The 144179-nt window shown below is 43.1% G+C and overlaps 1 protein-coding gene across 3 annotated transcripts; it reads right to left on the reverse strand.

Moving 5' to 3' along the window:
* Nucleotides 1–47991: 47991 nt before the first annotated feature.
* On the reverse strand, nucleotides 47992–108017 carry SLC30A6 (solute carrier family 30 member 6). 3 transcript variants are annotated; one of them, XM_068119078.2, is made up of 17 exons: nucleotides 107826–108017; nucleotides 104985–105028; nucleotides 103770–103856; nucleotides 98755–98839; nucleotides 93423–93465; nucleotides 93243–93308; nucleotides 92807–92887; nucleotides 92671–92706; nucleotides 91388–91482; nucleotides 70904–70952; nucleotides 70585–70635; nucleotides 68693–68812; nucleotides 68505–68607; nucleotides 59483–59530; nucleotides 53382–53450; nucleotides 52589–52703; nucleotides 47992–49058 (listed from the first exon to the last, which is right to left on the reverse strand). In XM_068119078.2, the coding sequence occupies exons 1-17, from the start codon at nucleotides 107986–107988 to the stop codon at nucleotides 48715–48717; spliced, it is 1599 nt and encodes a 532-aa protein (XP_067975179.2). In that variant the 5' UTR covers nucleotides 107989–108017; the 3' UTR covers nucleotides 47992–48714. The 3 variants fall into 3 exon arrangements, with proteins under 3 accessions (XP_067975179.2, XP_067975180.1, XP_078637127.1); XM_068119079.2 differs by lacking the exon at nucleotides 70585–70635; XM_078781001.1 differs by lacking the exons at nucleotides 98755–98839; nucleotides 103770–103856; nucleotides 104985–105028; nucleotides 107826–108017 and adding an exon at nucleotides 96809–97022.
* Between the last annotated feature and the right edge of the window lie 36162 nt (nucleotides 108018–144179).

A 144179-nucleotide genomic window follows, 5' to 3' on the forward strand; every position in this document is an offset into this window, starting at 1 on the left:
CTCGGATGGGTCACCAGGCATGGGAGTGTCGAGCTCCGCGCCGGGACGTTTCCCGCCAACCGATGCCCTCAACTCCGCCCCGTATAGATCGGCCTAGCCGACCTCAGACACCCCCCCGCCAGGGCCCGGGAAACTAGAACGTGCCGGGCATGCAGGGTGGTGTTCAGCAGTAGGGGATGGGGAGAAGCCCTCGTTGACGCGACAGGTCATTCATTGTGGCCGAATTGGGACGGGTAGTTTGACAATTCGGTGCAAAATTGCCGGCGTGGGGGTAGACGCCGTGGTGGACACGGGAGCCAGCGCCACGATCATCAGCCCCGTGGTCCTTAATTCGAGTGCAGACGGCTGGGGTAAAATCCAGCGTCTGGAAAATCATAGTTTGCAGTTGGCTACCGGGGCAACGGCTCCGATCATAGGGCGTGGTTTTGTGACCCTCAAGTTGGGATCGGTAAAGCAGGAGATAGAGGTTTGGGTGGCGGAGGTGTGCGACCCATGCTTAATAGGGTTGGATTTGTTGACTGCCAGCGGTTGTAAAATCGACTTGAGTCGGGGGATCCTGCGATGGGGAGTGGCAGAGCTACCATTGGAGGGGGTGAGCACGGCCGAGAGGGTGGAGCTGGAGGCTCCTGAGGCCGTGACCATCCCTCCGGGGGCCGAGGCCATAGTGCCGGCCCGATGGTCAGCTCGCCCGACATGGCAGGAATCCTGCGGCCTGGTCGAACCGGTGGCAGCGCTATCCATACCTGGTTTAATCGTGGGCCGCACCCTTGTAAAAACGGACGGACCGGTAGTGGCCGTCCGAGTAATTAATATTAGCACAGAACCACGCACTATAGTGAGGGGCACGAGGGTAGCTGGCTGCACCCCAGTTAGAGAAGTCGCGTCAGTGAGGGGCGAGAACGTCCAGCCGAGCCGGCCCCAGAGGGAGCCTTCAATAAGTTCTAGGAATTGGCCCGATCCCATTTGCGAGATGGTAAATCGTAGTAGTGTAGAGTTGGGAGGTACCCAGAGGGAGGCCTTACACAAACTGGTTGGGTCCCATTTGGACCTCTTCTCCTTGTCCACCGAGGATATTGGACGTACGGGCCTGGTGAAACATCAGATCCACACCGGTGAGGCCCGGCCTATTCGTCAGGCCGCCCGACGGCTCCCTTGGAGCAAGAGGGCGGAAGCTGACGAGCAGGTTAAAAAAATGCTCGACGCAGGTGTGATCGAGCCCTCGGGAAGTCCTTGGATGTCACCTGCTGTGCTGGTCAAAAAGAAGGATGGGACCACGCGGTTCTGCGTGGACTATCGCCAGCTAAACAACGTGACACTCAAGGACTCATATCCCCTGCCAAGGATTGATGACACCCTCGATGCCGTTGCGGGCTCAAATTGGTTCTCAACTTTGGACCTCAAGAGTGGGTATTGGCAGGTGGAGATGGATAGGGCAGGGAAGGAGAAAACGGCATTTTCCACAGGTAAGGGACTGTATCAGTTTACTGTGATGCCGTTTGGTTTGTGTAACGCCCCCGCCACCTTTGAAAGATTGATGGAACATGTACTAGGCGGCATGCCATGGCAATCATGGCTGGTGTACCTGGATGACGTCCTAGTACATGCCAAAACGTTCCCCCAGGCAGTAGCTAATTTGGACCAGGTGTTCGGGTGCCTCAGACAGGCAGGGTTGAAGCTGAACCCGAGTAAGTGCACTTTGTTTGCAAGAGAGGTGGCCTATCTAGGTCACGTGATCGGCCGCGAGGGGGTAAAAACGGACCCAGACAAAATTAAAGCGGTAGAGGAGTGGCCCGCACCACGTACCATCAAGGAGGTGCGGGGATTTTTGGGACTCTGCTCCTACTACCGGCGCTTTGTGGCGAAATTTGCGGAGTTGGCCCGTCCCCTCCACCGGCTTACGGAGAAGGGGACGCGATTTAATTGGACACGGGAGTGCCACGAGGCCTTCCAAAAATTGAAGGGGTGTCTAACATCCGCACCCCTTCTAGCTTACCCCACTAGTGACGGGACATTTACCCTGGACACGGATGCGAGCCAGGAAGGATTGGGCGCAGTTTTGTCTCAGACACAGGAGGGCGTGGAGAGAGTGATTGGTTACTATAGTCGGGCCTTAAGTAGGCCCGAGCGAAATTATTGTGTCACTCGCAAAGAGTTATTGGCTATGCTGGCTGCCATGAACCATTTCCACCCGTACCTGTACTGGCGGAAATTTTTGGTTAGAACTGACCATTCCTCCTTGCAATGGCTCCTTCGGTTCAAAGAACCGGAGGGCCAAATTGCAAGGTGGTTGGAAAAGTTGCAGCAGTACCATTTTGATGTGGCCCATAGGGCCGGGAAGGCCCATGGTAATGCGGACGCACTCTCTCGGCGTCCTTGTCTGGGGGAAAACTGTAAATTCTGTGCGAGACATGAGGAGAGGGAGCAATTGGGCGATTCCGCCCCGATTCTCGTCGTCCGGGCAACCCGGGTGAGAGGGCCAATTTTGCCACTAACCGCGGATGAGGAATTTGGAGATTTGGCATGGAGCACGGCCCAGCAGGAGGATCCTGTCCTGGGGCCGGTGTTCAATTGGGTCAAATTGGGGCAAAGACCAAAGGGGGAAGAGGTCACCCCCCTCGGGGCGCAAACAAAGGCGTATTGGGCTCAGTGGCAGACCCTGGATTTGAAAGGCAACATCTTATATCGCAAGTGGGTGGAGGTTCCCTCTGATAGAACTTCCTGGCTGGTGATAGTCCCTGACAAATTCAAGAATGTCATATTGCAACAGGTGCATGGTACCCGCTCCGGCGGCCATTTGGGCAGGACAAAGACAATATCTTGGGTCCGCCGGAGGTTCTATTGGGTGAATATGGGGCGCGACATACAGGACTGGTGTCGGAGATGCGACGCCTGTTCTGCCAAAAAGGGACCAGCACGGAGGATGAGGGCCCCCCTCCAATTACATCAGGTGGGGGCCCCCCTTGAGCGGGTGGCTATGGATATTCTAGGACCGCTGCCCCGCACCCGCCAAGGTAATAAGTATATCCTCGTTGTAATGGACTATTTCACCAAGTGGCCGGAGGCCTATGCCCTCCCCAACCAAGAAGCAGGGGTGGTAGCACAGGCCTTCGTAGAAGGATTTGTATGTCGGCACGGGATTCCACAGGAGCTGCACACCCATCAGGGTCGAAATTTTGAAAGTCAATTGCTAAAAGATGTGTGCAGACTCCTGTCAATTCGCAAAACCAGGACCACGCCCTTGCGGCCACAATCTGACGGGATGGTGGAAAGGTTCAATCGAACATTGATCCAACAACTGGCATTGTTCACCACCACCCGTCAGGATGACTGGGACGAACATCTCCCGTACCTGTTGATGGCCTACCAAACTAGCCAGCACGGGGCCACCGCATGCAGTCCAGCGTTGCTTATGTATGGGCGGGAGTTACGGGCTCCCGCCGACTTGCTATGCGGTCCCGTGCCAGACACCACGGATACACCGCCGAGGGAGGGTTACGCACGTCACCTGGAGGAAGGCATGGAGCGGGTCCATGCCTTCGCCCGCCGCCAGCTCCATCTGGCGGGGGCCAAGATGAAGCGTAGGTACGACGACCGGAGCCAGGGGAGTCAATACGCTCCGGGGATGAAGATTTGGTTCTTTAATCCCCGGAGGCGGAAGGGCAGGTGCCCAAAACTCACCTCCCCCTGGCAAGGCCCGGGAGTCGTCCTGTCGCAAATCTGTGACGTGGTCATTAAAATCAAAATGGGGCCACGGGCCCCCCCTCGGATCGTCCATGCCGACCGGATAAGACCTTATGCCGGCGAGCAGGCGCCCTCATGGATCGCCTCAGCTCTAGATGCCGAGGCAGGACCCAGTACCTCTTGCGACGGGGGCTCGTAGCGTCAGAGGACTGGGGGGGATGATAGTGGGAACGCCCCCATGTGGTGGGATGGCAACTCTGTCATCCCTCACAGGGGGGGGCAAAGGAGCACTAGGTTATGGGGTTGATGGCAGTGAAAACTAGCCCGGGTGGGTTAGGATATATCGTGTGTAGGGATCTAGCGAAGATGACATTAGGTAACGTTAAGGTTAGTTAGTGACAAGGATACCTGTAGTGGGGACGCAGGTAGAGTAGAGTGGATGATAATGACGTGGGAGCGCAATAGTTTAAAGGGACGACTGGGAAGCGCAAGTTTCAGAGGGGAGTAGTTAGATGAGATGATGCCGTGTGTGTGAGGATTGAACAGGTGTGATTGCACAGGTGTGCAACTGAACAGGTGTATGGAGCAGTGTTTGAGTGATGGTAATGGTGAGGTGTGTTGTGTTGACCAACTGGTCCAGGAAGGAAGGAGGGTGCAGGTGGCACCAGGTGTGAGTGCACCAACAGGTGTGTGGAATACATGGAGTGTGGAATATATGGGGTATTGGAATGGATGGTCGTGGAGTGAGTATGGCGGAAACGATGGAGTGGAGTGGATGGTGCGAAGGTGTGAATGGGGGAAGGATGGATCCCCATCACGAATACCCGGGGCGGGTAGTGTAAGTGTTAGGTAGAGGGTACAGGTAAATTGTGGTTGGATATTGGCATCTGTGGTGCGGGTGAAAGAATGGTCTTTGGATGGGTGCATTAGTGTGGTGGAAATGGCTGGGCGTGTAGCCTGTTAGTGTGTGTAGTTGGTTGGGCGCTCCACCACTGTGAGGATGTCGGCAAGGTGAGGCCGCAGGTGGGCTCTGGGAGCCGGTAGTAGTTGTTGTGGATGGGGCCCGAGGATCCGGAGGACGGACCTGGGTAGCCCAGTGCCAGAGGGCACCGAGTGGGGAGACAGAGCCAGGAGGGGCTTTCCCCAGTTAGTTAGGTTAGGGTGAGGAGCTAGGTAAGCTCGGGTGGCAACTGCAGTGGTGGAGGTGTGCAGGTGGGTAGACCTGCTGGGAGAGCTACACGTCGCAGCCCAGAAATTGTGCAAGGGCACCGGGAGATGAATCGGGGGAGTGAGACCCCAAATTGAGAAGCACCACAGTTTGGTCAATGGGAATTGGTTTTTAGAACCCATAGTGTAAGTTGGCCAATGGATTGGCAGGGAGAGACCCCGGGTAGTGTAAAGTGTGTTAAGGTCATTTAGAAAGTAGTTAGGATGAAGTCTCCTCGCACCATCTGCATCCACTCACCTGAGGTGACAGGTACTCCACACCATGCCATGTTTTGATTATTTTTTACTGTGCAAATGTTTGGATTGTGAGACGCATCATGACGTGGGTGTGACATTGTGCTTGAGGTTCCATCTCTTCCTCCTTATGAGGATTGATGATGAATTGGGAGATGGCAAATTTTGAATAGAGGGATTGTGATGACGAATTTGGTATAGAGGAAATATGGGGAGACGTGACAGTAGCTACGGATTGGTAATGTGTAGATTTTGTACATATGGGGTAAGGGCAAGGGTAGTGTAGGTGACAGGGGGGTGACGTACGGTAGGGACGAGCTTTCTCACTTCGCTCTCCGTACGCATTTCGCCTTGCATTGCCTTATTGATGTGTACCCTTGTGACCTTACCCCTCGCTCAATTGTCTCTTTTGTCTCCCACATGACCTGTGCGCCATTGGGTGCCGAGGGGAGCGTGCGTGAGTCCTCCATTGTGCGCCCGGAACTCTCAGAACCAGCTGTCTGCATCGATGCACCACATTATGGACCACATGTCTGTGGCCGAGCACCACCTATGGACCCCATGGGTTGGGGCAGGGCCCCTCTGCTGGAACCGGCCATGAGGGCCCGAAATCTTGCTGGCGGACCTTGGCCACAGGGCACCGATGCCACACAGGTGAAGCACACGTAGTCGGCCCTGTGGGCCATAAATAAAAGAAAATAAAAAGGACACATTGGGCACACTTTATTGCAAATAGGCCGCCAGTAAGAAAATGAAAGAATGACAACATCTGGAAGAACAAATAATAATAACCAGCAGAGGGAGCCGAAGAGCAAGAGATCACCTGCAGGGTTAGGGGTTGTTGATTTTATTTTTATTGAACATGCATTGAACACTGATGAACTATGGTGACTGCACCGATTGGTGCTTGAGGGTGCTTGTATTGGTGCGTTTTCGGGTGCTTTCATGGTGCGTCGATGCAGAGCAGACTGTCTCCCCCCCCAGAAAGAACAATCACAGGTCCTGGGTTAGTTTTGTAAATAAAAATAGCGTCATTGTAAATAATGCTCCCCACCGTCAGTGTGTAGTTTGAAGACAATTCCGCAATTCGGTTAACTGTGGGCGTAAGTCTGTTAGGTCAGGGTGCAATGGAGCAGCGGGACACATTTATTTATGTTTAAAAATGTCGCACTCAGGGTCAGGTTAAAAGTAGTGGGAACTACACCTACGTGTCACACTAAATAAAAGTTGTAGGCCCGGGCCGTGCCTAAGAGGAGGAGGGTGCAGTGTTGCGGATATGAGGACTGTATATTTTTTTGATTGTGTGCTTTATTATTATTATTATTATTGTTTATTCTATGCCCCCTGCCTCCGGAGCTGTGTAAAGGTGAAAGGGCATCCCATAATTAGTCCACAAGCATACACGTCAGCCAATAATAGAATACCCCTGTTTGATAGTTATATCTTATTCTGTGTTTTAGAGTAAGGCTGTGTCTCCCATTAATTGAAGTACTCCATTGCACCAGTGAAAGAGAATAGATCCCCTTTCATTCCCATCCCCTTTCGTCATTGCCGAGCCTCGATTGCCAATTACCTCCCCTCCAAAACCACCATTGAACAAGTGCCCGCCCGTCGTCATCAAGGGGGGAGCCAGAGGGTCGCATGACCAACCAGGGCCGAGGTGAGCACACCGATGGGCGTGTCCTGAAGGCCGGCGGCTTGATCGCTAGAGGCGCTATAAAGGCGCGCGCGCAAGTGGCGTGAGTCAGAGTCAGTCAGTGGAGTCGGTGGTCAGTTGGTTGCGTTGGTTGCGGTGAGGAGTCGGTGGTGGTGGTCAGTGGTTGCGTTGGTTGCGGTGAGGAGTCGGTGGTGAGGAGTGAGTGGACCAAGAAAGAGTTGAGGGTTCGGACACCAACGAGTCAGACAAGTCCTGGGAAAGCACGCGACGTCCACAGCAGCCACAACAGAAGCTTGAGGCCTGAGCGGCGGTTTTGAGCAAGGCCGTGAAGGAACGGCGGCTGCTAAACGCGCCGATCGTGCTGCAGGACCCCCTTGGACCTTCCTCTCCCTCCAGCCATCCACCTCCTGCCTTTCCACCCTTCTTGTGTACGTGAGTTTGTTTTGTTTGTTCTGTCCCTGGGTTAATTAAGTCTGTATAAGCTAGTATTTGCACTGTGTCACCTGCGTCTTATGTGTTGTAAATAAACTTGATTGCTCCTTTTTGCTTGTGCGTGTACAATAAATCCAATTACTCTTCTGTCCGTCTTCTCGTTTTATTCCTTTTCCACTTTGCATTTCGCCGTTTTAGTCTTTTCCCAGATTGGGCAGCTGCGGTGCGATACGGCCAAAGTTCTGGGTGAATCGGGTGAGTCGGGGATCCTGTAACGGTCGCGGTTGGACCATCCGCTCGGCCCATCATAACATCTAAACCGCGATCAGTAACAATATATATATATATATATATACATTGTTACGGTCCGCGGTTAAGGATGTTGGTTTGCCGAGCGGAGGCACCGCGGCCGAACAGTTTTCCCCGACTATCTCGATTCCCAAACGTTGGCCGAAATCGCGCCACAGATATTCAATTTGGAAACCTCTAAAGCGACCGAATGTAAAGAGGAAGAAGAAGAAGACGTACGGAGGAATAACAGGTTTTATTAATTATTTTCACAAGCCAAGGCAAAGAGAGCAGTTGGTTATATACAGAAAATGTAAGGAGCAGACACACAGTGAAATCATTAGCTTACCTATACAAGCTTAATTAATCAACCCCAGGACAACGTGAAAGACAGACGGACGATCACACTTACACGGGGAAATGCAGGCAGGAATGAATGGCTTGGAGATGGGTGGCTTTTAGAGGCAAGGAAGGTTCAGCGGGTACTGGGCACGGTCAGGCCAGAAGGCACCGCCGTCAAGAAGCCGAGCTTTGGTCCCAAACTGCGCGGGCGAAGTTCCTTTCTCCGTACTGCTGGCTCGTGCACTCCTTGCGTTGCCCTGGTCCGCTTTTCCTGCTGCGCGGCACGTCTCACGGCGGCTCGGTCACACCTGCTCGTCCCCAGCGCATCTCCTGGACCCATCTCCGTAAAAGCTCATCTCGTATCTGCTTGGGAGCGTCCCGCGGCGGGTTATATAGGCCCCGCCCTTCACCCTTTGTGAACCTCCCCCAAGCGTTCTCGCTCCGCCCTCTCAAGCCAAACCCCTCGTTCTGGGTTAGATGAGCGGGGCCGACTTACTCCTCCCCTCTATGACGAGGTGGAGACCCGCCTTTCTTCTTCGGCGTTACCTCGTGCGTAATGGAGTCAAATGCTGCAAAGTGGATGGCAGATGAAAATGCAGCAAAGTGCCTGAAGAGGCAATTGCAGCAAGGTGGCAAACCTGGCACTTGGAAGCTGCCATGGGGCGTCGGAGGGCCTACTCTTATTTAATTCGGTGCAATGAAGAGTCAAACTAGTGGGAAACACATCCTTAGCCTACAGAGAATAAGGGACTAACTATTTAAAAGGATATATGGTGTCCTGTGTGTAGGTTTATGGAATTGACTAAGAGGACGAGCTGCGACCATTCTTTACATTACGAGGGTCAGTTACACACAACAAAACCATACTTTTCACATTCGTTACACTTTCTCAAAATTGTTACACTTCTCAAATCCGTTACACTTCTCAAATTCGTTACACTGCACCCTCCTTTCTTCAGGCCCGTCCTCAGGCCTACAAAACTTTAACTTAGTGTGACACGTAGGTGTAATTCCCTCTACAATTAACCTGACCCTGAGTGTGACAATCTTAAAACACAAATAAATATGTCCCCCTGCTTCATTGCACCCTGCCTAACAGATTTGCGCCCACAGGATAACCGAATTACGGAATTGTTTTCAAGCTATACATTTACGGTGGGGAGCATTATTTACAGTGATGTTATTTCTTATTTACACGCAACCCAGGACCTGTGTTTTTTTTCTTTTTTTTTCTTTTTAGGGAAACAAAGAGAAGGAAATTCCTGTTGGGAGGGAGGAGACAGCACGCATTGCATCGATGCACCAGTACCAATAACACCAAAGCACCCAAAAGCACCCAAACGCACCAACCAGTGCACAGTCATTACAGTTTGCAATAAACACACAAAAAAAACAACTGGTGGTGGTCTTCTTTTTCTCTGCTGGGCCGATGTTCTTCCCGATGTCTTCTTGCTTCATGCGGCCTACTTGGAAATATAAAAAGCACAAACCGTGTCCATTTTTATTTAGGGCCACAGGGGCCAACTAAGGGTGGTCCACCTGTTTGGCATAGGTGCCACCTTACCGAGGTCCGCAAGCAAGATTCCCTGGCCACTATGGCCGGTCTCCAACAGAGGTGCCCTGCCCCAGAACCTGGGGTCCATCAAGTGGTACTCGGCCGCAGAACAGCGGTCCATAAAGTGGTACATCAATGCAATGCATGCTGGTTGAGAGGGTCCTGGCACACAAGACGACCTCCGCACGCTCCCCTCAACACCCAGTGGCGCACAGTCCTCAGGTGGGAGACAAAAGGGGGGAAAGACAGATGAGCGAGGGGTAAGGTCACAAGGGTACACATCAAACAAGGCAATGCAAGGCGAAGTGCGTATGGAGAGCGAAGTGAGAAAGCTCGTCCCTACCGTACGTCACCCCCCCCCTGTCACCTACTCTACCCTTGCCCTTACCCCATATTTACAAAATCTACACCTTTACAAATCCGTTGCTACTGTCACATCTTCCCCATATTTCCCCTACACCAAATTCGTCTCCACAATCCCTCTATCCAAAATTTGCCATCACCCAATTCATCATCAACCCTCATAAGGAGGAAGAGATGGAACATCAAGGCACAATGTCACACCCACGTCATGATGCGTCTCACATTCCAAACATTTGCATCAATAAAAATAATAAAAACCACCTGGCATGGTGTGGAGGTACGTCATCTCAGGTGAGTGGATGCAGATGGTGCGAGGAGATCTTCATCCTAACTACTTGCTAAATGACTTTAACACACTTTACACTACCCGGGGTCTTTCCCTGCCAAACCATTGGCAATCTTACTCTATGTGGTTTTAAAAACCAAATTCCCATTGACCAAACTGTGGTGCTTCTCAATTTGGGGTCTCACTCCCCCGATTCATCTCCCGGTGCCCTTGCACAATTTCTGGGCTGGGGCGTGTAGCTCTCCCAGCAGGTCTACCCACCTGCACACCCCCACCACTGTAGTTGCCACCCGAGCATACCTAGCTCCTCACCCTAACCTATCTAACTGGGGAAGGCCCCTCCTGGCTCTGTCACCCCTCGGTGCCCTCTGGCACTGGGCTACCCGGGTCAGTCCTCCGGATCCTCGGGCCCCATCCACAACAACTCTACCGGCTCCCAGAGCCCACCTGCAGCCTCACCTGGCCGACATCCTCACAGTGGTGGAGTGCCCAAACCAACTACACACACTAACAGGCTACACGCCCAGCCATTTTCACAACACTAATGCACCCATCCAAATACCATTCTTTCACCCGCACCACAGATGCCAATATCCAACCACAATTTACCTGTACCCTCTACCTAACACTTACACTACCCTCCCCGGGTATTCGTAATGGGGGTCCACTCTGCCCCCATTCACACCTCCACACCATCCACTCCACTCCATAGTTTCCACCATACTCACTCCATGACCATCCATTCCAATACTCCATATATTCCACACTCCATGTATTCCACACAACCATTCTCCATACACCTGTTGTTGCACACCTGTGCAATCACACCTGGTGCCACCTGCACCCTCCTTCCTTCCTGGACCATTTGGTCAGCACAATTCTCATCACCATCACTCACTCAAACACTGCTCCATACACCTGTTCAGTTGCACACCTGTGCAATCACACCTGTTCCTTACACACTTTTCACAATATGCCTCTCAATACACCTCCAACACTAACACGGCATCATCTAATCTACCTGGTGCCCTGCTAACTTAGTGCTCCCCGTCTTCCCTTTAAACAAAGCACATACCACGTCATTATCATCCACACTAATCTACCTGCGTCCCCACTACAGGTATCATTGTCACTACCTAATCTTAACGTTACCTAAGGTCATCTTCTAGGTCCCGACACATTATCCAAACCCTCCCTCGGCGAGCTTACACTGCCATAAACCCCATAAGTCTAGTGCTCCTTTGCCCCCGCTGTGAAGGATGACAGAGTTGCCATCCCATCACATCGGGTATCTTCTACTATCAATTTTGCTCACCAAATTTCAACCAATCAAAAATTTGCCAATCACTACCCATCATCTGCCAATCCTCAAATTTTGTTTTTCTAATTTCGGGGCCAAAACACTATCCTCATCACCACAGTCTACTCACTAGTGCCTCTCGGTGCGCCAATTCACTTCCACAGCCCGGCTTCGTAAAGCCGAGCAATGAATGCGGGTTGTTTGGTGCCAGCGGCTGGATGCGTCCGGCACTCGGTGCAGGGAAGGACACTTACCCGGGCCGAGATCCCACGCACCACCTCGGCACGGAGCCATCCAATGGCCCGATCTCGACCTGCCGGAACGCCTCAACAAAAAGGGGTCGCCATGACGACCCTTCCTATCGGGCTGCCCGTTCCGCCTAGCGGAGCACGGACGCGGCCGTTCCAAGCATGGCCCAGCGTGGATCACGTACGGTGGTCCTTTCGAACCCGCCGTGGTTCGGATCCCCGCTGGTCCTCGCGGCACGCGAAACCCGGCATGCACCGAGGGCACGATTCGGCTATAAGTCGCTCTAACCTCTAACCCGGTTACCGTCGATGCTCCACTTGCATGCTCACACGCATACGCTACCCCTTTCACCCTCACCGAGCTCGGTGCTCCAACGCCGCCCGTACACCCCGCGTACTTCGCTATTGCAGTCGTTCTTTCGCTCACAGACTTGGTCACACACCTGACCACCGAACAACTTTGCACACACTCGTCGTTCGCACACCTCACCAACACACCTCTTCGCTCCCCCTCCTCGGTCACCTCCTCTGTGACAACCACAGGCGTGCTCTAACTTGCACACCCAACCACGTGCCTCACTACTAACTCAAGTGTGCATTCCCACACCCGCTCTTCCATTCCAGGTGTACATCCTCTCTCACCTGCCACAACCAACTCATGCTCCGTGTCACTCTTACTACTCTCACCTCCACACTCGGTCGCGCACTCACCCTTACTTTTGACAGCACATTCTTTCCTCATGCACCCATCCGTTACACACCTTTCTCGTGCCCCCTCTTGCGCACACTCTCCCGTTACATCCTCTGTCACACTCACCACAGGCGTGCATTCTCCCTTACTCTTGACAGCGCACTCTTTCCCCATGCACCCGTCCGTTACACACCTTTCTCGTGCATCCTCCTGCGCACACTCTCTCGTTACTCCCTCCGTAACACTCACCACAGGTGTACACTCTCTCGTTACATCCTCTGTAACACTCCTCACTACGCGCTTCCATGTGCTCCCTCGCACACACGCTACGACCAACTCACTCTCGACAGCACACTCACTCCTCGGCGCACACTTTTTCCTCACACACCCCAGAGTCGGACATTCTCGCACACCTCCTCCTTCGCACACCGTACCTGTCGCACACTTCACCAACGGCCTCTCACGAACACCCGGATCCAAATCAACCCCCAAGCCGACTGAAGCTCCCCTCACATCATCTACATTTCCACGTATATCGCCACTCACCTTGGCACCTCGTCTCCGCATCTCCTTCACCACCTGCAAACTCTTTATTTGGTTAGTGAGCACATCATCACGATTCGAGCACAGACCTTGTACCAATTCCATTACCTCCTCCTTTATTTCTCTCTTAGTTTCTGTCCGTCTCTTTTAATTTCACTCACCCCCTCTTCCACCTCCTTTAACTTTTGCTTCACCTCTTTTATCTCCCGGTGCGTCTCCTCAACCTCGTCCTCTAAGGCTACCTTGACCGTTTCTATGTGCGTCCTCACCTCCCGGTCCCTCGTCTCCATTACTTCTGTCACCTCGTCCAACCTCGTTGTCAGTCCCTCACGTACCATCTGACATTGCCTCTGTGTCGCTATCAAGTCATTTTTAATGTCGTTTTGTGTCGCTTTTAACCCTCCTAGTACCGCAGTGTTCCTTTGAACCTGCTCCACTAACTCCATCTGTCCCACCGTCAGCTGTTCCACCTCCTCCGTCAGGTCCTCTATGCCCCCTTGTAACCTAGCCGTATTATTCCTCACCTCTTTCTCTATACGCTTTTCACCTCGCTTTACCTCCTCGCGTACCCCCGAGACCTCCTCACTTACACCTCGTCGTATCTCCTCTTTCATCTCCTCCATCTCTTTTGTAGATGCCACCCTCATCTGTCCCAATTCATCCCTCTGAGCATCCAATTTACTTTCTAACCCGATTTTCACCTCCTCTATCTGGTTCCCCATCTGTTTGATTTCCCGGGCGGATTGCTCCCCCCACTTCCCGCAATTTGCCTTCCATCCTATCTTCTAGCCCCCTTAACCCATTTTTCACCCCCTCTATCTGATTCTCCTGGGCAGCCATTCTATTTTCCACCCCCGTTAACTCATTCTTTACCTCTTTTATCCCATTGTCTAACCCCTCAAATTTTTTGTCTAAACCCTCAAATTTTTTGTCTAAACCCTCAAATGTTTTGTCTAAACCCTCAATTTTTTTGTCTAAACCCTCAAATTTACTGTCTAACCATTCACCGGTACCCCTTGCTTCATCCCTCATTGCCCCCATTTGGCCCCTCAATCGCTCACTATCAGCCCTCGCTTCGTCCCTCATTCTGTTTTCCCTTTTTTCCATTTCCCTATCTCTTTTTTCGTTGTCGCACTTCGACTCTGCCATGTATTCGCTGAACCGTGCCATGAACTGCTGCATGTCAAACGGCTGCATCTTAAAGCCCGCTGATACAGCGGGCTCGGCTACCACGCACTCGTACGAGGCGCCATTTTGTGCCTCTTCAACCACGTGCGAGCCACCATTTTGGGTCCCTTCAACCACGTGCGCGAGGGCTCCATTTTGCGTGCCTGAAACCCCCTCAACCACATTGCCATTGTTCTCCTCCTCCCTTTCCTCCACATACATTTCCCCGAGGTCCTGGGTCGATTCTACCCCGTCTATCTCTCCCACCGGCATCCCGTCGCCTTGACCAGCCATGGCGCGACTTTCAAATTTAGGATTTTATAAAACACAATTTTTTGGGCCACTCGTAATTTGAGCGCGCTAAGCGCTTCAGGTCCGAATCCGACACTTCTGACACCAATTGTTACTGCCAATTGTACAATTGGTGTTCCAAAATTTGGGCTAAATAAATTTAGTCCCAGGTTCGAATCCCAACTCCTGACTACCAATTGTTACGGTCCGCGGTTAAAGATGTTGGTTTGCCGAGCGGAGGCACCGCGGCCGAACAGTTTTCCCCGACTATCTCGATTCCCAAACGTTGGCCGAAATCGCGCCACAGATATTCAATTTGGAAACCTCTAAAGCGACCGAATGTAAAGAGGAAGAAGAAGAAGACGTACGGAGGAATAACAGGTTTTATTAATTATTTTCACAAGCCAAGGCAAAGAGAGCAGTTGGTTATATACAGAAAATGGAAGGAGCAGACACACAGTGAAATCATTAGCTTACCTATACAAGCTTAATTAATAAACCCCAGGACAACGTGAAAGACAGACGGACGATCACACTTACACGGGGAAATGCAGGCCGGAAGGAATGGCTTGGAGGTGGGTGGCTTTTAGAGGCAAGGAAGGTTCAGCGGGTACTGGGCACGGTCGGGCCAGAAGGCACCGCAGTCAAGAAGCCGAGCTTTGGTCCCAAACTGCGCGGGCGAAGTTCCTTTCTCCGTACTGCTGGCTCGTGCACTCCTTGCGTTGCCCCGGTCCGCTTTTCCTGCTGCGCGGCACGTCTCACGGCGGCTCGGTCACACCTGCTCGTCCCCAGCGCATCTCCTGGACCCATCTCCGTAAAAGCTCATCTCCTGGACTCATCTGCTTGGGGAGCGTCCCGCGGCGGGTTATATAGGCCCCGCCCTTCACCCTTTGCGAACCTCCCCCAAGCGTTCTCGCTCCGCCCTCTCAAGCCAAATCCCTCGTTCTGGGTTGGATGAGCGGGGCCGACTTACTCCTCCCCTCTATGACGAGGTGGAGACCCGCCTTTCTTCTTCGGCGTTACCTCGTGCGTAATGGAGTCAAATGCTGCAAAGTGGACGGCAGATGAAAATGCAGCAAAGTGCCTAAAGAGGCAATTGCAGCAAGGTGGCAAACCTGGCACTTGGAAGCTGCCATGGGGCGTGGAGGGCCTACTCTTATTTAATTCGGTGCAATGAAGAGTCAAACTAGTGGGAAACACATCCTTAGCCTACAGAGAATAAGGGACTAACTATTTAAAAGGATATATGGTGTCCTGTGTGTAGGTTTATGGAATTAACTAAGAGGACGAGCTGCGACCATTCTTTACATTACGAGGGTCAGTTACACACAACAAAACCATACTTTTCACATTCGTTACACTTTCTCAAAATTGTTACACTTCTCAAATCCGTTACACTTCTCAAATTCGTTACAATATATATATAGTTACAGATTTGGGAACCCCCCCCCCCCCCCCCACCCTTTCACTTGTAAATATCCCCATTTGTAATATAATCCCCTTTTATTAATTATTAAATATCGCACCCTAGGCCATCGCAACACGCAGCCAATCTTAGATTCATCTTGCTAATTATTTCCTATTCTATGTTTAATTAAGGCTCTGTATCCACTAGATTGACAGCACGTTGCATTAACAAATAAGGATAGCTCCCCTTCAATGATTCCATACCCCAGCAAACTCTCTCTCTGCAAAGCAGCTCGACAAGCGTGGGGTGCGCGCCCTCTCAACTGGCCTGGGTTTGAAAGCGGCGTTCGCCGCCATTTTGAACATGTGCTCCGTGCTCTGTTTGAACAAGAATGGCGGGGTCGCCGAGAAGAGACGTGACTGTGGCTCGCCACTAGGGCGGAGCTGTTCAGCTCCATTGCCTAATAAGGCTACAAACCGAGCACGGGGGCAGGACCCAAACGGCCGAGGGCGTGTCACGACCCCGCTTAATATATGCGTTTGAGGATCGCTCAAAAGAGGAGAGAAGGGTTGAGACCAGCAGAGGTGACGCGTGCGCAGCAAAAAGAGATCATGCCTTGCCTGCGAGGGGAAATCCCAGTATTATCCCCAGAGAGAGAGAGAGAGAGAGAGTCGTGGCATTGACGCAACCACATTTTGTTCCAGCGGTTGTCAGGTTCGCTTCAAACCAACGGCGTGAGGTCGGTGCGGAACCTCGACGGCTGAACGAGCCGAACTGGCCACTCCTGACAGCTGGACGGACCTTCTCCTGCCATTCCTGTCATCATCCCCGTGTGAGTCTGTCTTTGTTTGTTCGCCGTTTGAATTCGAGTTTGTTCGAATGACATTCGCCGCGCAGTAGGGATCGCACATGCGGACATGGCAGCGAGTTCCCAGGAAAGCCTGGCGCTGGATCACTTTATCCAAGCTTTTCCGGATCAGGAGCTCCGACAACAGCTCGCCATGTGGCGCCCGCAGACCTTGAGCCAGGCGGCCGATGCTGCAGCCCGTTGGGAAACAGCGAGGCCCCTGGCCCGGGGACGCGAGCGCCACGCAGTGGCGGTGCATCAGGTAGGGCCCGTGCCGGGTGGCGGCCCCCCTAGGGGGCCCGCCCCCAAAGGGGCCCCTGACCTGGAGAGCATGGTCTGGAGGCTGGTGGACCGGCGTCTAGCGGGACCTGGACCCTGGAAGGCGGCCCCGGCGGTGGCACCCGGTGGGCCACGACAAAGTACACCAATTCTGACATTTAGGGAGGGAAATTTGGAATACCGGAGGCAAGCACCTTACCAGGTGAGGTGCTATAATTGTGCTCGGCTGGGTCACCGTGCATGGGAGTGTCGTGCATGGGAGTGACAGCCGTTGCCCTCGAACTCCGCCCCGTATAGATCGGCCTAGCCGACCTCGGACACCACACCCCCCCCCCCCTCCCCCCCGCCAGGGCCCGGGAAACTAGAAGGTGCCGAGCATGCAGGGCGGTGTTCGGCAATAGGGGATGGAGAGGAGCCCTCATTGACGCGACAGGTCATTTATTGTGGCCAAATTTGAACAGGTAGCTTGACAATTTGATGCAAAATTGCCGGCGTGGGGGTAGACGCCGTAGTGGACACAGGAGCTAGCGCCACAATCATCAGCCCTGTGATCCTTAATAATTCGAGTGCAGATGGCTGGGATAAAATCCAGCGTCTGGAAAATCATAGTTTGCAGCTGGCTACCGGGGCAACGGCTCCGATCATAGGGCGTGGTTTTGTGACCCTCAAGTTGGGATCGGTAAAGAGAAAGATAGAGGTTTGGGTGGCGGAGGTGTGGGACCCATGCTTAATAGGGTTGGATTTGTTGACTGCCAGCGGTTGTAAAATCGATTTGTGCCGGGGGACCCTGCAAGTGGGAGTAGAGGAGCTACCATTGGAGGGGGTGAGCATGGCCGAGAGGACGGAGCTGGAGGCTTCTGAGGCCGTGACCATCCCTCCGAGGGCCGAGGCCATAGTGCCGGCCCGGTGGTCAGCTCGCCCAACATGGCAGGAGTCCTGCGGCCTGGTCGAACCGGTAGCAGCGCGATCCATACCTGGTTTAATCGTGGGCTGCACCCTTGTCAAAACGGACGGGCCGGTGGTGGCAGTCCAGGTAATTAACATTAGCAAAGAATCACGCACTATAGTGAGGCGCACGAAGGTAGCTGGCTGCACCCCAGTTAAGGAAGTCGCGTCAGTGAGGGGCGAGAACGTCCAGCCGAGCCGGCCCCAGGGGGAGCCTTCAATAACTAGTAGGAATTGGCCCGATCCCATTTGCGAGATGGTAAATCGAAGTAGCGTAGAGTTGGGAGGTACCCAGAGGGAGGCCTTACACAAACTAATTGGATCCCATTTGGATATCTTCTCCTTGTCCCCCGAGGATATTGGACATACGGGCCTGGTGAAACATCAGATCCACACCGGTGAAGCCTGGCCTATTCGTCAGCCCGCCCGACGGCTCCCTTGGAGCAAGAGGGAGGAAGCTGACGAGCAGGTAGAAAAATGCTTGATGCAGGTGTCATCGAGCCCTCGGGAAGCCCCTGGATGTCACCTGTTGTGCTGGTCAAAAAGAAGGATGGGACCACGTGTTTCTGCGTGGACTATCGCCAACTAATGCTTCAGTCACATTTGGCTCGGCGGCCGTAGGGTCTAAAAAATCTACGGCCACTAGCAATTATAGGGCGGCCGCAGTATTTCCACGGTCACACAATGTAGCAGTCACATATGTTTTTATTTTTCGGGTAGCCGCACGGGGTATTTAGAAATTGTGGTGACCGAAAACGTGGGGGTGCCGTACGGTCTTTGATTTGATGTCGCACGGTGACCTTAGGGCGTCCCTGCGGCGGCCATAGAATTTTCAAGGCAGACGCAAGGTAGCCTCAAGGTGCCCGCAAGGCGACCGCAGGGGGGCCCTAAGGCGAACGTGTGGCCAGACGGACGGTAACGAGTGGGTATATGTACCAGTTCTTTTTCATATGTATAACAGCACTTACAGTTGTCATGGCTACGGCTTGTCGGATTGCTACGGCCGACCTAGAAATGAAAAAAGTTATAACTCCGCGCTATAATTCCACGGCGACCCCTACGGCCTGTAAAAGATAGCCTTACGCCCTAGGGCCACCCTGAGGCCACCTCAGAAACTCTGTGGCCGCCGCACGTTTCTGTCAATTTAGGGGGGGTACGGCCGCCGTATCCTAGCCGTAGAGCAAATGTGACTGAGGAGTAAACAACATGACACTCAAGGACTCATATCCCCTGCCAAGAATTGACGATACCCTCGATGCCGTTGCGGGCTCAAATTGGTTCTCAATTTTGGACCTCAAGAGTAGGTATTGGCAGGTGGAGATGGATAGGGCAGGGAAGGAGAAAACAGCATTTTCCACAGGTAAGGGGCTGTATCAGTTCACTGTGATGCCGTTTGGTTTGTGTAACGCCCCCGCCACCTTTGAACGATTGATGGAGCATGTGCTGGGCGGCATGCCATGGCAGTCATGCCTGGTTTACCTGGATGACGTCCTGGTACATGCCAAAACATTCTCCCAGGCTATAGCTAATTTGGACCAAGTGTTTGGGTGCCTGAGACAGGCAGGGTTGAAGCTGAGTCCGAGTAAGTGCACTTTGTTTGCAAGAGAGGTGGCCTATCTAGGTCACGTTATCGGTCGCAAGGGGGTAAAAACAGACCCAGGCAAAATTACAGCGGTAGAGGAGTGGCCCGCACCATGTACCATCAAGGTGGTGCGGGGATTTTTGGGACTCTGCTCCTACTACAGGCGCTTTGTGGCGAAATTTGCAGAGTTGGCCCGGCCCTTTCACCGGCTTACGGAGAAGGGGATGCGATTTAATTGGACAAGGGAGTGCCAAGAGGCCTTCCTAAAATTGAAGGGGTGTTTGACATCCACACCCATTCTAGCTTACCCCACTAGTGATGGGACCCTTACCCTGGATACGGATGCAAGCCAGGAAGGATTGGGCGCAGTTTTGTCGCAGACACAGGAGGGCGTGGAGAGAGTGACTGCTTATTATAGTCGGGCCTTGATTAGGCCCGAACGAAATTATTGCGTCACCCGCAAGGAACTATTGGCTATGCTGGCTGCCACGAACCATTTCCACCCGTACTTGTACGGGCAGAAATTTTTGGTTCGAACTGACCATTCCTCCTTGCAATGGCTCCTTCGGTTCAAGGAACCGGAGGGCCAAATTGCAAGATGCTTGGAAAGGTTGCAGCAGTACGATTTTAATGTGACCCATGGGGCCGGGAAGGCCCATGGGAATGCCGACGCACTCTCTCGGCGTCCTTGTCTGGGGGAAAACTGTAAATTTTGTGCGATACACGAGGAGAGGGAGCATTTGGGCGATTCTGCCCCGATCCTCGTCGTCCGTGCAACCCGGGTGAGAGGGCCAATTTTGCCACGAACCGCAGATGAAGAATTTGGAACTTTGGCGTGGAGCACGGCCCAGCAGGAGGATCCCGTCCTAGGACCGGTGTACAAATGGGTCAGATTGGGGCAAAGACCTAATGGGGAAGAGGTCACCCCCCTCGGGGCGCAAACAAAGGCATATTGGGATCAGTGGCAGACCCTGGAATTGAAGGATAACATCTTATATCGCAAGTGGGTGGAGGTTCCCTCTGAGAGAACTTCCGCTCCGGCGGCCATTTGGGCAGGACAAAGACAACATCTCTGGTCCGCCGGAGGTTCTATTGGGTTAATATGGGGCGCGATATACAGGACTGGTGTCGGAGATGCGACGCCTGTACTGCCAATAAGGGACCAGCACATAGGATGAGGGCCCCCCTTAAATTACACCAGGTGGGGGTCCCCCTTGAGCGGGTGGCTATGGATATTCTAGGTCCACTACCCCGCACCCGCCAAGGTAACAAGTACATCCTCGTTGTAATGGACTATTTCACCAAGTGGCCGGAGGCCTACGCCCTCCCCAACCAAGAAGCCGGGGTGGTAGCGCAGGCCTTCGTGGAAGGATTTGTATGTCTGCATGGGATTCCACAGGAGCTGCACACTGATCAGGGACGAAATTTTGAAAGCCAATTGCTAAAAGATGTGTGCAGACTCCTGTCAATTAGGAAAACAAGAACAACACCCCTAAGACCCCAATCTGACGGGATCGTGGAAAGGTTCAATCGAACATTGGTCCAACAACTGGCCTTGTTCACCACCACCCGTCAGAATGACTGGGACGAACATCTCCCATACTTATTGATGGCCTACCGAACTAGCCAGCACGGGGCCACCGCATGCAGTCCAGTGTTGCTTATGTATGGGCGGGAGTTGCGGGCTCCCGCCGACTTGCTATGCGGTCCCGTGCCAGACATCAGCGATACACCGCCAAGGGAGGGTTACGCACATCACCTGGAAGAAGGCATGGAGAGGGTCCATGCCTTTGCCCGCCGCCAGCTCCATCTGGCGGGGGCCAAGATGAAGCGCAGGTATGACCACCTGAGCCAGGGGAGCCAGTGCGCTCCGCGGATGAAGATTTGGTTCTTTAATCCCCGGAGGCGGAAGGGTAGGTGCCCAAAACTCCCCTCTCCCTGGCAAGGCCCGGGGGTCGTCCTGTCGCAAGTCTGTGACGTGGTCATAAAGATCAAAATGGGGCCACGAGCCCTCCCTCGGATCGTCCATGCCGACCGTATAAGACCTTATACCGGCGAGCAGGCGCCCTCGTGGATTGCCTCGGCTTTAGATGCCGAGGCAGGACCCAGTACCTCTTGTGAAGGGGGCTCATAGTGCCAGAGGACTGGGGGTGATAGTGAGAGATGCCCGATGTAGAGGGATGGTAAATTCACCATCCCTCACATCCACCAGGGCACATGAGCATTAGTTTATGGGGTGGCTGTGTAAAATAGCCTGGGAGGGTTTGGATAAATGATAGGGATCTAGAGGAAGATGACCATAGGTAACTGTAGATTTAAGTAGCGACATTGTACCTGTAGGGGGGACGTAGCAGATTAGTGGATTATAATGACGTGGGAACGCTTAGTATAAGGGAAGACGGGGGGCGCGAGTTTCAGAAAGGAGTAGTCCGCTTAGACGATGCAGTGTGTGTGCAGGAAGTTCTTTGTGGCGAGCATGATGATTGGCATGTTTGTGCATTGAGCAGAGTATGGTGAAAGGCGTGATTGTGAGTGGTATTGAGCAAATGAGCCTGGAGGAGAGACGGGTGCACGTGCCACCAGGTGTACAGGTGACACCAGGTGTGTGGGCACAGGTGTGCAGTTGAAGCACGGGTGAATGGAGCATGGAATGAAGGGAGTATGGAATAGATGGAATGGAGTATGGATTGGATGATGTGGAGTGAGTAATGTGGAGTTAGCCACTCAACTCAAACATCATCTCTCTGCCAATAACTTGTATGAAACATTCCAATCCGGATTCCGCTCCAACCACAGTACTGAAACTGCTCTCCTCAAAATCACCAACGACCTTCTCCTCTCCTCTGACGCTGGCAACCTCAACATTCTCGTCCTCCTCGACCTCAGCGCTGCCTTTGACACCATCGATCACACTATCCTCCTCACCCGACTTGAATCCACCTTTAACGTCACCGGCACTGCCCTCTCTTGGATTAAATCATACCTCTCTGACAGATGCCAGTTCATCTCCATCAATAACTGCAAATCCCCCACTGCTCCCCTCCCCCAAGGTGTCCCCCAAGGTTCAGTTCTTGGCCCCCTCCTCTTCATCCTTTACCTGTCCCCGCTCGGTCACTTAATCCGCCGTCATGGTCTCCAATTCCACTGCTTCGCCGATGACATCCAGCTTTTCATCTCCACCAAGTCCGTCTCCACCGACACCCACTCTATCCTGACAAACTGCATCACTGAAATAAAATCCTGGCTTCAAATCAACTTCCTCAAGCTTAACTGTGATAAATCTGAAATAATCATCATTGGCCCAAAAACGCTCACAAAATCCACCCATAACTTTGCCCTCAACATCGACGGTATCCCAGTATCCACCTCCCCTCACATCCGGAATCTTGGCGTCATCTTTGACCAAACCCTTTCCTTCGACAAATACACTAAACAGATCACAAAGTCAGCCTTCTTTCACCTGAAAAACATTGCCCGTCTCCGCTCATCCCTCTCCTCCACGGCTGCAGAAACCCTCATCCACGCCTTCATCACCTCCCGTCTGGACTACTGCAATAGCCTCCTCTATGGTTCACCCTCAAAAATCACCAATAAACTCCAATACATTCAGAACTCCGCTGCCCGTCTACTCACTCATTCCCGGACCCGTGACCACATCACCCCCGTCCTTTACAAGCTTCACTGGCTCCCCATCCCCCAGAGAATCCAGTACAAAATCCTCCTCTTGACATACAAAGCCCTCCATAACCTGGCCCCATCCTACCTGGCTGACCTCCTCTCCAGACACACTCCCACCCGCAACCTCCGCTCTGCTGGTACCAACCTCCTGACCCCCTCCATCCGGACCAAATTCAGATCCTGGGGGGACAGGGCCTTCTCCATCGCTGCTCCCACCCTCTGGAACTCACTACCTCACACCATCAGAGACTCCTCCTCACTCACCACATTCAAAACATCACTAAAGACCCACCTGTTCAACGCTGCATTCAACATTCAACCCACAGCATTTAACCCCTGACTATCTCTTCTCCTTCTCCCTCCTTTTGCTTTAAATATTTCCCTATTGATTCTTGTCTTGTCTTTTTGATTCTTGTCTTATATATATGCCGTATATCGCTGCTGTTTGTTTTCTTGATTCTTGTCTTTTTGCAATTGTTGTTTTCATGTATTGTTATGCATTATGTTTTCCACTCTGTCAAAGCGCCTTTGGGCTTCTGGAAAAGCGCTATACAAAATAAATGAATTATTATTATTATTATAATGTGGAATACGTGGAGTGGAGTGGTTGGTGCGAAAGGAGTGGATGGGGAAGATGGACCCCTTTCATGAATACCCGGGGAGGGTAGTTTAAGAGTAGGTAGAGGGAGTAGGTAAATTGTGGTTGGATATTGGCATCTGTGGTGCGTGTGGTAGAATGGTGTTTGGATGGGTGCATTAGTGGAGTGAAATGGCTGGGCGTGTGGCCTGTTAGTGTGTGTATGGTTAAATGGGCACTCCGCCACTGTTAGTCTGTTGGCAAGGTGAGGCCGCAGGTGGGCTCTGGGAGCCGGTAGAGTTGTTCAGTGGGGCCCGAGGATCCGGAAGACGGACCCGGGTAGCCCGACGTCAGAGAGAGCGGTAGTGGGGTAAGGGAGCCAGAGGGCCTTCCCCAGGTAGGTTAGGGTAAGGAGCAGGTAAGCTTGGAGGCAACTACAGTGGCGGGGGTGTGCAGGTGAGCGGACCTGCTGGGAGCGCCACACGACCCAGCCCAGAAATTGTGCGAAGGCACAGGGTGAAGAATCGGGGGAGTGAGACCCCAAGTTGGTGAGCACCACAGTTTGGACAATGGGAGTTCGGTTCTTAGAACCACATAGTGTAAGATGGCCAATGGTTTGGCAGGGAAACACCCCGGGTAGAGTAAAAGTGTTAAAGTCATTTAGAGGATAGTTAGGATTGTAAGTCCCTTCGCACCATATACATCCACTCACCAAGGTGACAGGACTCCACACCATGTTTTTTTTGTTGCAGATGTTTTGGGAATGTGAGACGCATCATGACGTGGGGGTGACATTGTGCTTGTTGTTCCATCTCTTCCTCCTTAGGAGGAATTGATGAGAAATTGGGCTTGATGGCAAATTTGGTTAGAGGGATTGATAACGAATTTGGATTAGGGGAAATATGGGGAAGACAAGACGATAGCGACGAATTTGTAAATGTGTAGGGTTTTGTAAATACGGGGTAAGGGCAAGGGTGGGGTAGGTGACAGGGGGGGGGGGGGGGTGACGTACGGTAGGGACAAGCTTTCTCCGCTCGCTCCCATGCGCACCTCACCTCTGCATTACCTTGATTTAATGTGTACCCTTGCGACCTTGCCCCGATGCTTCTGCTGTGTCCCATCCTTCCCCACTCACAGCTTGTTTCTTTTGGGTCCAGGAGGGAGTGCGCAGGTAGCCGCACTTGTGTGCCCGAGCCGCGGCTGCACAGCCTGCCTGGACCGGTACACCACCTTATGGACCGCATGACTTGCGGCCGAGCACCACTCTATGGACCACACATTTTTGTGGCCAAGCTCCACACTGATGGACCCCAAGTGTTCGGGCCTGGCCCCTCTGCTGGGACCGGCCATGATGGCCAGAGCAAAGCTTGCTTGTGGACCACGGAGAGGTGGCCCCCTTTGCCATACAGGTGGACCACCCATATTTGGCCCCTGTTGGCCCTAAATAAAAATGGACGCATTGTGTGCCTTTTTATTATTTCAAATAGGCCGCAAGCAAAGAACAAGACAACAGCAAGAAACATCGGACCAGCAGAGCAGGGGAAGCCAGAAACAAGAAGAAAGGTCATCAGTTTTTTTTCATTTATTGAAATGTGTGAAATGAGCACTGGATGGTGCTTTGGTGCTTATTAGTGCTGATTGGTGCTTTGTAATGCTCTTGTGCTCGGGGGTGCACTGCAATTTCAATTGTGCATCCCCGGGAATTTGAGTATGGTGTATCGGTGCAGTGCAGTGCATGCTCCTTCCTCTTTTCAAAATATATTTTGTCTCCCAAAATGACAGGTCCTGGGTTCACATTGTAAATACCAAATAGTCTTGTAAATGATGCTCCCCACCGTAAATGTGTAGTTTCAAAACCATTCCGCAATTCGATTATTCTGTGGGCATGAGTCTGTTAGGTAGGATGCAACGTAGCAGGCGGGATATACTTAGTTGTTTTAAAACTGTCGCACTCAAGGGTAAGGTTAATAGTAGAGGGCTACTACACCTGCGTCACATTAAGTAAAGTTATTTCAGGCCGGGACAGCCCTAGAGGAAAGACGGGTGCTGTGTTACGGTTTTTAGAACCTTCACTAGTAAATTTTAGTAAATGTTTCCCTTATAAATGATCCCCTGTAAATATCCCCATCAATTGGCTTTGTTAAAGATCGCACCCTAGTTAGTCCATGTACAACACGTAGCGAACCATAGGACCTCTCCGTAGTTATTTCATTATTATGTGTTTCAGTTAAGGATCTGTTCCCAATAGTTGAATCTGCGTAGCATTAATCAAATAAGATAGGCCCCATTCCGTCCAGTTTGCTCTCTCCCTCTCCAAATTGTGGTACTTCGCTTGCCAGCCGCGTTTGCCGCCGTTTGCATTGGGCTGTTTGCTCGCACCACGCCGCCATACGCCATGCGGTCAAGCCGAGGAAGAAGGGGGTGGGGCCACAAGAACAAAGTGTGGCACGTCGACTCGTCAGCAGAGGTGGAGTCAGCGAGCCCTTACCGACCAACCAGCGCCGAGGTGAGCCAACCGGTAGGCGTGTCATCAGAGCCGGCGGCTTGATTTCTACACGGACAATAAAAGCGGCTGCGAGGGACTGCTAGGACAGATGAGTGAGGGAGACGAGTGAGAAGGTACCAGATGAGTGAGAGGGAGGGGTGCGACAAGAGAGCAAAGAGAGGCGAGCTGAGTGTGAAGGATCAGGAGGCAGAAGAGTGGGCCGCTGACATTACGCGATCCATTCACGTTGCCAGCCCGCGTGAAACGAATACGCGCTCGCTGCCTGCCAGGGTTTTCCCGCCACGACGCGAGTCGACTCCTGGAGCCGGACCTCGACGCCTACCGTCTGCCTGGGCCTTCTCATTCCTTCCAGCCATTCCTTCCTGCCATTCCCTGTCGTGTGAGTCTGTTTGTTTTGTCCTGGGGAATAATATAAGACTGTTTAAGGCTGCCCTGTGTATCTTCTTCTTCTTCTTCTTCTTCTTCTGTATATTACTTTCGTTTCTTCTTTGGTTTTGGGTTTGTACATAATTAATAAATGTCTGTTATTTCTTACCCTTTTGGTTTCATTCTCCCCCGATCGCTTTAGTCCCTTCTTCCCATTGAGTACCTGTGGCACGATTCGGCCAACGTTCGGAGTCGGGTTAGTCTCTTGCTAATGGCCCGAGTCACAGCTCGCTTCGCTCGGCGCATCCAATCACGCTGCGGCCCGGGTGGGAGTATCTCCTCACTTACGGATTGGTGGTGGTAATTAGGTAGTAAGACGGGTTGGGCTTACAACCCTACTCACCACTGACCGGAAGTGACGTCATACCCCCAGGACCGGTCGGACGGCCAGCTTAACAGGACAAGGGGATTAACCCCCCCTTGCTGACGGGAATGCCGTCACCCGGATCCGTAACAATATAATATAACAAAAAATATTAATATGAAAAATACTTATAAATTAATCAATTATCCAAACCCTACAGATGTGAATGACTTCATGAGATTCAGTGATTTATCACAATATATATCTTTAAATAAAACAGCACGTTTTGTTAAACAAGTAAAATTTACAACCACAACATCTGGTTATACTGACCAACCATACACCTTTCCTCATTCAATTTAACTATCTGCTTACAATTGAATTTTATAAAGAAGGACATATAGTTAATATGCGAATTAATAAATGGGGGTATGATATGCCTGATTTAGGGTATAATTGGTCTTTTTCAATAAACTTAGAAGACCTACATGATTTTAATCAGTCTCGTAAAGAAGAATATTATCCGCTTGGTGAGGATAAGGATTTATGTGGAAGTACAATTAGTAAACAACAAACACATGATTTTAAGAAAATAAAAATATATGATAGCATAGCGATGGTTCGCATGACAAAGAAGGAAGGTAATGAGATAAGGATAGAAAGCCGAGGAATACAAACCAATTTGGTAGTGGGAAAACGGGGTGGTATTACCTGCCATAATATTAATCTCACATATATTTCTGATACATAAATGGCAGGAAGAAGACTACAAGAGAATTATAATTTTTGTATTCAGGGATACCTACAAGAAAAGGGTGCTCAGTATTACATACCTTATGATTTGGAGCATATACATGGAAATTTTGTCATAAAAAACTGGCCTTATACTGATATCGTTAAACCCACAAATAGAGACTTGATTAAAATATTAAATAAAAATGAACTTCTCAAAGTTATGAAATATAAAACTCTTTTAGAAATCATCAACAAATCTTATTGGTATCCTATTATGAGAAAAATAATTATTGATACAAGAATATCTCAAAATCCAGATGAGTATATGTATAATATTCTTTGGGGTCAAACTCAAGGGTAGCAAGGGATGAGGAAGGAGTTGACGAGAAGGAGGAAAGAGTTGAAGAAGAGAAGGAGGAAAGAGAGAAAAAGGAGGAGGAAAGGGAGAAAAAGGAGAAGGAGGAAAGGGAGAAAAATGAGAAGGAGGGGAGGGAGAAAAAGGAGAAGGAGGAGAGGGAGAAAAAGGAGAAGGAGGAAAGGGAGAAAAAGGAGAAGGAGGAAAGGGAGAAAAAGGAGAAGGAGGAAAGGGAGAAAAAGGAGCAGGAGGAAAGGGAGAAAAAGGAGAAGGACTTCTACCGACTCCTCTCTACCGACTCCTCTCTACCTTCTACCGACTCCTCTCCGGCCTTGCTCCCCCAGCTCTCTCTGTGCTCTGTCCCCCAAATATTCCTACAGGTCGCACAAGATCTGCCAGCCACCCTCTGATGATTAAACTGCCGAAATCTCGGCTCTCTGCTCACCTTCACTCTTTCATTCCTCTTTTCTCCCGCCTCTGGAACAAACTCCCACACTCACTTCAATCACACTCCTCCCTCCAGGTCTTCAAAACAGCTGTTCACCACCATCTCTTATCTTCCCCCATCCAAAACCTTGATCTTTTCTACCCCCACTAATTCACCCCAGATCCACCTTGTTTGAAATTCCAACTTCTTTCCTGGAAGTCTTGGCAGTGTCCATATGTTTTATACCTCTCCCACCCCCCCCCCCCCCTTCCCACGCCTCCTCCCCCCAAGCCCTCTCCCTTCCACACATCTCCCTGCTCTCAAATGTTGTGTTTGTGTCCTTCCCCCTCTCTCCCCATCTTGTCTACCGCTCCCGATGTTATTTGTTTTGTGTGTCTGTTTGTCTTTCTGTGTGATTAATGTTCGCTCTTTCACGAGCCTCGATCTTGTATACAAAAAAAAAAAAAAAAAAAAAAGGAGGAAAGGGAGAAAAAGGAGAAGGAGGAAAGGGAGAAAAAGGAGAAGGAGGAGAGGGAGAAAAAGGAGGAGGAGGAAAGGGAGAAAAAGGAGAAGGAGGAAAGGGAGAAAAAGGAGAAGGAGGAAAGGGAGAAAAAGGAGAAGGAGGAGAGGGAGAAAAAGGAGAAGGAGGAGAGGGAAAAAAAGGGGAAAAAGGAGAAGGAGGAGAGGGAGGAAAGGGAGAAAAGGAGAAGGAGGAGAGGGAGGAAAGAGAGGAAAAGGGGGAAAAGGAGAAGGAGGAGAGGGAGGAAAAAGAGAAAAAGGAGGAGGAAAGGGAGGAAAGAGAGAGGTAGGAAAAATATAAAAATATGACCATTCCTGAGATTAATGAAAGATTGAAGGTATTACGGAAAATAAATCAATCTCAACGCACCGAAGAGGAAAATAAAGAATTAATGACTCTTTCGAAGATATTGGTTTTTAAATTTGCTGAGATGAGTTCAGGGATAAGATATACATGAAGAAGAGAAAGGTCATATAGTTAATGATGTTGGTGTTATTGACTTTAGTTCGTTTTATTTGTAAATAAATGGAGGAGAGAGTGAAGACATTCCTAAGGATTCTTTATGTTTTAAAAATCAAGATAGAAATGTATATGTTAAAAACCAAAAAGGTTTTGGCACTATGTAGAACTTTTTCTCATAAATAAATATGAGTTATTGTCTCAAATGTAAAAAGAAAACTAAATCTAAAAATATCTTATGTTAAAGCTAAAAATAATAGAGTTTGTCAAAAAGGAATATGTCAAGTGTGTGGCTCTAAAAAGTGCCAATTTATCTCTCCTAAAAGTGGAGGAGACATCCAAAAGTTTCTGTCAGGAAGTAAATTTACAACAACTGGAATTCCAGGGGAATTACACCTTCCCGGATATTCTTTCTGTGGTCCAGGAACAAACTTGGATAAAAGATTAGATGAGGCTGACAATCCTAAACCTTGGTCTAAACCTACAAATAGGGTTGACGAAGTGTGTATGAAGCATGATATTGCTTATGGGAATACCACTACATTGGATGAAAAACATGCAGCAGACAGAGAAATGTTGTATAATTTGTCTTTGATACAAAATCCTACGTTGAGAGAGAAAGTTGATAGGTTTATTGTGAAAAAAATGATAAGTGCTAAATTGAAACTTGGTCTTGGTTAAAAAAAACAAAAAACTATTAGGCTCTAATGATGTCATCAAGACTGAGGAGCTTTTGGCTGATGAATTACACAAACCTATAATCACTAAGTTTAAAAGAAGGAAGGTTTATTCCAAAGACACTGACCACATATGGTCCGCTAATTTAATTGAATTGAATAATGACAGGGGATACAGGTATGCTTTAACCGTTATTGATTTGAGGAGTAGATTTGCCTGGGTTGTCCCTTTAAAAAATAAAAGGGTGGTACTTTAATGTTAGCCTTTAAGCTAATATTTGATCAGGATAAAAGGAAACCAAAGAAGTTATGGACTGATGAGGGAACAGAGTTCTATAACAAAATATTTATGAAATTTCTTAAGGGGGAGGGTATTAAATTATACAGCACCTTTAATGAAGGAAAAGCAGTTGTTATTGAGCGTTTTAATCGTACTTTGAAAGAGAAATTATATAAAAAATTCACACAACTCGGTTCTCAACAATGGGTATATTTAATTCAGGATATTGTAGATAATTACAATAATACCGTTCATTCATCAATAAAATCAAAACCATCGGAAACATTTACAAAATTAGAATATGAAAAGGAGATTAATTTGAGAAAACCGAAGTTCAAAGTTGGTGATATTGTAAGATTATACAGATGGAAAAGTCATTTTGAGAAAGGTTATACACAAAAATGGACTAATGAATTATTTTAAATCGTTGATGTAATGGATACAGTCCCTTGGACCTACAAATTATATGATATGAATGGGGAAGAAATCTTGGGTTCATTTTACTCACAAGAATTACAAAAAACAAAACTGATAAGCCATTAAACAACAACCATCCATACTTTCATCAACCCCACCCAGATTAGCTAATTTAATTAGTAGTAAAAAAACAAACAAACAAAAAAAACATAAGCAACGCCCACACAGACCCCGCCCACACAGACCCCGCCCACACAGACCACACCCATTATCCCCCACCCCCTTATGCGCCCCCACCCATGACCCTCCACCCCCCTCATCCCACCCACACAAGGGGAGGGGAGGGGTGGGATGAGGGAGGTGGAGGGTCTTTGGCAGGGGGCGCACTTTCCCTTCTTTTTTCCTTTATTCTCTTTTTATAATTAATTATTAAATAATTCTGGACAAAGCAAATAAAACCACATATAAATATTGAAAACATAAAAATCTTTATATTATTAAAACATTTTCTTGAGGTATATACGTAGTGTGTTCAAAAAGTATCCGAGCTTTATTTTTCGTGCGTAAAAAAGAAGAAGCTAGGGAGGCGTTGATTGGTGCACGTATGTAGGCGATCCTAATGCACACGCGTGAATTTTTTCCCACCTGCAGAAGCTGTCATTCGACGGCAGACCGCCGATGAGTGAGGACATGTAAGTGAGCGCCATCGGATTTTCGTTTTTGACAAAATGACGGAAAAACTTGAACAATGCTACTGCATCAAATTTTGTGTTTTTTGGCCTCAGGGATGTTGGATGCTTCCATTGTGATGACTGCAACTTGGTTTCTGGGTTGTACCCATAAACCCAGGACTCATCGCCAGTGATCACTGTGTTGAGGAAGCTGGGATCGCTGTTCACAGTCTCCAACATGTCCTGTGCGATCTCCAAACGGAGTTGCTTCTGCTCAATCGTTAGCAGCTTTGGTACGAACTTCGCTGAGATTCTCCTGAAGCCCAAATCCTCCTTCATAATGGAATGAACGGTGTTGAATCTTGCGGATCGTTTCCACTTGGGAATCGCCAAGCTTTACACAAAATTTGATGCAGTAGCGTTGTTCAAGTTTTTCCGTCATTTTGTCAAAAACGAAAATCCGACAGCGCTCACTTACATGTCCTCACTCATCGGCGGTCTGCCGTCGAATGGCAGGTTCTGCAGGTGGGAAAAAATTCACGCGTGTGCATTAGGATCGCCTACATACGTGCACCAATCAACGCCTCCCTAGCTTCTTTTTTTTTACGCATGAAAAATAAAGGTCGGATACTTTTTGAACACAGTAGTATTCAACTTCTCCCCAGCACAAGCCATCAATTTCTCTCCAGCACAATTCAAATACAGCAGATGTATTCAGGTTTTGGATCTATTTCTGTTAAAGGCAAGAGGGGAGAGAAGCAAGGAGAGGATATGTTATATATGAAGGATATGAGCATTGTGATTATGAATTGATATGAGCATTGTGAATTGAGATATGAGCATTGCGATTACATCAACGATTTTAAATAATGAGCATTATGCACACATACCTCTAAAAGATCAAGCTTTTTGTCAAGATCGTTGAGTTGAAAATTTAGGGTATCACAGGTTGGGAATAAAAAAACACTCTTTGGGATCTCGAAATAATCCCAATCAAAGTTGTGGTCATCGAGGTCGTGATCGTGGTTGTGGTCATCGATCTCAACAGGTGTTTTATTCTGTTTGAAAAAAGAAAGAAAAACATGAGGAGGAATTATTAAAAGACTCGCCGAAACCCGTGGAACATCCACGGAAGGGAGGATGTGGTGTATGGATAGAGTGTACCATTATGGATGGCATAGGGGATTTGCTTGTCCGAGTAAGAGTTAGGAAGAAAGATCAATTTTCACTCGTGCAAAAATGCTACTCACAATTACATCGCCTGTGCGTCGGCCTGTGATTGAGCCAGAGAGTTGGCCTGTGAGTCAACTTCCTTTCCAATGTCTGCAAGAATTGAAATACTGATTGTGAATGTGTAAAATTATATGAAAGAAGAACATGCATATCAATAGACGATGCCATCGAAAAGGAGAGCAGCTGTCAATAGAAAAGGATGTCTGACTTATCAATTTGACATTATTGCACAGGAAATGACAAACAAAGAAACAGTTCATTTCCATCGTGTAATATTACGATGAGAGATCAGCTGATACCTTTATTATGTCCATCAGCATCCATGGCACTTAGGGAAAAAAAACGTGGCATCAGCCAGCCGCAGCCAACTATCACGTACCGTCTCGAAGTCAATGCCATCCTTTTATCTCTTCGCATACAACTCACTGATTTCCACCTTATCGTGAACAGGGTAAAGCCTACTTTGATAATCATGAACGGTGGCAGATGCAGGAGTTGGTGAAACGAAAGGGGGGGGGGGGCTGATCATGACCTACCCGACGCCACATGGCCTATGCCATTTGTTGAGATCATGGCCACAACGGAAACACAACAACTGGATAGGTAGTGCCTAGGCCTACGCATACGTTTCGTCACTCGGCGAAGTACACTTTGTTTTAAGCTTTCAGAAGTTGAAGCCTTGGTATTTATTGCTTCATATGATACTGATGGGCTGCTGATCGGTTTCAGCACGTTGTAATCACAGTATATGGAAGAAATGATGGTAAACCCACCTGATGAGGTCAGCGTACACCGCGATCGACACCGGCACAAATGCATGCTCTGGATTGTCCACTCAGTGGACGGCTTGCTGTCGCCTTCGACTGTCCAATCAGCGGACGGCTTGCTGTCGCCTTCGACTGTCCAATCAGCAGACGGCTCGCTTCGCCTTCGCCCAGCAGATGCCAATACGATGGCGTCATAAGATGGCGTCGTATCGGCCGTTAATCGGATGCTTTTGGGCCCCAAGGTCGGCTAATTCAGATTTTTCGAGTATGTCTATACGTGATAAACAAAGAGCGCGGTTCGCAGATCGTAAATCCATTAGTGCCGTGGGCATCGGGTCACTGGGTGCGGCGTAAAAGGGATAACAAAGTTGAGTCCTTACGTTATTATTATATAGATACATCGTATTGACAATGAATAAATAAATGTCAGCTCCCGTTTATTGGTGCCAGTCAGAGAGATGAATAATGAATTACCAGGACCAGACTCTGATGGTCGTTTTGGACAAGAGACAAAATCTCGTCTGTGTCTTCTTCGAGGTTAATACTACAGACAAAAAAAGAGAAATTACTGCGCTGAAGTAGCCAGACAAAACAACACACACATACACACATATACATACACACATACACACATACATACACACACACACATACACACACACACACACACATACACACATACATACACACACACACACACATCTCGTTTTTTCATTTCTGTTCTTCACAATTCGATCTCTCTCTTTTATTCACACACACACACACACACACACACACACACACACACACACACACACACACACACACACACACACACACACACACAATCTCGTTTTTTCATTTCTGTTCCTCACAATTCGATCTCTCTCTCTTTTATTCACAGATACACACACATACACACGCACACACACGCACACACATCTCGTTTTTTATTTTGTATCATACCTTTCACATGAATCTTCTAAGAACGGTGAAACATTGAATTCATTCTGAGCCCTCCATCTCGGAGGTAGGTTATTCAAACCCGTGTTCAGTTCATTGTGGAACTCTTGAGAAACAACTTGAAATTCTGCCAGGATATTCACAATATTTGAATTGCTGTAATAAAGAGGAAAAATAAATAATTAGTTATATAATTAATCACATACAAAGCTCTCATTAACAGAGTTTAATTCTGAATGAAACTTACCAATGTCCTGGTGAGTATTCTTCATCAGAGGAAAGACTGGAATAAGACAAGCTCATCTTCGTTCGCAATGTTTAAAATTGAACTGAATACTGCTTTTTATAATGAACAAAATGTATTTCGGGGAAGTGAACGGCTTGTCAGCATTTGGGAAACTGAGGGCGTGTGTGTGTGAAAAACAGGAAATAAGACCATGAGGACTTCTGGGAAGTTACCCAAGTGAAACAACGTCATTTCTCAAAAGTGAGCTATTAATTAGAAAAGGTTCGAGTATGGTAGCCTTGGTATATAAATGGAAAACAAAATGAATGTGAAAAATATCAAATAAGTCTTATTGAAAAGGCAACTGGTAAAAAAGTTCACAAAACAAATAAGAGAATTAATTTAAATACCGGTGAGTTGGATGAGATGGTGAAGAGAGTGGTAAGAGAATTAAATTATTTCCCACACATAAACAAATATTTGTTGGATCAATGAAAGAATGGGCAGAGAGTTGATCTCTACGTTCAGAGAGGGTAGACTGGTCATTAGGGGGTAGACTGATCGAGTGATCATAGGGTTAATGATAGAATGATAGAATGACCATAGGGTAGATTGGTAGAATGATCGAATGATCATAGGGTTAATGATAGACTGGGTAGATTGATGATCATAGGGAGAAAAGAGGGCGTCAGAAAAAAGGACAAGATTTTGGGGTGGGAGAGAGGGTATATGGGAAAACCCCATGTAAATAGATGGGATGGTCTAGTGGTCCAGGATCACCATTATTGATCTACTCACCCTGCACTGCCCTCTCTCCACCTTACCCACAGGAATACCTTTGGCTACGGCTTCCCCTTCGCTCCCACCTTTTGTTCATATGTGTGTTGTACCGTCCATCAAACAGTGATGACTCCATCTACATCTCGCTGTCTGATAATATGGACCAACTTCTATCTACCCATCCCAACTCTCTCTTCCTCATATGTGGTGATTTCAATTGTCACCATGCCAGTTGGCTGGGTGTGGGTACCTCTCTCACCAGCCATGGCTCTTCAGCAAAGGACTTCTGCGACTCACTGGGACTGACACAATCTGTCAATTTCCCGACCCGGGTCTCAGTCAACGGAGCATGTTCTCTTCTGGACTTGGTTATGACTAACTTCCCTGAAAATGTCTGCTGCTCTTCTTCTGCTCCAATCGGCTCATCTGATCATGTGCTTGTTAAAGTGGACATCTCTCTGACCATTCTCAGAGAGCCTCCTCAGCGTCGACGAGTCTGGCATTTCACTCAGGCCAACCGGCACGGTCTTCAAGCAGCCATCAATCATCTGGACTGGTCTCCCATCTCTACTGCCTCTGACATCAACTCATCCTGGGAATTCTTCCAAAGTAAATTGCTCTCTCTCATGCACAGATTTATCCCATCTCGTCTTCAGTTGTCATACCCTTCCTCCCGTCCATGGTACACGGAATCTTGTGGTGAGGCTGTTTCCCAGAAACAACTTGCTTTCGTCTCCTGGAAAGCAAATCCAACGGAAGGAAATCTCATTTCCTTTCACAAAGCCCGAAACAAGTGTGTGTCCACCCTCAGGAGAGCCAGGAAACAATATCTCTCCGTTCTCAAGACCGAAGTCTCTTATCTGTCTCCCTATTCCAAATCCTGGTGGCGTCTGGTCAAATCTGTTTCTGGTGTTTGTTCCCCCTCCATCCCCTCCCTCACCTTAAACGGCTACACGCTGACGCCGCACGTGAAAAATCTGAATGCCTCAACTCTGTGTTTGCCTCTAAATCTTGTGTCCCAAACCCATCCCTCTCTATACCCACCGTACCCAGTCGTACCCAGTTGCTCCTGGACTCTGTGTCCTTTCCTCCTGACAAGGTGGAAAAGTTTCTGTCAACCCTCAACTCTGATTCTGCAACTGGACCTGACGGCATCAGCCCACGGGTCCTAAAATCCTGTTCGTCCGCTCTTTCACTCCCTCTCTCTGTTCTCTTCACCCTCTCTTTTGCTCAAGGTCATCTGCCATCAGCTGGGAAATCAGCCAACATCACCGCTTTGCAAAAAAGGTGCAAAAACAGATCCTAGCAACTACAGACCAATCAGCCTTCTCCCAATTATCAGCAAAGTCATGGAATCCATCATTGCTTCGGATATGAAATCTTTCCTCTACTCCAATGGCTTGATCTCTGATCATCAATTTGGTTTCAGACCTGGTCACTCTACGCTGGACATGCTGCTTCTGCTTTCTCAACAATGGATGGAGGTCCTCAATGCCAAACAGGAAATTAGAGTTGTCTCCCTTGACATATCACGTGCCTTCGATACAGTCTGGCACCCCCCTCTGCTCACCAAACTCTCCTCCTTTGTTATCCATGGAAATCCCCATGCATGGCTGGCGGACTTCCTCTCGAGTCATAGTCAACGTGTGGCCCTGAATGGGTTTCTCTCATCTCCTCTTCCTGTTCAGGCTGGAGTTTCCCAAGGTCGTATTCTGGGCCCTGTGCTTTTTCTGGTCTTCATCAATGATCTCTCTGACTCTCTTGAAAATCCTCTCTATCTCTTTGCTGATGAATCTACTCTCTGTCGCTCCATTCCTCATCCCTCAGATCGGCAGTCTGCAGCCTCCTCACTCTCTGCAGACCTGTACAAAATCACAGACTGGGCAAACAAGTTGAACATGTCTTTCAATCCTGATAAATCTCACACTCTTACGATGTCTCTCCGAAAAGACCGATTTGACAACCCTCCCATCCACTTTTTGAATAATCCTCTCCAAGAAGTTCTGTCACTCAAGCTTTTGGGTCTCACAATCTGCCATGATCTTTCCTGGGAAAACCACATTTCAAATATGGCCTGCAAAGCCAGTCGCCGAATGGGCAGTGGGCATCCTCCGTCGTGTGAAGTCCTTCCTTGGCACACATGAGCTCCTCACCACATACAAGGCTTTCATCTGTAGCTCAATGGAATACTGCTCTCCCCTCTGGGCTGGTGCTCCTGCCTCACACCTAGCTCGTCTTCATTGGAATCATTGGAATCTCCCGCGATGAAGCTAACTCCAAGGGCCTTTCACTCACTCACCGCAGGCAGGTTGGTGGTCTTTCCGTCTTCTACCGACTCCTCTCTGGCCTTGCCCCCCCCCCCAGCTCTCTCTGGGCTCTGTCCCCCAAATATTCCTACAGGTCGCACAAGATCTGCCTGCAACCCTCTTATGGTTAAACTGCCAAAATCAAGACTCTCTGCTCACCTTCACTCCTTCATTCCCCTTTTCTCCCTCCTCTGGAACAAACTCCCTCACTCTCTTCAATCCCACTCCACCCTCCAGGTCTTTAAAACAGCTGTTCACCACCATCTTTTATCTTCTCCCATCCAAAACCTTGATCTTTTCTACCCCCGCTAATTTCACCCCAAATCCACTTTTTTGAAGTACCAACTTCTGTGTTGGAAGTCCTTGGTGTCCTTGTGTTTTATACTTCTCCCCCCCCCCCCCCCCGTTCCCACGCCTCCTCCTCCCAAGCCCTCTCCCTCCCACACATCTCCCTGCTCTCAAATGTTGTGTTTGTGTGCTTCCCCTTGTCTCCCCATCTTGTTTTCCGCTCCCTCTTTTTATATATTTTGTTTGTCTGTTTGATTTGTTTGTGAAATAAATGTTAGCTGTTTCACGAGCCTCGATTCTGTATACAAAAAAAAGAAAAGAAAAAATGGCCCAATCACATCTCTCATCCATAAATGGAGTAAAATAACCAATCAGCTCTCACCTAATCAATTATGCCCAGCTGCGGCTAGGATTTTACATTGTGGCGAAAGAAAACTGAATGAGCCAAAAAAAAAAACAAGGTAAGTCCTTTGCTGTTTCAAACCCCACCCTGGTTGTTCTACAGCTGCAGACATTCACAAGTACTACGTACATGAGAATCCCAAAGCTACTCACCCTCTCGGCCACCGGACTGGTTTCATCACTTATTGACGAGTCGTTTTGATTACTGAAACACTTTTCCAAGTTTCTCTATCCAGTAGAGATGTTCCATTACTCAGCATTTTTACATTGTTTTTCCAGCCTGCTGATTTCCCTCCACAAAACAAAAATAATTACCGGAAAACAAAACGAATATATTGGGGAAGTATGGCGGTGGAGAACCGTAACAATATGTATATATATGTATATATATATATATATATATGTATATATATATATTTATATATATATATGTATATATATATATATATGTATATATGTATATATATATATATATATATATATATCTATATATATATATATATATATATATATATATATATATATATATATATATATATATATATATATATATATATATATTTATTTATTTATATATATATATATATATATATATATATATATATATATATATATATATATATATATATATATCGTGCTACGGTTTTGAGATTGTACATATGACATCATTAAAGGTTAAAGGTTTGCTGCCCATAGTTAGTCCACAAGCAACACGTAGGCCCACTTAGAGTATTATTTATGTCATAGTATGTGTAAGAGTAGGCCACTGTCCCTAGTAATATCTGCGTTGTGTAAATAAATGAGCTTAGGTCCCTGTCATCTTTGCGGCCACCCTTCAATTTCACCTATGGGCAAACTCGATCCCGCGCCTCATTTGGCATCCCTCAAGTTTGTTACGCTTTGGCTGCCAGCAGCGTTCGCTGCACTTGGTTTGCTCGAAACTAGTCGGGTAATACGAGGTAGGCCTAAGAAGAGGGAGGAGCGCGAGGGTCGAGGTGTGGCTGCGTCAAGCAGCGCGTCAGAAGGCGATGATGGTAAGGGCTACCAGCGAACCAGGGCTGAGAGGGCATGGCGTGATAGGGCGTGGCAAGACACGTCTAGTAAGTTCCAGAGGGTTCGCTGGGCAGGGCTATATAAGCCTTCACACAAAGGAGAGCGCGGAGAGCTCCTGGCCGCTGCATTCATCTTCTTCGCGGTGCGAGTTGGGGACCGGAAGGAGAGCTGCCTGGACGCCATCCCTGGACGTGCTGACCTGGTCAACTGCAAACCCCGTGTGAGTGTGTCTGAGTGTGAACGGGCCCGTTTGTCCAGGGAATAAGTATAAGACTGTTTAAGGCTGCACTGTGTTTTCTTCTGCTGATTATTGTACAAAGTGTAAATAATTCTTGGTATTCCTTTCTTCCAAATTGGACCGTTTCAGTGATTTCCTCCATTGGGTAAGCGTGGCACGATTAAGAACCGCTCGGATCGGGATCTAGTCCTTGATAACGGCTCGGGTCACGGTTCGCTACCGCTCGGCGTATCCACAAACACCCGTGATTCGGGTGAGGCTTGTCTCCTCGTTTCAGGGTAGCGTTAGTACTTAGGTAATAGCGAATCTGGTCCTACAACCCTATTTAACGCTGCCCGGAAAGGACGTCATAGGCCTCGGGTCCCGTCGGCTAGTCAAAGACAAGAGGTCTAATCCCCCCTTGGTAAGGGGAAAAGGTCGGCGCTGAGATCCGCAACAATATATACCAGGGAGTTGATCAGAAATATCATGTAACTCAGGTGATTTTTCCACTGAATTATATAATTATTTGAAAAGCCCTTTCACTACCAAATTAACATTACTTCCTGAACTTGTTCTGTAAAGTACATTTTTGGGATATGGCATATTACTTTTCAGTTGATATACAGGACAAAAAAAAAAGTGAAGGGTGAGGGAGTTGTAGCAAAGCTGAGGAGTGAGGTGGAGAGGACTGAAGCAATAATGTCAGCAGGTAAGGTTGGATGAAGGTATAAAGTGGATTAAGGTATAAAGAGGTTAACACAAGCAAGTAGACTTTATTTACATTGAGTACACTCAAAAGCCCTTTAGGTTGTGATGCTCCTTGAAGTCCACAGCAGCCTTTAAATGTTGTTTGTTTAACCTGCAGCAGGCCGGATTAACCTTTCACACTCACTGGATTCCTGTCATGAGGCCGATTATTCACGACCTGTCAGCTGGATCAAGTTGCAAAGTGGGAATTGCTTTCAAGAGTTCTTCCTTTCCCCCTCTGAACATTTCATCCCCACCCAGCCCCCATCTAGCACCACACCCACAACAGCTTTGTTCCAAAACTTGTCCATGCTATTGGATAGATAGACATGAAGGGGTCCATGAACCCTCCACCCCCACCTCCCCTCACCAGGGTCTGGTTCAGCAAGGAGAAATGTTAAGCATTCCATCTCCACAATACATAAAAATTGGCAAACTTTTGGCAAAAAATTGTGGTTGGCAAACCACATAAAAATAAAAGAAGATGAATTTTAAATTTGGTCAAAAACGCAATAACTTGAGAGTCACAATGTATGTAAAACCTCTTTCAATAATTGAATAACAGGACAAAGACAAACATTGCTTTGTAACGCAATACATGTTTAAACCTGAACCAGTAACACTGTCACCTCCTCAAGTAGACTGATCTCTCCTTTTTAAACCTGGACCAGTAACACTGTCACCTCCTCAAGTAGACTGATCTCTCCTTTTTAAACCTGTACCAGTAACACCACCACCTCCTCAAGTAGACTGATCTCTCCTTTTTAAACCTGGACCAGTAACACCACCACCTCCTCAAGTAGACTGATCTCTCCTTTTTAAACCTGGACCAGTAACAACACCACCTCCTCAAGTAGACTGATCTCTCCTTTTTAAACCTGGACCAGTAACACCACCACCTCCTCAAGTAGACTGATCTCTCCTTTTTAAACCTGGACCAGTAACACCACCACCTCCTCAAGTAGACTGATCTCTCCTTTTTAAACCTCGACCAGTAACACCACCACCTCCTCAAGTAGACTGATCTCTCCTTTTTAAACCTGGACCAGTAACACCACCACCTCCTCAAGTAGACTGATCTCTCCTTTTTAAACCTGGACCAGTAACACCACCACCTCCTCAAGTAGCCTGATCTCTCCTTTTTAAACCTGGACCAGTAACACCACCACCTCCTCAAGTAGCCTGATCTCTCCTTTTTAAACCTGGACCGATAACACTGCCACCTCCTCAAGTAGCCTGACCTCTCCTTTTTAAACCTGGACCAGTAACACCACCACCTCCTCAAGTAGACTGATCTCTCCTTTTTAAACCTGGACCAGTAACACCACCACCTCCTCAAGTAGCCTGATCTCTCCTTTTTAAACCTGGACCAGTAACACCACCACCTCCTCAAGTAGCCTGATCTCTCCTTTTTAAACCTGGACCGATAACACTGCCACCTCCTCAAGTAGCCTGATCTCTCCTTTTTAAACTTGGACCAGTAACATTGTCACCTCCTCAAGTAGCCTGATCTCTCCTTTTTAAACCTGGACCGATAACACTGCCACCTCCTCAAGTAGCGTGATCTCTCCTTTTTAAACTTGGACCAGTAACATTGTCACCTCCTCAAGTAGACTGATCTCTCCTTTTTAAACCTGAACCAGTACCACCACCTCCTCAAGTAGCCTGATCTCTCCTTTTTAAACTTGGACCAGTAACATTGTCACCTCCTCAAGTAGACTGATCTCTCCTTTGTAAGCTTGGAGCAGTAACAACACCACCTCCTCAAGTAGACTGATCTCTCCTTTTTAAACTTGTGCCAGTAACACTTCCACCGCCTCAAGTAGCCTGATCTCTCCTTTTTAAACCTGGACCAGTAACCCTGCCACATCCTCAAATAGCCTGATCTCTCCTTTGAAAGCTTGGAGCAGTTATACTGCCACCTCCTCAAGTAGCCTGATCTCTCCTTTTTAAACTTGGACCAGTTATACTGCCACCTCCTCAAGTAGCCTGATCTCTCCTTTTTAAACTTGGACCAGTTATACTGCCACCTCCTCAAGTAGCCTGATCTCTCGTTTTTAAACTTGGACCAGTTATACTGCCACCTCCTCAAGTAGCTTGATCTCTCCTTTTTAAACTTGGACCAGTTATACTGCCACCTCCTCAAGTAGCCTGATCTCTCCTTTTTAAACTTGGACCAGTTATACTGCCACCTCCTCAAGTAGCCCGATCTCTCCTTTTTAAACTTGGACCAGTTATACTGCCACCTCCTCAAGTAGCCCGATCTCTCCTTTTTAAACTTGGACCAGTTATACTGCCACCTCCTCAAGTAGCCCGATCTCTCCTTTTTAAACTTGGACCAGTTATACTGCCACCTCCTCAAGTAGCCTGATCTCTCCTTTTTAAACTTGGACCAGTTATACTGCCACCTCCTCAAGTAGCCTGATCTCTCGTTTTTAAACTTGGACCAGTTATACTGCCACCTCCTCAAGTAGCCCGATCTCTCCTTTTTAAACTTGGACCAGTTATACTGCCACCTCCTCAAGTAGCCCGATCTCTCCTTTTTAAACTTGGACCAGTTATACTGCCACCTCCTCAAGTAGCCCGATCTCTCCTTTTTAAACTTGGACCAGTTATACTGCCACCTCCTCAAGTAGCCTGATCTCTCCTTTTTAAACTTGGACCAGTTATACTGCCACCTCCTCAAGTAGCCCGATCTCTCCTTTTTAAACTTGGACCAGTTATACTGCCACCTCCTCAAGTAGCCTGATCTCTCCTTTTTAAACTTGGACCAGTTATACTGCCACCTCCTCAAGTAGCCCGATCTCTCCTTTTTAAACTTGGACCAGTTATACTGCCACCTCGTCAAGTAGCCCGATCTCCTTTTTAAACTTGGACCAGTTATACTGCCACCTCCTCAAGTAGCCCGATCTCTCCTTTTTAAACTTGGACCAGTTATACTGCCACCTCGTCAAGTAGCCCGATCTCCTTTTTAAACTTGGACCAGTGAAACTGCCACCTCCTCAAGTAGCCTGATCTGGTATTGCCATGCTACTTTCAGAGAAAGAAATCTTTATACTTTATCAATCGGCCTTGCTCTGCAATTATTGCAATTTTGCATCCATCTACATATTATGTATGCAAAAAAGCTAACATTAATGACACAAAAGGTCAAACCGACACATAAAACATATAATAAGGGGAGTGGAAGACAAGATGGGGAGAGAGGGGGTAGGACACAAACACAACATTTGAGAGTAGAGACATCGGGAGAACTGTGGGAGGGAGAGGGCTTGAGGGAAGGTGGGAGAGGTTTAAAACACATGGACACTGCAAGGACTTCCAGGAAAGAAGTTGGAATTTCAAACAAGCGTTACGCCAAGGTCCCCCGTCGGTGAAGTGATGCGAGTTGACAAAGTGGAAGACACAAGGCGGCCATCTTGTATTTTGACGTGGCGACCCAATTTTCAATAGCGTTCTCCCTTATGCGTAGATACACCGACACACCAGATTAGAAGTTGGTATTTCGCTTATTTTTCAAGATATTCCACTCACAAGGTTCGGACATACATGGCGGCGGCCATCTTGGATTTTGACGTGGCGACCCAATTTTAAAGTGTTCTTCCTTATGCCGAGATACACCCACACACCAGATTATAAGTTGGTACCTCGCTTATTTTTCAAGATATTTCGCCAAATGTTCAGACATATATATGGTGGCGGCAATCTTGGATTTTGGACGTGACGACCCAATTTTCAATAGAGTTCTTCCTTATGCCGAGATACACCCACACACCAAATTAGAAGTTGGTACTTCGCTTATTTTTCAAGATATTAATCTCAAATCGTTCAGACATACATGGCGGCGGCCATCTTGGATTTTGACGTGGCGACCCAATTTTCAATAGCTTTCTTCCTTGTGCCTTGATACACCCACACACCAGATTAGAAGTTGGTACTTCGCTTTTTTTTCCAAGATATTCAGCTCACATGGTTCAAACATACATGGCATCAGACATACATGGCGGGGGCCATCTTGGATTTTGACGTGGGTTGCACCCACACCCCAAATTCGAATGCGGTCCTTCGCTTACGCACGCACCCAAGCACACACGCCCGCACACACGGACGGACGGGAAAACCATAGTCCCCCTTTCGCTCAGCGGTGCGACAGGGGACAAAAAGTGCATCTGGGGTGAATTAGCAGGGGTAGAAAAGATCAAGGTTTTGGATGGGGGAAGATAAGAGATGGTGGTGAACAGCTGTTTTAAAGACCTGGAGGGAGGAGTGGGATTGAAGGGAGTGGGGGAGTTTGTTCCAGAGGCGGGAGAAAAGGGGAATGTAAGAGTGAAGGTGAGCAGAGAGCCTAGATTTTGGCAGTTTAACCATAAGAGGGTTGCAGGCAGATCTTGTGCGACCTTTCGGAATATTTGGGGGACAGAACACAGAGAGAGCTGGGGGAGCAAGGCCAGAGAGGAGTCGGTAGAAGACAGAAAGACCACCAACCTGCCTGCGGTGAGTGACTGAAAGGCCCTCGGAGGTAGCTTCATCCCGGGAGATTCCAATGATTCTGAAAGCTTTGGTTTCAACAGCGTGAAGCCGAGCTGGATGTGAGGCAGGAGCACCAGCCCAGAGGGGGGGAACAGTATTCCATTGAGCTGCGGATGAAAGCCTTGTATGTGGTGAGGAGCTCAAGTGTGCCAAGGAAGGACTTCGCACGACGGAGGATGCCCAGTCGGCGACTGGCTTTGGCGGCCAGCTTGGAAATGTGGTTTTCCCAAGAAAGATCATGGCAGATAGTGAGACCCAGAAGCTTGAGCGACAGAACTTCTTGGAGAGGATTGTTGAGAAAGTCGATCGGAGGGTTTTCCAGTCGGTCTTTTCGGAGAGACATAGTAAGAGTGTGAGATTTGTCAGGATTGAAAGACATGTTCCACTTGTTTGACCAGTCTGTGATTTTGTCCAGGTCTGCAGAGAGTGAGGAGGCTGCAGACTGCCAATCTGAGGGTTGAGGAATGGAGCGGCAGAGAGTGGAGACATCAGCAAAGAGATAGAGAGGATTTTCCAGAGAGTCGGAGAGATCATTGATGAAGATCAGAAAAAGCACAGGGCCCACAACACTACCTTGGGGAACTCCAGCCAGAACAGGCAGGGGAGATGAGAGAAATCCATTCAGGGCCACACGTTGACTACGACCAGAGAGGATGTCCGCAAGCCAAGCGTGGAGATTTCCATGGATACCATCGGAGAGTTTGGTGAGCAGAGCGGGGTGCCCACATTACCCAATCACCATAATTTTCACCACAATCTCCCTGGATGTTTCATTTTCACCTCTGTCCTCTTTCCTTTCATTTCTCACTTTATATAGACCACTGCACTGGTTTCAAGGGGTGTGATGCTGAAGTTGGATGGCATGATGATTATCTTTTGTACCCTCCTGGCAACTTATCATGATAATCATCCTAATCCTCCTCCTAACTTCTGGTAAGATTGGATAATGTGGGGTTTTTCTATTTTTCGTGGAACGAGGTCTGATACTCGGAATTAGGCTGTCTGTTGGCAGTTGTTTTTTTGGGGGGGAGGGGGGGGGGTATGGGAATGGACAAAAGGCCCAGATTACGCATCCAATCAGAATCAGGTTTTGTTTTAAAGCTTTTTGCAAAGGCTTGAAAACTACTCTTTCCCCAGCTTGTAGTATCAAGCCTATGGTACTTGAGAATTCTCACTGGAGCCTGGATTTTACCCAAAATAGTGTATAAACTGGATAGAATACAACATGGGTGTCTACATCTCATTTTAATACACGACACACAAGTAAAATTGTGAAACCATATATCGTTTTATTTTAAATTCAAATGGAGTGCATTATCAAGACGCTCTCTGTCAGTCTCCTAGAAATTAAACAATTGAGTTTTATTGAGTACAAACAACAACAGGCATTTTAAGGCCATTTTCCCTGCAAGAGCGGAGGTTAGCCTTGCGGTCCCCATGACAATCTTCTCCATTTTGCCCTATTTTCTGCATCTCTCCTTGTTAACCCCCTTGCCCGCATTTCTTCTTCCACCATCTTTAGCCAAGTCTTTCTCGGTCTTCCCCGTCCTCTACTTCCTTCTACATTAACTTCAATCACTCTTCTCAACCAGTCACTTTCATCCTTCCTCAACACATGACCAAACCATCTCAACCTGTTCCTCTTCACAGCATCAATCACAGGCTCTATTCCCATCATCTTTCGCAATTCATCATTTGTCTTCCTCTCTCTCAACGATACTCCGCACATCCATCGAACCATTCGCATTTCCACCCTTTCCAGCCTTCGTTGCTGCTCTACGTTCATTACCCATGTCTCACTCCCATAAATCACAACACTTCTCACACATGCAGCATACACCTTTCCCTTCAGCTTCAACGACACACCCCTCCTCGTCAGCACGCCACTCAGTTCCCGAAACTTCTTCCATGCACATCTCACTCCAGCAACCGTTGCAGAGTCTGATCCACCTTCTCCATTCAGCATGACTCCTAGGTAAGAAAATGTCTTCACACCTTCCAGCTTCACGCCGTCTCCAAGATCCAACTCAACATTTCCTCCATCTGCGGCTCCCTCTGTGCACACCTTACATTTGAATGTAGCTGCCACACTGGTTAATGACCCTCTCAAACCACTACATTTTTGATGAACCCACTCAGCGCCCATTGTACATTGAATTGAATTCACTCCGACACCCTTCCTGCACATAGCACATGGCCACTTCCCAGTTCTTTCCACCTCACCACATGCTTGACCACCTGCCATCACCTTCGTTTTTCCAATATTCACCTTCAGACCTTTTGTCTCCATACATTCCTTCCATTTGTTCATCTTCTCCTTCAGTCCATCCATACTTTCTGCAATCAACACCAGATCATCTGCATACAACTCCCATGGTAAACCCTCCTTTACGTTCCGAGCCAGCACCTCCATCACAGCTACAAATAGTAGTGGACTTAGTACCGACCCCTGATGCACTCCCACCTTCACCTCAAACTCACCACTGTTCCCGTCCTTCATCCTTACAGCTGTGCGCGCTCTTTTGTACAGTGCCATCACTACTCTGATCAACCATTCCTCCACTCCTAACTTCCTCAATGCCCATGTCAATACTTCGTGTGGAACCCTATCGAATGCTTTCTCCAGATCAACAAACCCAAGAAACAACTTCTTCCTCTTCTCCATGTACTTCTCCTGCAACTGCCTCACAATAAAAAGCGCATCTGTCGTTCCTCTTCCTGGCATAAATCCAAACTGCATTTCGTCAATCTTCACTTTCTTCCTTATCCTCCTCTCCAACACCCTTTCCAATACCTTCATTCCATGCTCCAATAACTTTATCGTTCGATACGAGCCACACTCCAGAGGGTCACCTTTCCCCTTGTATAGAATGTTGAGTGCCGGCTTCTTTCTCACCATGGTTGTACTAGTCCGATTCACTTTCCAAAGGGAATGATGTACCATCACCCCAATTGTACCAAAGGAATTCGCTGTGATCAAATTACAAGGAACAGCCCTTACAATTAGCAACATATCCCATGCAATTGCAATCATTAATTCGCTTTAGGGAAGATCAAACTCACACCATGGATGTACACATAAAGAAGAGAAACAATATGTTGACAAAAATAAACCAATTTATTTAACTACTGCAAACATATTTATAACAATTCTCAAGTGATAACATTCAGTTATCCATCTAAACTTATAGCGCTTGAATGTTCACTTACACAAACACACATTGATTATCTAGTCAAACAAGTATATGCGTAGATTATTAAATCTCCAATTCAATCTAATAGGTAAACACTAAAGTGTGCACATGATGTCATCAGCAGGAACAGGAAAAGGTGATGGAACCACAACTTCATACATACTTAAAATTCAAAAGAAAGTTTGCACTGGACCAAAACTATAAAAGGCCATGAGAGGTTCGCCCTTTATGAAGACACGAGGCACTTTCCAAGAACAAGGGTACGTGGGTTAAAAAAGTAAATAAAAAACATCTTTATAGGCCTTGCAAAAATCGCAAATCGAAGTGGTCTCAATAAGAATGTGTTTGTTGTCAGTCTTTAAAGAATGCATTCAATAGAAAACTCACAACATATATGTGATGTTGCACCAAAGAAAAGCACAATCATTTGTACATGAAACACAGCATTGGCACTATTAAGCTTCCCTGTTAACCCAAGAGCTGGTTTTGCTAATCTGTGCAAAAATCCACATCTGGAACTTTCTGATTGTAAATGAACGTTACACCATCTTTGTAACAACCATATATATGTATCTGTTACAGAGAAAAAATAAGTTCCAATCCATATACGTTATTTTTACATGACAAGTCAAGGATGATATGAAGTGTAGACTCCCCTTTGTCCAACAGATGACCCGGAAGGAATGGTATTAAAGCTGGGAATTCTGTGCGGTTCCTGCAAGCCCTGCCGCTGAGGGAGAAATCCTCCCGCATAAGCCCTCGGGGGATGTGGCCGAGGCAAAGCGACGGGGTTTAGACCCAGACCCGGCGTGCCAAAAGAGAATTCTGCTGTAGGATTAACGCTCTTGGTAGGTGTGGACGTCAACGGACTGTGAGAATGGAGAGAGTGGGGCATTGTCACGAGCCAGTCTGATGCAGGAATGTTTCCGGGTGCAAGTCCCCCAGTGTTCAGATTAGGCCTCGACCAATCATCTGACAAAAGTAAAAAATAAAAAGCATTTCACATATTTTATACAATCTAACAAGGGAGAAGGAAGGGGAGATGTATTTGAAACAACCATAACCAATTAAAATCACAATGAGAATTAAATCAGGGTTAAAGTTAGATACATGAACACTTGTGTAGAAAACAATGCAGTTTTAGTCAAATTGATTTGGAAACAAATTTGTCAATTTTAGGAAGAATGTGACGACCTCAGAATAAATAAAATATTTAAATGAGGCAAAATTGTAAAAATCAAACACAATTTTGTGTCTGTATCTGTCTGTCGATTTTTGACCGCGATACGTTCGGTTGTTACTTATCCAATCTCAACCAAGCTGGACAGGAGGACTAATGGTCACACGATGAAGGTTATAGCGAACTGATTTGCCCACCCCCCTCCCCAGGGGGTTTCGCCCCCACCAATGGGGATAGCTTCATCGTGGTGTTTTTCCAAGGACTTTTCAAACAACAAAACTAATGATAATAGCATCAGCCTGCTTCCAATAAATCAGCAAGGTCATGGAATCCAGCATTGCTTCCGATATTAAATCCTTCCTCTTCTCCAATGGGTTGATCTCTGATCATCAATTTGGTTTCAGACCAGGTTACTCTACTCTGGACATGCTCCTTCTGCTGTCTCAACAATGGATGGAGGTCCTCAATGCCAAACGGGAAATCAGAGCCATCTCCCTTGAGATATCCTGTGCCCTCGATACGGTCTGGCACCCGACCCTGCTCACCAAACTCTCCTCTAATGGTATCGATGGAAATCTCCACGCATGGCTTTGCGGACTTCCTCTCCGGTCATAGTCAACGTGTGGCCCTGAATTTAATTCTCTCATCTCCCCTTCCAGTTCAGGCTAGAGTTCCCCAAGTCAGTGTTCTGGGCCCTGTGCTTTTTCTGGTCTTCATCAATGATCTCTCCGACTCTCTGGAAAATCCTCTCTATCTCTTTGCAGATGACACCACCCTCTGCCGCTCCATATCTTGCCTGTCAGAATGGCAGGCAGCAGCCTCCTCACTCTCTGCAGACATGGACAAAATCACAAACTGGTCAAACAAGTGGAACATGTCTTTCAATCCCGACAAATCTCACTCTCACTTTGTTTCGCTGTAAAGACCATCTGGACAATCCTCCCATCTACTTTCTCCACAATCCTCTCCAAGAAGTTCTGACACTCCAATAACCCAACAATTGTGAACCATATTCAGTACGACCAATCGTTTTAGGTCATGCAAAGCTACAGAATAAATTTCAGTTTCTGTAATTTATCATAACTAGGGCATGCCCGTACTATATCTATATCTAAAATTATATCCCCCCCTCTATTTACATGAAATGGTTTGGTCCATGAAATGTTTTGGTCCATTCGCAACGCCAAAGCGAACGGCGAACGCTTTACATGAAATGGTTTGGTGCATGAAATGTTTTGGTCCATTCGCAACGCCAAAGCGAACGGCGAACGGCTTGCGAGTACAGTGACAATCCCCCCGGGGTTTTTATTAGTTTTAAAACATAGTTTAACGCCAACATAGCGCCAACATAGTTTGCAAACGTGAAATAAATGAATACGCTCTCAAATGTGCCATCCGAGGCAGAGTGTGTCCGCCACGTTCGGCACACGCGATAGCTCGCTGCTCTCTGATTGGTTGAATCGTTTTTTGGACATAGCTCGGTAAGTAATTGTCCGATTAATATGAAACCTTGAAAAGGCACATCCTCGGGTCCCCAGCAATATACCTGGCAAGTTTAAAGTATATCGGACCCGTGGTTGTCGAGAAACAGCGGTCACAGACAAACAAACGTACAAACACACAGAGATTACTGGAATTATAGATAGATAATGCCATGTACCAAGTTTCAGTTCAATATGTGAAGGGGTATGGGAAAAAGTCTGGAAAACTGACCCATGTAATATGGGATATTTTCGAAGTCCAAAAAGGGCATGCTGAAAAAGGGACACAACAACAACAACATGCATTTTAAGGCCATTTTCCCTGCTAGAGTGGGGGTTAGCCTTGCGGTCCCCATGACAATCTTCTCCATTTTGCCCTATTTTCTGCATCTCCCCTTGTTAACCCCCTTGCCCGCATTTCTTCTTCCACCATCTTTAGCCAAGTCTTTCTCGGTCTTCCCCGTCCTCTACTTCCTTCTACATTCATTTCCATCTCTTTCTCTCTTAACCAGTCACTTTCAACCTTCCTCAACACATGACCAAACCATCTCAACCTGTTCCTCTTCACAGCATCAATCACAGGCTCTATTCCCATCATCTTTCGCAATTCATCATTGAAAGGGACACAATTGAAAAAGGGACACAATGGAATTTATTTCTTGAAACGGAATTTAGGTTTTTTTTGAAACAGGAAATCACTGGCTCTACATGTCCACGATCTCAAGAGATACATTATTACCCTCGCCAGAGGAGAGGGTATTGCATTTAGGTCCATTTGTTTGTCCGCACAAAACGTGAGTAGGTGTATGAATTACATAAGACCCTTAAGTACCCCAAGACCCTTTAAGACCCCCAAAATCCCAAAGCCCCTTTACAACCCAAAGACCATTAAAAACACCTTAGACCCTTAAAAGACCCAGAAGACCTTAAATACCCAGAAGACCATTGAGGACCCCAAATATCCTTAAAGACCCAAAAGACCCCCAAATATCCCAAAGACCCAAAATAACTTTAAAGACCCCAAAGATCCAAGACCCAAAACACCCTAAGTACCCAAAGGACCCACCCATAAGACACCAAGGACCGAAAAGACCCAGAGGACTAAAAAGACTCCAAATACCCCGAAGACCCAAAATAACCTGAAAGACTCCAAAGATCCAAGACCCAGAGGAACCAAAAGACCCCGAGGACTGAAAGAACAAAACCACACCAACACTCCGTGGTGAGCGTCTGCCATCTCTGATTGCTCTTATCTTACTGCATTTCCCATGAAATACTTACACGAGGCTGTGTTTAGGATGCTTTATAATGTAAAAATGAAAAAACAAACATTACAAGTCCTGCAACGGTGATAACTAAATAAGATGACTAACCCCAGAGAGCAAATTTGTTTATCTTGTGAACATGCACGGCATAAATACAGGTTAATATTGCAGGGGGGGAAATCATTTAGAAAACACATTCATTTAAAAACATCCTGACATCATTCCAGATAGCATCTTACAATAATGCACCAAATGTCCTTCCGTCTGTGTCTGTCTGTCCGTCCGTTCCCAGGTACCGCAAAAACGGCTGAACCGATCGCAGCGAAATTTTGGGTGGGTAATTCTGGGACCCCCTGGAGTAAAATAGGCTGTATTGTTTTTCCAATTTCAGCTTTGGTCTCCAGCATTTTCAGGTTTGGACTCCCGCATAACGTTATTGTCCCGGGTACCGCAAAAACGGCTGCACCGATCGCAATGACACACCTCCATACCCATGGGATTCCCATGGGTGACCCCACTAGTTCATAAAATGCACTCAATGAATGAAGGGAAAAATTGAAAAGAAAGCAAGAACACCTTTGAAGATTTGTACAGTGAGCGGAGAGACGAGGACCGACAAACGGTTGGTAACGTGAGCCAGAACGAGCTGTTCATTGGCATCTCGTCGAACTCGAACATGCACCGACCCAGCCTAGAAAATTTATGGCACAAATTGAATTAAGTAAAACAAGAGGGAGAATTGCTTTGCAATACATGTCCCTACTGGTCCCAATGAATGTTCTTGTTCCAAGCACTCAGCAATTGTGAACCATGCACAGTATGACAAATTGTTTTAAGTCATGCAAAGCTACAGAATAAATTTCAGTTTCTGTAACTTATCATAATAAAGCCATGTACCAAGTTTCACTTGAATACATTAAAGGGTATTGGGGGGGGGGGAGAAGTCTGGAAAACCACTGGTGTGATGGACAGACAGACAGACGGGGGGACAGATAGATGAAGGGCAAGCCTTTCGTCCCCTCCGGTGAACCCTGAAGGGGACTACAAATTAGAAGAACAATGACAGAAAAAGGGACAAAAGATACAATCACAAGGAACAAAGATTTCATCCCTCTTCCCCAATGTGAGGTCCATCCTGCCTGCCCCGCTCGATTCAGCCGATGTGCAACAACTGTTAAAACTTTTTGGTCGACTCTTAAATGCATAAAGAAAACAGTCGACACTAAATGGAAATGCATCAACTAATCTTGAAGATTGTTTGATTAACATGAGGTGTAAAGTTTTTCTGCAATCATGAAAAAATAAAATGATTGTAATGAATGTGAAGATAACATTAACTTCTCATAGAATGTGTTAATGATTTACTTACCAGGGAGCCAAACTTCAATGTCCAAAAATGTTCATTTCTAAACTCTAACACACCATCAAGTGTTGATGCCTGAAAGGAATAGATATATAGAAGCAGGTAAATGAGGTAAACCACAAAAATGCACCATTTTTTTTTTTTGCATACAAGATCGAGGCTCGTGAAAGAGCTAACATTAATCACACAAAAAGTCAAACCGATACACAAAACACAAAAAACAAGAGGAGCGGCAGACAAGATGGGGAGAGAGGGGGAAGGACACAAACACAACATTTGAGAGCAGGGACATCGGGAGGACTTGGGGGGAGGTGGGAGAGGTATAAAACATATGAACACTGCAAGGACTCTGGGGTGAATTAGCGGGGGGTAGAAAATATCAAGGTTTTGGATGGGGGAAGATAAGAGATGGTGGTGAACAGCTGTTTTAAAGACCTGGAGGGAGGAGTGGGATTGAAGGGAGTGGGGGAGTTTGTTCCAGAGGCGGGAGAAAAGGGGAATGAAAGAGTGAAGGTGAGCAGAGAGCCTAGATTTTGGCAGTTTAACCATAAGAGGGTTGCAGGCAGATCTTGTGCGACCTGAAGGAATATTGGGGGGGACAGAGCACAGAGAGAGCTGGGGGAGCAAGGCCAGAGAGGCCTTCTCATCTCATCTCCTCATCTCCCCTTCCTCATCTCCTCAACCATAGCGGTATGGTTGAGCTTACAAGTTTCCTATTCCTCACAGTCACTTCTTGGAGGAGTCAGTCACTTCTTGTGAGGTGAGTCAGTCACCTCACCTCTCAGTTTCAGATCAGGTCGCTCTACTCTGGACATGCTGCTTCTGCTGTCTCAACAATGGATGGAGGTCCTCAATGTCAAACAGGAAATCAGAGCCGTCTCCCTTGACATATCACGGGCTTCGATACGGTCTGGCACCCCGCTCTGCTCACCAAACTCTCCTCCTATGGTATATCCATGGAAATTTCCACGCATGGCTTGGGGACTTCCACTCTGGTCGTAGTCAATGTGTGGCCCTGAATGGATTTCTCTCATCTCCCCTTCCTCATCTCCCAGGTTCCCCAAGTTACCCAAAGCAGTGTTCTGGGCCCTGTGCTTTTTCTGATTTCATCAACTAGCAACGGTACCCGCCCTACGGGCGGGGCTTCAATTGGGAGGCCCAAATGAAAAGGCAAAATATCAGAAATTGAAGGCTTTTTTATTTTAAACGATTCATATAAACATCCGTTAAATCATATCACACGCAAATAATCAAAATCTAAACAGTCCATGGCGCCAATTTTGAAAAAAAGATTGAATTCTGCAAAACGGAAGCGGCCACTCGCTACACGTCTTTCTCAGTCGCACGTTTATGTGTGAAGAGTGCGCGCTGAATCTGTAACACGGAAGCAGCCGCTACACCTGTTTCTCAGTCGCTTCGCACACGCTGCCGTGTTCCTTCGGAGCCGCACGTTTATATAGGAAGAGTTCGTCAGGAGTCGATCTACTCTCTCCTGGTACGTAGAATTTCAACAAAAGCCACATCACTGTTCATATCGGTAAATATTATTCCGTCGTATTTGGAAAAACTGGAAAATTAGAAAAATTGGAAAAACAACAGTCTATTTTACTCCAAGGGGTCCCAGGATTACCCAAAATATCGTTGCGGTCGGTTCACCGTTTTTGCGGTACCTTCGAACGAACGGACGGACATTTAGTGAATTATAGTAAGATGATCTCTCCGACTCTCTGGAAAATCCTCTCTATCTCTTTGCCGATGACTCCTCTCTCTGCTGCTCCATTCCTCATCCCTGCGACCGGCAGTCTGCAGCCTCCTCACTCTCTGCAGACCTGGGCAAAATCACAGACTGATTTTGTGGAACCAGTAGTGCAACCAGTGGTACTGGTTTGTGGAGTTTTGTGTTTGTTTGTGTTTGTACCAGGTTTGTGTTTTGTACAGTGGTACTGGTTTGTGGAACCAGTGCAAAGTTGTCTTGCAAAAAGACAAGCGGAACATGTCTTTCAATCCTGACAAATCTCACACTCTCACTATGTCGCTCCGAAAAGACCGTCTGGATAACCCTCCCATCTACTTTCTCAACAATACTCTTCAAGAAGTGTCACTCAAGCTATCGGGTCTCACAATCTGCCATGATCTTTCCTGGGAAAACCACATTTCCAAGCTGGCCTCCAAAGCCAGTCGCCGACTGGGCATCCTCCGTCGTGAAAAGTCCTTCCTTGGCACACCTGAGCTCCTCACCACATACAAGGCTTTCATCCGCAGCTCAATGGAATACTGCTCTCCCCTCTGGGTTGGTACTCCTGCCTCACACCTAGCTCGGCTTCACGCTGTTGAAAGCAAAGCTTTCAGAATCATTGGAATTTCCCGCGATGAAGCTAACTCCAAGGGCCTTTCACTCACTCACCGCAGGCAGGTTGGTGGTGTATCTGTCTTCTACAGACTCCTCTCAGGCCTAGCCCCCCCAGCCCTGTCTGTGCTCTGCCCCCCAAATACTCCTACAGGTCGCACAAGATCTCCCAGCAACCCTCTTCTGGTGAAACTGTCAAATCAAGACTCTCTGCTCACCTTCACTCTTTCATTCCTATTTTCTCCCACCTCTGGAACAAACTCCCACACTCTCTTCAGTCCCATTCCTCCCTCCAGGTATTTAAAACAGCTGTTCACCACCATCTCTTATATTCATTCAGGGTGGCATAGTTACGAACCCGGAGGATCGGTAACCGACACAATTTCGGTCTTCGAGGCCGGCCGATAGGCACAGTGTGACCAGAAGGGACGAGGTTCTCCTGACCACATGGCCCTCGACTTGGTGGGGTTTGTCCGCACAATGTGGGCGCATCAGGATGAACTTTAGCCAGGGAGCGTTTGGGCGCCCCGGTCTGATACTGCCGCCCACGCGCATAACAACTTGTGAGTGCACGTGGGTCCCGGCGGTCCCACTGGCCTAGCGCTACCATGTTTAGACAGCAAGATCCATCCCCGGGCACCGGCACCTACTCCCGGAAGTCGAGAGAATAGCGGCGCCAGGCACGGTAGGACCAGGGACGCGGACCAGGGACGCGCGAGCCTACGCGTTAGCGTGCTATGGCGGAATCAACGGCTTCGGCCACGGCCAGGCCGATACTCGGCCCGGTCGCACCGGAAATGAACTGGTTCGACACCCACGCTAGAGAGGTCGCGGGCGACTGAGATGTATTAACAAATTAATCAATTAATTTGAGACGTCCGATTTCTAGTGTTTGGAAATTTGGGAGAGCTTGACCCTAGCCTTTCCCTTGCGAGGGCAAGGAGGAACTTAACACTTAAGCTTAGCTTGAAGTACACCCTGACCAGCGCTCACGGTGGGACGGCAAGGCAACCAGAAGGGACGAGGTTCTCCTGACCACGTGGCCCTCGATTTGGGAAGCGGGAGGCGTTCCATTAGTGGACGCGCCCCTCACGCCCGACTTTTGGGCGGCCCCGGTAGGCCGTTTGTTTTGACGTTCCGTGACAAGCCCCGCACCCCCACCTCCGGGCCGACCGGGAATGAATCCCGGTGTCCCGATCCGAGCCTTCAGAGCGGGCCGGCTGGGGAATGACTGGCACCCCGAACCTGCACTTTCCGTCCCTGCGGTCCCAAATACCGGAACCACCCGAATACCACTTTATTGGGCAAAATGAGGTGCGGCCTACATCTAGGCAAGACCACGGCCCGAACACGACCCCTTCACTCGACGATACCTATCACAATATACCTCGCATAAATTCGTCACATACCTTTTTCTTGTCGCGGTATACTTACGCTTCTCGACGTAGTGTGGAAACAACAATTAATGAAACAGATTCTAATTTGGAAGTAAAACGAAGGCGTGCACAATGAAACAAGATTTCCTCAGAATCGACCCTCGTGCCGGGGACGCGACGACGTCACTGCGCCCCAGCCTTAGAAAACCAGCCTCATATAAGTCAATACCTCCAACGACACAGGTGCGCATTCGTGCCGCGTGACGTCATCGCGTTTTCACCTTAAAAGACCTATTTGATATAAGTTAATATCTTGAATTAGTCGGTCAATTTTTGCCCAATCTTTGCTAAATAAAGGTTGTCCTTACTTACCTAGTGGTGTTCCTATCCACCACAAGTAACCCGGTGTCATAATCGAAAACCGATTCACTGAAAACCGATTCAAAATGGCCCCCCGCTACGATTTTCCACGATCACATTTTATTTTCACCACTTCAGATCGACCGAATTTCACCAAATAAGATACCACACTCGATGCAGGGATCTCATTTTCGTGGCAAAACTGTACACAGAATTCAAATTCGTTGTGAAATGGAGCCGTGCACCATAAAACCAAAATTTCCTCGGAATCGAGTCGTGCCGGGGACGCCCATACAAAACCTTGATCTTTTCTACCCCCGTTAATTCACCCCAGATCCACTTTTCTGAAATGCCAACTTCTTTCCTGGAAGTCATAGCTGTTTCCATGTGGTTTTTACCTCTCCCCTCCCCACACCTCCTCCCTCCAAGCCCTCTCCCTCCCACAGGTCTCCCAATGTCCCTGCTCTTAAATGTTGTACTTGTGTGCTTCCCCCTCTCTCCCGATCTCGTCTCCCGCTCCCTTTATTATGTCTTATGTGTCCGTTTATTTTTTTGTCATTAATGTTAGCTCTTACAAGAGCCTCGATCTTGTATACAAAAAAAAAGAAAAAAGTCACCCACTCATTGTTGCTCTGAAATGATCATCAAACAAAGCCACCGATTTATTTCCATGGTCAACGACTGAAATGACTGCAAAAGGATCATTCTCTTGAACCTCTTGGCCTCAACATCAGCCATGGTCTCTCCATAGCCGACCACACATCAAAGCTGGCTTCAAAATCCATCCTCAAACTCAAATTCAAATCAAACTCAAATCGTCAAACGTTCCTTGGACAATCAAAAGTACTCACAGCCCGCAAATCCTTTTACGTAACTCGATGAAGTACTATTCTCCCCAATGGGCTGGAATCTAGTATTAGATCTGTCACACCAGGAATCTATTCAATTGAGAGCTCCCAACATTATTGACATTTCGTGCGATGAGGCGGAAGGACAGGATCTGGTATTCTCACATAGAAGGCAGGTCAGCGCTTATTTTCTTTCTTTCTTTTTTCTCTCTCTTTTGAACACCTCTCCTCCTCCGGTCTAGCTCCTTCTGTTCTCTGAGCCCTCTAAACCTCCCATGCAATACGGGGAAATACACTTTCTTCCATTAACTCCCCCCTGGTTAAACTCCCAAAATCTAGGCTTTCTACCCACCTACACTCTTATTCCTACTTCCTCCTGTTTATGGATCTGTCTTCTGGAGACATTTAAATTGCACTGATCCTTCTTAGGCAAGTGGTGTAACACTATTTTCCCGACCCCCATTCCTACCAGAAATACTTTCTACTAACCTTAATCCTACCCAACCCAACCCTCTTAATTGCAAGCTACTGGGTTCCCTCATATACTCTTCTTCTGTTTGGTCAACCGATTGCTTGCATTCAACCATAGGCCCAATAATGCCCTACTGTCAGTAGACAGCACAATTGCCCTGTCGCCTCACTTTCATCAGCTTCGAATGTGTACACAAAAAAGGAAGAGGAGCTCAGATGATTTGGAGCGACTGTGCTTTGCCAAACCATGTCTGGAGCAGTTGTACGAAAATGTTACAAGCATGTTTTGCCAAAACGTATCCTCAACAATGGTGAAAGTATCTTCCTCTTTTTAACAGCCACAATTATCCCGATGTTCTTGTGGGGTTGGTTGGTGGAAGCTTGGCCCAAGTCTTTCACAAACCGGCTGCCCTGGCCTGATGTTCGACTAAGGTTAGGGCAGAAATTTGGAATTTGGCCATGGGCCCGATGATAGCTCATCCACTCTTCACGAAAGATACTGTGGAATTTTTAATTTCCACCAACTAATGCCAGCAAATGGGTCGTCCAGTTTAACATCCATGAGCAGAGCACAAGTTTCTGAAAGAATAAAGTTCTATTCCAATTTTCAACAGCATTCCAGAATCGGATCTTTAGTGCCAATAATTAGCTATGACTCTGTAAAAAATAGATGATTCATTCCAATACAGTATTCCACATCCTTACCTCTCTCAAGAGCTTATCCAGCTGGCCAACCATGTGTGAAGGGGTGGTCTGGAAAAAAGTTTTCAAAGAAAAAAGTGGTTACGTGGCCACTTTTGCTTGGAAGAGAAGGTACAGTATCCATATCAAACAAGGTTTCGTGTAAAGAGCATGAACATTTGCCTCAGGATGCTGACATGACCAGTTTCATATCCTTTGAGTACCCGGTGTTTTGAAAAATCAGAAATTGGAACTTGTGCCCAAAATGCGCACATAAATCAACAAAAATCACCACTGGAATTCAACAAGCAGAAAATTTGGAGATGCATCCCAGTGGATCCTTCGCAGAACCTTCATAAATATCGTGAAGACCAATTCAAATGACATCAATTTCTCCACTTGGGGTTGGTTGTGGGAGCTTATGCATGATGAAGGAAGTATCAAATTTTAACGATGAGCGAAAAGACCACTGTGCAGGCACGGAGCTACCTTACCCTCAACATCTCCCCTACCCACTAGGGTGGAGTAAAAAGATCATTTAAAATTTTTTTTATAAGCTAGTATATGGGAAATGTGCCAAATGACCATAGAAACAATCCTGCAAAATTATAATTATTTCTGACCACTCCTTCATCGCCCTCAATCTGATTGAAATTTTGGCATATTATCGCATTTCGACATGTATCGCATTTCGTGATACATGCTTTGATCTGCCATTGACCACGAGGTGACTTGGAGAAGAAGGGGGGCGGGGCGCCAGAACAGGGTGTGGCCCACCCCCGCGTCATCAAAGGCGTGGCCACAAAGCCCTCAGCCAGCCAACCAGGGCTGAGGAGCGTCACCGACGGGGGTGGTTTGGTGAGCTGCGTAGTGATATGCACCCTGTTTATATTAGCACTGGCTGGGACTATTTATGCCAGATGAGATGATTTGCTGCACTTGGGCGATTGCTGCACTCCTGCCACCCCCCCCCCCCCTCAATTCGTGTGAGTGAGTTCGTGTCGTTTGTGCTGTCTGTCTGGGGAACCCTAAGTTAAGCTTGTAATAAGTTGTTTTTGTTTGTTTTCAGAACGATGGCGGTCACAAGAGATCAAGTTACATGCGTGATATTTGGAGCTCCACGAAACATCCAAACTAACGTTCTCCCAACGTACGCTGATGTCATGAAAGGATACCTTCAATCTCAGCAACAGCTTAGGACGGAGAATGGCAAATACCCTTCATTTGGTGACATATCTCACAAACTGTGCTATGAAATTCAAGAGGTATGGGAAACGGCCTCTCTTCCAACATTATCACACGCGCAAGCGATTGAAAAACTCAGATCTTTCCATGACAAGTACAATTCAATCCTAAAAGTCTACAAGGGAAGAAAGGATCAAGCCACCTACAAACAACGACTCACAGACTTTCTCGACAAATCTAACAATCTGTTTGATCTTAGCAAATGTAAATGTTCTGACATGGTGTCTAACTGTAACTGCTTGAAAGAACATAAAGTGCCGCAAAAAGAGCGAGAGTTCCTTCAAGACCAGAGAGGACCGAGGAACATGGTAATTGGCGGAATAGATCAAGAAGAGACATCAAGATTGAAGAGGAAAGCGGAAAGAGAAGAGACCAATCTCAAACGAATGAAAACTCACTACGAAGATGCCAAAAGTCAGATTGCTTCTACGTATGACGAAAGCGAAGAAGACTACGCGGATAGCGCGACTGACGATGAGTATATTTCTGAATCGGTTAATCTCCAGAGCACACCAAAACCGGTTCGACAACAGCAACAAATGACGATCTCACTACCTTCGCTCGCTAAAGCCTGCGACCGAACTGGCGTCTCTGACAGATCAGCTGCTATATTAGCTACATCAGTTCTACACGATCTCGGCATAGTTTCACCAAAAGACCGTTCTAAAATAATTGATCGCAGCAAGATCCGCAAAGAACGTAGCAAAACTCGAGAAGAACTTCAAAGTGATGTCTGCACCGTCATAGAGGGACTATACTTTGATGGCAGGAAGGATAACACCATGACTCAGGTTCACGGCACTGACAACAAGAATCACCGAACAACAGTCAAAGAAGAACACGTCAGCATCATCGCAGAACCCGGTTCATCGTACTTCAGCCACACAACTCCATCATCAGGATCCAGCAAAAGCATTGCAGAGTCTTTAGTCGCTAGTCTGAAGGAACGGAATGTGAAGACAGAGGACATCAATGTAGTCGGGTGTGACGGCACTAACGTGAATACGGGACATACAGGAGGTGTTATACGACAACTGGAAGAAACCTTCAATCGTCCACTGCAGTGGCTGGTATGTCTTCTTCATGCCAATGAACTTCCGCTGCGGCATCTGTTCGAGGAACTCGACGGCACAACTACAGGCCCGCGTGGATTCTCAGGACCCATCGGAAAACGTCTATCAACGTGTAACGAACAGCCTGTAACATCGTTTACGCCAGTGAAACTGAGTCAGGCATTGCCGAATGTGGACCCGAGAGACTGGAGTACAGACCAGCGATATCTCTTGGAAATGTGCAATGGCATTAGCGAAGGTGAATGCAGTGTCGTTCTGGCCCTACGATACCCTGGATGCCTGAATCACTCTCGGTGGCTTACAACAGCTAATAGAATACTCCGACTGTACGTCAGCGTCAAGACACCACCCGAGAAGTTGAAAACCATGGTGACATATATCATTCGAGTGTATGCTCCAATGTGGTTTTCCATCAAAGTCCACTCGTCATGCAAAGATGGAGCCAGGCACATCCACCAGATGATCGTCAAGTCACGATACCTTAGCGCTAAACACAAGAAGATCGTTGACCCTGTTATGCACCGCAACGCGTACTTTGCACATCCGGAAAATATACTACTGGCCATGAGAACTGACCATCGACCTCAAATACGAGAATGGGGCTTGCGGCGAGTGATGAAAGCCAGAGCAACAGACAGACAGCCTACTGGACAGATACGACGGTTCAAGGTCCCCGCTAAACTCAACTTTGACGCAGTGGAGTACTTCGACCTAATTGACTGGGGAGCGTGCGCCATCTCAGAGCCTCCCGTGATCCGAGGCATGTCAGACCCTGAGCTGAAGGAACTTATCACGATGGATGTCACCCCAACTGTCCTCTTCCCTAAATTCCCTTGCCACACACAGGCTGTGGAAAGGACTGTGAAACTCGTGACCGAGGCCGCTCAAGCTGTGTGTGGCAAGAAAAGGCGAGACGGCTTCATCAGTGCCCGTGTCGCCTCGCGACAGATGATGCCATCGTTTGAATCGAAGTGCGACTTCACACAATTCACATTGTAACTGTGTGACTGTAACATTCTGAGACAAACTATAATAGACCTATGATTTGAATGCATCTATGAGCTGTTTTACTATGTTGCATAGTATAGTAAAATAAAAAGTTACTGAGGGAGATCAAAATATTGTTCAATTTTAATACAATTTTAACACAGTGCTCTATAGATGTAATGGCACCTTTTGGCATATCTAGCGAGTTAAAATTCAAAAAAAAAAAAATTTGGCTATTTTCACTCCACCCTACTACCCACACCTACACTGCACTGCACTGGCATGGAGATGCCACTGGAACTTTTCTTATATCATTAAAGGTAGAACACAACAAAAAGCAGCCAAAAGGCAAAGGAATAGGCAATAGTGGATGACGGAATCCGTGCATCTCGTAACAAAACATTTGGCGGATGTCAAAGTACACATGTGGGAGGGTGAGAGGGCCAAATAAGATGTTTGTTGCAGTAGGGAGATTACCTGGGAACTGGACTGTGCCATTCATACACAAATAGGGTTTGGAGTCATCCATGATATTTGACGCAACTGGAAGATGGCTAGCAGATGAAGTTAATGAACGAAAGAGAGAGTTTGAAGACTTCAGAACAGAAATATATCAGATACAAAGTGATATCTAAAGGGCAAATAACATCCAATGACACTTGATACAGGAGGGCGAACATCCAATGACACTTGATACCATTCCTACAGGAGGGTGAAGCATAATTGCATCGAGGATGGCAGCTGTGCAGTGGTCCGGATATAGCAGTAATAGCCAAAGATGCCGGGACAGGCTGATATTAAGCATTTCATGTTGTATTCACCCAAATGCTTCTCATCCTAAAATATACCATTATTATGAGGAAACACACAAAAGGTCAGCCATGTTCCCTCATAAATACTCTGGATTACTCACCTCAACCACCCAAAACCAACATCACCAGCCTAGCTGTGGGACAAGAAGCCCTAAACCAAGCAGGATTAACAGAGGCTTCAAGGAGTTTGATTGAAAACCCTAGCATCTCCGCAATTCCCATCCCCAATACATCCTGACAAACACATTCATTCTACTGATTCATATTTGACTGGGATTCAGTCGTCTGCTCGTTGTATCATTACCATTGAGAATTTGCCCCTGATGCAAGGCCTCTGCAGATTAGGACAGGAATTCGAAATGCAATCAGGGCACTGGCACACAATGGCCTACTCTTTTTAAAAAGCACAACAGGATCGTTACTGTCCACTAGTGAATGCAAGCAGATGGGGCAGCTGGGTTAACGACAAACCAAATGATGCAATTAAGCGCCTTTTTGTTTTGTTCTCAGGTATACACCTCAAATACAAGCATGCTACACCTGAACTAACCTGTCAACCCCAACCCACCACCCTACCCCCTTCCCAATTCCCTACTCCTCATTCCCTACTTCAGACTTCATCAACAAGTAACTTTAGTTTGATGCTGAGTTGGATTTAAGTAATAAACTAAACTGCAAATAACATAAAAGAGGTTAAGTAATAAACTAAACTGCAAATAACATAAAAGAGGTTTAAGTAATAAACTAAACTGCAAATAACATAAAAGAGGTTTAAGTAATAAACTAAACTGCAAATAACATAAAAGAGGTTTAAGTAATAAACTAAACTGCAAATAACATAAAAGAGGTTTAAGTAATAAACTAAACTGGAAAGAAAATAAAAGATAATGAACAGCAGCAATAAATCTGAATTTTCTGAGCTATCATGGATGTTTCATTTTAATACTCGTCCCTTGAGCCAGATCTGAACCCCCAACCTCGAGGATGCCATTTCAATGTCCTCAACAGAAGGCCAACAATACTCACATCATCACTGCAATTAGATCAAAGGAATCCGAGACAGGGCATCGACTGACACTTTCATCAAGTTATCCACTTTCTATAAGTTGCATTAATGGAATCCAAGACCACTGCAATGCACCATGTGACCAGATAGACACATCCATGGTTCCGAAATACTTTAAATGACAGAATAAGTAACATTAATCCTCTTCCAATCCTTAACTTGTTGTTTTTGAAACACACATATACACACACATATGAATGAATGAATGAATGAATGAATGATCGTTTTAAGGCCATTTTTCCCTGCTAGAGCAGGGGTTAGCCTTGCGGGCCCCATGACAATCATGGTTCCCTGTTTGAGGCAATGTTTTTATGGCCGGATGCCCTTCCTGACGCCAACCCTTGGTCAAGCTCTTACGATGCGCAGGGATACGGTGTGCCTATTCTAAATCGGGGTACACACCGGGATCATTCATCCCAGCAAGCTGGTCCTCAATTTGCCGACCTTAGAAGGATGACGGGCTGAGTCAACCCCCCTGGCGTTAATTCAGCGATCGACCGGGATTCGAACCCAGGATCCGAGGATCCCAAGCCTCCCTAACCGCTAAGCCAACACCAGGCTTCCATGCAGCATCCAAACCAATGGGCATGGTGGGGTCCAGACCCCTCTCTGTAGCTTCAGGTAGCATTCACTGGAGAATAATTTCACATCTTGTTTCAGCTTACTCGATCTCACCGACAATCGTACAATGTTCACGCAATGGAACATGTTCTGTTGTAGGGAAAACGTGGTGGTGGTCGATCATCAGTTCTCTGGAGGGTGGTGGTAGATCATCACTTCTCTGGAGGGTGGTGGTGGTGGTGGTAGATTATCACTTCTCATTCTTCAAGTAGATATCAAGTGAACATTAAAAACCAAAACCAGAAAGCATTCGTAATGGGGGTTAGACGACGTGGACAAAACCCAGGTCCAACTCCAGCAGCCCCAGGGCTTGGAGGACCTTGAGACCGTCAACGACGTTTAACTCGGTGGAGGCTCTCAGGCGAGCGACGGAAACACCAGCCTGACGGAGGCCATGCCGGGACGGAGCAGAGCGCTCCGAGAGCTGCACGAGCCGTCGGTGCAGGTGGTTCACGTCATCCAGGCTGACGGCGCAGCTCAGAAACGTCGGCAGGCGCTCGAAAGCGACGGCGCTCACCGGCTTCTCGGGACTCCCCGGGCTCAAGAAGATATCCCGTTCGGTGAAATCCATGGCCTGGTGTTTTCCAGGAAGACGCTCCTCGAACAGCTCGCCGGGTACAGGTACGTCCAGGGTCCCGAGAGCAGCCTTTTGCCTGTCCGTGAGCTCGCACGGCAGCAATCCCGCCCCGCAGGTGCCACGGAGACGAACGGCGACGTCCAGCGAACGCTGAAGCGAGTCTCGCATGGCGGCCTCGGCTCGGCGGACTTGGATACCCAAGGTACGGGATTGCAGGGCCAAGCGGGACTGACGTGCCCGAAGCTTCTCCAGGCGCCGCAGCTGCACCAGCGGGAGCTCCCCTTGCGGTCGCTCATCGGGCGATGCTGAGGTGACACGAGACTGCACACGTTCCATGTTTGCGTGAGCTTCATGCCATCGCTCTTCCAAACTCCGAGCTAACAATTCAACCTCCATTTTCAAATATGCAGCTCGTTGGTTTCACGCACATATACACACACATATATATATATATACACACACACACATATATATATATATATATATATATATATATATATATATATATATATATATATATATATATATATATATATATATATATATATATACACACATATATATACACACATACAGTCACGTGAAAAAGTAAGTACACCCCATGTAAAGTTTTGACTTTTTCAACATCTTTCAACATACAGCTATTTGATCTTCATTTCAACAATATTGATATATAAAGGTGATATAATATAACAAATATCATGAAACATTTACATTTTGTAGTCCATTGTATAATTTAAATAAACATAAATGCAAATTTCGCATGTGGAAAAAGTAAGTACACCCCTACATTTATCGTTACTTCAAAGACCTAAAATTACAATCAGGTGCACCAGCTCAGGTGCAAATGATTAGAACATCGTTCGAGAGGATCTCAGAGGAACCTGTCGTATTTAAACCTCAGACATTTCGTTTGGTTTGCTCTTTGTTGTTGAAGTGTGCGGCGTCACCATGCCGAGATCAAAAGAGCTCTGAGGCCTTCAGAAAGAAGGTTATAGATGCCTACGAGTCTGGGAAGAGATTTAAAAAGATCTCCAAGCAATTTGAAATCAATCATTCGACTGTCCGGAAGATCATCTACAAGTGGAGAAGATTCCAAACAACTGCCAACTTGTTCAGGCCAGGCCGCCCCAGCAAGTTCAACCCGAGAGCAGACCGCAAGATGCTGAAAGAAGTCTCCAAGAACCCTAGAATGTCATCACGGGACCTACAGGTAGCTCTTGCCACTGTTGATGTCAAAGTGCACGAGTCTACCATTAGAACGAGGCTGCACAAATTTGATCTACCTGGGAGGTGTGCCAGGAGGAAACCTTTGCTGAACAGAAAGAACATCAGGGAAAGACTAAAGTTTGCCAATGAACACCGAGGCAAAGACCAGCACTTCTGGAACAATGTGCTCTGAACAGATGAGTCAAAGGTAGAGCTATTTGGCCACAGTACCAGAAGACATGTTTGGCAAAAACCAAATACAGCATTTGACCACAAGAACATGATACCAAATTTAAAGCATGGTGGTGGAAATGTTATGGTTTGGGGCAGCTTTGCTGCATCAGGGCCTGGGCTGCTCACCATCATAGAATCCACTATGAATTCTTCATTGTACCAGAGGGTGCTTGAGGATAATGTGAGGCCATCTATCGGAAAGTTGAAGCTCAACCGAAGGTGGACCTTGCAACATGACAATGACCCTAAACATACCAGTAAATCCACCAACGAATGGCTGAAAAGAAAGAAATGGAGGGTTCTGGAATGGCCAAGTCAAAGCCCGGATCTAAATCCCATCGAGATGTTGTGGGGGGATTTGAAACGAGCTGTGCATGCAAGAAACCCCTCAAACATCGCAAAACTGAAAGAATTCTGCATGGAGGAGTGGGCAAAAAATTATCCCAGTCGATGTCAGAGACTGGTAGACAGTTATAAGAAACGCCTACTTGAGGTTGTTTCTGCCAAAGGTATTGCCCCCACCTGTTAGAGCCAATGGTGTACTTACCTTTTCCACATGCGAAATTTGCATTTATGTTTATTTAAATTATACAATGGACTACAAAATGTAAATGTTTCATGATATTTGTTATATTATATCACCTTTATCTATCAATATTGTTGAAATGAAGATCAAATAGCTGTATGTTGAAATATGTTGAAAAAGTCAAAACTTTACATGGGGTGCACTTACTTTTTCACGTGACTGTGTATAAAAACCACCTTTAGAGGCCATTTTTCCCCGCAAAGCGGGGGTTGGCCTTTTTCGGGAACCGTGGTTGTTGTTGTTTTTCGGTCCCCTTTTTGAAGCAATGTTTTACGGCCGGATGCCCTTCCTGACGCCAACCCTTTTTGCCGCCTTTAACGACAAACAGGGAATTACCAGTGAACTGGTACTCAATTAGCCGACCTCGGAAGGATGACAGGCTGAGTCAACCCCCCTGGTGTTAATTCAGCGATCGATTCAGCGATCGATCGACTGTGTATGCACACACATATATATACACACACACACACACACACACACACACACACACACACACACACACACACACACACACACACACACACACACACACACACACACACACACACACACACACACACACACACACACACACACACACACACACACACACACACACACACACACACACACACACACACACACTCCAGAGCATACCTGCAGAAGCACTTTGCCACTGTACAGGCTCATAGGATACATGGTGCCAAATGTCATCAGGGCAATGGCCATTGCAGACATCGTGTCCACTGCGTAGTAGGCACTGTGCATTAAGAGAGGTTCAGAGGGGGCACGTGGTACAAAAAAAACAGCAATTACACAGAAAAACAAAGGAAATGCCAGTGTACCTCATCTCAACTAGCATGTACGTGATGAAGAGAGCCACGGCACCAGCAATGTCGATAAGTACAAAGGGGTTCATTCTGGGAAGCAGCACACCACTCAGGCTCGGCAGAACTCCACATAAGCTGCCAGGAAGCAGGAAGGAATTCTGATTGACAAAGGCATGGCTGGTCCACCATTTGATAATAAACCATCACATCGATATTTCAAATGATGAAAGGTCAGAGGATAATTTTCTCTACTTGCAGAAGATAATTCATGTACATTGTACTATAAGGTTATATAATAGTGTATTCACAGTTTTCTACACAGTACACTGGAGGTCTGCAAAAAAAAAAAATTTTTAACCACAGAAAAAGAAAAGTTCACTCCAGTAGATCGATAGGTCATCAATAATCTTTCAGAACATGGCGCTCTCCTTTGTGGCGAACTTTGCACCATTAATGCATTAACGGGTTCACATGGTTTAATCAAACTTTCACAAACAAGTTTAATTAGGAAACCGTTTTGACAGTTGACATCTACGAGAACACATTGTGGTGTACATTAGGAGACGCACAGCACAACTACAACAACCTCAACAAGAGCCATGGCAAAATGTTCAAAGTGCATGGTGGGATCCTTTTTGGAAGTGTAATTCCAGTATTTGGGAATCAGAATAGGTTCTGGTTCTGGTGAGCAAGATGGGAGGTCGATGATCGGAATGCCATGCTTGGCCAGAAACCAGTGCGCAGACATTGTCATGTCACGTTGCACAGAGCCAATTGTCTTAATGCCCATTCATCTGACCAACACTAGCAGAGTGTCCGATACCATTTCAAAATACATGAGGAAAGCTTTGTTCACGGTTTGTCCATCAGGAACCAATTAAGCCTCCCCCTATTCGACAGGGTATTTGGGAATCTGACCCTAGGTGATAGGGGGAGGCTTATAGCTGTTGTAGGGTTTGTTTGTAGATTTAGTGCCCCCAATTTTTTATGGTAACCCAGAGTTTCTTAGACCTCTATGACACCACCATTGAGGGGTTTATTTTCTTCCTTCACTGCCAATGTCTGAGCTGCATCTCTGAGCCGGCTGGGACTTTCAGAATTAAATTTTGCATCAATAATGGGTAGTTTGAATAATCAGATCAATTGGGGGGAGAGGGGTTGAAGTGGTGGAGATGATGCAGAGAAGGAGGTTGGAAGAGTTGTGTGTGCAGGAGACCGATGGAAAGGGGACAGAGCGGAGAGGTTGGTAGGAGGACACAAGCTGTTGCACACGGGTGCGGATGGAAGAAGTAATGGCGTGGGAATTATAATATCGGAAGAGATCAGCAAGCAGGTTGTCAGAGTGGAAAGGTGGGAGGGACGGATAGTTATGGCATGGGTGGTGATAGAGGCAAATAAATGGTGTGCATTATGTCAGTAATAATATGGGCCACAAACAGGAAGGTCGAGGACGGAGAAGCAGGAATTCAGGGAAGCATTGGAGAGGATGATGGGAATGGTTGAGATGGAGGTGATGATGTGCATTGCGGGGGACTTTATAGCGCATGACAGAGTAGCGGCGCTGGGCGAAGAGGAATGTATTCGTAAATTTAATTAGGGAATGAGGAATAGAGAGAGAATAGAGAGAGTCCCTGATTGTTTTTAATGACATGAACAAACTTTGCTGCATCATGGGTGAATAAGGTTGTGGTCAAGTTCCATTGTAATAATGTGTGTGGTTTCTGAGAAGAGAGCAAATACCTATTTTGGGGATCATAAAACCCCATAGACTGCCTTAATGAGCGCAGATTTTGATGTGGTAAATACACCTTCGTGAGGCATCAGATATGAAGCTTGTAGCCAAGTTTCATCAAAATGGTGTGTTTGGTTCAAGCGATAATGACTGAAGTGTTTACGGACTGACTCACTCATTGCCTCGTGGATCGATGGGCACTGCTCGATCGCATAAGCTCACCAGACTAAAGTGGTGTGCATTATGTCAGTTGTATAATAATAATAATGTCTCAAACATGAATGTTTGTTCATGTTACAACAGAAGATTAGCAGGCTTGAGCTCACAGTGTATCCAAAGAAAAAGCTATATTATCACATTTGAAGGTTTCAGTAAATGTGGAGCACGACATTTTAAAATAACTTAAAGCAAAAACAAACAAACATTGCTTTGAAAAGATAGCTTAATTAAAGCAGTGAACTGTAAATAATATTACTGGTACTTCCGAAACACACCTCCTGCTCAGGTCTGCCACGTGTTCCTGAAGCCAGCTTGTTGAAGCAGCTGCAAAAAAAAACATAATAAAAAGAAAGATGTGTGTATGCATAATTATATGTATGTAAGAGGTGAGAATCATCTCACCAAACTGAGTTGGGCTGAACATTAAAATTTTCGTTTGAAGGACATTGAGCACTTTGAACAATGTAACCCATTTCGGCAAACAATGTTTTAGTAGGGGAGCTGTACAGAATGAGTTACATGGTAGATAAAAGCAACAGATTTGGCATAAAGTTTTTTTTGGGTCATACAAACTAATTTTAGCGAAGAAGCCCTCTTCTATTTTTCCATGTTTCTTGTTTGTAGCACAGGGGAATCCAAGATGGCCACAAATTTTGGATATTTTGCCGATTATTTTGTAGCAGCAGATCATAATAGATTTAGTTTTTGGTTTGTACATGGGTACAGATCAAAAACGAAATCCATATTTTGGGGTGGCCAGAGGTTATGATGGTTTAGGAACAAAAAAAACAAAAAACAATTCTCTCATCTTGAAATCCAACATTTGCCATGTCATTTTTTTCTATTCAGTCAATTCAGTCTGTCTATATATATATGAAGTTGAAGTTAAAGATTTTATTGCAACCACCTTGCCATTTCTTTACATAGTCTGAAAGAAGTTAGAATACAAAATTTGGTATAGATTGGACAACGTTTCGAGGTGCCACAAAGCCACTGCAGATTGAGCTCACAACAGTATACAGTACACTATAGTGTATTTGTTATTTAATATTAATATAAATGATGCATCAAATTAAACACTTTTGTTCAACTGAAAAAGCTTTATAGCAATGCCTAAAATGTGTCTGTGACAACTAAACTTTTTCTCTCGTAACTGACCACAGCAGGGGCCGATTCAGATCTTATTCGAGTTCTTACAACCCAGCAACAAGTCTTTTTCTTTGCATCAGGGAAGTTATTTCGGTGGTTGGCCACCACTTGAAGAAGGCATTGCCTTTGCTCTTCATCTTTCGTGAGGAAATGAATGTAGTCTTGAATGAGAGCAACACCTCTCTCAGCTGTGTCATTTAATACTCTCAACTGTGTTGCTTTATTTTGTCCCTCACAGTACCATCATCAGAATGCCACAATGACGGTGCCAAGGACAAGAAATCAGTGGACAAATTCAGAGATTTGAAGAACTGCATTGTCCTTGCTGAAACAAAGTCTGCCATGTCACTTTCTTCAATTTCCTCCATTGTCAAGCTGGCTTTGATGGTGCGACTGCCTTGTTCAGGCTTTTCCAGGTTATTGACCATCCGTTGCTTTGTTTCTTCATCAATACCATCATCGAAGAACGCAAAACCCATGACTTATTCACTCAAGTACCAAAGGTGGTTGAGGAATTTTCTGCACGTCACCTTGGAGACACTATTGTTGACGGAGGCATAAGCTTTCAGCTTTTTCAAGAAGGCCAGGTCATTGGCTGGTGCTGAAACGGCTACCGGTGCCTCAAACCAGGCTCTGAAGTATGCCAAAACTGTGAACATCACGACTTCTGCAAGCCCGTTCTTTTCCCATGCTGTCAGTTTGAACTGTGACCGAAACATCCAAATCCTAAGAGAATAAAGGACTTTGGCCATATACCTGGCTCTGTGGAAAGCTCCAGGCTTTCTGAAAACCAAACGACCCCGGTCTGGCATTCCACCAAGGAAGAGTACAATTAATTCCAATAATTCTCGGTAATCGTCTCTTGGTTGTAGTGTATGGAGGTATTTCTTTGCAGTCATCAGCAAAGAATCACGTTCTGGTGCAATATGAACCTCCATTGAAGGGTCACTTGCTGCAGTTTCATAATTGTCTTGCACTACATCTGGCCAGTGTGCTTGAAATCGCTTGAAAATCCGTGTTTCAGGCCCAGATGAAGGTCCCATTGCATTGTCAAATACTGCGCCAATCACTAGTTCAAGCATATGGTGCCGGCACGCCAACCACAGAAGTTCCTTTTCCAGTTGGACCTCGAGGAGGTGACACGCTCCTGCCCAGCGTCCTGTGTTGCTGCTAGTTGTATCAAAACTCATTGCCACAACTTTGTCTTCTAGTTTCCATTCATTCAGAGTTTGTTTGACTGCAACGGCCATTGGTTCTCTAGATCCAGTTGGCAACTTTGAGACACCCAGCAACCTATCTGTACCATCATAGGATACAAGCACCATCATAGGATACAAGCACTGGCACTGGCAACCAATCAATAGGATACAAGCACTGGCAACCAATCGTATTTGTCCTGGCCCCCTGCTGTGTCCGTGAGTAGCTCCCCATCCCAGTGGACAACAACTTTAACTCCTGGGTCCAGATTGCAAGTGTTCTTATCAGAAGTAGCAGCATCTAATCTTAATGTCCTTCTTGACTGGCGGATAGTTTTCCGATTAATGGCCAATTCAGCCACATTGTGGCCTAAACTTTGAGCTGTTGCAGCAATGATATGAACAGCAGCTCTGTCGCTCACTTTGGTTCGGTCTAGGGCTTTTGCTAGTGCTGGAGATATAATGTTCTTGGCTCTAGCTCCAGTCATGTGTGTACATCTCCGTTTTAGTGGTGATGCAACTTCTGAAGAGGTGGAATGTTCACATTGTTCAGTCTCGGATAACGTTGAGTTCTCCTCTTGGTAAAATGTTCTAACTCTAGATGTCCCTGAAGCTGCAGAAGCTGACAGTTTAGCCTTGTCAGCTCGAGCTTGCTCCTCTTGTTTCCGCTTTTCAATTCTCTCTTCTTTTGTAGCAAGTTCCATATCAATCGAACCGAGGTAGCCTCTTCGTCCATCTCTTTGTGCCAACAGAAAAGCACGGTCTTCTGCAATAGAAATCATTTCCAGCGCTTTTGCGTGTGCTATATCAAACAGTTTGTCTAGATCTGCTCGGAACTCATCTTCTTTCTTCACCTGGGTGTCTGTTCTCCTCAAAGCTGCCTTCTGAAGTCCTTTCCACCGTACAAACAACTTTTCTAATCTTTCTCTTGCATGTATTTCTGTGCACATTGTGATCCAGCCTTTCTCCCAGAAGGGAAGACCCATCTTGATTACTTTTTTGCAACTTTCCTTGACAGTTAATTTTTCATTCTTGTGGAGATAAAAGAACACACTGAGGACTTCCCTAGCAGAAGAAGCTTTCTTCCACGCAGTTCCTCAGAAGTGGGACCAATCAACCACACTTCATTGTCCTTTCTGGTTTTGGGCTTCACACCACCAGTACCCGTACCACTTTTACTAGCCATCTGAATGAAAGAAATGTTATAAAAACATTATTATTAATTAATTTATAGAGCACAATGCAATTTCATTTTTATGTGCTATGTACAATAGTAATCACATACTGGACGTATTTGTGGTATGTATTTGGCACAACTTTCATCACAGTTCTAAAATATGAATAAAATAGTTGCTGGATGCATTCCACAATGATGGAGCCACCACAGGGAATGCTCTGTCACCGTATGTTTTGTTTGTGCGAGGTCAGATCTGCGGCAGATCATTGAGACCTCTTAGGCTGGGGGCGAGAAAATCAGTCACGAATGTACAATGGGGCGGGCGGGCTCTGCATTTAGTCCTTTGTACACTAATACCAGTAGTTTGAAGATCACTCATTGATGCACAGGTAGCCAGTGAAGGTTTGCTAACACAGGAATAATATGATTATGGCCAGTGCTCACTGCGCAGTGTATGTGTCACCTTATTGTCCTTAATCCATCGTGTGCTATGATTCACCTATCTGGGGAACCTTCTATTGCCCTTTATTCCCCTCCTGTCTGTCGTTTTTCACGTCACTTGCTTGTTCCCTCAGGAAGTGGAGCTGTTTTGGGGTTTCGAGAAGCTCTTCACATTGGTCTACCCGGAACCAATCCTCACCTTACTAGTGGCCACTTGTGGCACCTCTAAATATTAACCAATTTTGCATGTTAACTTCTTTAAGTCTATGTAAAAAAAAAAATGGCAGGGTGGTCATAATGTTCTTATGAATTTAATTTTTTCCCATTCATTTGGGGACCACCCGAATACACACACACACACACACACACACACACACACACACACACACACACACACACACACACACACACACACACACACACACACACACACACACACACACACACACACACACACACACACACACACACACACACACACACACACACCTATTCGCAGTTCTGCTATTCGCAGGTTTCACTCATGATAAAATGCGACCTGTTACTCCATTCGTGGAAAAGTATCCTGCAAATTTGCGTTTTTTTTTTTTCTATTCGCGGCCTCGTTCCGCAAAATCGTGGTTTTTGTACTTTCCTATTTGTGGCCACGTTCCGCAAATTCGCGGTTTTTCAGGGGCACAAGCATTATTTTTTTTCACAAGCCATTAGCGTGACACATCTATATTATAATAGGCGTAGGTGATCCGTCTGTCCGGGGGAGTGGCTTAGTCCGTTTGCAGAGTAGCTCCACCCATACTTGGAGAGGCTTCATGTAAACAAATATCCACCATTTTATTAACTCGAATAGATTTGAGGCCTGTTTAGTTAGGCCCGTGCTGTCTTTCTCTCTCACACAGGTTTATTTCAACTCAAATTCGATATATCATTTCATTTTTAAGTCTCTAACGTAGTTTTAGACTCGGTTGAAAAAAAACGGGAAGAAAATCCGATGAAAGTTTCCGTTTATAGAACGAAATGAATTCTCAAAGGCCTGTAAAATAAAGCCCATTCATTGAGTCACCCTCACGATTTTATCGAATTCACCATCTGATTTAATTTTTATCGATGGTTTTAGACTCGGTGTCAGAAATAATTGAGAACATTCACGCACACACGGGAAAATGCAGAGATATATTTTTAAAAATCGCGCCATGATGATACACGAAAATACACCGCCTAAAATAACAGTCGGGGAAAATGTCGACATATATTAAAAATTCGCTTTTTCTTTTCCGTTAAGATATATTACTTTTCCGTTTGATGACAGTCGTCACAAAAACGTCAACAATGATGCCGACATATATTTCTTCGTTCTTATTTCATTCAACATTATTATCCGGAAGTAAAGGTTCACGTGTTCATTTCACGTGTGAAAAAACAAACTCCATTTCACGTGTGCATGGACGTGTAATTCACATTTGTAAAATATATAAATTAACAGACGGGAAATTGCTGAGAGATATTTCTTCGTTTTTATTTTATTAGTTACGAGCAGAAGTACCCGGCGTTGCCGGCCGGAGGAGGGGGAAAGGGAGGAGGGAGGATGGAGGAGGGGGAAAGGGAGGAGGGGGAAAGGGAGGAGGGAGGACGGAGGAGGGAGGGGCACGTACACTTTAAACATGTATATACATGTGGGATGTGGGATATATACATGTGCCGTGGGACATGTGTAGGTGTACGTGTGTGTGTGTGTATACATGTGTGTGTGTTTGTGTGTGTGTATGTGTGTGTGGGTATGCGTGTGTGTGTGTGTGTGCGTGCATACTGCATATGTGCATATATATGTGTGTGTATGTGTATGCATGTGTGTCGGTGTACATGTGTGTGTGTGTATATATATATATATATATATATATATATATATACAGTCATCCCTCGTTTATCGCGGGGGTTACGTTCCAGAACCCCCCGCGATCGGTGAAAATCCGCAAGTAGAAACCATATATTAATTTTATTATTTTTATATATTTTAAGCCTTTAAAAACCCTCCCCATACTCTTATAAACCTTTCCCACGCTCTTATGATCCCTTTCTACACTCTTAAACACACTTTTGAGACCCATCCTTAGTCCTTACGTATTAGAAAAATATTTGTACGTGTATATATAGCTGTACAGTACATTGATGCAAGTTCTTTTATAATTGCAATTAATTAACAAACAAACATACACATATGATCATGGAACTACACAAGTACAGTACAACAAAGTATTTACATTGATGCAAATTGTGTTTTTGAAAGCAAAAGGCAATAATTGACAAAAGTGCCTTTAATCAAACCTGAGGCCTAAGCATACAGAAGTCTTCATGAGCTATTCAAAATAGAGATGATGATTAATTTTGAAAATTAATAAGAAATGCATTAGCTTCCTCTTGCATATGCAGCAGCTTCCTGATGGTTAATTTGTAGGAAGCAGTGGGGGGTGGAGAGGAGGTGAGGAGGGTGGTTATTCCTGATCTGATGCAGTGATGAAGCAGATATCTCATCTGTATCAAAAGGTAATGACCGAAAAATCCCATCCTCCACAACCTCGGTCATTCATGTTACTCAGCGACTTAATTTAATTGCAGCTTTAGACAACATCATCGAAATCGTCATCATGATCATGTGTCTCTAAGTTGTAAACATAAGTTATTGTAAATTAGAGGTTACCCAAAGTATGATGACTCTTAAAACCATATTGATCATTAAACTGCAGGACACAGTTTGGCATCAACCTTGCAAATTACTTAAAGTAGCGAAGAACCGTCCAAGAACCCTCCTTACGGATGGGTTAATTACCCCCAGAATCATGGACAAGTTAATTACCCCCAGAATACGAGACTTTCAAAATGCGCGATTCTTTGTCTACTCATTTATAATGCGTATTTTATTTCGATTTACTGTAATATTCTTTTAATATAGGTTTTAATTAATGTGTTATATTTTTATTTATATTATTATTAATTTTTTAGGCTAGAAAATGCTTATTTTACCGCAAAAATAATTAAAATCTAAAAAAATTAAAATACCTATAGGCCGCAGAATCCCACGATATAATGAAAAATCCGATATATAATTTTACATATACTAGCGAGAAAAACCCGCGATGTACCGAAGCCGCGAAAAGTGAAGCGCGATTTAGCGAGGGATTACTGTATATATATTGTTGCGGATATGGGATTTGCATCCATCCATATCCGCTTGTAAATATTCCCCTATTTCCTCAATACTTCCCAACTATCCCCAATCCCCCATTCCCTAGTCCCATTTTCTGTAAACAACACTCTGTAGACCCGACCTCCCCCTATTTCCCCCATTAAATGTCGCATCCAGGTCCACCGCATCTCACGTAGACAACTATAGGACATCTTGCTAGTTATTCTTAGTCTATGTCAGTTAAGGATTCGTTTCCATTAATTCTGACTCTTCGTTGCACCAGAATGTGATTGTATGGCACCGTTAGGAAGTTTAGGACCTCCCAATACCTCCCCGCAGCTCTTCCTCACGGTTCAGCAACAACAACAACAACAACAACGGCGGCGGCGCGGGGAGTGCGCGTCCTCACTCCGGCTTGGTTGGTAGGGGTGTTGGGAAGGCACCAGGCCTTTCCAACGAGCCGCCATCGAACATGTGCTCGACGGGGTTACCAAGTAGGGGCTCGCTGTTAGCTCCTCGTCAAGGGCGGAGCCCGGTAACCCCCGCACCCAATAGAAGCGGCGGACCGGTCCCATCTGGGGCGGAGCCAACCAGCCGAGGGCGTGTGACTCCCCGCTGAGCATGCGCAGGAGAGGGAGGTGACGTCAGATGCGCGCTGAGCTTGGAAAAGGAAGACGCCACCTCCGAGCGCTGTGAGGCCTCCCTGCATCTTTTGGACCGTGCTTGATCCTGTCCCCGAGCCAAGGTGCACCTTGTGCTATCAACCGGCCTGTCCTTCCCTGCCATCAATCCCTGTGTAAGTCAGCCTTGTTCCGTTTGTCTGTGGTCTGTCTGGGATAGATAAGATTGTATCTAAGTGCCTATCTCTTCTGTGTCTTTTACCTCACTCTACCTTGTAATCTACCCCTTTTCTCCACCACTAATTATATCCTCCTCCGGAGGTCTTGAGAACTATACCCCTTGCGTCGTTTCATTTATCCCAGTCGTTGTGTCCTTTCCATCATTGATTTAGCGTAGCGCGAATTGGCCAACGTTCGAGTGGAATCGGGTGAGTTGGGGGTAATCGGGTAAACTGTGCGAACACGGCGGCCATTCCGCTCTGTCAAGCAACATCTTAAGCCGTGTCCGTAACAATATATATATATGTGTGTGTGTGTGAGTATGTGTTTATATATGTGTGTATGTGTTCATGTCAAAGTGCTTCTGCAGGTATGCTCTGGAGAGTGTGTGTGTACGTGAGTGTGTTTGTGTGTGTGTGTGTGTGTGTGTGTGTGTGTGTGTGTGTGTGTGTGTGTGTGTGTGTGTGTGTGTGTGTGTGTGTGTGTGTGTTTATATATGTGTGTGTGTATATGTGTGTATGTGTTCATGTGTATGTGTGTGCATGTGTTTGTATATATATATATATTGTAACGAATTTGAGAAAGTGTAAAGGATGTGAGAATTATGGTTTTGTTGTGTGGAAATGTCACCCTCCGTAATGTAAAGAAAGGTCGAAGCTCGTCCTCTTAGTTAATTCCATAAACCTACATGCAGGGCACCATATATCCTTTTAAATAGTTAGTCCCTTATTCTATGTAGTTTAAGGCTGTGTTTCCCAATAGTTTGACTCTTCATTGCACCGAATTAAATAAGAGTAGGTCCCATCTGCAAAGTGTCAGGTTTGGATGGTTTTCGCCGCAAATGGACTCCATTGAGCACGCGGTCGGTTGGATGAAGAAAGGCGGGTCTCCACCTCGTCATAGAGGGGAGGAGTGAGCCAGCCCCGAACAACCAACCAGGTATAAGGGGTTTGGCTTGAGAGGGCGGAGAGAGAACGCTTGGGGGAGGTTCGCAAAGGTTCAAGGGTGGGGCTTATATAACCCGCGGGAGACGCCCACAGAGAGATGCGCTGGAGATGAGCAGGTGCGTCCAAGCCGCCGTGATACGTGCCGCGCTGCAGGAAATACGAACCGAGGTAACGCAAGGAGCGCGCGACGCAGCAGCGCGGAGAAAGGAACTCCGCCCGCGCAGTTTGGGACCGCGGGAGTTAGCACGACCGCGGATCGGCTTTTTGACGGCGGTGCCTTCTGGCCCGACCTTGCCCAGCCCCCGCTGAACCTTCCTTGCCTCTCAAAGCCATCCATCTCCAAGCCATTCGTTCCTGCCATCATTTCCCCGTGTAAGTGTGAATGTTCGTCTGTCGTACACGTTGTCCTGGGGTTTATTAATTAAGCTTGTATAGGTAAGCTAATTATTTCACTGTGTCTCCTGCTCCTTCCATTTCCCTGTATATAACCTTGACTGCTCTTTTTGCTTTGGCTTGTGTAAATAACTAATAAATCCTGTTATTCCTCTGTACTTCTTCTTCTTCTTCACATTCGGTCGCTTTAGTGGTTTCAATATTGAGTGTACGTGGCGCGATTCGGCCAACGTTCAGGATCGGGTTTAGTGAAGGATAATGACTCGAACTTCGGGTTGCTAAAAACCGCTCGGCAACTAGACCATCCAAACCGGGGTTTGAGCGGTACTGGTCTCCCCAGCCTGCGGAGGGACAGATAAAGGTATTCGGGATAAACCCTGGACCCATAACCCTGATCCGTTCCATCCCGCGGGATAGCGTTACAAGTGCCAGGAGCGGAGCCGGCCAGCTTAACAAGACAAGGGACTAACCACCCCTTGCTAAGAGGGAAGAGCCGTACTCCATATCCGTAACAATATATATATATATATATATATATATATATATATATATATATATATATATATATATATATATATATATATATATATATATATGTGTGTGTGTGTCTGCATGTGTATGTATGTATGTAATGTATGTATGTGTGTGTGTGTATACATGTGTGTGTGTGTGTGTGTGTGTGTGTGTTTGTGTGTGTGTGTGTGTGTGTGTCTGCATGTGTATGTATGTATGTAATGTATGTATGTGTGTGTGTGTATACATGTGTGTGTGTGTGTGTGTGTGTGTGTGTGTGTGTGTGTGTGTGTGTGTACGTGTGTGTGTATAAGAGAGACAAAATTGTGAGGAACAAATGAAAAAACGAGATGTGTTTGTGTGTGTGTGTATATGTGTGTTTGTACATGTGTACGTGTGTGTGTGTATGTGTGCGTATATATGTATGTGGGTGTACGTGTGTGGGTGTATGTGTGTGTATGTATGTGTGTGTATATATGTGTGTGGGTGTACGTGTGTTTGTGTATGTGTGTGTGGGTGTGCACGCACATGCATTCACATGTTATCGGAAGTAAATACATTGTGTAGATTACATCATTTGTGCATCTGATAAATTGCCAGTAACCATTTTGTGAAACTGAATGTGCAGGTGCAGCATCTCACTCAATATGTCGAAATGTCACACATGTCCATGCCCGTGGGATTCCCACGGGTGACCCCACTAGTCTTACTATAATTCACCAAATGCCCGTCTGTCTGTCCGTCTGTTCCCAGGTACCGCAAAAACGGCTGAACCGACCGCAACGATATTTTGGGTGGGTAATCCTAGGACCCCCTGGAGTAAAATAGGCTATATTGTTTCTCCAATTTTTCCAATTTTACAATTTTCCAGTTTTTCCAAACACGATGGAATAATATTTACCGATATGAACAGTGATGTGGCTTTTGTTGAAATTCTACATACCAGCAGAGAGTAGAACGACTCCTGACGAACTCTTCCTATATAAACGTGCGGCTCCGAAGTAACACGGCAGCGTGTGCAAAGCGACTGAGAAACAGGTGTAGCAGCCGCTTCCATGTTACAGATTCGGCATTTCTCTCATCGCGCACTCTTCATACATAAACGTGCGACTGAGAAAGACGTGTAACGGCCGCTTCCGTTTTGCAGAATTCAATCTTTTTTGAAAATTGGCGCCATGCACTGTTTAGATTTTGATGATTTGCGTGTGATATGATTTAACGGATGTTTTTATGAATCGTTTAAAATAAAAGTCTTCAATTTGTGATATTTTGCCTTTTCATTTGGGCTTCCCAAATTGAAGCCCCGCCCGTGGGGCGGGTGCCGTTGCTAGTTTATAAAACCCATCTTTGACCAGCCATGCATAAAGCAGCTGGACAGTGGACATATGCAAAAAACATCTTCTACGAGCCGCGAACATGACCTGCTTATACATTCGCGGCGCTGTGCTTGGCGTTTTCATGGCTTTCACGGCCGTATTAAATATAGTACGAATTTTAGCCGCACTATAAGTGAACTTCACTGTATGTCCCCCACCAGCTGCGTAACACTTCATCCCCCACAAGTTGCTGTACAGAATGACACTTCATCGTATCTACCACATGACCTGTGTCAACATTCGTGGCCGTGTTCTTTGCGTTTTCATGGCTTTTGAAGCCACAAATTTGAGCCGCACTATAAGCGAGCTTTGCGAGATGTCCCACCAGCTGTGTAAACATGTCATCCCCCACGAGTAATAGAATGAAAACGCTTCATTAAATGTATCATTGTAATTAGCAGCTGCTCAATACAGCATCATCCGAGATGTTACACAATTAAAAAGCTTCACATGTATCCCACCAGCTGCGTAAACAAGTCATCCCCTGCAAGTATTATAATGAAAATGCTTCATTAAATCTATCATTGTAATTACAGACTTGGCATTTAATATGGAATTTTTTTTTTTCTTGACTTGGGTTTACTTTCTTAACTCAGTATATCAATCTGGTGAGTTTCTTTTACACTTTGGTGATTTATTTGTTAAATGAACCATGTCACTGATTGTCTGTCGCAGCAAGAAGTCAACAACAGGATTATATCACAGGTGGCGTGGCAAAATGTACGGACAGGTGCATTTGCCGATTGGCTTCACAGTCGGGTATACAAGGGTTGTTGCGTTCTGTATTAGTGGAAAACAACTGCTGCACGTCTCCAAAGGTTATTGCCGCTTCCTCTGGAGATGGTCCGTCAACTCGACAATGCTGTTTGTCATGGAGTGGTGGCTTTACAAAATTACGGCATGAAAGAGTGTGCTGTTGCTCGGCAGTATGGCGTCACTCAAGGTCAGGTGTCAAAGATCCTGAAACGAAATGCTCAGAGGGGTGTCCCTACACCAATACCGAGGCCAGGACGTCCCCGCAGAACCACAAGGAGGGATGATCGCCAGCTGCACCGGTTAGTCCACAATGGCCGTACCAAGTCAGCTAATCGGCTTCAGGCTGAGTGGCAGCAACTGACAAATGTGCCTGTATCCAGAAGGCTAGACAAACCAACGACTGGTTCAAGCAGGCTATCGTGCCAGGCATCCCCTGAGAAAGCCACGCCTGACCAGACAACACCGCCAGCGCCGATTGCAGTGGGCCAGAGAGCACCGTCAATGGCAGCCAGGACACTGGAATCACGTGATCTTCAGTGACGAGTCTAGATTTCTGGTCTATCGTCAAGAGGGCCGCGTCCGAGTGCGCAGACAAGTGCATGAAGCCTACAACAAAGATTGTATAGTGCCAAGAGTCCAAGCTGGAGGTGGTGGGGTGACCGTTTGGGCTGCTTTTCATGCAGGGGGAAAAACTGACTTGGTTGTTCTGAATGGAAACCTGAACCAGTTCAAGTACAGGGCCATTCTGGAAGAAACATTGCTTCCATTTGCTCGTGCAGCCTTTCGAGGAAACTTTGTCTTCCAAGATGACAATGCACGGCCTCATCGTGCTCGCATGATCCAACACTTTCTTGCTGACCGTGGTGTAGAGCATATAGAGTGGCCTGCCATGTCCCCGGATATGAATCCGATAGAGAACTTGTGGGCAGAACTAACTCGTCAAATCGACCACTTGGACCAGCAGCCGACCTCTGTACGTGAATTGCAGCAGGCTATTGTCACTGCATGGCAAGCGATTCCTGTCCAAACCTTGGCAAATCTCATGAACAGCATGCCTCGACGTGTACGTGCTCTCCTGAATGCTCGTGGGGGTTACACGAACTACTGAACTGTAATTTTACTGTCCGTAATCCCAGTCGTAATTTAACTTTTGTTTTTGTTAAAAAAAAATTTGGCTGATGTGCAAAATAAGGAGATTCTTCTGGAAAACGTACAGAAGTTTAACACAGTACTGTCCATGAATTGAGTTCGATATCAGTTTACATCACTTTCAAGGATCAATTTATTTGTTTCGAAATGTCAAATGTGGTTTTTGTTTCTTTTAAAGGTCAAGTTAACAAAATCTAGAATAATTTCAACATAATTCCAATGAACTTTTGGATCGAAGACATCTTGAAAAGTAAGTTCAGCCCCACAAAAAAATATTCCATATTAAATGCCAAGTCTGTAGTAGCTGCTCACTCCAGCATCATCTGATAACATCCCCCACAACCAATGTGCAGACTCTACTCACTCCTCCCACAGCTACCCACAATACCCGCATTTCTACACATACTGACTGTGTCCTGGGTCTCCATCATTTTTCTCGTCCCGTTGCTTTGACCTGAGTTTTTGCCTCTCGCTCTGCTCATCATTTATTCATGGCTCCAAAGTGCAAGACCAGTGCCGGAGATAAGAGTTCTTGAGGATGCTAAGCAGCAACATGCTGTTTCTGTGGCTGATTCCATTGCGATTCAGCGGCTTGGCTATCGGGACTTTTGGGGGATTGTAAACAGTGTACTCAACCACAATAAATCTTCTATACTTCCTCTCTTTCATGGGCCTGAGGTTGATACTTCACCTATGGATAAGGCTAACCTCGTTTCAAATCTTTGTTTCTAATACTACCCTCAATAATCAAGGACACTCTTCCCGATTTTCCATCTTGTACAGACTCTGACATTCCTGTTCCATTTATTACTCCTGAAAAGGTTGCCAGAATTATTCATACTCCAGATGCTTCAAAAGCGACTGGTCCTGATGGAATCCCTGTGATTGTATTGAAGATGTGTTGTCTCGAACTGTCATCAATTCTTGCCAAACTATACAACCTGTGCTTGTCTGATTCGGTGTTTCCTTCATCCTGGAAAGTGGCTTATGTTGGCCGTTTTCAAGGGTGCCAGTGAGCATTCTGAACCAAGTACCAATTGCCCCTATCAGCCTGCTTCCTGGGACAAGTAAGCTACTGTATTTGAATACTTCAACAATGAACAACTTCTCAACCATTTGGAGGACAATGAAATTCTACGGGGGAGTGAAGAACCAATTTTCGTCTCTGGAACAAACTCACTTGCCTGGCTCTGGTTGTCGTACATACACTTCATCAGCACGCTCGCCAAATGAAGTTGGCAGCGTGCGAAGGCATGGACTAGCTCCATGCTTTCCTCCAAATGAGAGGCTGCCGGTGGAGTGGTACGCACATCATAGTTACTACATGGCGGACCGCCCACCAGGTCTGCAAGGGATCTTATTCCCCTCCCATACATGAGCAGCACCAGACTACATGAGGTAGCCCAATGCTGGGAGGTCAAGTAGGTCATTTACAGACACGGGAGATGTGTGTCCCAGTCGTCCTGATGTGAAGTGATAAATAGGGCCAGTTGTTGAAGTAAGGTCCTATTGAACCTTTCCGCCATCCCATTGGACCGATTTCTTTGGGGCGTTGTCAAAATCCTGTTAATTGACAAGAGACTGCACAACTCTGAACAATTGGCTCTCAAAATGTTGCCCTTGGGCAGTGTGCAGCTCTTCCAGAATTCCTATTTCAGTGTATGGCCAATCTGTGGAGGCAACACCCCGCACCCCCGTTTCCCCATTTCCCCAGGAAGAAACCCAGGAAGCACTGGAACTGTTCTACAAGAGGTTTATTATAGGATCACTAATACGTGCACGGAATATTTCAGTCTATGCGCCAAGTGGACAGTCTCCGGTGCAGTATGACCCACATTAGCCAGAAGCAAGTCGCGGTGCGCACAATACACAAGGGATTGCCTCGATGCCATACACTGAAATCTTTGGGGCGTTGTCAAAATCCTGTTAATTGACAAGAGACTGCACTACTCTGAACAATTGGCTCTCAAAATGTTGCCCTTGGGCAGTGTGCAGCTCTTCCAGAATTCCTATTTCAACTATTACGCTTGTTTCCCGATTTAGGAGCGCATAAGCTTCCGGCCATTTAGTGAAGTAGTACACAACCACAGGCATGCATTTATTCCCCTGGCGGGTGCGGCGTAACGGGCCCAATATGTCCATCACCATCCGCTAAAGGGGGCCCACATAAGGGGGCCATCATTATCCATGCCTGGTCCCTTTTTGCTGGTTGGTGCAAGTGTCACACGCGCGGCACCAGTTCTGAACATCGCGTCCGAAGTTCACCCAATAGAATCTCTGGCAGACCCGGTGTTATCTTTGTCCTGCCCAAATGTCCGCTGAGGTGAGTACCATGGATCTGTTGTAAAATTAGACATGTGAGAGGGAATGTTCACCCATTTACAATACAAGATGTTATCTTTCAATTTGCTGGGCATCCTCTAAATATACGCTACTCATTCAACCACCTCACAAATGAGATTGGACCAATTCCTAACAGAGATTTCTCCTGGAGTCAGTCCGACTGGATGATCGTGTCTCTCATCTCCATCATATCAATAACTGGGGTGCAGGTGCTACCTCCATGCCCCGTCCTCTTGTGCGTGGTTTGGTATGAATTACTCTGAGGCTATGACTAACCACAACATATCTGACAGTCTTTACAAGGGTGCGGCCTATGACTAAGCCCTCAATTGGTTGCCCACCAGCAGTTCCACCAGGCCACAGGGCACCCGCCACTGCACCGAGACTATTACCTCGGCCTAGAGGGATGGTCACCGATTCCGGAGCCCCCAGCTCCACCTTGTCATCCGTCATTCACTCTGCTCTCTCATATCGAGCTTTCTCTCTGACCGCTCTATCTCTGTAATTGTCCATGGCTCAACATCTCCCTCCTTCCCTATCAACAGCGGTGTTCCTCAGGGTTCTGTTCTGTCTCCAACACTCTTCCTTCTTTTTATCAATGACCTTCTTTCTTCTACAAATAACCAAATGCACTCATATGCTGATGACTCAATGTTGCATTCCTCCATGTTTTTTGCAGCTGCCCCATCTTCCCTCAATCCATCTGCATCTCGTTTTATTACAACCACCTCTTTAAATTCGGATTTGGACAAGATTTCCCAGTGGGGCAAATGTAACCATAGGTCACACATCTTCACAACCCAACCCTCTACTCTTTGCTTTGTTTACCTTACCCAACTTCAAGGGGAAGAAACCACATCCTCTGAAGGGAGCCGTTGCTCCAGTAGCCAACTGCAGACAATGATCATTTCAAAGGTGGATGTTATCCCAACCATTTGCACTCAAATGATGATGCTACCACCATGCTTCACGGTAGGGGTGGTGTTAGATGGGTGATGAGCTGTGCTTGGATTCCGCCAGACGTAGCGCTTTCCATTCAAGCCAGAGTTAAATTTTCGTCTCAACAGACCAAAGAATATTTGGCCTCATGCTCTTCATCTTTTCCGTGTCTTTTTGCAAACTCCAGGTGTGCTGTCATGTGCCTTTTTCTCAGAATTGGCTTCCATCTGGTCACTCTCCCATGAAGCCGAGATTTGTGAAATGCTGCAGAGACTGTTGTTCTTCTGGCAGGTTCTCCCATCTCAGCCAAGGAACTCTGCAGTTCTGTCAGAGTGGTCATTGGGTTTTTGGTCACCTCCCTGATCAAGGTCCTTCTTGCCCGGTTGCTCGGACGGCCAGCTCAAGAAAGCATCTGGGTCGTTCCATATTCTTTCCATTTCCTAATGACGGAGCTCACTTTGCCCTTGGGAACTTTCAACACTCTAGAAATTGTTTTATACCCTTCCCCAGATCTACACATCCTCACGATTCTATCTCGGAGTTCTACGGACAGTTCCTTGGACTTCATGGTGGAGTTTCTGCTCTGACATGCTCTGTCAACTGTGGGATCTTATATAGAAAGGTGCTTCTTTCTAAATCATGTCAAATCAATTAATTGGCCACAGGTGCACTCCAATCAAGTTGTAGACATCTCAAGGATGATTAAAGGAAATGGGATGCACCTGAGCTCAATTTGGAGTGGCATAGCAAAGGGGCGAATACTTATTGCCTCAAGATAATTTAAACTTTTTATTTTTAATTAATTTGAAAAAAAAAAACACATTGACATTATGGGGTATTATGTGTAGATCAGTGACTAAAATCGCACCCGTATCCGAACAAAGCTGTTCAGATTGCCTTTTTTAATATGAAATAGGCAGAGCCTAGAAACAAACGGAACCCATTAAAATTACCCTTTATAACACATAAGAATGACCCTTTTGAACACAGTAGAATCACCCTTTAGAACCCTCTAGAATTACACTTTAAAACCCTTCAGAATTAAACACGGTGGGTTAGATAGGTTCTTCTTCTTCATTTTTGATGAATGGTCGGATGGATGTAGGAAAATGTTCCGAGAACGCTTGGATTCGGAAGAGGGTCAGAAAGCAGTATTTCAGGATTGCAAAGCACATAGCGAAAGAGAGGTGTGATGTGATGGGGGTGAGTTGCTTGAAGGATGAAGTGGGACAAATCGTTGTCGACCCAGATGGAATTAAAGGAAGATGGAAAAGATATATGGAAATGCTGTTGAATACAGAGAATGAATGGGATGGCAACATAGAGAGTAACCCAGTTTTAGGACCGGCAGAGAAGATAACTGAGAAGGAAGTTGAGGAAGCGATAAAAGCAATGAAGAGTGGAAAAGCGGGAGGGCCGACGGGAGTTGTGGGAGATATGTTGAAGGCAGCAGGAAGTTGGGGTGTGAACAGAATGACAGAGATCTGTAATCTGGTGGTGAAAGAAGGCCGCATTCCAGTGGATTGGGAACCGAGTACCCTCGTCCCTCTATACAAGGGGAAAGGTGACCCTCTGGAGTGTGGCTCGTACCGAGCGATAAAGTTATTGGAGCATGGAATGAAGGTATTGGAAAGGGTGTTGGAGAGGAGGATAAGGTAGAAAGTGAAGATCGACGAAATGCAGTTTGGATTTATGCCAGGAAGAGGAACGACAGATGCGCTTTTCATTGTGAGGCAGTTGCAGGAGAAGTACATGGAGAAGAGGAAGAAGTTGTTTCTTGGGTTTGTTGATCTGGAGAAAGCATTCGATAGGGTTCCACGCAAAGTATTGACATGGGCATTGAGGAAGTTTAGGAGTGGAGGAATGGTTGATCAGAGTAGTGATGGCAATATACAAAAGAGCGCGCACAGCTGTAAGGACGAAGGACGGGAACAGTGGTGAGTTTGAGGTGAAGGTGGGAGTGCATCAGGGGTCGGTACTAAGTCCACTACTATTTGTAGCTGTGATGGAGGTGCTGGCTCAGAACGTAAAGGAGGGTTTACCGTGGGAGTTGTTGTATGCAGATGATCTGGTGTTGATTGCGGAAAGTATGGATGGACTGAAGGAAAAGGTGAACAAGTGGAAGGAATGTATGGAGACAAAAGGTCTGAAGGTGAATATCGGAAAGACGAAGGTGATGGCAAGTGGTAAAGCATGTGGTGAGGTGGAAAGAACTGGGAAGTGGCCGTGTGCTGTGTGCAGGAAGGGTGTCGGAGTGAACTCCATTCAATGTACAATGTGCGCTGAGTGGGTTCATCAAAAATGTAGTGGTCTGAGAGGGTCATTTACCAGTGTGGCAGCTACATTCAAATGTAAGGTGTGCACAGAGGGAGCTGCAGACGGAGGAAATGTTGAGTTGGATCTTGGAGACGGCGTGAAGCTGGAAGGTGTGAAAACATTTTGCTACCTCGGAGACATGCTGAATGGAGAAGGTGGATCAGACTCGGCAACGGTTGCTCGAGTGAGATGTGCATGGAAGAAGTTTCAGGAACTGAGTGGCGTGCTGATGAGGAGGAGAGTGTCGCTGAAGCTGAAGGGAAAGGTGTATGCTGCATGTGTGAGAAGTGTTATGATTTATGGGAGCGAGACATGGGTAATGAACGTAGAGCAGCAACGAAGGCTGGAAAGGGTGGAAATGCGAATGGTTCGATGGATGTGCGAAGTATCGTTGAGAGAGAGGAAGACAAATGATGAATTGCGAAAGATGATGGGAATATTGCCTGTGATTGATGCTGTGAAGAGGAACAGGTTGAGATGGTTTGGTCATGTGTTGAGGAAGGATGAAAGTGACTGGTTGAGAAGAGTGATTGAAGTTAATGTAGAAGGAAGTAGAGGACGGGGAAGACCGAGAAAGACTTGGCTAAAGATGGTGGAAGAAGAAATGCGGGCAAGGGGGTTAACAAGGAGAGATGCAGAAAATAGGGCAAAATGGAGAAGATTGTCATGGGGACCGCAAGGCTAACCCCCGCTCTAGCAGGGAAAATGGCCTTAAAATGCATGTTGGTCGAATGGAAGGACGGCTAACCCCCGCTCTAGCAGGGAAAATGGCCTTAAAATGCATGTTGTTGTTGTTGTGGTCGGATGGAAGGAAGGACATAGCCAAATATTGAATCGGCTTCACCACATAAAATTCTCAATTTAATCCATTTTAAATTCAAGGTTGTAACACAACAAAATGTGAAAAAGTCAAGGGTTGTGAACACTTTCTGAAGGCACTGTATATGTTCAGCACTTACTCGTTTCCCTGGTGCTGGTGGGGGATGTGAGGGAGGGGAAGGGCTCGTCCAGGGCATGCTGGTAGGGGTTGGCAGCCCGGTAGGTCGAGGTGTTTCCCTACAGGGAGATCTGCAGTCTTTTTCTTTATGACCCACTCAGCTGCAGTTAAAGCACCTCACCTGGTAAGGTGCATTGCTCCGAAATTTCAAATGCCCCTGCTGGGGTTGTTATCCAATCAACTATAGCTGTCCCCCATCCTACTCCCAGGACCACTCTGTGTCGTCGGTGATTTACCTGCCCCCTCTCGCTTGGGCGCATCCTCCAGGTCTCACACATTCCAATCAAACCTTTCACACTCTCTCTGCTGGTGGAGTTTGGGCCCCTCACCTGATTGTGACACATCCTCCTTCATGCGGCTCTCCACGCACCTTCTCACCTCCTGTTTTACTGCACCATCTCGTGCTTCGAGGGCTTGCAGCCTTCTGATCCTGTCCCTGCAAAGCCACTTTCCTCACAGCTGCCACTTATTCCAGGACCTCCTCCTTTATTTTCTCCACTTTGTTGTTTTCTCGACTTCCCCTTTGGTTTTCTCTACTTCTTCCTTTGTTCCCTCGACTGCCCTTTTTGCTTCTACCAACTCATTATACAACTCCATTTCCTCTTTATATCTGCTCATCTATCACTCGTCTCTTTGCCTCCATGATCTGTCCCATCTCCTTTGTTACCTCCTCATTTCTCTTTATTAATCACCATGATTTCTCCTCTTACTCCCCCCTTCTTAGCCTTTTCTAATTTATTGCACCAGAAACAGACCCTGTGTCTCGGTAGGAATCCTGGCAGGATGATACACACATACACCTCAACTCCCCCACCCTTTCTCTTTCCACCTCGACATTGTATACACCGTTTCACATCCTAATTACTCCCCTCTTTTTCCCTGCTCCCCACCCCCACACACTATATACGTTCAAGGATGAAAGGACCACGTTAGAGGGAGTCTCAGCAGAGACACAAGAGGCTGCCGCTTGTACTACCCAAGGTATGCAAGACAATATTAACCACAATCTTTTCTTTTTTTTCTTACATACGATTCTTCAAAATCACTTACCCTCTGACACATGGGAAAAGGCCTTGCTGGGAACCACAATCATTGTGAGCAGGTGGAAGAACAGGGCAATAGCAGTGCCAAGGAGAAGTCGACCTCTGAAAAAAGAAAAAATGAACCCACCTGTAGGCATCACTAAACTAGGGTGTTGAAAAAGTTGTATGAACAAAATATGCCTGTTCTCTACAAAGTTATACAAAACACCAACAAGTGTGTCACCTGTGATGCGTTTGTCAGTTCAAAAGGAATGGGGACTAGCGAGACCCTCAATGAACCACCGCATTTGGACACTACTATTGAGGGGGTTCCGCACCGATTTCTAATGGTTGTGGCTTTACTCACGCTATTGCGTATTGTTCCCAATTCCGGACCGCCCACCTGACCAATACTGCAGTCGTAGAGGGAAATCGGGTTCATTGGAAGAGGAGTGGTGGGAAGAAGAAGAAGAAGAAGAAATTATTCAAGCAATGACAATTCTCTATCCAAGGTTTAGAGTCCTCACGTCCACGATAATATTGATGGCTTACGCGATATAACTTAGGGAAAGCGCACCAAGACAGAAGGGAAAGACGAGACTGAAGAACCTTCCCACATGCGATGCTAGCATGGGGTGGTGTTGCTTGAAATGGCGGTGGCACTCGCAGCAGAGACTGTGGGCTTGTTCGGCTCTGTAGGCTCTCTCAACCGCAACTCTTCTGTCACTACCACTGTCTGCACCACAACTCTTCTCTCACTGCCACTTTCCGCACCGCATATGCCTAAGCTTCACCACCGCACAACTTTTAGAAATCCCCACGACCGTGCTAAGCCGAGTGCACTGATGGTCTGTGTTGGCTTCTCACAGCTTAGATCCCTCCAGGACGTTTTGATTGCTCTGGTGTTGATCCTTTACCTTCCACACAGTCACGGGTTCATTTAAACAATTTCCAAAGAAACATGAAGACAGATTACAATACAATAGAGAAATGATTAAGAGGATTAGTATGGAAGGATGGTGGGGCTTTAGATATATTACAGAACGGAGGGGGCACCTTTAGTCTGCTGCTGAATCACGCTTCGACACATGTCCTACCATAAGAAACCAAACACTTATGCTAGATGTATATTAATGAAATAAATATTCTATCTTGCTCTTGTTATCCCTATGGCCATTTCCAAAACAAACAAACACACAAACACACAAACACACACACACACACACACACACACACACACACACACACACACACACACACACACACACACACACACACACACACACACACACACACACACACACAACTTACGTGTGAATGTCAGTCGGTTCCAAGACACGTACGACACTGTAAAACACAGGACAAACATGCTGAATCAACATGGAGTTGGAGATGTCTAATTACAACATGCCAATAAATTCACAAATATGATACAACCAAATATTACCTTTCCTTAAGGATAAAGAGAGCACCCAGTTGTGCCATCACAGTGGAAGCAAACACAACCAAAACCTCAAACCTCTCATACCTGCGACACAGAGAAAACAATAATACATATGCAGTAATTTCACATGGGAAATTATTTTTTATTGTAAGTGCCAGTCATTGTTTATAATAGATCCTGGTGTTGGCTTAGCAGTTAGGGTGCTGGGTTGGGATCCTAGGATCCTGAGTGTGAACCCCGGTCGATCGAATTAACGTCGTTGAATTAACGCCAGGGGAGGTGGACTCAGCCTGTCATCCTTCCGAGGTTGTGCAAATTCAGTACCAGCTCACTGGTAATTGGGGCACTGCATGAGCGGCACAAATGCGCTTCCAGAGAAATGATGCAACCAGCAACCACAGGCTGCATACGAAACAACAACACGATTTATAATACTCACCCAAAAGAATATGTAGCAGTTGGTCGATTAAGCGCTACCCAGTGGCTGATCATACAAGTCAAAATGCTGCAAACCACAACAAGAACAAGAACAATGAAGAGTTTGAAGATCAAAAGTCCAGGAATGCAAAGAAAATGTTTTATTTTTTATTTTGTTCGCACTGGGGTGGAAAATATTTACCGGAACAAGTCAAATATTGTGATGTAGGTATATGCCGTCAGCGCTGGAAAACAGGACATTGAAAAATAAAAACCGAGGAAAGAGTTTGGCACGAAATACAAGAAACATTCACTTCATACTTTTATATCCCTGGCATTGTATTGTCATTGCAACGCAATTTTCAGAATAATTTCAGATCAGGTTAGAGGGTGCAGATCTAGATTTGAAGTGTAATGAAGAGAGTTACACTCGTCAAGTTTAAAGACAGGGGATATAGAGAAGGTAAGGCAATCTGAGGAAGAGGAGAGAAGATGGTTTCGTTTGACGAATGGGGAAGGAAAGAGGAAAGACGATGGAAAATAATGTGTGGTAAACGAAGGGGAAGGGTTGGGGATTCAACTAATCAGGCATTTTTGGATATATTGATTTATATGCCGATGATCACACATAGACATTTATATTCTTGCTCATCTGCAAAGTTTTGGGAGCTTGAGGTTGGGGGGGGGGGGGGGGCAGCAAGGGGGTCAGTGGAGGGTGTTGGCCTACAGTTCTTTGATCAAACTTCTGATTGTGAAAGGAAACTTCTTGAATGAAATCAAGAAAAGTATGCAAGTAAATAAATAAATAACGACAAAACAATGACCAACTCGAGCTGTGTTCCGCAACCTTTTTAGCCCAGGACCCAATAAAAAAACCCAGGCATCCAGTCGCGACCCATCGAACCCCTCCCCCCCCACCCCCACAAACCGTCACGGAAATATCGATTGCTTATGACGTTAATATCTTGGTACGGGTTCGGTTCATCATCTTTGTTCAGTAGTACAATTCGTAATTGAACAGTAAAGCAAAGTGACGACAACCATACCAAACACTGTCCTTATTTTGTTTTGTTATTTTGTACGGATCTCCACGACCATGAGGAGAGAGCGAGAGACCACGCCCCCTTGAGAATGAGCAGCGACTTCGATCACAGACACCGCCCACTTGGTATTATTGTCAGCCAATCAGGCGTAAACTCCCTGCCTTGTTAGCAGCTTGGGAAGAGATGAATCCACCCCTACGATGAATCTGGATGAAGATTTAATGAAGAAGATGAAGATGATGAAGATGATGATGAAGATGAAGAAGAAGATGAAGATGAATCTCACAACATTCATTGGCGGTGTATCTTTTGTGAAATAGGATAAAACTAATTATTAAAGTGACACACCAAGATAAGGTGTTTGAACTTTATTTTAATCTTCATCGTGAATAGATGATGAACTTAAAATGTAACACAAACAACAACAACAGGCATTTTAAGGCCATTTTCCCGACAAGAGCGGGGGTTAGCCTTGCGGTCCCCATGACAATCTTCTCCATTTTTGAACTTAAAATGTAACATGAACTGATAAACAAAACAAGAATAACTTTTACTGAAAAAACCCGATGTGCATCTGAACTTATATCCAGGTTCAATGTTCCATTAACATGAACAACATTAAATAAACAACTTTCACTGATTAAACCCGAAAGTGAAACTTACAAGCCCAATTCACATGCTCCGTTAGCAACATTGTACATGTGGATTATCCACATCAGTGCGATGGTTGACATTGCATATTGGCTCCGAGATCATCGATTCGGCTTTGAAGCGGCGACAATGCGATTCTCAGGTTGGCGCATAGGGCCACTGTCTCCAGTTTGTTTCGATACTTCGACTTCAGATATGTCACCGTTGAGAAACCTGCCTCACACATCCACGTCGTCGTGAATGGCATCAGGAACTTTACCGCAAGATGTGCAATCTCTGGGTACTCATGAGACACTGTCAGCCAAAACTTTACTAAAGTGTCCTTCCTGAACAGTGTCTGAAGTGTACCGTCGGGCACGATGTCGATCAAGTCCTCTTTCAATCTGTTGGACAAGTTGCAGCACTGCTGAACGTCGACTGAATAAGGGTCTCGGATCCACTTCTTCTCCACGTGTCGATCAACAGGAAAGTATTCGTCAAATCGTTTGCGCAGGTTCACCAGAGGTTCGACGATGACATCCTTAATGTCCACACGTTCCTCAACACTCTTGCTGAGCAGATCATCCAGGTTTTCAAACATGTCAAATTCATCATTGGTCTGTACTCTTCTCTTCCATAGATCCAGCTTTGACTTGAATGCCGCTATCTTGTCATACATTACGAACACGGATTTCGCCTGCTTGTTCGTTTTGCCCTGGAACGATATGTTCAGATTGTTCAACAAGTTGATGTTGGCCATGTATGCCAATGTTGCGATGAATTTGTTGTTTTTGTAGTAGACTGCCAGGTCTGACCTAGCCACCTCCAATAATGCGACGACCTGGTCACAAAGTTCATACAATCTTGCCAAAGCATCTCCTCTGGAGAGCCAGCGAACAGCTGCAAAATACAGCACCGTGGTGTGTTCTGCATCTTGCTCCTTACACAGCTCTGCAAACAACCTCGAATTTAGGGCGCTCTTCCCGAGATGGTTGATTGTTTTCACTGCAATGTCCATTACTTCGGCAAGTCCAGGTGACATCTCTTTCGCCGCTAATGCCTCGCGGTGGAGGAAGCAGTGGGTCCAGCTTGTCTCTGGTGCCACATCTTGGATGAGCTTAATGACACCGCTGCGCCGACCTGTCATCGATGCCGCACCATCGGTACAAACGCCAACACAGTCTTCCCACCTGAGGCTATGCAATGCGATGTGTTTGTTGACGACTGCGAATATTTCTGCGGCTGTGGTCTTGGTCTGTAGCTCGTCACATGCCAGAAGATCCTACATAAAATCATCGCCATGCCGATAACGAACAAAGATGAGGATCAACGCCTTCTGTGCGATGTCCATTGACTCGTCCAACTGGATGACAAACTTGTTGGCCTCTAGGTTTGCGTACAGCTGGTGCTCGATGTCTTCGCCCATGTCTATTATCCGTCGGCGAATCGTGTCGGCAGAAAGCGGATTGGTGCTCATCTTGGAAGCCGCCGTCTCTCCAAGCACTTCTCTGCACATCGCCTTGGCGCATGGCAGGATGAGTTGCTCTGCAATACAAGATAAATGAAATAACACATGAACATTTCTTTCACTTTATGATTAATCTTGATTTTGTTCCAAGCCCCAAGGCATTATAAAAATTCAATATGTACGATGTGATTGCCGTACGTACTTTTAAAAAAGAGGCAAAGTTTAAGAATGGCTGTATTGCAACAAACAATAAAACTTACGAAGTTGTGATATACCAACGTATACATGGCACGAGTAATAGTAAGCAAGAACCCGACATCAATATTCTAAAGACGAAATGAAAAACTAAATTTAACTATACTTACAGCGCCATGTATTACTTTATGAACCTACAAACCGCCAATGCAGTGAAATACTTTTACGAAAAAACCCCCAAAAAAAACTTACCCGCAATAGTGTACGGTTTCTTTTCTTTGGCTATCTTCTCCGCCACCAGGTAGCTGGCTTTGGTCAGTCCCTTCGACGGAAAAACAGCCGAACTCATTACTGACTTGCTGTTGTTCATCTCGCGTTCTTTCCGGAGAAAAAACTCCCGCGACTTGTTCACATGATCTCCATGTTTCTTCTCGAGGTGCCGTTTCAGCTTTTGGGGTCTGAGGGACTCGTTGGCCAGCACGTCAAGGCAAATCACACTGTGGTCGACGAACATTGTGCTTATCGATATTCAAGGTGAACCCATAGTTCAGGAACACAGGCTGATACTTTCTAGCCGTGGCGAGTACCTTACGCTCACAGCTCAATCTTTCAAATGAAAAGCAATGGACATTCGCGTGTCAGAAACTAAAAGTATGATCTGACTGACCGGATACACGCGCGCCGCGCGGTACATCGCGGTACATCGGTACAGCATGGTAGAAGAGTCCACACTATAAAGTTTGTGTCAGCGTTCGTTTGATCTCTGTTCTGTTCAGTCGGGAGAAGTAAATCGTCGATAGTTTTTTTTCCCGCGATTTCTGAAACGGTCGTGCAACCCATTGAAAATCCTTTGGATCGCGACCCATAGGTTGCGGAACGTCAAACTAGAGACTTCATAAAACACACCAACCCATGCAGTCTTGAGGAAATAAAGCATATGGGAAGGGTCTGCGAGTGGTAAATTTGATTGGTCAAGATGATGAAAGAAGATCGTAATATTTTGTCCAAGTACTGTTGAACAAAAGGTTTTTGAAAGTGCCAAAAAGGCAATTTGTGTTCTACGGTGTTCAGGTATATAATTCAATTTAAATAAAATAAAAATTTTAAAGGCTGTAGAAAAAATAATTCAGGAAGTTTACTGCCGTTGATGCAGTGTCTTTTACACCACCTTATTTATAAGCGTTACATTGGTTATTCATGCCTATTTTTGTGTCCCTTATGATTACTTTTTTCAGGCCATTTCCCTGCTAAAGCAGGGTTTCGCCTTGCAGGCCCCATGACAATCATCATGGTTCCCTTTTTGAGGCAATGTTTTTATGGCCGAATGCCCTTCCTGACGCCAACCCTTTAGTCGCCTCTTACGACATGCAGGACGGTGTACCTATTCTAAACCGGGGCACACACCGGCATTTGTGTCCCTTATGACACCCTAAAAATAGTAAGTCTGTTTGGAATGATTATAAAATTTAGTTTGACAGACCGATATACTTTTGACAGATGGAGAGGCAGACTCAAGACAAGATTCCGTACAATTTGCCAAATTCAGAGCCAAAGTACTGCTAAACTGTGCGTTCATGTTCTGATTCGTGTTCTGCAATGTTCAAAATATAGCATTCAATTGAAATTAAGTAGTTTCTCAATCATAAACTGACATCTATAGACAGACAGACAAACAAACAAAGTGAACCAATTGCTTCGCCTGCCTTTGGGTTCGTGCACATGGGGTAACTACTCTCCGAATGAAAGACCCGGCCCTGCCTCACTACCGTTTTAACTCTCCTTTTATTTCCTTACAGGCTTATGGAACTGCGTCCAATCACCGTCTACTCTGCTGAAAATGTCTTCTACACTTACTTTGGTCATATGGGTGTTTCTTCCCCTCACCTATTCTTGCTCAAAGTGTCCTTTTGTTGTGTCTCTATTCTGCTGTTGGTGTTCTTCCCTCCTTTCCACAGTCTTCACGTATTTACAACATTGCTTATTTATGACTTGGTGTGAACTAACAACGATCTTCTTGAGGTTTTACTAAAGTCTAGATAACCCGATCTTCAAAGTAATACAGCAAAGCGATACATGACATACCAAGTGTAAAATATTATATATTCACCCAAAACACCGTCTCACTTAAATACAGATCACATTGCCAAAATTTACGACTTCAGCCTTTTATATGAGAGACATTGTGATGTAACACTTACCCATGCTGTTCGTCGAGTTACACCAAGAAATGAGCACACCCGTACAAAGTATATTCAGTATCCCAAACAGAACAACTTTCCTTGCCTGGAAAAATGAAGGAAAATAGTGGCCATTGTTCTTCATCGATTAAAAAAAAAATTCTGCTGTTTTTAAAACCATATCCCCAGGAAGCATCTATAACACAATGTTTAAGAGCAAATTATTTTTCTTACAAGGTTATTTATTGTAACATGAAAACCATTTGCATGTTTGAAACATTTTCAAGTGGGAGTGCCAGTTTGCAATGTACAAGATATCTGTCTGTATGATACAAGCAGGTCGGAATAATGCTCTTTGTGTAAACTTCCCAGCTACTCAGATGAAACGGTACGCAAGTTGTGAAGTTTTGCAACTGCATTACATGGTGTGCTCTGCAGACATTTAAGCTGACATTCGCCAAATACTAACAAAACTTGAATATGGTGAATTTGTTATTTTTCATTGTAAACACACAAAAAAGCCAATTCGGAGAAGCGTATTAAACCTACAGGCCAACATCAATCATGCAGGTCTATACAGTACTGTTATCCGGTAAGCACAAACATGCTGTAAGTTTATGGTTTATTTTCTCGCCACGTGAAGAGAAAGTCAATCTAATATGCCTCACTGATTTTTATACTTTTTATTATTTTTAACTCAACTGGTACTACCGTCCAGGTGAGTTCATCACATACTGAACCCTCTGGCGTCCGTCATCGTCGTGTCGTCCGTTAACTTTTCGACGTTAACACTCCAGCGTCCACAAATATCAACTGATTCTGATCAAACTTGACATGCAGCATCCTTACCCCAAGGACCAGGTTGGTATTACATTTCAGCCCGATCCGTTGACTTTGGCGACCATTTTGTTTTTGGTCATGAAAACGACATCAACACTCTAGCGTCCACAAATATTAACAGATTTTGATCAAACTTAGAATGTTTAATCCTTACCACACAAGGTAGGTTGCTATTGCATTCCAACCCGATCTGTCACAAAATGGCCGCCATATTGTTTTCAGCGCCGAAACGACGTTAAGACTTTAACGTCCACAAATATTTATGGATTTTGATCAAACTTGGTGTGTGAAGTTGTCCAGTCAGTTCAGTTGAGTTCTGCTTCCCTGGAAGCTCTAGTTTTATTTGACATGGAGAGAGGTGTTAGCAAAGGGTAAAGACTAACATAAGACAAAGTGGAGAAGAGTATTGTTGTGAAAATGACTCTTTGGCCCTAACATTGCTTAGTATAGTTTAGTTAGTTCCATAAGGAATGTAATAGAATAATCATAAGGTAATTAATTCGAATATTAGATATGCATCGTTATATATAATGGATAGACAACATCCAACCCTCCTTATGTCTGGATCTAAAAATCACCAACCCTGTGAACCTATATTTTATGTTCTCACCATTGTAATACTGTCTATGTTAGGTTTACGTGTTCGCTAGGACATCGGCTCGACAGCCGTAGCGGCTAGCTGGGTCCCCAGAGCATTGGGGGAGGGGTCATGAAAGGGTAACCCCGACCAGAGCAGCAGCCAACGGACCAATGTTGAGTGATGAATGGTGAGTGAAGGATGAGTGAGGGGAAGGACAAGGCATGTTATATGCGACGCACGAACCAGAGGTGATAAAAGGCGGGGGGGATGGGAGGAAGTTAGAGAAATCGTCCAGGCGGAGGAAGCTGCACTTCTTTGCTGCTCCTGTTCGGCCAGAGACATGCCCCACCCACGCCAGAGCCACGTCTTCTCCTGTCCTCATGGGCCCATTTTCACGGGACATTGTGGCTGTTCTCCTTTCTTGAGCATGCCAGGACTGTGCCTTCAAGTTCTGCTGTATTCTGCCAGGAGTAACAGTATTCCCTATGTCCACTCTAATGTGGTGTAAATGTGGGTCTACTTAAGGCAATAGATAATTCAGGATTCCTGTTCATTGTTGGATTTCATGGGTGCATATGTTGGGAGTGGGGTAAGAGGTTTTTATTGTTATCGATTGACATTACTTCTTTGTTTTCCCACACCTGTGTACCATAATCCGTTATTAAATCCACTTTGTCTCGGGGTGAATTTGGGTTGTGGTAATCACTCTGGTAATTAGGGAAACTCGTTTATGGTTGATCGAGTATGGCTATAAACACCATCAATCCAGACTGTACCACTTGGCTCTCGGCCATTTTAAATTAGAGATGAAGCGCGTGGTATCAATTAGCGTAACACCCGACTGATTTGACGGTCCCACTGGAACGTGCCTCGTTGGTGTTGGTGTTGTTGGAAATCCCTGGTGTTGGGCTAGCGGCTAGGGTGTCAGCTTAGGATCCTAGGATCCTGGGTTCGAATCCCGGTCGATCGCTGAATTAACTCCAGGGGGGTTGACTCAGCCTGTCATCCTTCAGAGGTCGGCTAATTGAGGACCAGTTCACTGGTAATTCCCTGTTTGTCGTTAAAGGCGGCAAAAAGGGTTGGCGTCAGGAAGGGCATCCGGCCGTAAAACATTGCTTCAAAAAGGGGACCGAAAAAAAACAACAACCACGGTTCCCGAAAAAGGCCAACCCCCGCTTGCGGGGAAAAATGGCCTCTAAAGGTGGTTATATATATTTTTATACTGGAACGGTAGCTGAGTGAAAAAGACGTGTAATCCAGCATGGCACGGCCAACTCAACCTACAGATTTGTACTGGACAACTGGAACGAACCCGCATGGCTACAACGGTATAAAAGAGAGGAAGCCTTCAATCATTCAAAGGGAAAATGAGAGCGTCACAGCAAACTGATAGGAAGTGACTGTCGAAGTACACGCCTTTGTGGCATAGTTTGTTCGCCAGATATGGGTCATCAAGTCTTTTCAATGGAGAATTCGGCTTTTTGGCAGCGTCAACGAAGGGCTGGAGGGCTAGAGTTCAACTATATTTGTCGGCACACTCCTCCCCAGCGGGCATACTATTTTTACTTTGAACACGTTCCATTAAACCAAGTGGTTTGGCAAACGCAGACAACTATGGGCTCGGCAAACGCAGACAATTATGGGCTCAGCGGCCGAGTATAAAGGTTGGCAGCACCCAGGGTCAGATCGTCTCCTGCGGTTTGCTAATGAAGCCCCATAAATGTCTCTTTGACAACTCTCGTAAGTATCTACTTTTCAGTTCCGCTACTTGAAGCGCATCTCAGATACATTGGGAAATGTATGGATCTTACTGAGCAACAGTGAGGTAAAAATCCCTCACTTGTGTCCACAATAGAGCTTCACAGGGCCGAGAAAGGATTTTGCTTTTGTGCTGCTGATGCAATGCCCTCTGCTGGTTAGGGCAGGAATTTGTAATTTGTCAATTGTGCTGGAGATATCTTGCCTGCTCTTCGCGAAAGACACGGTGAGATCTTTAACGTCCACCAGCTATTGCCGGGAGATGGGACGCCCGTTTAACGTTCATCTGATGGACGACACACATTGATGAATCACCCTGCCTGTGAAACAACAGAATGAGAGTTTATAGCTGGCCCGAGATTCAAACCAAGGCTGGATAGCTTAGAGGTGAGTGTGTGTGTGCCTCTAGGCTATCCTGGGAATTGATTATATTTCACAATTTTAAGGTTACTTGGAAATTATGCCTATGTGTTGAGTAAAATTTACATTTGCGTTTTATTTACGAGGGCCGTGCCGACCCATCGCTTTGCTGCCGGGTTTAATCGAAAGACAGCACAGTGCACTTAATAAACATATTGCATGTCTATCTGTGAATGTCAATGAGTACGTGAAATGAAAAGAAACACGGGAAAATTGATATTTTATAACATGTTGTTGTTGTTGTTGTTGCTACTGCTGCTGCTGTCATTATAGCCATGGTTATTGTTTGTGTGCTCCTTCCATACACTACTATATATATTTATATTGCTTCAAGAAGTATTACTAAAAACAAATTGGTGTGTTCGCTTTATTCTAAAGCGTTCCTTCTATCGTACCATTGGAATCACGACATTAAAGCTCATAGTCCTGCTTCTTCCTCTTCCCTTCGGAAAAGGTGGGCTTTTTATTTTATTAGCTTTAATTATTAGCTTTCCATAAGTACCTTTATTTTTTAATTCTACGACAACAGGAACCATTTAGAATAAAGTGTGACGGACACACAGACTGGCGCTTCTCCTTTTAGGAGTAGATTATAAACGTGTTTCTCTTTCATGTTTTCTTATGCCTCCGCCGACAGTCGCCGGAGGCATTATGTTTTCAGATTATCCGTCCATCCGTACGGGCTAAACCTTGTATTTCTCAGCAACCATATGTCTGATTTAGACAAAACTTTCAGGGTAGGAGTGACACCCATGCAGAATGTTTTTAGGACAATCGTGACGTCATAGGTCACGTGGTATGGCAGCCATCTTGGATTAAAAGCAATTAAGTAAAAAAATAATTCTCGGAAACCGCTGAATGGAAAAATTTGAAACTTGGCACATTCTCAAGTACTCCCAATAGGGAACAAAATCATGATAATGATGACATCACAAGTGAAGTGGTGGGATTCCAGCCAAAAATGTTTATATTTTTTAATCCCTTCTCTAAAACAGCCTCACTGATCGATGTGAAATCTGTCATGGCTGGTGAAAATGTGATACTTGAAAGCAGCTGAAGGCATTTAAATCAAACTTGTTTATTTTTAGGACAGTGAACGAGGGCATATACCCATTGTGGGACTATTATGGAGACATTGGTGACACAGTCGCATTGTTTTAGTTTCTTTTCTTTTTTGGTTTGCTGAAATAAATTTGAATTTGGCAAAAAGTTTTCCAAAACGAAATTAGCCAAATTGTTAAGAGATTTTTTTCAATTCAGGGCACACTTTGATAAGGAGATATATCTACATATTATGTATGAGGGAGGGGATGCTAAGGTGGTGTTAAGAGTGGGGAGGAGGTGGGGATGGGATAATGGTTGCAAGCAAATGTTACAGGAAGAAACATCAAGGTATGTCGTTTGATTTATTAACAGGTACGACATTGACAAGACTTACACGTCTGTCTGTAGAGACCAAACTGAATTCCCGGATCAATCTGCTTGCAATGGTCTTCTGAGGTTTTCTGAATGGATGAATTGTTCCCTGCATCGACAATTTATTTTTACAATTGTGTAAACTATAATGCTCACAAACATTCAAAAGTGCAGCATTTGGAAATGAGGAGAATGGCTGTAATCAAATATATTACAATGTGCTAACCTAGGTATATTTATGAAGACGAATAAAAGGCATCAATCACCAAAAATGTACAAAAATGTACAACATACAAGGCATCCACTTATATCCGTGATGTCACATACAATTAGTGCTCCAAATAAAGTTGTATCCACTGCAAATCGTTATTACTTCAGTTTCATATTCTATTTTTTTATTTTTCCAAAACCTGCAAAACTATAATAAAAGCCAAAAGGCCTAATATTGCAAAAGACACACCAGGATATTTTAAACATTTGAAGGATGTATCCTAAGATGTTATATATCCCCGAAGCAAACACATAAAAATGACACTTTTTGTACATTCACTATTTTTTCACAATCATTAAAGAAAAGAAGAAAAAAAAAGGAAAGATTCCTCAAAATCTGAAGGCTTCATAGTATGGTACAGTAAACCCTCGACCAATGCGGGTCTTCACAACGGTCTTCACTTCACAAGAAAATGGGTAACGGGACGTACATTTTGAAGGAGCAGAGGGCAGCACACAGGCTCAAGTCTTTCAAGGATCGTCTTACACTTCCATTTTGTAGAAATGCATCTGGCGACTTCAAACGCAAAGCTTTCGTGCAGCGACAGGCCCACCGGCGCTGATGATCGACCCCCTGGCCGTTCCACACCCTACAAGCTTAACCCTCAACCTATAAATGTATATACCTTTTATGTAATTGATGTCCCTTCTGACATTTTTATTAACAAAAAATATATAAGATATTTGTCCGTATGTTATGTTCCATGGTCACATTCCCTATCCCCATTTTTCCCATAAGGTCTTAAGCTTGCACAACAGTTTTTCTGAATGAGCCATTTTCCAGGAATATAAGCCCCGCATTGGACAAGGGTTTACTGTAGTTACATATTTTTCACACCAATCGGTTGCTTCACATACAGAACGATTGTCACAGTTTAGATGGGAAGAGATACCAATCTGATGGAGTTATTTTAACAATAATTTTGATTCAATAAAACAAACAAACAAACAAAAAAATATTACTTACAGATACATATTGGTTTCCCAAATTCAACTTCTGTTGTACAAGGCCTGCAAAAATAGTTGGTTTTGAGAAAACATGGAAGAAAGATGAAAATGCTTTATACTGCAATTAAATGTACAAAAGTCCGATACAATGAGAAAGTTACAAAATGTGCCAAAATCACAGAAAAGCATTTCGCTTTTACAAAATGTCTGAGTGCGACATCCAAAGCAAATGATGTGAATAAATTAGTCACGAAACAGGTTTTCATACATAGGTTTACAGTATATATGCCACTTTCATTTTGGCCAAGTTAGTCCGTACTTGCATTAATATTTCGGATTAGCCTTATGAAAACAAACTATAATACATGTACGTAAAATATAAAACAAAAAAAACACCAGAGTCGAGGCTCGAGGAACAGCAAAACAGCAGAAGAGGGAGTTTAAATCAATAAATAAATGAAGCAGCAAACATTGAATGAAGGAATCCAGACAGCACCCGACTTACGAACTCAGGACGTACGAAGACCCGTACTTACAAACAAAGTCCCATTAAAATGTTTTTTTGTTAATTAAAAAAAAACAAAAAAACATTTTCTCTGCAATGTTTTTTCTTTTTTTTTAAGTAACCCATGGATCAGGGGTTTATCAAGCCCTTCAGGCTGTACTATCCTATGCCCAACGCCCAAGCACATAGGGCAACAGAATGTGAAGATGGTGCAATGCTGAAGGAGTATTGAAGAGTTACACCATCTACAGTTGCATTAAAAACATCGCAGAGTCCTGGCACAAGGTGAATGTCATGAACATGAATGGTGTGTGGAAGAAGCTGTGTATCTCAAACGTTGTGGGTGAATTTGGCCGAAAATTGGTGGATAGATTTGGTGTGCGACAAGGAAGAACCGATTCAATTTTTGTGAATATTTGAATCCGGATCCAGATCAAATTTTTTTAAAGTGATTCTTCACCATAGATTTTCCGCTCTGGCAGGGAAAATGGCCTGAAAATGCCTGTTGTTGTTGTTGTTTCTTGTCTTCACCATTGATTGATATGGCCAAAAGCGACATATATTAGCATGATATTTTAAAAATATGTGCCCGACTTGTGTAAAAAAACAACTAGAAGAATGAGTTGGCTCGGTGATAAGAACAGGCCGATATGATGTTGGTTCAGGCCCGAATCCAGATCCGCCCTATCAGTGGGATACAAAACGTAAACTGTTCAGCCTGGCGGAGGTTTGCGCTCTCCCGAGTGTCATTCTAGTTCCCACTGAAGCAATGCCCTGAAATTCATCTATTCGAGATTCGCGGCAGTTTTCAAAAAGATATCCCCCGCGAATGTCGGGGTTTTACTGCGCAGTACTTCAATTTAAATAAAATAAAGATTTTAAAGATCGTCAAAGAAAATTCCAGGAAGTTTAGCACTACTGATGCAGTCTTATGTACATCACCCTTTTACACCAACTTATTTAACATGTCCAAGTAATGCAAAACTGAAGGGTCTTGGAAGTCGCAAGAAGGCAATTTGTGTTCCAGTGTTCAAGGATATATTTAAAACTTAAATAAAATAAACATAATAAAAGTCGTATAAATAAATAGATTAATTCCGGAATTTACTGCCGTTTTACCTCCATTGACGCAGTGTCTATTACACCGCCCTATCTAACACGTTACATTAGTTATTCACAACTGTTGTATGTATACATTGTAACGTCCCTAAAAACAGTACGTTTCCTGTTTGGAACGATTTTAATTTTGGTTTGACTCCCAGACAGGTAGACAGAGTAAAAATATTGTCTCGCTCCTCTCTGTGCATGTGTGATCGGGACAAATCCAGAGACAAAGTACGGTAAAACGGCAAACTTGTCTTCCTATTCATGTCCCGATTCATGTTCAAAATATAACATTCAATTTAAATAAGTTATTCCTCGATCATAAACGGACGTTTGTAGACAGACGGACGGACATGGACCAATTGCTTAATCCTGCTTTTTGCTTTGCGTGCGCGGGTTATTGAATAGGTTAGTGGGAAGTGGGAAGTGGGAAGTGGGAAGTCGTGAATGGAAATGGGGTGCAACCTTGACATAGTCGCGGGAACAACAGGATTGGAAACTGAGGTAATTTCACCGATAAGAAAAGACGACAAATCATGTTTGGTCAATTGAAAACGAACAAATTGTTTGAGTAATTCTGAACACACGAATCATGATTAACGATTATTATTGATAAACATTTTACCTGTGCCACCAAAGGTGGATGGAGATTATGTTTTCACCATTGTCTGTCCGTTTGTGAACAAGATATCTCGAAAAGTTGTGGATGGAGATGTCAATGAGAAACACACACACACACACACACACACACACACACACACACACACACACACACACACACACACACACACACACACACACACACACCAACTCACACACTAACACACACAGACAACACTAACACACACAGACAACACTAACACACACAGACAACACTAACACACACTACACCAACTCACACACTAACACACACAGACAACACTAACACACATTACACCAACTCACACACACAATTATGTATATGTAAGAAACTTAATTTCTTGCCGTGGACAATATGGGCACAACACAACACAACCCAACCCAAGACAAGACAAGAGTCAAGACAAGACAAACCCAAAGCTGCTGCGCCCCCCCCCCCCCCCCAAGCGTTATCGAGATAAATACCGCCATACCACAAGGTATTTCACAATAACATGAGGATCAATCGAGTTGATGATTGAAAACTCTTCATTACATGATATGAGCAAAGTGCCACGTGATGACGATGTGCATTGAAACGAGGGCAAGTTATGAACAGGTGTGCCGCAGTACCTGATCCAAGGTGTGCAATATTCACGGTTACCATGTCTGGTCGTTCTCCACCATACGGCGCCGTTTTACGCTCAATAACCTCAGTAGGTACCACATCGGGTTTGGGCCCCAACCTTCGCGGTAAGAAATCCCCGCTGAGGTAAGGAGACGTGGTCGCCGCCATTCCAACGCGCGCCAACAAATAACAATCACTTCCGCGCCTTTCCTCAGCACGGCGTCGATTTGTCACCTCGTATCCATTTGTTTCCCACTTATTCGTCTTTACAAATCCCTCATTGGTTAGAGGTACCGGCGAGGACCGTTTAATGTAATTTTGCATCCCTGCTGGAAAGGTGAAAACAACAGTTGAGCTTCTTATTACTGTGAAACACACCACCATAACAACTGCTTCTTCTTCTTCATATTTTTGAAACATGGACGAGTGTTTATTTAAAATTGTGAATTTTGTTTTATTGACTTTATTTGAAATTGTAATTTACCAAAAATGTTTTAGTCATTTATTTTATTATTTTTGTGCTTTATTCCTGTTTTGAAACGTGTTTATCAATTTGTTGTCTTTAAAGTGTCTTTTGTTCACCCTGTGCTCATTTTAAAATAAGTGCCCCACATTGTAAACATTTCATGATTGTCTTGTACCAATTTCCACGTATAATACGGTAATGCTTCTGAAAGAAGCTCTATTGGAGATTCCAAAGGAAAGGTACGATGAATATGTAGCGGATTCATTTGCCTTTAGTATGTAATTGAAGCGCGGTGCTACGCGCGCTTGCTTGCACAGCAATAAGGAAGCGGACAACGCGGTGAGTTTAAGAGTCTTTATTAAAAGAGCTCACTGTAGCACTGGCGCGCTCCGGGCTGCGCGCCCGGTGTATATCCCGCGGCCACGCCTACCCCTCGGGCGTGGCCGCCGCCCACTTGGTGCGTGGAATGATGCCCTCACGCCAGTGAGCTTTCATGTCCGCCACACGCGCCCCCCCAGAATACCCGCGCACCTGGAGGGCCAGTTTGCGGGGCAAACGGATGACCCGGCCGAAGCGCCCTCTGGCGACCGGCGGCGCCCGGGGTGCAGGGATGCCAGCTGGGATGCCTCCGGCTGCACCCGCGATGGGAGCAGGACCGGGGGGCGGCGTGCCGGCGGGCCTGGGCGGTGCCGAGGGTCCGCCCACAGGGGGGCGGCCCCGACGCGGGGGCCGAGCCACCGGCGGTGGGTGGTCCACGTCGAGGTGGGCCGGTTTGAGGCGATCCACCGAGACGTGGTCGGGAGTACCGCCGATGTCCAAGGTGAAATGTTTCACCCCGGTCTCCAGCACGCGGAAAGGCCCATCGTACGGGGGCCGCAGTGGTGTCCGGTGGGCGTCGTGCCGGACGAAGACGTACTCCGCGGTGCGAAGCTCCGGGGCGACGTGGGTAGGCGGGTGCCCGTGGTGCACCGTCGGCACCGGGGCGAACCTCCGGGCCGTCTCCTGCAGCGCGGAGCGCTCCTGCGCCGCGGACAATGGTGCCGTGGGGTCGGGGAGGAACTCGCCAGGCACCCGCAGCGGTTGTCCGAAGACCAACTCCGCCGCGGATGCACGCAGGTCGTCCTTGGGCGCCGTCCGGAGGCCCAGCAGGACCCAGGGGAGCCTGTCGACCCAGCCGCCGTCGCGGAGGGTGGCCCGGAGCGCAGCCTTCAACGAGCGGTGGAACCACTCGCACAGGCCGTTGGCCTGGGGGTGGTAGGCCGTGGTTCAGTGCAGCTGGACCCCGAGCCCCCGCGCGACCGCCCCCCAGAGCTCCGAGGTGAACTGGGGGCCGCGGTCGGACGATATGTCCGAGGGGGCGCCGAACCGGGCGACCCAGGTGGCGATGAACGCCTGTGCAATGTCCGCCGCCGTCGTCGCCGCCAAAGGCACGGCCTCCGGCCACCGGGTGGTGCGGTCCACCATCGTCAGGACATGGGTGAAACCCTGCGAGGGGGGCAGAGGTCCCAACAGGTCCACGTGTACGTGGTCGAACCTTCGTTCCGGCACCGTGAACGGGGCCAATGGGGCCTGGGTGTGCCGGTGCACCTTCGCGCGCTGCCACGCGAGGCACGTCCTGGTCCAGCCGCCGACGGCCTTCCGGAGGCCATGCCAGACAAACTTGTCGGCGACCAACCTCTGGGAGGCCTTCGTGCCCGGGTGGGACAGGCCGTGGATGGCGTCAAAAACCTGGCGCTGCCAGCCCGCGGGCACGATGGGGCGAGGCCGCCCGAGGGAGACGTCGCACAAGAGGGCCGCGCTGTCGAACGGCACCTCGGTGACGCGGAGGCCCGTGACGGCGGTCCGCAAGGCCTGGACGCCGGGGTCGGCGGCCTGGTCCGCCGCCATCCAGGCATAGTCGATGCCATGGTGGACGGCGTGGGCGACGGACCGGGAAAGGCAATCCGCCACCGGGTTGTCCTTCCCCGCAACGTGCCGGATGTCCGTCGTGTACTCGGACACGGCCGAGAGGTGACACTGCTGCCGGGCCGACCATGGCTCGGCGACCTTGCCCATCGCGAAGACCAGTGGCTTGTGGTCGACGAATTCCGTGAATGCACGGCCCTCGAGCAGATGGCGGAAGTGCCTGACCGCCAGGTGAAGCCCGAGCAACTCGCGGTCGAAGGTACTATAGCGGCGTTCGGGCGGGCGAAGCTGCCGGCTGAAGAACGCCAGCAGTTGCTAAGCACCACGCACCCATTGCTCGTGCACCACGCCCACCGCATAGTCCGAGGCGTCGGTGGTGAGGGCGAACGGTGCATCGGGCGCCGGGTGCGCGAGCATGGTGGCGTTAGCCAAGGCGAGCTTCGCGCCTGCGAACGCCGCGTCCATCTGCGCGGTCCAGGTAACGTCACCTTTGCCCGGCTTCCCTCAGAGGGCCTCGTGCAAGGGGCGCAGGAGCTGGGCGATGCGGGGCAGGAACCAATGGTAGAAGTTCACCATGCCCAGGAACTCCTGGAGCCCCTTGATCGTGCGGGGGCGTGGAAACCCCTTCACCGCCTCCACCTTGGCCGGTAGGGGGACGGCCCCGTGCCTGGTGACGCGGTGCCCCAAAAAGTCGATTTCAGCGACACCGAACCGGCACTTGGCGGGGTTCACGATCAGGCCGTGCTGGCCCAGACGTTCGAAGAGCGTGCGGAGGTGGTGTAGGTGCTCTTCGCGGGACGCGCTGGCGACGAGGATGTCGTCCAGGTATACGTACACAAAATCCAAGTCGCGCAAGACGCTGTCCATGAGTCGCTGGAACGCCTGAACCACATTCTTCAAACCGAAGGGCATCCGAAGAAATTCGAACAGTCCGAACGGCATGATGACCACCGTCTTCGGGATGTCCTCCGGCCTGACGGGGACCTGATGGTAGCCGCGTATGAGGTCCACCTTCGAAAAGAAGGACATGCCCGCCAACCGGGCGGAGAAGTCCTGGATGTGGGGGACGGGGTAGCGGTCGGGGGTGGTGGCGTCATTGAGGCGAAGTGCGGTTGAGTCCCTGCACGGTCGCCATCCCCCGCCGGGCTTGGGCACGATGTGAAGCGGCGACGCCCAAGCACTCTCGGAGCGCTGCATGATGCCGAGCCGCTCCAGCGTAGCGAACACCGCTTTAGCCACCGCGAGCTTCGTCGGCTCGAGGCGGCGTGCCCGGGCGTAGACCGGTGGCCCGGCGGTGGGGATGTGGTGTTCCACCCCGTGCTTGACGGCCCCCGCCAAGAAGGTGGGCCGCGTAAGGGCCGGGAAGCTGGCGAAGAGGCGGGTGAAGTCGTCCGCTGCCGGAAGTGTACAAACTAACCTCGCCGGTACCGAACCGCTCAGCAAGCCGCTTGGCGAGCCACTCGGTGAGCCGCTCAACGCGCAAGCAAGCGAGCTGAACGTTTCAGCCTGGACGAGACGTCTGTTCTTCACATCTACCAACAACCCGTGTGCACAGAGGAAGTCCGCACCGAGCAGTGCCATGGGGACACTAGCGGTTACGAACGTCCACTCGAAGCGTTGCCTTCCGAACCGCAGGGAGAGGCAGCGCTTCCCGAATGTGCGTATGGGTGTTCCGTTCGCGGCAAGCTACGCGGGGCCCCGGCCCGCGGTGTGCTTGTCGGACGTAGAGGCAGGGATAACGCTCACCTGTGCCCCCGTATCACATAGGAAACGGCGCCCGGACAAGGTGTCCGTTATAAAATGAAGGCTGCCGGAATGGCTGACGCTCAGGGCCGCTACCGAGCGCCGGCTTTGTAGTTTCCCGACTTGCCGAAGGAGCACGGCGGGCAACAATTCCTCGCCTTGTGGCCAAATCTGGCGTGGAAATGGCACCAGGTTTGCGGCGAAGGCGGAGGCCGCGGTTTTCGCAGTGGCGGTGGGCGTGGTGTGGCGGCGGCCACGCGGCGTGCGTCAGCCTCGGGATCCCCGAGGTGTGGTGCATCAGCATCAGGGTCAGCCTCGGGATGCGCGGCGGCCGCGCCAAAACTCGCCTGCGCGTCCAAAGCCGTGAAGAACCTGTCGGCTTCGGCAGCGAGAGCCCGGGGTTCTGTCGGCACAGAACCGGCCAAGGCGAGGCGGACTCGTGCCGGCAGCTGGCGTCGAAATAATGCCCGGAAAAGAGCGTTCGGGGTTTCGTCACCCAACAACGACAGCATATGGTCCATGCGGACCGACGGTCGCGTGTCACCGAGCTCGGGGAGGTCCAGGAGGCGGTCAGCCCATGCGTCCACCGTGAGGCCGAACGTGGCGAGGAGGAGACGCTTGATCGCCTCGTACCTGCCGTCGGCCGGTGGGTTCCTCAGGACCGACATGACGCGGCCGGCCGTGCCGGGCCCGAGGGAAGCGACCACGTGGCAGTACCTGGTCTCGTCCACCGTGATGCCTCGAAGTCGGAACTGGGCTTCTGCCTGCAGGAACCAGACTTCGGCTTGCGTCTCCCAGAACTCGGGGAGTTTCATTTGGACCGCGTTGTTTGCCATTGCGATGGCGTATTCGGGTGGTCAGCGACGGCTGACCAGAACGTCGGAGGGTCACCAAATGAAGCGCGGTGCTACGTGCGCTTGCTTGCACAACAAGAAGGAAGCGGACAACGCGGTGAGTTTAAGAGTCTTTATTAAAAGAGCTCACTGTAGCACTGGCGCGCTCCGGGCTGCGCGCCCGGTGTATATCCCGCGGCCACGCCTACCCCTCGGGCGTGGCCGCCGCCCACTTGGTGCGTGGAATGATGCCCTCACGCCAGTGAGCTTTCCTGTCCGCCACATAATATGTAAATATGGAAAACCGGAAGATCTACAGGACTAGCTTCACTCCTGTACTGTGGACTTGACGACGGCGACAACCTCGGATTTTCGGCAACCGGAAGTGATGAGAGGCGAGCGGGAGTTCATGGTGTGATGAATGAATTGACACGGATTCCGAAGGTCTCGGACGTCTTTTCCTTATAATTATATGCTAAATCTGTGACCCCGACGTGATACAATGGACGGACAAGGAGGTACAGACGACCAATCGACCAATCGCCGGGAACAACGAAGCAGCCGCACCTTTCCGGGTCGCATCATCCGTGGCAGCGGATTAGGTAAAACTGCCACCATTTTGGACAAATGATCCGCAGCTGTGGTTTACACAGGTCAAAGCGCAGGTCGACACCCGGAACAGCATTACCACCGAGTCGATGCGGTTCAATTACATTGTCGGATTCTTGTCACCAGAATATGCGACAGAGGTGAGAGACATTTTGTTGTAACCTCTGGTGAACAACCTGTCCATGATTTTGAAGGCCGCAGTTATGTTATAAGGCGCACGACCTCCTCTGAGCACTGCCGCCTGCAACCACACCTTGCAACTGCGGGTATAGGACATTGAAGACCTACACATCTTCTGCGCCATATGCAACAACTTCTCGGTGACCTCCACGCCACCTTCAACCAGTCGCTCTTTCTTGAGTTGTTTTTTCAATGTTTTCCACCCCACATCCTCATGGTACTTGCAGCTAACGCAGAGCTGGCACTACCTTCCACTGCGGATCTGGTTGATCATCTCATTGACATCTTTACACCGACTGTGGCTAATGTGTGACAACCACAGCATGCCGCACAGCAACAATCACAAATGGCACACATTAAGAAGCTCGTCCTGGAACTCCACGCTGTGCAGGGCACATCTTCCGGGCCGGGCGCATCTTCCGGGCCGGGCGCATCTTCGGGTGTCCCTGGTGGTAGAAGTGAAAAACGCAATGCCTCAAGCTACTGTTTGCCTTCACCTTCCATGAACTTCCATGAAGCTTCAGTGCTAATGCTCGGTCGGTGTAGATCACCGTGCTCATACCGACTGCAGGGCAAACTACGAGGCCCACAACTAATGGCGACGAGTTCACCTAGGCCTTATGCCAGTCACCTTCTCTTCCTCGTGGATTGCACTAATGTAATTCGTTTTCTTGTGGATGCAGGGGCAGACGGGAGCATTGTGCTGCCGTCCACTGCTGATCAGAAAAATTGACAGGAATATTCATTACATGCCACCAACAACAGTGCTATTGCTCCCTTTGGAGAGCATTTCCTCCAGCTTGATTTGGGTTTATGTTACTCATTCTTGTGGGTGTTTCCTATTGCCAACACAACATACTGTTACGGATCTCAACGTCGGCCTTTTCCCCTTCCCAAGGGGGGTTGATCCCCTTGTCTGTCACTGACCGACGTGAGTCCTCGAAGTTACAACGTCCTTCCCAGACCGACGGTAGGTAGGGTTTGTTAGGCCTAGGGGTTCGCTACTTACCTAATTACTACCGCCAGCCGGTAACGAGGGAATAACTTCTGCTCGAACCGCGGTTTTAGATGGACTAGTTGCCGAGCAGTTTTAGCAACCCGAAGTTCGAGCCATTAACAATTATTACTAACCCTATTATGAGCGTTGGCCAAAATCGTGCCACAGGTGTTCAATCAGGTAAAAGACAAAGACGATCGGGCGAGAATGAAGAAGCCAAAGGTAGGAAAGAACAGATATTTATTAACTACTATACAAAAACCAATCAAAGAAGAAGAAAACGAAAGTAATGTACAGTGAAGATAGAATACACAGTGCAATTCTTAAAACAAGCTTACTTAAACCCCAGGGACAAGACAAACAAGACAAACTCACGTACACGAATGGGGAATTGAAGATAGGATTGGCTGGAGGGAGAAGAAGGGTCCGTGCAGGGCGGCAGGCTGGAGGTGAGCGGCCGCCGACTCCCCTGCACTCTGGTTCACGCACAGGTTTGCTCGCAGCAGCGCGTCAGGGCTTCTCGCGGCTGGTTGAAACGGGGCTGGTTGATGCAGCGCCTCTCTCAGGCCTCGTATGTCCTCCGAAGCTCTCGTGACTTGCGCAACACTCACAGCACTCGCAGAACTTGTTCATGCGCCTCCCGCCACAGAACTCTCTTTGGTCCAGCGCACCTCCCTCAAAAACTCTCCGTGGGGGCTTCTTGCAACGGGTTATATATGGCCACACCTTGGAACCTTCGCGAACCTACCCGATGTTTCTCACCACGCCGTCTCAAGCCACACCCACTGAGCCTTGGTTGGTCGGCAAGGGCTGGCTGATTCCACCTTTGATGACGAGGTGCGGGCCACGCCCGTAATGTAGCTCCTCCCCCCTTCTTTTCCGAGATGACCTCGTGTTCAATGGAGGCAAATGCTGCTGGCAATGTAGGCAAACGCTGCTGGCAATGAAGTTTTGGGGCAATTGAAAAGGGGATCTATCTTATTTGATTTGGTGCAATGTAAGATCGACTCGTGGGAACATGGCCTTATACTGGAACACACAATAATGAAATAACTATTGAGGGATCCCATGGTGCCCTACGTGGCGCGGTGGACTAAATAGGGGACGACCCTTGACCTTTACACAAATGGAGGTATTTACCAAGAATTATTACATTATTTACAGAGGGTGATATTTACAACCAATTACCAAAGTGCAGGATTTCCCAAATCCGCAACAATACTTTAGCCTAGGTACGGAATTTTTGCATCATTTCATTCTCCTCGTCGACGTAAAACATTGCCATTGACTGGATGCCTCGACACAGCGTAGTGCTCTTGGTAAAGCATCCACCGTTCCGTCGTTTAATATCACGTCTTCCACCGACACCCACGTACCCTTTTCAGAAAGTACTTTGATTTTCCCATCTATAAGGTGCCCATCGGTGACACGCCAGCCCATCAAACACCAGATCACACATCACATCGAGACCCCCTCTCCTCCTCGTTTTTGCGCATGCTCACTGACTCCCACCCATGAAGTTATGTAGTTTGACTACATGTTACAACGGGGAATCATCGGACCATCCTCCAGCAGTTGGTCTTCGCCATTACACATGGTACCCAAAATACATCTGGGGATTGGCGTCCTTGTGGGGATTACTGGTCCATAATGTGACTGTTCCAGACCATTACCCCATTCCACACATACAGGATTTCACCACTACACTCCGTGAGGTGACCATATTCTCCAATGTGAACCCCGTTCGTGCATACCATCAGATTCCCGTGGATCCAGAGGGCATCTCATAGACAGCAGTCACCACGCCTTTCGGCCTGTTTGAGTTCCTTTGGATACCTTTCAAACTATGTAATGCTGCACAAACATTTCAATGTTTTATTGATTAGGTGCTCCAGGGATTACACTTCTGCTATGTGTATATAACTTAGATGATATTCTAATCGCTAGAGCAACCGCAGAAGAACATCAGGTACACCTACGTCGCCTTTTGACCCGTTTGCAGGATTTTTGTATCATTAATCAATCCCACAAAGTGCATATTCTGTGTCCTGGCGTTGAATTTCCTCAGCCATAGTGTTAATCGCTCAGGCATCCATCAGGTCCAGGAGAAGGCACCTATTATTCAGGATGCTTCGTTGCCCTAATCTCAAACACAAACTGTGAGAGGTTTTGGGCCTCATCAACTTTTCCCACAGATTTAGTCCAAATGCAGCCACAACACTGCAACCGTTGAAGGAATTACTCACAGCTGGACTTTACATCGTCAGCACATCTCATCTCATCATTTCATCATCATCGTCTCATCGTCAAGGGTGGAGCCCACCTTGAAAGCCTTCCACACCATCAAAAACGCATCCGCAATGCCTCTCTTCTGATTCATCCTCTTCTTTCTATGTTTACTCCTGAAGGAACTGCGCTCCAAAGCGAGTCGAAAGAATTGACGCGACCAAAGACGGAATTCGTCCGAGTTGCTTTATTGAAACAAAACAGCTCAGGTATTCTGACAAGCCCGTTTATCGGGCAGCAATATATATACACATTTATGTCGGGAAGTTTGCCCGGCAAAAGCTATACCGGGCATGCCCGGGTGTCAAGGGCGAGCCTTGGAAAGGCGAGTCTGGACCTGCCCGGGCGTGTTTGGCTGCGGCCTGGCAAGTCGAGGCTGGGCGTGCCCGGGCGCTCTGGGCGAGCCCTGGAAAGGCGATAGCGGGCATGCCCGGACGCTCTGGGCGAGCCCTGGAAAGGCGATAGCGGGCATGCCCGGACGCTCTGGGCGAGCCCTGAAAAGGCGATAGCGGGCATGCCCGGACGCTCTGGGCGAGCCCTGGAAAGGCGAGAGCGGGCATGCCCGGGAAAGACGAGACCGGGCGTGCCGGGGAGGTTCGGGCGTGCCCGGGAACAGTGAGTCCGGGCATGCCCGGGAGAGGCGCGTCTGGCCGTGTTCTGGCCGGTGCAAGGCGATTGTGTGCATTCAGCGGTAACCGCTACACTCCTCTACTTTCACAATACGGACAATTCTCTAATTTAGCATAGGGAGTATCAGAGAATTAAAGAGGCTCAACATCTGATTATATCGTTTGGATTCAACATCTTTTATATAATATGTTTTCACTTAAACTTAAATTCATCTTCAAGACAATCATCGATGTTTTCAACTTCATCGGTATAATCATCATCTATAAAACTACTCTCATAACTATCATTTGAATACAATGTCACAGTATCATAGTCTGTTCCAATAGATATACTGTCATCACTATCATAATCCCTAAAATCTTCAGCTGCATAATGGTTCATTTATTAAGGAAAAAAAGAGTTGAGAATATTATTTTAAACGAAAAAGGATCTATAAATTACCACGAGATTTTTACCAAGAAAATTTTATTTTAAGCAAAGTTATACGATATAAATATGGTGAATACAACACATTGTGATGTTTGTAATAGACTACAAATATTATATTAGAAACACCTTCAATCGCACAAGCACACATTCAATTTGTTTCAACCAATATCCACATTAGAAGAGAAGGACAAGTTCTGGTGTGCGATAGAGAAGCTGATGGAAAACGTGAAAGATGAGGACGTTGTTGTGGTGGGAGGAGACCTGAATGGACATGTGGGAAGGAGTATGGATGGTTTTGAGGGAGTTCATGGGGGTTACGGATATGGTGTGAGAAATGGAGAAGGTGAAAGGATTTTGGAGTTTGCTGATGGAGCTGATTTGTTGATTTGTAATACTCAGTTCCAGAAAGAGGATAATAAGCTTGTTACATACACGTCAGGTGGGTCGACGACAACCGTTGACTACCTGATGGTGCGTAGGCGAGATAGGGGGCACCTCCGCGACACAAAGGTGATCCCGGGGGAGGAGGCTGTTTCACAGCACCACTTGGTTGTCTGCGACATAAGGGTGAAAGGTGCGAGGAGAGCTCGACGGGTGAAGTACCAACCGAGAATGAAGGTGTGGAGGTTGAAAGAGGTGACAGTAAGGGAGGCAGTAAAAGAGAGGCTGAGTAGGGTCGAGGATGATGTGGTTGAGCTTGAAAGTGGTTGGATGTCAATGAAAGCTAGTCTGTTGGGAGCCGTTGGTGAGGTATGTGGATGGACAAAAGGACCACCGAGGCACTCGGAAACATGGTGGTGGGATGATGAAGTTGGAAAGAGGATTGACGAGAAGAGGAAGAAGTTCAAGGAGTGGCAGAAGGCGAAGGGTACGGGAGCAGAAACAGCAGAGCATGAAAGTTATAAGGCAGCCAGGAAGGCTGCAAAGAAAGAGGTAGCAAAGGCGCAGGAGGCATGTAGGAAAATGTTCGGAGAACGCTTGGATTCGGAAGAGGGTCAGAAAGCAGTATTCAGGATTGCAAAGCAGATAGCGAAAGAGAGGTGTGATGTGATGGGGGTGAGTTGCTTGAAGGATAAAGTGGGACAAATCGTTGTCGACCCAGGTGGAATTAAACGAAGATGGAAAAGATATATGGAAATGCTGTTGAATACAGAGAATGAATGGGATGGCAACATTGAGAGTAAACCAGTTTTAGGACCGGCAGAGAAGATAACTGGGAAGGAAGTTGAGGAAGCGATAAAAGCAATGAAGAGTGGAAAAGCGGGAGGGCCGACGGGAGTTGTGGGAGATATGTTGAAGGCAGCAGGAAGTTGGGGTGTGAAGAGAATGACAGAGATCTGTAATCTTGTGGTGAAAGAAGGCCGCATTCCAGTGGATTGGGAACTGAGTACCCTCGTCCCTCTATACAAGGGGAAAGGTGACCCTCTGGAGTGTGGCTCGTACCGAGCGATAAAGTTATTGGAGCATGGAATGAAGGTATTGGAAAGGGTGTTGGAGAGGAGGATAAGGAAGAAAGTGAAGATCGACGAAATGCATTTTTGGATTTATGCCAGGAAGAGGAACGACAGACGCGCTTTTCATTGTGAGGCAGTTGCAGGAGAAGTACACGAAGAAGAGGAAGACGTTGTTTCTTGGGTTTGTTGATCTGGAGAAAGCATTCGATAGGGTTCCACGCAAAGTATTGACATGGGCATTGAGGAAGTTAGGAGTGGAGGAATGGTTGATCAGAGTAGTGAGGGCAATGTACAAAAGAGCGCGCACAGCTGTAAGGACGAAGGACGGGAACAGTGGTGAGTTTGAGGTGAAGGTGGGAGTGCATCAGGGGTCGGTACTAAGTCCACTACTATTTGTAGCTGTGATGGAGGTGCTGGCTCAGAACGTAAAGGAGGGTTTACCGTGGGAGTTGTTGTATGCAGATGATCTGGTGTTGATTGCGGAAAGTATGGATGGACTGAAGGAAAAGATGAACAAGTGGAAGGAATGTATGGAGACAAAAGGTCTGAAGGTGAATATCGGAAAGACGAAGGTGATGGCAAGTGGTAAAGCATGTTGTGAGGTGGAAAGAACTGGGAAGTGGCCGTGTGCTGTGTGCAGGAAGGGTATCGGAGTGAACTCCATTCAATGTACAATGTGCGCTGAGAGGGTTCATCAAAAATGTAGTGGTCTGAGAGGGTCATTTACCAGTGTGGCAGCTACATTCAAATGTAAGGTGTGCACAGAGGGAGCTGCAGATGGAGGAAATGTTGAGTTGGATCTTGGAGACGGCATGAAGCTGGAAGGTGTGAAAACATTTTGCTACCTCGGAGACATGCTGAATGGAGAAGGTGGATTAGACTCGGCAACGGTTGCTCGAGTGAGATGTGCATGGAAGAAGTTTTGGGAACTGAGTGGCGTGCTGATGAGAAGGGGAGTGTCGCTGAAGCTGAAGGGAAAGGTGTATGCTGCATGTGTGAGAAGTGTTATGATTTATGGGAGCGAGACATGGGTAATGAACGTAGAGCAGCAACGAAGGCTGGAAAGGGTGGAAATGCGAATGGTTCGATGGATGTGCGGAGTATCGTTGAGAGAGAGGAAGACAAATGATGAATTGCGAAAGATGATGGGAATAGAGCCTGTGATTGATGCTGTGAAGAGGAACAGGTTGAGATGGTTTGGTCATGTGTTGAGGAAGGATGAAAGTGACTGGTTGAGAAGAGTGATGGAAATGAATGTAGAAGGAAGTAGAGGACGGGGAAGACCGAGAAAGACTTGGCTAAAGATGGTGGAAGAAGAAATGCGGGCAAGGGGGTTAACAAGGGGAGATGCAGAAAATAGGGCAAAATGGAGAAGATTGTCATGGGAAAATGGCCTTAAAATGCATGTTGTTGTTGTTGTTGTTGCATATCCACATTAGAGCAAGAAGAATAAATACATTGCGATGTCTGCTCAAAGGACTTGTTGAAACAGTTATAAGAAACACTATCAATCCCATAAACACAAAGAAAATTACAAGGGGATGCGTGGAAACTCAATTGCAAACACTGATGAAGCATTTACAGGACATATAGAGATGAAACTTTTTGGTTTTAAGAAACAGAACCGACATCAATCGCTGAGGCAATTGATATGATTAAACCAACTATTGAAACTCGGATTAAGAACACCTTGAGATAAATCGATACTATAAAGTTTTATATGGGAGTTAAATTGAATACGGTAAGAGAAGGTGCTGAAAATACAGCTTATATGAGAACATTTGTTCTCATATAAGCTGACTTTATCATTTGTGTTTATCATAATAATTTGTGTTTATCACTTTATTATTTGTTTTTATCACTTTATCATTTGTGTTTATCATTATCATTTGTGTTTATCACTTTATCATTTGTGTTTATCACTTTATCATTTGTGTTTATCACTTTATCATTTGTGTTTATCACTTTATCATTTGTGTTTATCATTATCATTTGTGTTTATCACTTTATTATTTGTGTTTATCATTATCATTTGTGTTTATCACTTTATTATTTGTGTTTATCATTATCGTTTGTGTTTATCACTTTATTATTTGTGTTTATCATTATCATTTGTGTTTATCACTTTATTATTTGTGTTTATCATTATCGTTTGTGTTTATCACTTTATTATTTGTGTTTATCATTATCGTTTGTGTTTATCACTTTATTATTTGTGTTTATCATTATCATTTGTGTTTATCACTTTATTATTTGTGTTTATCATTATCGTTTGTGTTTATCACTTTATTATTTGTGTTTATCATTATCGTTTGTGTTTATCACTTTATCATTTGTGTACATCACTTTATCATTTGTTTTTATCACTTTATCATTTGTGTTTATCATCATCATTTGTGTTTATCATTATCATTTGTGTTTATCACTTTATCATTTGTGTTTATCACTTTATCATTTGTGTTTATCACTTTATCATTTGTGTTTATCACTTTATCATTTGTGTTTATCACTTTATCATTTGTGTTTATCATTATCATTTGTGTTTATCACTTTATTATTTGTGTTTATCATTATCATTTGTGTTTATCACTTTATCATTTGTGTTTATCACTTTATCATTTGTGTTTATCACTTTATCATTTGAGTTTATCACTTTATCATTTGTGTTTATCACTTTATCATTTGTGTTTATCACTTTATCATTTGTGTTTATCACTTTATCATTTGTGTTTATCATTATCATTTGTGTTTATCATTATCATTTGTGTTTATCACTTTATCATTTGTGTTTATCACTTTATCATTTGTGTTTATCACTTTATCATTTGTGTTTATCATTATCATTTGTGTTTATCACTTTATTATTTGTGTTTATCATTATCTTTTGTGTTTATCACTTTATTATTTGTGTTTATCATTATCATTTGTGTTTATCACTTTATTATTTGTGTTTATCATTATCATTTGTGTATATCACTTTATCATTTGTTTTTATCACTTTATCATTTGTGTTTATCACTTTATCATTTGTGTTTATCACTTTATCATTTGTGTTTATCACTTTATCATTTGTGTTTATCACTTTATCATTTGTGTTTATCACTTTATCATTTGTGTTTATCACTTTATCATTTGTGTTTGTCACTTTATCATTTGTGTTTATCATTATCATTTGTGTATATCACTTTATCATTTGTGTTTATCATTTTCATTTGTGTTTATCACTTTATTATTTGTGTTTATCACTTTATCATTTGTTTTTATCACTTTATCATTTGTTTTTATCACTTTATCATTTGTGTTTATCACTTTATCATTTGTGTTTATCACTTTATCATTTGTTTTTATCACTTTATCATTTGTTTTTATCACTTTATCATTTGTGTTTATCACTTTATCATTTGTTTTTATCACTTTATCATTTGTGTTTATCACTTTATCATTTGTTTTTATCACTTCATCATTTGTTTTTATCACTTTATCATTTGTTTTTATCACATTATCATTTGTGTTTATCACTTTATCATTTGTGTTTATCACTTTATCATTTGTTTTTAACACTTTATCATTTGTGTTTATCATTATCATTTGTGTTTATCATTATCATTTGTGTTTATCACTTTATCATTTGTGTTTATCACTTTATCATTTGTGTTTATCACTTTATCATTTGTGTTTATCACTTTATCATTTGTGTTTATCATTATCATTTGTGTTTATCACTTTATCATTTGTGTTTATCATTATCATTTGTGTTTATCATTATCATTTGTGTTTATCACTTTATCATTTGTGTTTATCACTTTATCATTTGTGTTTATCACTTTATCATTTGTGTTTATCATTATCATTTGTGTTTATCACTTTATTATTTGTGTTTATCATTATCATTTGTTTTTATCACTTTATCATTTGTGTTTATCACTTTATCATTTGTTTTTATCACTTTATCATTTGTGTTTATCATCATCATTTGTGTTTGTCATTATCATTTGTGTTTATCACTTTATCATTTGTGTTTATCACTTTATCATTTGTGTTTATCACTTTATCATTTGTGTTTATCACTTTATCATTTGTGTTTATCACTTTATCATTTGTGTTTATCATTATCATTTGTGTTTATCACTTTATTATTTGTGTTTATCATTATCATTTGTGTTTATCACTTTATCATTTGTGTTTATCACTTCATCATTTGTGTTTATCACTTTATCATTTGTGTTTATCACTTTATCATTTGTGTTTATCACTTTATCATTTGTGTTTATCACTTTATCATTTGTGTTTATCATTATCATTTGTGTTTATCATTATCATTTGTGTTTATCACTTTATCATTTGTGTTTATCACTTTATCATTTGTGTTTATCACTTTATCATTTGTGTTTATCATTATCATTTGTGTTTATCACTTTATTATTTGTGTTTATCATTATCTTTTGTGTTTATCACTTTATTATTTGTGTTTATCATTATCATTTGTGTTTATCACTTTATTATTTGTGTTTATCATTATCATTTGTGTATCTCACTTTATCATTTGTTTTTATCACTTTATCATTTGTGTTTATCACTTTATCATTTGTGTTTATCACTTTATCATTTGTGTTTATCATTATCATTTGTGTTTATCACTTTATCATTTGTGTTTATCACTTCATCATTTGTGTTTATCACTTTATCATTTGTGTTTATCATTATCATTTGTGTATATCACTTTATCATTTGTGTTTATCATTATCATTTGTGTTTATCACTTTATTATTTGTGTTTATCACTTTATCATTTGTTTTTATCACTTTATCATTTGTTTTTATCACTTTATCATTTGTGTTTATCACTTTATCATTTGTGTTTATCACTTTATCATTTGTTTTTATCACTTTATCATTTGTTTTTATCACTTTATCATTTGTGTTTATCACTTTATCATTTGTTTTTATCACTTTATCATTTGTGTTTATCACTTTATCATTTGTTTTTATCACTTTATCATTTGTGTTTATCACTTTATCATTTGTATTTATCACTTTATCATTTGTTTTTATCACTTTATCATTTGTTTTTATCACATTATCATTTGTGTTTATCACTTTATCATTTGTGTTTATCACTTTATCATTTGTTTTTATCACTTTATCATTTGTGTTTATCATTATCATTTGTGTTTATCACTTTATCATTTGTGTTTATCACTTTATCATTTGTGTTTATCATTATCATTTGTGTTTATCACTTTATCATTTGTGTTGATCACTTTAGCATTTGTGTTTATCATTATCATTTGTGTTTATCACTTTATCATTTGTGTTTATCACTTTATCATTTGTGTTGATCACTTTAGCATTTGTGTTTATCATTATCATTTGTGTTTATCACTTTATCATTTGTTTTTATCACTTTATCATTTGTGTTTATCATTATCATTTGTGTTTATCACTTTATCATTTGTGTTTATCATTATCATTTGTGTTTATCACTTTATCATTTGTTTTTATCACTTTATCATTTGTGTTTATCATTATCATTTGTGTTTATCACTTTATCATTTGTGTTGATCACTTTAGCATTTGTGTTTATCATTATCATTTGTGTTTATCACTTTATCATTTGTGTTTATCACTTTAGCATTTGTGTTTATCACTTTATCATTTGTGTTTATCACTTTAGCATTTGTGTTTATCATTATCATTTGTGTTTATCACTTTATCATTTGTGTTTATCACTTTAGCATTTGTGTTTATCATTATCATTTGTGTTTATCACTTCATCATTTGTGTTTATCACTTTAGCATTTGTGTTTGTCATTATCATTTGTGTTTATCACTTTATCATTTGTGTTTATCACTTTAGCATTTGTGTTTATCACTTTATCATTTGTGTTTATCACTTTAGCATTTGTGTTTATCATTATCATTTGTGTTTATCACTTTATCATTTGTGTTTATCACTTTAGCATTTGTGTTTATCATTATCATTTGTGTTTATCACTTCATCATTTGTGTTTATCACTTTATCATTTGTGTTGATCACTTTAGCATTTGTGTTTATCATTATCATTTGTGTTTATCACTTTATCATTTGTGTTTATCACTTTATAATTTGTGTTTATCATTATCATTTGTGTTTATCATTATCATTTGTTTTTATCACTTTATCATTTGTGTTTATCACTTAATCATTTGTGTTTATCATTATCATTTGTGTTTATCACTTTATCATTTGTGTTGATCACTTTAGCATTTGTGTTTATCATTATAATTTGTGTTTATCACTTTATCATTTGTGTTTATCACTTTATCATTTGTGTTGATCACTTTAGCATTTGTGTTTATCATTATCATTTGTGTTTATCACTTCATCATTTGTTTTTATCACTTTATCATTTGTGTTTATCATTATCATTTGTGTTTATCACTTTATCATTTGTGTTTATCATTATCATTTGTGTTTATCACTTTATCATTTGTTTTTATCACTTTATCATTTGTGTTTATCATTATCATTTGTGTTTATCACTTTATCATTTGTGTTGATCACTTTAGCATTTGTGTTTATCATTATCATTTGTGTTTATCACATTATCATTTGTGTTTATCATTATCATTTGTGTTTATCACTTTAGCATTTGTGTTTATCATTATCATTTGTGTTTATCACTTCATCATTTGTGTTTATCACTTTATCATTTGTGTTGATCACTTTAGCATTTGTGTTTATCATTATCATTTGTGTTTATCACATTATCATTTGTGTTTATCATTATCATTTGTGTTTATCATTATCATTTGTGTTTATCACATTATCATTTGTGTTTATCATTATCATTTGTGTTTATCACTTTAGCATTTGTGTTTATCATTATCATTTGTGTTTATCACTTCATCATTTGTGTTTATCACTTTATCATTTGTGTTGATCACTTTAGCATTTGTGTTTATCATTATCATTTGTGTTTATCACATTATCATTTGTGTTTATCATTATCATTTGTGTTTATCATTATCATTTGTGTTTATCACATTATCATTTGTGTTTATCATTATCATTTGTGTTTATCACTTCATCATTTGTGTTTATCACTTTATCATTTGTGTTTATCATTATCATTTGTGTTTATCACATTATCATTTGTGTTTATCATTATCATTTGTGTTTATCACTTTAGCATTTGTGTTTATCATTATCATTTGTGTTTATCACTTTAGCATTTGTGTTTATCATTATCATTTGTGTTTATCACTTTAGCATTTGTGTTTATCATTATCATTTGTGTTTATCACTTCATCATTTGTGTTTATCACTTTATCATTTGTGTTTATCACTTCATCATTTGTGTTTATCACTTTATCATTTGTGTTTATCACTTTATCATTTGTGTTTATCACTTTATAATTTGTCTTTATCACTTCATCATTTGTGTTTATCACTTAATCATTTGTGTTTATCACTTTATCATTTGTGTTTATCACTTTATCATTTGTGTTTATCACTTTATCATTTGTGTTTATCATTAGCATTTGTGTTTATCATCATCATTTGTGTTTATCACTTTATCATTTGTGTTTATCACTTCATTATTTGTGTTTATCATTATCATTTGTGTTTATCACTTTATCATTTGTGTTTATCACTTTAGCATTTGTGTTTATCATTATCATTTGTGTTTATCACTTTAGCATTTGTGTTTATCATTATCATTTGTGTTTATCACTTCATCATTTGTGTTTATCACTTTATCATTTGTGTTTATCACTTCATCATTTGTGTTTATCACTTTATCATTTGTGTTTATCACTTTATCATTTGTGTTTATCACTTCATAATTTGTCTTTATCACTTCATCATTTGTGTTTATCACTTAATCATTTGTGTTTATCACTTTATCATTTGTGTTTATCACTTTATCATTTGTGTTTATCACTTTATCATTTGTGTTTATCATTAGCATTTGTGTTTATCACTTTATCATTTGTGTTTATCACTTTATTATTTGTGTTTATCATTATCATTTGCGTTTATCATTATCATTTGTGTTTATCACTTTAGCATTTGTGTTTATCACTTTATCATTTGTGTTTATCACTTTATCATTTGTGTTTATCACTTTATCATTTGTGTTTATCACTTTATCATTTGTGTTTATCATTAGCATTTGTGTTTATCACTTTATCATTTGTGTTTATCACTTCATAATTTGTCTTTATCACTTCATCATTTGTGTTTATCACTTAATCATTTGTGTTTATCACTTTATCATTTGTGTTTCTCACTTTATCATTTGTGTTTATCACTTTATCATTTGTGTTTATCATTAGCATTTGTGTTTATCACTTTATCATTTGTGTTTATCACTTCATAATTTGTCTTTATCACTTCATCATTTGTGTTTATCACTTAATCATTTGTGTTTATCACTTTATCATTTGTGTTTATCACTTTATCATTTGTGTTTATCACTTTATCATTTGTGTTTATCATCATCATTTGTGTTTATCACTTTATCATTTGTGTTTATCACTTTATTATTTGTGTTTATCATTATCATTTGTGTTTATCATTATCATTTGTGTTTATCACTTTAGCATTTGTGTTTATCATTATCATTTGTGTTTATCACTTCATCATTTGTGTTTATCACTTTATCATTTGTGTTGATCACTTTAGCATTTGTGTTTATCATTATCATTTGTGTTTATCACATTATCATTTGTGTTTATCATTATCATTTGTGTTTATCATTATCATTTGTGTTTATCACATTATCATTTGTGTTTATCATTATCATTTGTGTTTATCACTTTAGCATTTGTGTTTATCATTATCATTTGTGTTTATCACTTTTGCATTTGTGTTTATCATTATCATTTGTGTTTATCACTTTAGTATTTGTGTTTATCATTATCATTTGTGTTTATCACTTCATCATTTGTGTTTATCACTTTATCATTTGTGTTTATCACTTCATCATTTGTGTTTATCACTTCATCATTTGTGTTTATCACTTTATCATTTGTGTTTATCACTTTATAATTTGTCTTTATCACTTCATCATTTGTGTTTATCACTTAATCATTTGTGTTTATCACTTTATCATTTGTGTTTATCACTTAATCATTTGTGTTTATCACTTTATCATTTGTGTTTATCATTAGCATTTGTGTTTATCATCATCATTTGTGTTTATCACTTTATCATTTGTGTTTATCACTTTATTATTTGTGTTTATCATTATCATTTGTGTTTATCACTTTATCATTTGTGTTTATCATTAGCATTTGTGTTTATCATCATCATTTGTGTTAATCACTTTATCATTTGTGTTGATCACTTTAGCATTTGTGTTTATCATTATCATTTGTGTTTATCACTTTATCATTTGTGTTTATCATTAGCATTTGTGTTTATCATCATCATTTGTGTTTATCACTTTATCATTTGTGTTGATCACTTTAGCATTTGTGTTTATCATTATCATTTGTGTTTATCATCATCATTTGTGTTTATCACTTCATCATTTGTGTTTATCATCATCATTTGTGTTTATCACTTTAGCATTTGTGTTTATCATCATCATTTGTGTTTATCACTTTAGCATTTGTGTTTATCATTATCATTTGTGTTTATCACTTCATCATTTGTGTTGATCACTTTAGCATTTGTGTTTATCATTATCATTTGTGTTTATCACTTCATCATTTGTGTTTATCACTTGATCATTTGTGTTGATCACTTTAGCATTTGTGTTTATCACTTTATCATTTGTGTTGATCACTTTAGCATTTGTGTTTATCATTATCATTTGTGTTTATCACTTTATCATTTGTGTTTAACACTTTATAATTTGTCTTTATCACTTCATCATTTGTGTTTATCACTTAATCATTTGTGTTTATCACTTTATCATTTGTGTTTATCACTTAATCATTTGTGTTTATCACTTTATCATTTGTGTTTATCACTTTATCATTTGTCTTTATCACTTTATCATTTGTGTTTATCACTTAATCATTTGTGTTTATCACTTTATCATTTGTGTTTATCACTTTATCATTTGTGTTTATCACTTCATCATTTGTCTTTATCACTTTATCATTTGTGTTTATCACTTTATCATTTGTGTTTATCACTTCATCATTTGTGTTTATCACTTTATCATTTGTGTTTATCACTTTATCATTTGTGTTTATCATTATCATTTGTGTTTATCACTTTATCATTTGTGTTTATCACTTCATCATTTGTGTTTATCACTTTATCATTTGTGTTTATCATTATCATTTGTGTATATCACTTTATCATTTGTGTTTATCATTATCATTTGTGTTTATCACTTTATTATTTGTGTTTATCACTTTATCATTTGTTTTTACACTTTATCATTTGTTTTTATCACTTTATCATTTGTGTTTATCACTTTATCATTTGTGTTTAGCACTTTATCATTTGTGTTTATCATTATCATTTGTGTTTATCACTTTATCATTTGTGTTTATCACTTCATCATTTGTGTTTATCACTTTATCATTTGTGTTTATCATTATCATTTGTGTATATCACTTTATCATTTGTGTTTATCATTATCATTTGTGTTTATCACTTTATTATTTGTGTTTATCACTTTATCATTTGTTTTTATCACTTTATCATTTGTTTTTATCACTTTATCATTTGTGTTTATCACTTTATCATTTGTGTTTATCACTTTATCATTTGTTTTTATCACTTTATCATTTGTTTTTATCACTTTATCATTTGTGTTTATCACTTTATCATTTGTTTTTATCACTTTATCATTTGTGTTTATCACTTTATCATTTGTTTTTATCACTTTATCATTTGTGTTTATCACTTTATCATTTGTATTTATCACTTTATCATTTGTTTTTATCACTTTATCATTTGTTTTTATCACATTATCATTTGTGTTTATCACTTTATCATTTGTGTTTATCACTTTATCATTTGTTTTTATCACTTTATCATTTGTGTTTATCATTATCATTTGTGTTTATCACTTTATCATTTGTGTTTATCACTTTATCATTTGTGTTTATCATTATCATTTGTGTTTATCACTTTATCATTTGTGTTGATCACTTTAGCATTTGTGTTTATCATTATCATTTGTGTTTATCACTTTATCATTTGTGTTTATCGCTTTATCATTTGTGTTGATCACTTTAGCATTTGTGTTTATCATTATCATTTGTGTTTATCACTTTATCATTTGTTTTTATCACTTTATCATTTGTGTTTATCATTATCATTTGTGTTTATCACTTTATCATTTGTGTTTATCATTATCATTTGTGTTTATCACTTTATCATTTGTTTTTATCACTTTATCATTTGTGTTTATCATTATCATTTGTGTTTATCACTTTATCATTTGTGTTGATCACTTTAGCATTTGTGTTTATCATTATCATTTGTGTTTATCACTTTATCATTTGTGTTTATCACTTTAGCATTTGTGTTTATCACTTTATCATTTGTGTTTATCACTTTAGCATTTGTGTTTATCATTATCATTTGTGTTTATCACTTTAGCATTTGTGTTTATCATTATCATTTGTGTTTATCACTTTAGCATTTGTGTTTATCATTATCATTTGTGTTTATCACTTTAGCATTTGTGTTTATCATTATAATTTGTGTTTATCACTTCATCATTTGTGTTTATCACTTTATCATTTGTGTTTATCACTTCATCATTTGTGTTTATCACTTTATCATTTGTGTTTATCACTTCATCATTTGTGTTTATCACTTTATAATTTGTCTTTATCACTTCATCATTTGTGTTTATCACTTAATCATTTGTGTTTATCACTTCATCATTTGTGTTTATCACTTTATCATTTGTGTTTATCACTTTATCATTTGTGTTTATCATTAGCATTTGTGTTTATCATCATCATTTGTGTTTATCACTTCATCATTTGTGTTTATCACTTCATTATTTGTGTTTATCATTATCATTTGTGTTTATCACTTTATCATTTGTGTTTATCACTTTAGCATTTGTGTTTATCATTATCATTTGTGTTTATCACTTTAGCATTTGTGTTTATCATTATCATTTGTGTTTATCACTTCATCATTTGTGTTTATCACTTTATCATTTGTGTTTATCACTTCATCATTTGTGTTTATCACTTTATCATTTGTGTTTATCACTTCATCATTTGTGTTTATCACTTCATAATTTGTCTTTATCACTTCATCATTTGTGTTTATCACTTAATCATTTGTGTTTATCACTTTATCATTTGTGTTTATCACTTTATCATTTGTGTTTATCACTTTATCATTTGTGTTTATCATTAGCATTTGTGTTTATCACTTTATCATTTGTGTTTATCACTTTATTATTTGTGTTTATCATTATCATTTGTGTTTATCATTATCATTTGTGTTTATCACTTTAGCATTTGTGTTTATCACTTTATCATTTGTGTTTATCACTTTATCATTTGTGTTTATCACTTTATCATTTGTGTTTATCACTTTATCATTTGTGTTTATCATTAGCATTTGTGTTTATCACTTTATCATTTGTGTTTATCACTTCATAATTTGTCTTTATCACTTCATCATTTGTGTTTATCACTTAATCATTTGTGTTTATCACTTTATCATTTGTGTTTATCACTTTATCATTTGTGTTTATCACTTTATCATTTGTGTTTATCATTAGCATTTGTGTTTATCACTTTATCATTTGTGTTTATCACTTCATAATTTGTCTTTATCACTTCATCATTTGTGTTTATCACTTAATCATTTGTGTTTATCACTTTATCATTTGTGTTTATCACTTTATCATTTGTGTTTATCACTTTATCATTTGTGTTTATCATCATCATTTGTGTTTATCACTTTATCATTTGTGTTTATCACTTTATTATTTGTGTTTATCATCATCATTTGTGTTTATCATCATCATTTGTGTTTATCACTTTAGCATTTGTGTTTATCATCATCATTTGTGTTTATCACTTTAGCATTTGTGTTTATCATTATCATTTGTGTTTATCACTTCATCATTTGTGTTGATCACTTTAGCATTTGTGTTTATCATTATCATTTGTGTTTATCACTTCATCATTTGTGTTTATCACTTAATCATTTGTGTTGATCACTTTAGCATTTGTGTTTATCACTTTATCATTTGTGTTGATCACTTTAGCATTTGTGTTTATCATTATCATTTGTGTTTATCACTTTATCATTTGTGTTTAACACTTTATAATTTGTCTTTATCACTTCATCATTTGTGTTTATCACTTAATCATTTGTGTTTATCACTTTATCATTTGTGTTTATCACTTAATCATTTGTGTTTATCACTTTATCATTTGTGTTTATCACTTTATCATTTGTCTTTATCACTTTATCATTTGTGTTTATCACTTAATCATTTGTGTTTATCACTTTATCATTTGTGTTTATCACTTTATCATTTGTGTTTATCACTTCATCATTTGTCTTTATCACTTTATCATTTGTGTTTATCACTTTATCATTTGTGTTTATCACTTCATCATTTGTGTTTATCACTTTATCATTTGTGTTTATCACTTTATCATTTGTGTTTATCATTATCATTTGTGTTTATCACTTTATCATTTGTGTTTATCACTTCATCATTTGTGTTTATCACTTTATCATTTGTGTTTATCATTATCATTTGTGTATATCACTTTATCATTTGTGTTTATCATTATCATTTGTGTTTATCACTTTATTATTTGTGTTTATCACTTTATCATTTGTTTTTATCACTTTATCATTTGTTTTTATCACTTTATCATTTGTGTTTATCACTTTATCATTTGTGTTTAGCACTTTATCATTTGTGTTTATCATTATCATTTGTGTTTATCACTTTATCATTTGTGTTTATCACTTCATCATTTGTGTTTATCACTTTATCATTTGTGTTTATCATTATCATTTGTGTATATCACTTTATCATTTGTGTTTATCATTATCATTTGTGTTTATCACTTTATTATTTGTGTTTATCACTTTATCATTTGTTTTTATCACTTTATCATTTGTTTTTATCACTTTATCATTTGTGTTTATCACTTTATCATTTGTGTTTATCACTTTATCATTTGTTTTTATCACTTTATCATTTGTTTTTATCACTTTATCATTTGTGTTTATCACTTTATCATTTGTTTTTATCACTTTATCATTTGTGTTTATCACTTTATCATTTGTTTTTATCACTTTATCATTTGTGTTTATCACTTTATCATTTGTATTTATCACTTTATCATTTGTTTTTATCACTTTATCATTTGTTTTTATCACATTATCATTTGTGTTTATCACTTTATCATTTGTGTTTATCACTTTATCATTTGTTTTTATCACTTTATCATTTGTGTTTATCATTATCATTTGTGTTTATCACTTTATCATTTGTGTTTATCACTTTATCATTTGTGTTTATCATTATCATTTGTGTTTATCACTTTATCATTTGTGTTGATCACTTTAGCATTTGTGTTTATCATTATCATTTGTGTTTATCACTTTATCATTTGTGTTTATCACTTTATCATTTGTGTTGATCACTTTAGCATTTGTGTTTATCATTATCATTTGTGTTTATCACTTTATCATTTGTTTTTATCACTTTATCATTTGTGTTTATCATTATCATTTGTGTTTATCACTTTATCATTTGTGTTTATCATTATCATTTGTGTTTATCACTTTATCATTTGTTTTTATCACTTTATCATTTGTGTTTATCATTATCATTTGTGTTTATCACTTTATCATTTGTGTTGATCACTTTAGCATTTGTGTTTATCATTATCATTTGTGTTTATCACTTTATCATTTGTGTTTATCACTTTAGCATTTGTGTTTATCACTTTATCATTTGTGTTTATCACTTTAGCATTTGTGTTTATCATTATCATTTGTGTTTATCACTTTAGCATTTGTGTTTATCATTATCATTTGTGTTTATCACTTTAGCATTTGTGTTTATCATTATAATTTGTGTTTATCACTTCATCATTTGTGTTTATCACTTTATCATTTGTGTTTATCACTTCATCATTTGTGTTTATCACTTTATCATTTGTGTTTATCACTTCATCATTTGTGTTTATCACTTTATAATTTGTCTTTATCACTTCATCATTTGTGTTTATCACTTAATCATTTGTGTTTATCACTTTATCATTTGTGTTTATCACTTAATCATTTGTGTTTATCACTTTATCATTTGTGTTTATCACTTTATCATTTGTCTTTATCACTTTATCATTTGTGTTTATCACTTCATCATTTGTCTTTATCACTTTATCATTTGTGTTTATCACTTTATCATTTGTGTTTATCACTTCATCATTTGTGTTTATCACTTTATCATTTGTGTTTATCACTTTATCATTTGTGTTTATCATTATCATTTGTGTTTATCACTTTATCATTTGTGTTTATCACTTCATCATTTGTGTTTATCACTTTATCATTTGTGTTTATCATTATCATTTGTGTTTATCACTTTAGCATTTGTGTTTATCATTATCATTTGTGTTTATCACTTCATCATTTGTGTTTATCACTTTATCATTTGTGTTTATCACTTTATAATTTGTCTTTATCACTTCATCATTTGTGTTTATCACTTAATCATTTGTGTTTATCACTTTATCATTTGTGTTTATCACTTTATCATTTGTGTTTATCACTTTATCATTTGTGTTTATCATTAGCATTTGTGTTTATCATCATCATTTGTGTTTATCACTTTATCATTTGTGTTTATCACTTCATTATTTGTGTTTATCATTATCATTTGTGTTTATCACTTTATCATTTGTGTTTATCACTTAATCATTTGTGTTTATCACTTTATCATTTGTGTTTATCACTTTATCATTTGTCTTTATCACTTTATCATTTGTGTTTATCACTTAATCATTTGTGTTTATCACTTTATCATTTGTGTTTATCACTTTATCATTTGTGTTTATCACTTAATCATTTGTGTTTATCACTTTATCATTTGTGTTTATCACTTTATCATTTGTGTTTATCACTTTATCATTTGTGTTTATCACTTTATCATTTGTGTTTATCACTTTATCATTTGTGTTTATCATTAGCATTTGTGTTTATCACTTTATCATTTGTGTTTATCACTTCATAATTTGTCTTTATCACTTCATCATTTGTGTTTATCACTTAATCATTTGTGTTTATCACTTTATCATTTGTGTTTATCACTTTATCATTTGTGTTTATCACTTTATCATTTGTGTTTATCATTAGCATTTGTGTTTATCACTTTATCATTTGTGTTTATCACTTCATAATTTGTCTTTATCACTTCATCATTTGTGTTTATCACTTAATCATTTGTGTTTATCACTTTATCATTTGTGTTTATCACTTTATCATTTGTGTTTATCACTTTATCATTTGTGTTTATCATCATCATTTGTGTTTATCACTTTATCATTTGTGTTTATCACTTTATTATTTGTGTTTATCATTATCATTTGTGTTTATCATTATCATTTGTGTTTATCACTTTAGCATTTGTGTTTATCATTATCATTTGTGTTTATCACTTCATCATTTGTGTTTATCACTTTATCATTTGTGTTGATCACTTTAGCATTTGTGTTTATCATTATCATTTGTGTTTATCACATTATCATTTGTGTTTATCATTATCATTTGTGTTTATCATTATCATTTGTGTTTATCACATTATCATTTGTGTTTATCATTATCATTTGTGTTTATCACTTTAGCATTTGTGTTTATCATTATCATTTGTGTTTATCACTTCATCATTTGTGTTTATCACTTTATCATTTGTGTTTATCACTTTATAATTTGTCTTTATCACTTCATCATTTGTGTTTATCACTTAATCATTTGTGTTTATCACTTTATCATTTGTGTTTATCACTTTATCATTTGTGTTTATCACTTTATCATTTGTGTTTATCATTAGCATTTGTGTTTATCATCATCATTTGTGTTTATCACTTTATCATTTGTGTTTATCACTTCATTATTTGTGTTTATCATTATCATTTGTGTTTATCACTTTATCATTTGTGTTTATCACTTTAGCATTTGTGTTTATCATTATCATTTGTGTTTATCACTTTAGCATTTGTGTTTATCATTATCATTTGTGTTTATCATTATCATTTGTGTTTATCACTTCATCATTTGTGTTTATCACTTTATCATTTGTGTTTATCACTTCATCATTTGTGTTTATCACTTTATCATTTGTGTTTATCACTTTATCATTTGTGTTTATCACTTCATAATTTGTCTTTATCACTTCATCATTTGTGTTTATCACTTAATCATTTGTGTTTATCACTTTATCATTTGTGTTTATCACTTTATCATTTGTGTTTATCACTTTATCTTTTGTGTTTATCATTAGCATTTGTGTTTATCACTTTATCATTTGTGTTTATCACTTTATTATTTGTGTTTATCATTATCATTTGCGTTTATCATTATCATTTGTGTTTATCACTTTAGCATTTGTGTTTATCACTTTATCATTTGTGTTTATCACTTTATCATTTGTGTTTATCACTTTATCATTTGTGTTTATCACTTTATCATTTGTGTTTATCATTAGCATTTGTGTTTATCACTTTAGCATTTGTGTTTATCACTTCATAATTTGTCTTTATCACTTCATCATTTGTGTTTATCACTTAATCATTTGTGTTTATCACTTTATCATTTGTGTTTATCACTTTATCATTTGTGTTTATCACTTTATCATTTGTGTTTATCATTAGCATTTGTGTTTATCACTTTATCATTTGTGTTTATCACTTCATAATTTGTCTTTATCACTTCATCATTTGTGTTTATCACTTAATCATTTGTGTTTATCACTTTATCATTTGTGTTTATCACTTTATCATTTGTGTTTATCATTATCATTTGTGTTTATCACTTTATCATTTGTTTTTATCACTTTATCATTTGTGTTTATCATTATCATTTGTGTTTATCACTTTATCATTTGTGTTGATCACTTTAGCATTTGTGTTTATCATTATCATTTGTGTTTATCACTTTATCATTTGTGTTTATCACTTTAGCATTTGTGTTTATCACTTTATCATTTGTGTTTATCACTTTAGCATTTGTGTTTATCATTATCATTTGTGTTTATCACTTTAGCATTTGTGTTTATCATTATCATTTGTGTTTATCACTTTAGCATTTGTGTTTATCATTATCATTTGTGTTTATCACTTTAGCATTTGTGTTTATCATTATAATTTGTGTTTATCACTTCATCATTTGTGTTTATCACTTTATCATTTGTGTTTATCACTTCATCATTTGTGTTTATCACTTTATCATTTGTGTTTATCACTTCATCATTTGTGTTTATCACTTTATAATTTGTCTTTATCACTTCATCATTTGTGTTTATCACTTAATCATTTGTGTTTATCACTTTATCATTTGTGTTTATCACTTTATCATTTGTGTTTATCACTTTATCATTTGTGTTTATCATTAGCATTTGTGTTTATCATCATCATTTGTGTTTATCACTTCATCTTTTGTGTTTATCACTTCATTATTTGTGTTTATCATTATCATTTGTGTTTATCACTTTATCATTTGTGTTTATCACTTTAGCATTTGTGTTTATCATTATCATTTGTGTTTATCACTTTAGCATTTGTGTTTATCATTATCATTTGTGTTTATCACTTCATCATTTGTGTTTATCACTTTATCATTTGTGTTTATCACTTCATCATTTGTGTTTATCACTTTATCATTTGTGTTTATCACTTCATCATTTGTGTTTATCACTTCATAATTTGTCTTTATCACTTCATCATTTGTGTTTATCACTTAATCATTTGTGTTTATCACTTTATCATTTGTGTTTATCACTTTATCATTTGTGTTTATCACTTTATCATTTGTGTTTATCATTAGCATTTGTGTTTATCACTTTATCATTTGTGTTTATCACTTTATTATTTGTGTTTATCATTATCATTTGTGTTTATCATTATCATTTGTGTTTATCACTTTAGCATTTGTGTTTATCACTTTATCATTTGTGTTTATCACTTTATCATTTGTGTTTATCACTTTATCATTTGTGTTTATCACTTTATCATTTGTGTTTATCATTAGCATTTGTGTTTATCACTTTATCATTTGTGTTTATCACTTCATAATTTGTCTTTATCACTTCATCATTTGTGTTTATCACTTAATCATTTGTGTTTATCACTTTATCATTTGTGTTTATCACTTTATCATTTGTGTTTATCACTTTATCATTTGTGTTTATCATTAGCATTTGTGTTTATCACTTTATCATTTGTGTTTATCACTTCATAATTTGTCTTTATCACTTCATCATTTGTGTTTATCACTTAATCATTTGTGTTTATCACTTTATCATTTGTGTTTATCACTTTATCATTTGTGTTTATCACTTTATCATTTGTGTTTATCATCATCATTTGTGTTTATCACTTTATCATTTGTGTTTATCACTTTATTATTTGTGTTTATCATCATCATTTGTGTTTATCATCATCATTTGTGTTTATCACTTTAGCATTTGTGTTTATCATCATCATTTGTGTTTATCACTTTAGCATTTGTGTTTATCATTATCATTTGTGTTTATCACTTCATCATTTGTGTTGATCACTTTAGCATTTGTGTTTATCATTATCATTTGTGTTTATCACTTCATCATTTGTGTTTATCACTTAATCATTTGTGTTGATCACTTTAGCATTTGTGTTTATCACTTTATCATTTGTGTTGATCACTTTAGCATTTGTGTTTATCATTATCATTTGTGTTTATCACTTTATCATTTGTGTTTAACACTTTATAATTTGTCTTTATCACTTCATCATTTGTGTTTATCACTTAATCATTTGTGTTTATCACTTTATCATTTGTGTTTATCACTTAATCATTTGTGTTTATCACTTTATCATTTGTGTTTATCACTTTATCATTTGTCTTTATCACTTTATCATTTGTGTTTATCACTTAATCATTTGTGTTTATCACTTTATCATTTGTGTTTATCACTTTATCATTTGTGTTTATCACTTCATCATTTGTCTTTATCACTTTATCATTTGTGTTTATCACTTTATCATTTGTGTTTATCACTTCATCATTTGTGTTTATCACTTTATCATTTGTGTTTATCACTTTATCATTTGTGTTTATCATTATCATTTGTGTTTATCACTTTATCATTTGTGTTTATCACTTCATCATTTGTGTTTATCACTTTATCATTTGTGTTTATCATTATCATTTGTGTATATCACTTTATCATTTGTGTTTATCATTATCATTTGTGTTTATCACTTTATTATTTGTGTTTATCACTTTATCATTTGTTTTTATCACTTTATCATTTGTTTTTATCACTTTATCATTTGTGTTTATCACTTTATCATTTGTGTTTAGCACTTTATCATTTGTGTTTATCATTATCATTTGTGTTTATCACTTTATCATTTGTGTTTATCACTTCATCATTTGTGTTTATCACTTTATCATTTGTGTTTATCATTATCATTTGTGTATATCACTTTATCATTTGTGTTTATCATTATCATTTGTGTTTATCACTTTATTATTTGTGTTTATCACTTTATCATTTGTTTTTATCACTTTATCATTTGTTTTTATCACTTTATCATTTGTGTTTATCACTTTATCATTTGTGTTTATCACTTTATCATTTGTTTTTATCACTTTATCATTTGTTTTTATCACTTTATCATTTGTGTTTATCACTTTATCATTTGTTTTTATCACTTTATCATTTGTGTTTATCACTTTATCATTTGTTTTTATCACTTTATCATTTGTGTTTATCACTTTATCATTTGTATTTATCACTTTATCATTTGTTTTTATCACTTTATCATTTGTTTTTATCACATTATCATTTGTGTTTATCACTTTATCATTTGTGTTTATCACTTTATCATTTGTTTTTATCACTTTATCATTTGTGTTTATCATTATCATTTGTGTTTATCACTTTATCATTTGTGTTTATCACTTTATCATTTGTGTTTATCATTATCATTTGTGTTTATCACTTTATCATTTGTGTTGATCACTTTAGCATTTGTGTTTATCATTATCATTTGTGTTTATCACTTTATCATTTGTGTTTATCACTTTATCATTTGTGTTGATCACTTTAGCATTTGTGTTTATCATTATCATTTGTGTTTATCACTTTATCATTTGTTTTTATCACTTTATCATTTGTGTTTATCATTATCATTTGTGTTTATCACTTTATCATTTGTGTTTATCATTATCATTTGTGTTTATCACTTTATCATTTGTTTTTATCACTTTATCATTTGTGTTTATCATTATCATTTGTGTTTATCACTTTATCATTTGTGTTGATCACTTTAGCATTTGTGTTTATCATTATCATTTGTGTTTATCACTTTATCATTTGTGTTTATCACTTTAGCATTTGTGTTTATCACTTTATCATTTGTGTTTATCACTTTAGCATTTGTGTTTATCATTATCATTTGTGTTTATCACTTTAGCATTTGTGTTTATCATTATAATTTGTGTTTATCACTTCATCATTTGTGTTTATCACTTTATCATTTGTGTTTATCACTTCATCATTTGTGTTTATCACTTTATCATTTGTGTTTATCACTTCATCATTTGTGTTTATCACTTTATAATTTGTCTTTATCACTTCATCATTTGTGTTTATCACTTAATCATTTGTGTTTATCACTTTATCATTTGTGTTTATCACTTTATCATTTGTGTTTATCACTTTATCATTTGTGTTTATCATTAGCATTTGTGTTTATCATCATCATTTGTGTTTATCACTTTATCATTTGTGTTTATCACTTCATTATTTGTATTTATCATTATCATTTGTGTTTATCACTTTATCATTTGTGTTTATCACTTTAGCATTTGTGTTTATCATTATCATTTGTGTTTATCACTTTAGCATTTGTGTTTATCATTATCATTTGTGTTTATCACTTCATCATTTGTGTTTATCACTTTATCATTTGTGTTTATCACTTCATCATTTGTGTTTATCACTTTATCATTTGTGTTTATCACTTCATCATTTGTGTTTATCACTTCATAATTTGTCTTTATCACTTCATCATTTGTGTTTATCACTTAATCATTTGTGTTTATCACTTTATCATTTGTGTTTATCACTTTATCATTTGTGTTTATCACTTTATCATTTGTGTTTATCATTAGCATTTGTGTTTATCACTTTATCATTTGTGTTTATCACTTTATTATTTGTGTTTATCATTATCATTTGTGTTTATCATTATCATTTGTGTTTATCACTTTAGCATTTGTGTTTATCACTTTATCATTTGTGTTTATCACTTTATCATTTGTGTTTATCACTTTATCATTTGTGTTTATCACTTTATCATTTGTGTTTATCATTAGCATTTGTGTTTATCACTTTATCATTTGTGTTTATCACTTCATAATTTGTCTTTATCACTTCATCATTTGTGTTTATCACTTAATCATTTGTGTTTATCACTTTATCATTTGTGTTTATCACTTTATCATTTGTGTTTATCACTTTATCATTTGTGTTTATCATTAGCATTTGTGTTTATCACTTTATCATTTGTGTTTATCACTTCATAATTTGTCTTTATCACTTCATCATTTGTGTTTATCACTTAATCATTTGTGTTTATCACTTTATCATTTGTGTTTATCACTTTATCATTTGTGTTTATCACTTTATCATTTGTGTTTATCATCATCATTTGTGTTTATCACTTTATCATTTGTGTTTATCACTTTATTATTTGTGTTTATCATTATCATTTGTGTTTATCATTATCATTTGTGTTTATCACTTTAGCATTTGTGTTTATCATTATCATTTGTGTTTATCACTTCATCATTTGTGTTTATCACTTTATCATTTGTGTTGATCACTTTAGCATTTGTGTTTATCATTATCATTTGTGTTTATCACATTATCATTTGTGTTTATCATTATCATTTGTGTTTATCATTATCATTTGTGTTTATCACATTATCATTTGTGTTTATCATTATCATTTGTGTTTATCACTTTAGCATTTGTGTTTATCATTATCATTTGTGTTTATCACTTCATCATTTGTGTTTATCACTTTATCATTTGTGTTTATCACTTTATAATTTGTCTTTATCACTTCATCATTTGTGTTTATCACTTAATCATTTGTGTTTATCACTTTATCATTTGTGTTTATCACTTTATCATTTGTGTTTATCACTTTATCATTTGTGTTTATCATTAGCATTTGTGTTTATCATCATCATTTGTGTTTATCACTTTATCATTTGTGTTTATCACTTCATTATTTGTGTTTATCATTATCATTTGTGTTTATCACTTTATCATTTGTGTTTATCACTTTAGCATTTGTGTTTATCATTATCATTTGTGTTTATCACTTTAGCATTTGTGTTTATCATTATCATTTGTGTTTATCACTTCATCATTTGTGTTTATCACTTTATCATTTGTGTTTATCACTTCATCATTTGTGTTTATCACTTTATCATTTGTGTTTATCACTTTATCATTTGTGTTTATCACTTCATAATTTGTCTTTATCACTTCATCATTTATGTTTATCACTTAATCATTTGTGTTTATCACTTTATCATTTGTGTTTATCACTTTATCATTTGTGTTTATCACTTTATCTTTTGTGTTTATCATTAGCATTTGTGTTTATCACTTTATCATTTGTGTTTATCACTTTATTATTTGTGTTTATCATTATCATTTGCGTTTATCATTATCATTTGTGTTTATCACTTTAGCATTTGTGTTTATCACTTTATCATTTGTGTTTATCACTTTATCATTTGTGTTTATCACTTTATCATTTGTGTTTATCACTTTATCATTTGTGTTTATCATTAGCATTTGTGTTTATCACTTTATCATTTGTGTTTATCACTTCATAATTTGTCTTTATCACTTCATCATTTGTGTTTATCACTTAATCATTTGTGTTTATCACTTTATCATTTGTGTTTATCACTTTATCATTTGTGTTTATCACTTTATCATTTGTGTTTATCATTAGCATTTGTGTTTATCACTTTATCATTTGTGTTTATCACTTCATAATTTGTCTTTATCACTTCATCATTTGTGTTTATCACTTAATCATTTGTGTTTATCACTTTATCATTTGTGTTTATCACTTTATCATTTGTGTTTATCACTTTATCATTTGTGTTTATCATCATCATTTGTGTTTATCACTTTATCATTTGTGTTTATCACTTTATTATTTGTGTTTATCATTATCATTTGTGTTTATCATTATCATTTGTGTTTATCACTTTATAATTTGTCTTTATCACTTCATCATTTGTGTTTATCACTTAATCATTTGTGTTTATCACTTTATCATTTGTGTTTATCACTTTATCATTTGTGTTTATCACTTTATCATTTGTGTTTATCATTAGCATTTGTGTTTATCATCATCATTTGTGTTTATCACTTTATCATTTGTGTTTATCACTTCATTATTTGTGTTTATCATTATCATTTGTGTTTATCACTTTATCATTTGTGTTTATCACTTTAGCATTTGTGTTTATCACTTTATCTTTTGTGTTTATCATTAGCATTTGTGTTTATCACTTTAGCATTTGTGTTTATCACTTTGTGTTTATCACTTCAGATCTCGCGAGATCTT

Source organism: Myxine glutinosa, chromosome 6 (genome assembly GCF_964187855.1).
Source record: "Myxine glutinosa chromosome 6, kmMyxGlut1.1, whole genome shotgun sequence".
Taxonomy (NCBI): Eukaryota; Metazoa; Chordata; class Myxini; order Myxiniformes; family Myxinidae; genus Myxine; species Myxine glutinosa.

Coding starts and splice junctions, on each gene's coding strand:
- SLC30A6 (XM_068119078.2), bottom strand. CDS start 107,988: ATGGCGGCGACCACGTCTCCTTACCTCAGCGGGGATTTCTTACCGCGA. Junction 103,857..104,984: donor TGGGAAACCAATATGTATCT/GTAAGTAATATT, acceptor TTGTCGATGCAG/GGAACAATTCATCCATTCAG. Junction 52,704..53,381: donor CATTGAAGTTTGGCTCCCTG/GTAAGTAAATCA, acceptor TAAATTTTCTAG/GCTGGGTCGGTGCATGTTCG.